This window comes from Dromaius novaehollandiae, chromosome 6 (assembly GCF_036370855.1).
Source record: "Dromaius novaehollandiae isolate bDroNov1 chromosome 6, bDroNov1.hap1, whole genome shotgun sequence".
Lineage (NCBI taxonomy): Eukaryota > Metazoa > Chordata > Aves > Casuariiformes > Dromaiidae > Dromaius > Dromaius novaehollandiae.
Window position 1 is genome coordinate 14,496,888 of NC_088103.1, and position 144,179 is coordinate 14,641,066.

Consider the following 144,179-nt stretch of genomic DNA (forward strand, 5'->3'; position numbering starts at 1 on the left):
TTCTAAGAGTAAATGTGACTGGAATATTCAATTTCAGGCAAAAAGATATAGGAAAGCTTCAATGGTTGTTCCTTATTTAAAAATAGGTCTTTGTGCTTTCCATAGGGCAGATTTATTGCAGCCTTTACATCACGTGTCTAGAAAGGTATGGAGGCAATGGCAGTGCTTGGACTGACATCTGTAAGCAGTTCTTACACCCTTGGGCAGCCTGCCCAACTCCTAGTCAAGAGACTGCGGCAAATGATGCTTATCCATTACAGGGCTTATTTTCTTCTGCACGAACACTGCTTGAAGCTATTGCGTGACCTTTTCCCTCTGGGAGTTCTGATGAAGCAGGCATGCTAAAATTTAGGAATACCGACAGTGGAAACTCTGAAAACAGAGAGAAAAATGAAACTCAAATCCTAAGTTGATGCACAAAAATACCAATGCTGAAATGTTAATACAGTATACATCCAAAGATCCCAAACCACACGAGATGCTGAAACATAGGCGCCAGACGCAAGTGCACAGATGCCTAGGCAAAGCATTGATGCCCAGGCAAAGCAATGACTCAGCTAAATGACCCTGATAAGTGATTTCAAGTGACTCTAGGCAAACAACTTTCTGAAATTGGCAGAAGTTTCTGATATTCTATCAGTGCTTTGTGATTTGTGGCACAAGTAGAAAATTCTGGGAAATAAAATAAGTAAAGTAAGTCTTTTGGTGAGCACCAGGATGAGGACAGTCTGTCCTTTGGATTTGCGTATCGGTGTTGACTGCAAGCATCAGCCTAAGGTTTTCAAGCAGTTGGGACTCTTGTAAGGTCTCTTTCTGTTGTGTATTGTTAGTATGTCCCAGAGCTAGAACACTTGTAGGCCTAAAAACTGAACTTCTATTTAGATTGGTCTATGGTTTCCCGAACTAGATGCAGAGAACAGCACCACACACATAGAGAGCGGGGCCTGCCTGTGTGTCAGGAGCCCAGTGTGAAACAGCATCCCAAGGGCAGCACTGCTTGGGCAGCCCGCAGACAGCTGAGCAGGCGGATGAGGTGACATGACAACAGAGCCACGGCGCTGGCCTTTGTCTTGTCAAACGAGGTCAAGGTTTCACGGGCAAGGGGGGAGCAAGAGGGGAGGCCAGGCCTATGCCACGTGAGCACACCGGAGCCTGCCCGCACCTAGCCGGCAGGCGCAGGGCCCAAGCTCGGCAGACACCGCCTGGGCGGGCGCGGGGGCCACGCGCAGGTGGCGCGGAGGGGAGCTGCTGCGCCCACGGCACACAGGGGCTGCGCGCTCCCGCCGGCAGCCCGCGCGCTGCCCGTCGCCCGCGGCGGGAAGAGCCGTTGCCAAGCAATGGCCGAGCGCGCGCGCGGGGCCTAACGGCCGACGCGGAGGTGGGCGGGGCTCCAACGGCCGCCTCGCGCGCCTGCGCGGCCGGCGCTGTGACGTCAGGGTGAGGCGAGGGGCGCGGCCGGGCGGCGGGGGAGGGAGCGGGCTGCTGCCGCCGCCGCCGCGGCTGCGGGCGCTGGGGCATGCGTGGCAGCGGCGGCGCGCGCCCCTCCCACCGCGGCGCGGCGGGGCGGGGCGGACGGCTGGGCGGGGCGGTTGGGCGCCGGCCGGTACCTGAGGGCGCAGAGCGGCGCGGCCCCGCTGGGGGAGGGGACTGCTCCGGCGCGGCCCGGCCCGGCGGTGAGTGCGGCGGTGAGGGGCCGTGCCACCCCCTCGCCCCTTCCCTTTCCTTCCCTTCTCTTGCCTTCCGCGGGCGGCGGCGGGGAGCCGATGCCCCCTCGCCGCCCTCCTGCGCGTCGGCGGGTCGCCGCCTGGGGCGGAGGATGCTGCGGCATCGCCGGCCCTCAGGCCGCGGGTGTGCCGTGCCGTGCCGCGCCGCGCGGCAGGCCGCGGCGGGCGGTGGCCTCCCCGCCGTGCCCGCCGGGCGCTGCCTTCGCCTCTCGGCCCGCCTGAATGTCAGCGGCGGCCGCGGAGGCTGCTGCGGTGCCGCTTGCTGCCGGCCGCGCCACAGGTGCGGCCGCCGGGGCGTGCGGGGCGCTGGCGGCGGGGCCGGCGAGGCGGGCTTGCCCCCGGCTTAGTCAGCTGCGCTGCTAGGGGTTAAGGGCGGTGGGGAATGGCAGGCCTGGCTTCGTGTTGCCCTGTCACTTCTCACTTTGCGGCAGTTGGCCCGTGTTTTAATTTTCTGTTTGTTGAAAAGTGCCTGCAGGTATACGAGGGAACTGAAGGCCCTGGTTGCGAAGGGCCTTCCATCCCCCTGAAAGGGGAAGGCGCAAAAGCACCGAGTATGTTGAAAAGTGCCTGCAGGTATACGAGGGAGCTGAAGGCCCTGGTTGCGAAGGGCCTTCCATCCTCCTGAAAGGGGAAGGCGCAAAAGCACCGAGTATGTGGTTGTTCAAAGCGAGCAGCTTAAAACAAAGTGGCGGAGCACCTATTTCAGCTAAATCTGTTCAGATATTGCTTATCACAGGAAGAAAATGTTATGTGTGTTATGCCATTTTCTCTTTAATGATGCTGAGACTTTGCTTTTATCATCCAGAGCCTCCTGTAACATCATGTTCTGTCGAATGTACTTTGACACACAATGAAACGTAGGCGACTTCAGCCTTTAACTCTGAGTTGGAGGAAATCGAGCTGTTTATCTTCAGTTAAAGAAAGAAAAAGTGAATGGGAACTTTGTGCTTTAGCAGAGTGTTAGTGTCCAGGCCAGACAACAAATTAAGGTAAGGATTGGAGATCTGGTTCATCTTTATAAAAAAAGATGTCTATCAGTTCTTTAAGGTATCAGTTGAACATGATGCTTCATATTTTTAGAAGGTTTATTCCTGCTGTATGTGGTCCTCGAAGCTGCAATTGATGCAGAACAATTTTTTTTTTTTTTTTTTACCAGTACATTAAAAATTGTATCTCCTTTTGCTGTGTTTTTGTAGAACTGAAACCCATTGTAAGTATTCCCTGAAACATTAAAAATATCTTTTCTGGAGTTGAAAGTTTAGTGTGAGGCAATAAATATTTAGATTTTTTTTGGTGATGCTGAATGAAGTTTGGCACATACTTCCTGAAGTGTAAAATAGATCACGTAAGTCTAAATTCTGTGAGCCCATTTTGATTTAATACTTCAAAGCTGAAGAGGTGAGTGCCTAAAATATAGAACACTAATAATAACCAGCTACCTAACTGTTACCAGAAACCTATATGAATATACAACCTGAAGTAGTCAAAATGCTTTTAAAGCCAAAATTTAAGTTTTGCTCACAGTTAATGCTTTCCATTACAGAGATCTCAGTATTTGGGTTGCAAAACTGCTAACTATAGTCTTCTAATCATAAAGCTGTTTTAAATAGTGGAAGTGTTTCAGGTTTAGAAAATCTCTGTATTTGATTTTTTTTGTCTGTTATAACACCTTCTGTTTTTGAATCTAAGGAATTAATAACATATTCAAATATAAAAATGTGAATAGTAATGATCCCAACTAATGTGCAATATTATGCTAATGAGTAATCCTGTTTAACGGAACTGTTCATGTAAATACTTTCTGGAGTAAAACCTATTACTCTTGGACCCAATCATCCTTTAAGATGGATTTTATGTTTGGAATAAACCATTTACAAAGAAAAGTTGGCACAGGCTCTCTAGATAAAAAGCTGTCATGCCATCGGTCTTTGAATGAATATCAGATGTATAAAACCGCTGGAAAGTTCGTATCTGGGAAAATTGGCAAGAGGGAATAAAAGGATGCAGCAATGATTATGTTGCTCTCTTTTTGCCACTGTTTGAAAGTGTAAACAGCAGCGCCATCTGCTTAATTAGAAGCTTTCAAGCAGGGTTAAATGCCTTGCCAACAGGGATACTAAGATCAAAATACTAATGGTGGTTTTGATAATTAGGTTTAAAGTCCTGTATTGTGTTTCAGTTGAAGCAATAAAAAAGCTTATGTAAATCTCTGGATACCCGAACACATTTATGTTACCAGAAAAAAATCCCAACAGCATTAAAATAATTATTCAGAAGATGAAGCTTAGCCTAGTCAGTGTAGGTCTTTGTATTTCTTTGTACCTCTGGGAAACATACTCCAGCTCACATTCAAACTTCTATCAAGTAGGTGTATTTTTGAATACATTCTGAGGATATTATTTCTCCCTTGATGAACAGTAGCTTGATTTGCAGAGTTTTGGACTTTTCTTGCTAGCTATTCTCTATCTGTGCTAGAGGGAGGATACAGCTGGAACAGTTCAGTTGATTGTATCCTGTAGCATGTGGAGTGAGACAGTCTTCTCTGGGGGGTGCTTACTCCAGGTCACTGGGGGAACAGATGTCACAAGTTCTCAGTGAGATGGCTTTTCCATTGTAATAGTTGTTGGGATTTTCATGAGCACTTAGTCTTCTCTAGAGTACATCTTAATGTCTTCGACTGAAGCAGAAGCATGGTCAATGTAGGCAAGGTTCACACTGCAAGCAAGGTCTTTGCTTCTTAGCAAGAGGAAAATAACTGATAAGGTTTTGCCTTTATGTGGTGGTTGAACAAGTTATAGATCTGGAATAACCCTTAAATTGTAAATGACTTCTGAATTTATTCTGTAAAGCAAAGGGACTGCTATGCATTTAGCCTAATTAGCCCAGATGGCTTGTGACACACGCAGCACAAGCTAAGCTAAGTGTCATGGGAGAACTGAATATTCCAGATTCTCTTGGCTCAAATCATATGTCATTTGAGCTGGAGATTCAGAAGTCTGTTTTAGACAGACAGAAAGTTTCTCACTAGAATGTTAACGTGTGATACTTCAGCTCAGTTTCTTTTTGTGAATCGTATTAAAGACGTGTTTTACTTAAATGCATTACTTTGATTTTATAAAAATGGTCATATTACATAGATTTATTGCTCAGTGTTCTTGGTGATTTGAGCAATGCTGTGGCTTTTAACTACACTTTTGTCTCAGTAAGGCAAACTTGTACAGCATATAGGTGAAAACTTCTAAAGGCCAAAGCCACTACTGTTAGTAGTGGGAGATTTTGAAGAAAGGAGCAGAATCTTTCATCCTGTATAGCCTCGTCTGTCAGTAAACAGAGTTTATGCAAAAACCTGATCTCCCTTTGTGTAAGTCTGTCTCTCACTCATAGAAACTCTCTGAAATAGTAGTGTATGAAAATAGGGCCTTACAGTAAAGAACCTTGAGCTATTTAATCAACAAAACAAATGAATTCATATGTATCAGATTTCCTGTAAATTCAAGTAAAATGTGAGTGCAGACCATCTCTCTGTAATTCAGTAAGCTAATATAGGACAAAATGATACTGTGGAGAAACTGTCATCAGTAAGTAAAGTTACATACCTTAATTTCATCAAGAGTCATGTTTTATGTTTCATCTGCAAATCTTTGAAAATACAGCAAGTGCCTGTGGCTTCTGCATTTTTAGGAAGCCAGCATTGATGAATACATGCAGATCTGAAAAAATAATAAGAAAATGATCAGATGTGAAATCTGATTGGAAAATGAGCAAGAAAAATAAAACACTTAAATACATATAGAAAGCTGTCAGTCTGTGGTTAAAACTATGTTAGTACTTGTTATGCTGTGGAAAACTTGCAACATTGTCTGGTACAAGAATATTTTTCAGGGGGTTTGGTTTTGAGATTTTAAACTGATTTATAGCAGTAATATCTAAGATTGGAGCTGTTGATGTCCAACACTAATAAAGTGAAATTGAATACCGAGGAAGTGGCACTTGGAAGCTGTGGTTCAGAAGTAAGCAAGTTCCAACTGAAAGTTCTAATATATTAGCATATGCTACAGTATTTTTGATTAAGAGTGAATGATTGATGAGAAGTCAAGCTTCACTTCATAGAAGATAAGTAATCCAGTATCTTCTTGAAAACGTATAGATATGAATCAAACTGGTACACTTGGTAGCAAGGAGAGTAGTAATCGGTGGCCAGTTCTTGCAATGCAGGGAGTTTACGGGTAGTGTTCCACAGGAACCTGTGCTAGGAACCCCAAATGAACATATTCACAAATGACCTAGCTAGTGGGGTGAATGGTGAGCTGACAGAGTTTTCTGATGATAAAATTCTTCATAATATTCAGATAAGAGTACTCTGTAAAAAGTTGCATAAGATCCTTATGGGTCTGGCTGACTGGGCATGAAGTGGCATATGAAATGCACAGTAAATAAATGTTGAGTGATATACACGGGCGATAAAAATAACTCTAGCTTTGCATATAATACAAATAGGCTGTCAGTTGAGTGTTGCCACTCTGGGATGAGATTTTTCAGATTATAATAGAATCCTGAACATATAAGCTCAGTGTTTATTGGGAGGGGGGGAGCCTCAATGCCTGAGGCTGTCATGGATGCAAGAAGTTTGTGAGCTCGAGGAGAGGCTTGACAAGATAGTGGAGGAGAGACCCATTGAGGGTTACTAAATAAATGACATCAGGTTCAAGAAATCATATGAAAGTTGTTGAAGTAACATTATATGTTTGCCCCGTTCTTCCGCTTTCCTGTGTATCATCTTAAGGCTACCATAGTAGACAATATGGCTTTTTATGCATCACCTTTAAAATAAGATTGACTGCTGGAGCTGGATGGCTGATTTGGAGAATTAATTCAGACAGCTGAATCACCACAATCCATCTGCAGAGAAATATTCCGATTTATATAATATTTCAAGCTCATTCAGGGCTCATCTGCTTTCTTTCATCAGAGAAGTTTTAAAGATTTTTTTTTCTTGGTCCATTTTCCAGTCTTTTTTAATCCTGCAGTGGCTGATTTAACAACATGATTTTTTTCTTTTAATCTGTAGCAATGGTTTGAGATGTTCTTGTCTCAAGGTCATGATCTCTTGACAGAGCTAGACTTGGTTGAAATGGCATTGGCAACATGTAGAAAAAAATTCCTAGAACTATTTTCTTCCATCTGCCTATTGCTTCACCTTTTCTAGTCTTGCTTAATTGTCACCTGTGAACCTCTTAAGGCTTACTGAAGATAAGTCAATACCAGTCAGTCCTATGAATTACATACTGTCTCCTTCAATTATCTGTGCTTGTCATTCAGCTTAACCATGTAACTAGAGTGTTTACTCAGGCACCAGTATAAACAACGAGTATGTATGAATGAAGCGAAAAATGTTCTTATGTACTGATTGTAAACACAGCCTAGTTGCAGACTTAAACTAATGAGAATTGCTGATTTTAAGATACCCACATAAATGAAATTGTTCAGCAGAGGTTCATATTAATAATATTGCTTCTATCATTAGTCACTGCATAGTCAGTACAACAATGTATTGAACAATATCTGTTTGTACAAACATAAGAGGGTTTTTGCTCAAGACAGATCAATATTCTTATTTGGAGAAGATGCATCAGATGAACAAACTAGGTAGAGCAAGAGGTAAACAAGGTGAGAGTTGAGAGGGCTGTTTCCATTTATAATCGACTGTATCCATAGTTTTACCTGGTTTCCAGCTTGCCTGTTCTTATCAGCAAGAAAAGCTTTTTACAGACAGAATTATTAAATAGCAGAGAAGAGTGATTGGAAGCTGACTTTTTAGCTCATGACTGAAGTAATCTCCCGTAGCAGAGCTAGCCACTGTATTGCAAATGAGAGTAGGTGTATTTGAATTGTTTGATAACAGTCAGTAGTTTTAAGGGAAAAGGGCTCCTCTTCATGAGCTTAAAATTTTGCTCAAGCTTGAAAATGCTTCCTTGTTAATGTTTGTTTTGCGGTTAAAACTTCAGTTTTGAAGCAACAGCTACTAGTGAATGTGTTCATGGTATATCTTTAAATGAGATACGAGCTAGACAACAGCATTTAAATCCTAATTACTGTTTGAAGAATGACGTCCCTTTTATGTCTGAACTCAGAGACAGATTAATGTATCTCACAAGAATAAATTCAGAAAAATCTGAATGACCAACATGAAATACTGTTGCAGAAAACAGAATACCATCAGCAAAAGCAATGGGCCTGTTTTTGGTATCAGTTGCTTTGATGTTGACATAATCACAAAATTTCTGAGAGGAGAGATTGAGATCTACTGTTACACTTCTAGAAAGCTTCGTTTCTAGGCTGTGGTAGTGATTTGGGATTATTCAGTCTATTTTAATTGCAGAATAAAATTTAATTTGCCTCTATGACATTAACAGTGATGTCAGCTTTAAAACTTTTTGTAAATTAGATTACCTCTACCAAATGACTAAGATTAGGGGCTTTCAAACATATATTCAATTATAGATTACCTTTCAGGATAGAAATCTTGCTGAAAATAAGCAGGTGTTAAGACTGCACAAGAGAGTAATCTAGATGCAGATACCTTTTGTGGTTGCAGTACTTGGGGGGGAGGGGAGGATGTTTGCATAATATAATAATTTTGCTCTTTTCTCCATGGTTAAAAGACCTTGTCTTTAGGTGACAGAGCATTAGATATGTAAAACAGACCTACAGTGTATGTCTCTTCTTAGTTTGGTGCAATATTCTTGCAAATTTGGTGGCAATTTAAACTGAATAATAAGATCAGCAAGGAAGTGAAAAAAGTAAAGACTTTCTTTTTCCATATCTGTTCACCATCAAAGATTTTTGAAGATGCTAAATATTTTACAGCACTGTAAGCTACCCGGTTTAAGAAGGCCTTGTCTACATGACTCATTTACGAAGGTGGAATCTAATGAGTTGATTCTCTCCACAGAAGGCTATTTCTTATGTTACATAACAAATAAAATAATCCACATAATTTAATACCTTCTAGTATGAGTATTTTTACATTGGAGCTACATATATCATAGTCACATTTGCGCCAACTGTCTTTATGCTTCTGAGTTATTACAGTGTTATCCCATCACCTTCTTGTAGTGTTTTGAAGCCCATCTTGGCCTGTCACTAAAGCACAAAGAGATTCTCTTTTGTCTGTGGCATGTTCTTGGTGTCAGCACACTTAATTTAGATTTTTTTAATCAGCTGTGCCATGTGTTATCTGGACTTCCAGTGAAATCCTTGCTGTGTACTGGCTCTTTCATTTTGTAGAGTCAATAGAGCAGGAAATGCCTGCTGTTTCTATCTGCAGGCACAGAGTTGACATCACTACTTCAGATCTCACAAGTTATGACAGTGCCACATTTGGATGAATGATTTGCAGAATGCATATAAGCAAATTAAGATAAACGCTATGTCCATTCGTGTTTGAGCTAACTTTATTTCTTACTAAAAGCGTTGTCCAGGATTTTGACAAAGAAAGCCAGAATAGACCCGTGTTTTAGTCTCTGCTGTGGCCAGAATACCAAAAGTTTGAAGAAGAGGGGAATTGATGACTTCTTCCAGGAAGATGCATCAGATAGCTGGGAGCTTCTGAAAGTAATTGTGCCTATGTGTTATTCCTATTCTCAGTCCCTGAGAACAGTTAGGCTGTCAGCACTAATGCAGAAAAGAATGGTGTCATTGCATTTCACTTTTCATTTGTGAGTCACCTATAATATTTTTTGTTCTTACTGTTTAAGAAGTATTTCATTCTGCAGGGCCTGAAATTCTGTTGTTTTTCGTAAAATACTCATCCTGTTGCCTCCTTCCACCCCAAATTTCTTCTTTTATCTTCTCTTCTTTATCTTGGAAGCTGCTCCCCTGCTACAGCTGGCCAGGCCTCTAGACCCTGAGTGCCCTCTGGCTTACTAGTCATGTTGTAGGAGTTCTGAATATCATTGCAAATTTACTTAGTTGAGAAACCTTACGAAAGGTTATACTTTTCAGTTAAAATCTTGTGGAATTTTTCAGTAAAATCTTAAACCTTTTATGGTAACTCAAATTCTATTTTATATATATATATAAATATTTTTAAGTTTTCATGTAAAATTTCTGGTTTAAAAATATATTCTCTCTATTTTGCTAGTATGCAAAGCACAGGTGGGCAATACATTGCAGAGCATAAATTTCTGATCAGATGACACTTTTTTCTTTGAGGTGCCTGATACTCATTGCAAATAGCATTAATGGCAGAATGAATTGTGAGTGTGCCCATAAGGGATGTAAATGGAGTTTTTGATTCTGCAGGTATTCTGGTAGCTTTCTTCTATGGCAAACAGAGCTGCACTTTCCTATTTTTTTTTCCTCCACTAAGTGGTTATGTCCTCTAGCCATTCAAAACATCAAGAAACAGTGTTCTGATGGAACAAACCACAGTTTTTAAAGACTACAAGAAACGCCATATACTTTTTTCTATATTGACTGGAGATACTGTTCAGTGTTAGATATTCAGAAGCCTGCCATTCGCTCTTCAGTTTCCCAAGGGTATGCTTCACTCACTTTCTGTACTGCTTGGGCAACAATTAACAGTTCTTTTCTCTGTCCAAATGTAATCCTTTTCACTAAAGGAGATAGGTTATAGGAGGAGTAGGTACACCTTCCTACTGATGTTGTTAGCATACTAGAAATATACTTTTTTTCCCAAGGGAAAAAAAAAATGAAGGTCCCTGGAAATTCTACCACTATGAACTTGGCAGGATAAATTTGCATGAGTATTGGTAAACTACTGCTTCAACTTGTCTCTCACTGAGACAAACAAGTAGAACTAGACAATCTCTTAATTCTTAGGCCTTCTGGAAAAGGCAAATAATAGGAGTGTAAGGTCTGGCTTGGAAAACATGGGATTGCTAAACTGCATTGACTTCAGTAATATCCAGCATAAGATGTCAGGAATATGAATAATGGTGCAGAGCTTCATGGCGGTTGTTCTGTCAGTCTGCCCACACCAAATACCAAAAAATTGATAATGGTGCATGTTTGCTCATATACAGCTAATGATGGACATAATATTTCTGGATGAGTAAGGAAGCTTGTGTATGGTTACAGCTTCCAGCTTCTTATAGGTCTCCTGAAAAGTGCCTTTTTTGTTGTTCAGAATTTGAGTTGTTGACTATCTTGGGGTTTCAGTAGAATCCTCTTCCACAGATTTGTGTTCGTCTCTTTCCTCGAGAAAAAATTCTTCACTCTGGGAAGTTGCTCAGAGAACCATCTTTAATTAGCTACTTAGTGTCTCTATCTTATTTAGGTCCACTTGCAGTCAAGGAAAGGTACTAAGGATACACCCAGAGCTGCTGGGATAGACTAGTGACACACAAGAGCAATTCTGCAGAACTACTGCTGTCACATATGTTTCAGCAGGCAGCTGTTTATTCCACACTGCTCTGACAACAACAGGGAATTTGGTCTCACTCATAATAATCTGTTTTGAACTTGAAAATTATCTGCCTCATGACATGGGTCATAGGGATAGTAGTATTTTAAAGATGCTCTGACATGGACTATGTGAACTTCCAATTGTCTCCTGCTAGAAGGACCATTCTACAGTGTGCAGGGCAGTCTCCAATGTAAAACTCAACTTCGAGAATCTAATTGATAGGAATATAAATGTTGAAACAGTGATGTTGAAACAATGACCGTTAATGAAGTAAAAATGAATGTTCTATTTGCTAGTTAGAACTAACATCAGAGGATCTTATCTAGGTGTAAATAATCCTATATGGAAAGTGCAAAGGAGAGTGAAAACAAGCAACCTTTTGATAATCACCAAGAACTTGAGTACTCTTTAAGGGAAGAAGGAGTGTAGCATCTTTTCAGTTAATTCAGAGTATATTTTGGAGGGTCAGTAAAAGTTTTAACTCCTTTTCCCTGGATTATTTTGCAAGACTGGGCTCTTTATAATTAGTTTAATTCCCGATTAGGCTTGTGTGCCTAGTTAATGTATTTCCCAAGGCAAAGCATGTAAGGCTTGTTTGCCCAAATGTCTATTAAAAAAAAAAAAACTCATAGATTACTCAAGTCTAAAAATATTTCATTTGAACTTTTTATAACGTAGCAGAATGCATCTTACTTTGTACTGAAACTCATTTCTGTGGGACACAAATCACAGTATAACTTGAAGGTTTTCTGGATAGGGGGAATTTCAGTGTTAGGATAATGTCATTTCTGGTTCTAAATGTGTGTCATAATTGAAGATGCTTAACAGAGGAATAACTTGATGAAAAAATTGCAATTAGAAGATTTTAGTTGTAAGACTTTCATATTATTTTAGTCTTAGTATTCTACTTGCTATATGCTTTAAAAAGTGAATTTTGTGCAATACACCGAACAGTAGTAAAACTTGTGCTTGTCTGTTCATTTCAATCTTGTCATTCTATTCCTTTGTAACTTGATTAACTATAGGACTGAATATAAATATTGTTGTTGAATATAAATCTACTCCTTTCTCAATGACTCTTTAAAATATTTTCAATGACAGACTTGGGCCTGCAGCCTTGCTACTGTTGCATGCTATTCTGTGCTAGCTGTAGGATAAATTAATGGGAGTTACGCAGCCTCATCATCCTGAAAAAATACTGTGAAAAGATGTTGCATATAGTTCAGATACACTTTGGTTTTTTTAATGCTTGGATGAAAGTGATTATGGTAACTGAACAGTCTTGCTCATAGGAAGTTAATTCCAAATATGTTGTACAGCATTACTTCTGTGGCAGAAATTGAACAGAGTACCAAGTTGAGGAAATTCTCCCCTGGTTTTCAGGAAAAGTAACATCTGCAAAATATGGTAACTGTTAAGTTTTTGACAGCATTGTACATTCATTTATTAACTTGTTTTTATAGTTCCTTGTTCTACTGTGAGTAAATAGTTTTGGTAATAGAAGTATATTAATCAGGTGAATTAGGTTAATCAGGTGAAAATTTTCACAGTAGAACCAAGGGAATGCAACCTAACATTGAAAATATGATAAAGCAGTTACAGTTATAGAGTTAATAAAACATTGGCAAGTACTTCTAAAGGAACTGATTTAATTATCTGAAGTGTTTTAAGCAATCAGTATAGTTTTCTTGAGATAATATTTTGTCTTTCCCTAATTAAGGATAAATGAGCAAGCACCCTTCCTGGAGAACTGTGTGGTCATCTCTTCAAGTTTAATTTGCAGCACTTGCTGGAAGATTAAAGTAATCTCATTAAATGACTTCATTTAAATTTTACAGTCACCTAAGAGATTGTAGACAGATGCAAAAAGGGATTTATCCATAAAGCATGCAATTTAAATTAGCAGCTTTCTGATTTAACTTTTTTTAATTTGGAAGATTTCTATTTCCAGGACTTACCTCTTTCTGTTAGAGTTGGAATATCTGTTAATGACTATTCAGTATGATGCTCGCCATGAATGAGTGCATCGTGAAGTCAAAGGCCATTTTTATGCATAGAATTCTTTAAAATATACTTACTTATATCAAATATATACAGTAAAGTCAATAGAAAGAAGTATCTTTGAGGCTGACATGCTTGATACTAACATGTAATTAACGCGTGTTAAAGTGTTTTCATTTGTAAGGTATACAGGTATGCTGTAGGTAAGTTCTTTTTTATGAGTACCAGCACATGAATGAGATACTATGATGATTTTTTCTTACTAGAAAATGTTGGTCACAATGTTCTTGAGATAAGTCTAGCATTAGGCACTTAAATCTACATATAGTCGCTTAAATTAGGTAAGTGAGGTCAGTGGAAGCTGTGGAGTACTAAGCACTTCTGAAAAGCTGTTGTGTAGGTGTCTTAAATGTGTGTTTAAGAGCTTATCTTCAGTCTGAAATATTGGCCCATTTTTCTACGAGCTTCTACAGTGTTTTGTCTATACGCTTGTTATTTTGCTAACTTGGAACATTCTTATTCTGGCCACACCCTCCATTATTAGTTCACTTATTTAAGTTTTTTCTATAAGGTGGGTGCTACTGTTCTACATATATTGAAGAGTTAGTCAACGTTATGATTGATTTTAAACTATAGTATTTGTGATCTATATATCATGACAGAGTCCTCCTGAGGTTATTGTGTAAGTAATGGAAAGACATTAGGATGTGCTTCAGTATAGTGTTCAACTGGACTTTCAGTTGTAGTTGTGTTTAGAAGCTTTGCCCAGGACAGTGGATGGCATTAAAGTGATGCTTGGCATCTTCATATGCTGCCCAGATTTATGTTTGTCAGTATAGATCTGGTGGCTCAAGTGACATGACCTAAGTTAATGTTACACTGAAATCCTGTTATGTTAACAAAAATGTCATCATCGCTTTATGATTCTGAGAAGATTGCTTTCCAAGTCTGTCTTTGCTACCCTCCCCCCCGCTGCAAAGAACAGATAATGTGCCCCTCCCCGCCATTAAACAAGTGTCTTGAAGTATGTTGTCAGGGTGTCTGCGGTCTCCCGTTTTCCTGCAGGGTCAGGGGAGCACATCCCTGAATCCCAGTGCTTGCAGAAAATCTCTTTCAATGAAAGAAGTCCAACTTGGTTTTATCTGAGTCTACGGACCTTTAGAGGCATTCAGGATTACCTCTGTCACTGTTTTTTCTTGTCTCCCTCACTACCAACGTGTGGCCAAATACTGAGTGAAATATTATGTAGGAAAAGATGATGATCTGGTTGCAGTTTGGAACAGGTACTAGAAAATTTGTAATCAACTCTGAGTGTTGCTTCTTTGTGACTGGATCTTACTATTCTATTCTTGACTCAGATACTGCTGTGTGTAAGGCTAGAATATTATGATCCAAATTGCAAATCAGCTAGATAATTTCTGCGGACTGTGTAAAGAATCATTTAAACTGAGGCTTGATGTGTGACTTCAGGTTTAGGTATGTTCTTAATGCTAGTAATTGTAGCAAAACAAATAAAAGAAGTATTTAAATGTCTCCCATTTAGTAGGACCAGTTCTTCAGCATGCGTTTCGTCATGTGTAGCTCAGTGTTTAGCTTAAGATTTTGCGATACTGTATGATGTTCAGGTAAACTGCCTGGAAAATTGGAAGGAAGGGATGGGCCTATTGATTGTTGTTCTTGGTTTAAGGAATTCTAAGCATGGAATACATGACCAGGACCTGAAATGTAGCTATCTAGGATATTTGCTTAAGAATAAAGCAAATGCTGTTGGTATACAGGAATACTGCAGCGAATACAGTGCGTGCTGTTTTGTCTGGAGTACATCACAGAAGGGAATTATGGTAGTACCCTGGCAATTAAGCTACATAATGGAGAGAAAGGAAGATGTGGGTTTGAATTTTTTTTTGAGAATTGCAAAGTATGGTATGTGGGTGACAAGGGACATCACTGTTGTTGCTGCCTCAGTCTGGGCAGGTGTGGTAGCACCTCCCTGTAATAATAAATTAAAAGCCTAAGATACAATAAGATATAAGCAGGAATTGAATGGGAGGAAGGGAAAAATACCTCCCTTTTTTTTGTCTCCTTCTAAGCTTGTGCTTTTGTGTAAGACTCAGTGAGGGTTATGTCTCCAGTGTGCAGGAATTCACTTTGCCTTAGTATTTACAAACATTTGTGTTTCTAAATTGAAACTCACTACTGGTTGTAGGATGTGGATTCTCTTACTTTCACTACATTAGAAACCCTTAATAAAGCCTATTTTTGTGAGTACAGGTTTCTCTTTATATCTTTTTAATGTAGATCTACTTCCAGAAGTATAGCTCTGGGGCATTCTGTTCAAGTACAAAATCTTAAGGGCACTTCAGTTTGCATGGATTTAATGCCACTTCAGTTTTAACTTAAGTGCTACTTAGTGAGGCCTTGCTACTTAGGGAGTGACTCACTTTAAGGCAGTGCTTGCTATGGCTGCACAAGATTTTTCCTGTACCTTGAATAAGTATAATGTTACTTGCTATATGTTGGTTCTCATTGTGATTGCCATGGTTTCATTATTTTTCTGCTGTTTTTTCAGTCCCGCTAGCTGTGTGTAGATATGTGAGAGAAACGCAAATATGAGTTTGAGGGAGGAACATATGAACTATTGAAATTATCTAGCTTGGCACCACTGTAAGAGCAGCAGGTGGAACAGACTAATGTATGAAATCCAGATTAGCAAAAACAAGATATCCTTTTGCACCTGTCTTCAAAAAAAACAGAAAGCTTGTCTTGCAAATACAGAATTTAACACAAGGGTAAATCTTGTCTTAGGATACGACATTGAAAGTTGGAGACTTCTCAAGGCCTTATTATCTGAATTTCAGGCCTTTAATAAACAGTGTTTAGACAAGTTCTCCATGTTGTATTGCCAGGAAAAGCAACAGGCTAAGTGCTGTGCAAAAGGATAATACAGATGTAGTTAGCTGTAAAAATTATAGGATGAAGATGTATACAAGTGGTTTGCATGTGGAAGAAACAGCAAGCAATATATCAAAGTCAGCAGATATAGAAATTCTCAAGGCAAGAAATTTTGAGGTGAAGGTATCTCTGTAAAGCAGATATGGCTTTATAGAAAAGAAGTGTGATTTAAAATACAATAAAATGACATGACCGTAAGTTGAGATAAAACAAATCTTCAGTAAAGACTGTTGTGGAATCCCTGTATTTCTAATGAGGGAGTTGGAAGTTCTCAGATGTATGGAAGTGAATGCTATCATTATTTTTGTGTCTCAGACTTTTGTGGCTAGGTTTGCACATTTGTGTATTACTGCACAGAAGTAAAACTTTTAAATTCACTTATTAACACTGACCTTTGCTAAGAGTTGGTATCTTGAATACCATATGCATCTGTGGCCCTTTACCGCAGGTCTTGTAGATGAGTAAGAAGATGACCAAAATAGACTACACCTTCCATGTGAAGAGGAAAAATTGGCTAGGAGTCCTCATCTCGAATGAGGATATTGTTAAGATACGTACGTTTTGCCTTCGTGGTATGACCATATGACAAAAGTAGTGAATTTTTGGCATTTAATGATGGATAACTCATAATACATAATTTAAGTAGCTTTCTTCAGTAGTGAGGCTTTTCTCACAAGCCATTCTTCAGAACCATGTTTATATGGTCTGTGCATTTGATATTTTTATAATAGACTTTCTATAAACCGTGCTGGTGTTTTGCTAATGTAAATCAGATTCATGTCACTGTTCTGTTCCTAAAATGCTTAAAAAAAACAAACCGCAAACTTCTCTATTTCCTCAAATCTCATGCTTACATGAAGAGTTGAGAAGTTGCTAAGAATATAACTGAATAATTTGGAATGCATTTTTAAAGATATCTTTCAACAATGTTTTTCTGTTACTGCTATTTTTTTTTTTGTTTGTACTTGAGGATATATTGTGCCTAGCTTCAGAATTCCTTTTACTGTAGGGGCTATGACTAGTATAATGGGAAATGGTCTTGCTAAGGAATTAAGTAATTTTGAAAAAATAAGCTTTTGGCCAGACTTTACGTTGTGGTTCTTGCAAGTTAGGGTTGCTGACCACAAGTCAGTGCCATGTTCAATTTGTTACTTTTTAAATGTAAAATCTTAAATATGTAATTTAGTAGTCATAGCGGAGTTAAAATATTTAGTTTGCTGCTCAAAATAGGTAAAGAAAATAACTGTTTTCTTTTTCAAGCTTGGTTTAAAGACTTGAAGATGAGAGAACAAATTTAAAAATGCAGTTTAACTAGAGAACCAAAATCTTGAGAGAGTGTGTGTGTGCGTGTATGTGTACAACCTGAATAACTTATTACTGCCAGATTATTTCTGGTGACTAGCATTTTTTTGGAATTCATGAAAGGAGTGTGAGTAACTCTTTCTGCATTATAGTACGGTTAGACACATGTATAAAGTTATGTGTCTACCATATCCATATTTGCATCTGTTGTTTAATATGTGGTTGATTCCAGTCTAATATTCTCTTTCTTCTTCTCAGATTCAAGCACCCTGTAAGGACCAATGCACCCAATAGCTCATGGAAGAAAAAAATCAAATCAGGACATCCTTGGTTTCCAGGCTTCCTAAGTATGGAACAAAAACTTTAGGAAGTGTCTTGCAACCTATGCCAAATGGGACAGCTGTCAGTTTATCAGGGAATAATGGTGACAAAAATTTCAGCAGGCACAATGGCACTGTTCACATGTCTTCCTTTTCTTTCAACTGGAGGAAATCTAATAAATATCAGCTTTGTGATCAAAATGGGCGAGAGTCCAACTCTAACCATAACTGTAATGAAAAACTAGTTGATTCTGAGAAGTATCCCCAATCGCAAGGAGCATTGGGTAAGGATGTGCTCAGGGTGGGTTTGAACAACACTGCTTCAGTTGCATCAAAAACAGCAAAGAAAACCAATATGTTTGTATCTTCTACTGAGGAATTAAACCCAAAGTCTTTGCCTGGACTCTCTAGTTCAGCAAAATTCGCCAAAGGTACTCTGTCAGGCAGGACCTCATATTCTGGACTCAGTGCTCCGAAATCACATTTAAATGGATTTTATGGAAATAGGCCAATGGTAGGTTTGCAGAGATCTAGAGCTAATTCCAGTGCCACAAGGACAAGTTCAGGAGAAAGCTTGGCACAATCTACAGACAATAGCAAGACGTTTTCCTGTGAAAAAATGGTGAGATCACAAAGCTTTTCACATTCCATGCCGAATTCTTTCCTTCCCACTGCATCTTTAACCAGGTCACATTCCTTTAATAAAGCTGTGGATCTTACAAAGCCTTATCAAAATCAAAATCTAGCTGTTAGGACATCTCAGAGGTCAACTCTGTTGTCAAGAAATGCGCGACAATTGGATGTACCCAATGGAAATGAACCTGCAAAGTATGGGTTTACCAGACCCTATGCTGGTGTATCGGCTTCTTGTTCAAAGAAGCCCCCACTCTCAAATATATCTGGGTCAGCACCTTCTTTTGGATACAGATTAAGTCGTCCTTCTTTGCTGAAGCCCACTAGACAGCGATTTGCTGGAAATATCGTTGTGGATGACAGCAGAAATACAACTCCTGACACATGCGTAGTGGAGAACTCTGAAATTTCAACAAATATTAACAGAGCAATTGAGAAGAACAGCATTATAGAGAGTGAGACTCGAAGAACAGAATCTGGTGAGGCTCTCCATGACAGCATAGGAAAACATGGGTCAAAAGTCATGTGTATGAGTGATGATGGAGATGAAATATCTATATCTTCCTTGTCATCCTCTGAAAAAAATGATTTGAGTGAAGATTTCAGTGACGATTTTATAGATCTAGAAGACCCAAATAGAACAATACAAATACAGCAGAAGGAGGGCAGTGTTCAAGAACTGGAGCATGGAAACATAACACCGATAGAGCCATTCACTTCTCTCAAGGAAAGTGGAGGATCTCACTGTAACACTGATGACTGGCTTGATATACATGTGTCTGGTAAATACTTTGTTACATTCTATTTGAACTCTTAATTTACAATAGCTTGATTTAGTATCTATTTTATATAATTTCCCATTGTTTGTGGGTTGTTTCAGAATAGAACTTGGCTCTAGGCTGGTCCATTTAATTTCTTACAGTGCTTTTTCTGCATGATAGTTATCTTTCTCAAGCATGATTTAGAAGAGCTCTTTTTCTTTGGGATAAGAGTGAATGATACCTCCTTTAACCACACTTGGGGCTGGCTTGTGGAGTTCCTCTTATCTTTGCTTTGTCATTCATTTCTTTGGACTGGTAGTCTCTGGAAAAAAATTTTTTTTTTCTCTATAGGCAGAGAGCACCTGCAACTATGTCTAAGCAATGGGAATGAGTGTAGGGTGCCTAACTAAATCAGTTAAATTATAAGATGCAATGTCACTGGTGTTTTTCTATTAACTCTTTAAAAATTGGAGGAAGAAAGGGAGGATGTTTTCTTAAAAACTGCAGTTTTCAAGTATCTCGTGGGTTTTTCATGGTACACATTTGTGTTTTCTCAGAGATGCTACTGTTCAGACAGTTGAAAGATTGAATCCAAAGGATCTACTTTTGGATCCACCTTCTAATGTATTTAAAAGGATATTGAATTATAGAAACTACCTTTCATGATGGATGAATGCAATGTAGAAGATTAGCAAAGGTTGGAAGGGATACTTAATTGTTACAACCAATCCAGCTTGAGCTTTTTTTCCTGCTAGGTTGAGCATTAACACTACCATAGGATGCTTTTAGATATTTTTGTTAAAACACAGTTTCAGATCCTTTAACATGCCAATAATATATATGTTAATTTTTATTTTGGAATATTGGATTGTTTCTGGAATCTTGACTATTCCCGTTTTCTTTAAACAGCAGATGACAACAGTGAAAGCACAAAGCAAACTACTGAGAACATGATTTCTCCAGACATGAATTACAGAGCTGGCTCCTCTTTTGAGCTTTCTCCGTCTGATAGTTCAGATGGCACATACATGTGGGATGAAGAAGGGTTGGAACCTATTGGAAGTGTCCATCCATGTGGAAGTTACGAGTCTTCAGAAATGAACAGCATCGTATGTATTTATATACATAACCTGTACATTTAGAGTTATTATTGCTTATTAAGTATATTTTATAAGCAGAGCTAATTTATTTCATACTTGATAATTGTTTCTTCCTTCCTCTGTAGTTGATAGCTTTTTGAAATTTGTCCTTGTTTAGGAACTTCTGTTTCTGGACAGGTGACCTTGAAATATGTTGGTTATATACATCTTTCCTTATTCTAAAGCTGTGAGAGATTAACACCTTTCTGCAATCTCATACTAGTACTCAAAAAGAAAAAAGGAATTACTTTTAGCGAATTAAATGTTAAATATCTCTCATCAATCTTGAACCCTAGGAGTGAAAAACCTCGGAAAAAAACTGTCCTACCTGACTTTTTCCATCTCCTTTTTTCTATTCTGTATCTCTATAGGACCCCTTTGAACCTAAATGTATTTTGACTTGTCACAGTTGGTTCAAGCACAGAGTCTTTAAGGTAGATCCTTAACTCTGGCTTATCAGATGGGCAGAACTCTGTCTTTAGCATGTCTGGAATGTGATATGCAAGATACATAACAGAATCTTATTGCTGAACTCATAACTAGTCTGCAGCAAACATCATTCAGTCCGAAGAATGGACAGAGGCTAGCTGCTGCGCTCTGATTCTCCAACTGAGAACAAGTAGCCAGCCTCAGCATTCCCATTGGCTTGAGGAAAATTTCCTCTGTCTGTCCTTCCTCCCTTTTCATAGAAATACTTACTTAGTAACTCAGATTTTATTAATGTGAAAATAACCATTCAGAATTTCTAACAAAAAGAATTAGCAATCAGTGTCTCAGGCTTCATATGTTTCAGGCATGTTAGGTGTCATGTCATAACTGCCAGTACCATTAATGAAGATGTTTTCCAACTAGAATAGGGCTTGTAGGCCCTACTCAATAAACTTTGAATAAATTGTAATTTTGTTAGGGCTGTCTGCTCTAGCCCAAGAGCAGAACAGCAGATGTCACCTGAAATTTCTCCTGTGTAAATATATCATTACATGGTATCAATAGGCAAATTACACATTGTTACATGTTATTTGTCCCAACCTGTATCAGTATGGAACTACATTTCTTTTACTTCTTGGAATGATGAGTAAAGCAGGGTAAAAGACAAGACAAGACAAGGCACTCTTGTTCACTTCAGTGAGTGCACTCTAAAGATGATGTGTGGTGAAATAATGCTGGGACTGCTAGCAGGCAATTTTTTTCCACAGAAGCCCGTGATTCCGTATCTTTTTCATGGGACTTTCTTTGATATTTTGAGATTGGAATTCTAGACAAATTCCTGATTTATTTTTCACGTGTCTGTGGTACTGTTCACTTTCTGTCTTAAATTATGATGAAGTGCTTAAAGAGGGTTTAGAAACAGTTTCTAACAGTATCCAACTTCTCATGGTGGTTATGGCCAGCTTGGAAAAGCATTTTGAGATTTTCCAGAAGGAACTATGGAGCTTCATTGATGTGTGTGGGGGGAGTGGAGGAGTTTATGTAGGGCACTGCAAAAACAAGCACCCTTCTCCCACTGAAACACGCATGCACACACCAGAAAATAATTGAAGTTTTTAAACCTTGTTGGGATGAATATTCAATAGACATTTTTGAGATATTCAATGCAATTTATCAAACGGAAGTGAAGGACTCTTGTGCTTTTGGACTATTTATCTAGTCTTTTGATTCATGTGAGCTCCACACATTAATTTGCAAATATTTATGAATTGATAATCCATCTCAGCTGTTCTGATTGATAGAAGCTGTTGCAAGTGTCATGGAGCAAAGGTGCATTAGGAGCTTTTGATACGTTTTTGTTCACTCTGGTCTGTTTCTTCCTTTATTGTAAGTGAATTAAAATTGGAAGAATAAATTTATGAGATTTGGAGTCAGGGGAGAAAGAAGGAGGCTGCAAGTAAGACTGATTGTTGAATCTAGAAAGACACATTGGGTTTTTTTTGCCACATACTGTTTTTTTTCCTATTAGTCCTATTCCAGTATTAGAGTGCTTAATGTATTGTGGATTTTCATCTTAAATGAGAGAAATATCAATAAAGCATCTTTTATTTTTACAGTGCAGAAATATATTTTCAGTTAACTTGGCTTTTGAAGAAAATTGTCTCTTTGAAATGTCTGTTGAATTAGTTTTAGCGGTCATTATTTGTTTCCTGTGCTGCTTGTTGTATAAAGCATGATATATTTGATTTTTTTTGCCTAAAGATTAAACACAAATTATTTTTAGTCTGAAGATGCAGAAGAATTTCTGCTACAGTTTTTCATTATTTCTGAAGAATTGTGCTCTTGAGTAGATTAATATAAGCTTTCATTTCATATTGCTTCTCTCTGGAGGAGGTGAGTATAAAGGCACACTAAACAGTTGAAGACTTTGATTATTGTGATTAGTCAGCATATCAAATGTTTTAATTGTTGGGAGATACATGACCAAATTATGCTGATTTCTATCCCCTAGTGTGGTGGAGGCAAAGGTGGTTAACATTTGTGTGTCAAGATTCAGTTGAGTCAGACTAAAGAATTTTGAGTGCTGGAGCTGATGCCAGTTTGAATGGCCCTTGGAATTAATGTTTCCAGGGAAATCTCCGAAGCGCGTAGTTGGTTCTGGAGTTCCCTGGCGTTGGCCTGGTGTGAGTAGGTGTGAGAGCCTTGGCAACACTTGGACTTCCAGCAGTGGGGCTGAGATTTTCATCCTGCAGTTGTGTGGTTTGTTTTGTAGGCTGTATCATCCTTAGCATCAATGTTAAATGCTTTTCTGTGATAAACAGCAGTGCAGCTACTGTTGGATCATCTTAGATAAGAGGTGGCTTGACCATCTTTGGTAAGGCAGATTTTTCTGAGGGTGTTTTAACTAGGCTTCTAGAATGACAGCAAGAATGGGGAATAGAATGGAAAGACAACAGGAGGAGCTTGTTGGCTACTGAGTTGTTTTGTTGCTTTTCTGGGAGGAGAAAAGAAGTTTTTGCTAGTCTCAGTTGAGTGTGGTTTTAAGGTCATAGGAAAAATAACTTTGTCATCTTTTGGGACATCCCCTCTGTTCTTCACTAAGTGAATTGACAGTGATAGAGGAAAATGTGCAATCCAGTGGAACAGGCTTGACAGTTACACAAATCTCAATAACCTTTCATAAGACAATGTGATGGATATTTACAGATAAGTAGGATATCCTTTATTTTGAGAGCTTGTCTGGATGAAGATGGTTTTATTCTCTAATTCTGTAACAGAAAATGATTTCCTTCTCTACCCCCACTTTTGTGTTTCACTTCCAATTTTCAAGGCAACAAATCAATTGGTTAACATTCTAAGAAGCCATCTCCCTTCCAGTTTTTTAATTGATTGGTTTATTAGCTTTTCTTGTACTCTTTTCAGCTGTTGTTTTTTTGCTACTTAGCACCAGATCACTGATGCTTAATTCTGTGCAAGAGAGCTGATGTCTAGCAGGCTGGTTGTGGTGGCATGGTAATTTAGTATCATAGACAATATTTGTCTGTACATATTCTTACCTGTGTTCAGCTCTACTGTTTGCTCATGTCCTGTATTTCAGCCACCTCCTTCAACACCTCCTAGCTGCTTTACTATTTGATGGGGGAAAGCTGCTCAACAACGTAAGGTACAATTTTTGTTGCTGTTTTTTTGTATGGGTTTTCATCCATTCTGTTCCTGGCTATCTTTAGGACAGGAACCAAGTTAAGGGTTATAATTAAAGTGTCTTTTCATTCCACTGCCACTGAATGAGTAGCTTTAGATTATAGTTATTTAAAAGCAAAGGCAGAAGCCTTGCAAACAAAATTTTAAAGAGTTAGATTGCAAAAAGGAAAAAAGAACTATTGTGGTTCTGCACATGCTGTGTCTCTAGATTTGAATTGTGCTTACAATTACAATGCATTTTTGTTTAGTGTAAAAACAAAACAAACAAAACACCCTAAATCCTTGTGATTTATGGAAATAGAACAGAAACCAAGGTTTCTAGGAGTTCATGGTTCCTAAAGCTGAATTCTGTTGGCTTTTGTTTTTTTTGGGGGGGGGGGGAGGGGGAGGGATTTTTTGTGCTTGTGCTTACTCATTTAGCAGCTGGTGGGAGTTAGCATTCCCTCAGTAGAGTCTGGCAGTTGCACATCACTTAAAACCAAATGTTGGATTTCCACAATGACCTTTGAAATAACTGCTCAGGACTGAAGTTTCATTTGACTTCACAGAATGCAATAGACAAGTGTTATTTTTTTCCTATTTCTTGGAATGAGAACTTGTACTAAAACTATTGGTATGTGGTAGGTATTTCAGGTCCCCCCCCCCCAATAGTCTAGTCTTGGTATATCAATGTTGCTAAACTTTTGTTTTCATTTTTTTAAATCTGGAAATACTAGTCAACATACATATAATCAATGTAGCCTAAAGCATATTGCCTAACTGGACTCTCAGCACTCCTCTGCATAACAGATAATAAAGCAGTTTTTGCTGAAACAAGTTTTGTCAGAGCTCTTTTCTCCTGTCTGTTTTAGCAAGTAGACACATGAGAAACATGAGCTGTTACGCATTTGTTTAGAGTCAAGCTCTTCTTTACATTGAGAATGTTAGATAATACAGCCATCATTGTTTGGATTGTTTTGAGGTATGTACTTTTTTTAAAGACACTATAATATTCTAGTGCAGAACAGTCAATGTGAAAATTCAAGTTCAAAATCTTCAATTAGCTTTGGCTTCTCTCTTTAATGTTTGGTAGAGAATAAGAATTTTTTTAAAAGCAATTTCATTTGTGCTAATAGGTTGGTTTAGACAGGGAGCTTTTGTGAGTGTTCTTTGTATTATCAGGTCATATTGAGACCCTGTCTCAGAAAAAGACAGAAAAGCCTTTTTTTTTTTTAATATGGGTCCTAGTAATGATATTCATATTTCTGCTGTGTTAATTTCTACTGGAATAAATAAAGCCAGTATTCTGGGTATATACAGAGTGAGCAATTAATTATAAGGATACAGGATTATGGGACAATAATTGAAATCCTTCTTGAAGGGACAGATGGGTTTTATCTGCTTTGTTTAAAATTTAATTGCTTGTGGGATGAAATCCTGATCTCATTGAAGCGAATGTATGTTTTGTCATTTATTGACATGTGGCCAGGATTTCAGCCACAGTGTCTGAAATTGTTACTTCTTTTCCTCTACTTCCCAGGGTATTTTTGAAATAGATCACATGAGATTTTGAAATAGATCTCATGAGATTTTTCTTTTTTTGGTTCTTTTTCCCTTTGTGGTTGAAGCTTGGGATGATAGGTTTTGAATTAGCTTTTGAGACTGGGCAGAATGCCTTCCAGGTCCAGAAGTTTAGGTACTTGCACTGAATTATGCTGGTAAAATTTACCACCTTGACTTTTCAAATAACAGCAGTTTGGTATAACAATTTGCATTTCATCTGTTGGGTTCTTTGGTGGTATTGGCTAATCTCAGCCTGAGGAAAGAGAAATATATTTCATACTTGAGACTAGAATTGTGTGTTATGGAAAACTAGTCAAGTGAATTGAGAATTTTAAGGTGAATACTTCTGATACTTCTACTTCTTCAGAGTAAAGAGTGTCATCCACACGTCTTCCTTTCTTTAGTCATATGTTTTCTTCAGTGTGTTAATACCAAAGCCACAGTTCTTGTTCTATGAGAAACTGGACTTTGAAAACCCATTTGGGACTATTTTGTCACAGCTGTAATACAAATACAAGTAAAAATAAGCTTAAGATAGTGTACACATATGGACAAAAGCAACTATTCAGATATATAAGGGTTTTACTAAAGAAAGTGTATTTTGATGACTTTAATGAAGTGAACACCTTGGATTTCACCATGTGAGAGATTCCAACACTTCCTGAAATCAAATAGAAAATGACATCTCTTCACCAGCGTTTTCTCTTGATGGAGCCATGCAATACTATTATAAAGATGCTGAAATTATTTTGGAAATGGTATGAATTTGGAATGTTAATTCCAAAGAGATAAGTATTGAGTCTCCATACTGTGCTAGCAGCACTATAGAATATGTTTGGTCACATTTTTAGCAGAAAGTCTTTCTGAATTAAAAGCAATGTTTACAGACTTGAACACAGTTTGGGTAGTTGCAATAGTATACTTAAAGTGCAAAATGGTTGCATTCTTATGAAATTTTTCATCACAAGCAGTGGCTGATTTATTGAGCCATTCAGTGTGGAGTATTCAGAAGGTCTTGTGGAGCTTCATTTTCATCCTTTTTAAGAGATTCTGGTGGGGGGGGGGAAAGCAGTTTTTGTCTAATGAGCTAACTGAAATTTGATTTTTTTCTTCTCTCTGCTTTTCCTGTTACATGTGCAAAATGTCTAAAATTTTAAGAAACTGAAGGTAAATTTGAAAGAACTTTTTAGAAAAACTGCTTTGAAATAAAAACTGTTTTTAATTGAAGGATATATACTTAATTTTATTATTGACGCACTGACACTTAAATGTGTTTAGAGTTGCATGACATCTTTATGTAAGCCATCACTGAAATCTTTAGATTTCCAGCATCTGAGGCTTTTTCTCCTGTTCTCATGTCTGCATTTCTGTCTGCAAGTTGGTATTGGAATCTGCTGTTAGTGGAAGATTAGTAGATTGAGCGTCCTTGTGACTAGTATATAAAATAGCTCAGTAATCTATGCTTTTGACACTTTGACTGGAGAAATCTCAATTCCTGATCTTCTAAACTTCTTTGTGAGCTTGAGTGAGTCTCATGGAGTGTATATGTCTGTCTTTAGAATAATGGATGCATTAAAAATGAGTAATCATACTTGATGTTATCATCAATATATGTATTACATTCTTGATATGTTTATACCTCACGCTCAAATTTAGAGTGATCAAGAGGAAGGATTTCTTATGACTTATTCCCAGCCTATCGCAGCTCTAGTTTAGGCAATAGAAAAATGCTGACATGACTTCTTCCCAGACCCCTTTCTGTCTCTTTCCAGAAAATAGGAAGTACTTCTTCAAAGCACAACTTCATTTTTCATTTTTTGTGTTGCATGCTCTCTATGCTTTTGTTCTGGTTGGCATTTGATAGAGGAGTGCAGCTGAGCTGGCTTTCTATCTCTCTTAATGGAAGGAAACCAGAGGTAGAGTTGGAATATCTAAATGTCAAAAGCAAATGCCATGCTACTTTGTTACTGTCCATAGATACTACTGATTGTATTCATTGTAGAAGTTCTTCAGTTTGATTCTGTCCTACAAATTAAACATTTACAGTCATTGAATTTGAGTTCATTTCAGTATAGTGTTTCTTGATCTTCTCCCCAAAGAAAGCATATGTTCTCAATCACCATTCTTCAAAGTTAAATAAATACACTTTTGAATGTATAGAAGTTGCCTCAATGTTACTGAAGCAAAACTGCTTTCGTAGATCGCTTTATTTCATAAAACTGACTTTCACTGGCAATTCTTTTCTTTATCCAGACTGTACGTAAAATTTTCTAAAACAGATTAAAATCTATCTCTCCAAAATCTTAACGTGGTTCAGCAAAGAACAATAAAGATCTTCCTCCAAGCAGAGGACAAGGTTTAAGGAAAAATGGGGGGAAACATTTTACCTGGGATTTCTTTGGAGGTCTGTATTCAGATGAACAGTTTTGATTGTAATTGCATCTTCTCCTTTGTTAGAATGCATGTCTTTTCTTAGTGTTTTCCTAAATTTTAGTATCTTTATATAGTCTTTTGGCTAGCAAATGCAGTATATTAATAGAGAGAATTATTTGCTTTGTGTCCTCCTATGCCTTTGAGTACTTCAGTTGTGTGTTTCTTTAAGGAGGGTCTGATTTTGTTCTGTGCCTGAAATCTAAAAATGTTTACTGTCAATCTCAATTCTTTCACCTCAATCAGTGCCATCTCTGAGTTGAAATCACTATAACATTAATAAATATAAGCTTTAAATTTTGTGTTTATACTTTATTTTTTCTTTTTTTCCGGAGATATTCGTGTAGCAAGGACTAATTGCAGAGTTTGGAATTTCTGCTCTGGGAATCTAGATGCCCTGTACTTTAGTACAGGGGTGAGGTTGTAAGGAAGGAGAATGCATTACTGTTTCAGTATGACAGTATTTAATTATTAAGTATAATGGCTCTCATCTTAGTGAATCTTGTCATACCTGTATTAGACTAACTTGGATTTTGAAGTAGCTGCACAACAGCTGAAGATGCTGCACAGCATGTCTGTGAGCCCTAAATGTTTTAGTTTTTCTTGCTGCTGCCAAGTTTATCTGACCACTGTTGTGGCGTAACTTGACCACAGAGGAAGAAAATGGGCAATCTCACCCTGTAGTTATGATTTGTTTTGTGAAAACTTTCTAGAATTTATTAGTACTTCAGAGTAATGAGACTCTGGGAATGTAGTGCCAGTGAAGAGGGAGGAAATTTTATCTGCCTGTTACCTAGAAGGTATTCAAACACACCAATGATAAAATGCACTTCAGAAATCATCTGAGACAGACATGTAGATCAGTATGGGTAGTGACTGAAATTCTCAGTGGCACATCTGTCTGGATGCAGACTTATTGTAGGAAACAGTGAAATATCTGTGAACACACTGGGAAGCGACTAAGAGCAATCCCAGAGGGTGTCAGATATTTTGCAATTTATATTGTACCTCTTTCTACAATTCCCACTGTGGCCTGTGTACTGGAGACACAGTTTTTATGGGCAGAACTATATTGCACATAACATCACTAATGTGGAATGACAGTTTGGAACTTTGTATTTTCTGCTTCTGCTCAGAGAATTTTCGTTTATCCCCTTCAGCCCCAAAGAAATCCTGTCCTGACAGATTGGATAATGCATTGGTCCTTCACACTGCTTCACCTGAAAGCATGACTTTTTGGTTTCTAAGTAAAGATTTTTCTTGGCAATAGACATCAGAGTAGCCCAGGTAGTCTTTTGTGAGATTTTAGCTTTTACTGATACATTTGAGATAATGGCAAGCATCAGGTCTGAATTTGTGATATAAAAGGATTTCTTGGAAACACATTAGCTTGATAAGCTGCTGTTTCTGCTTAGAATGCCCTTGAGAAAAAGCTGTGGCAATTGTCTTGCTCTGTAAAGTAGTTCAAACTTCCCTTTTCCTGCTGGGAAATACGGTGATTCCGGGATTAGAGTCTAATACAGATGTAAGCCTAGAAAGGCATTTTTGCACTGGCATGTGTCTCTGTGCCACTTATCTGAAGGTAATGTTGCTGGTAACCTCCATTTAAGCTAATATGGTCACGTCTGAATTCTGTGTTTTTTATCATAATATCTCATGCTGTCTTGCAGACACTGGAAAAAATGAAGCTGAGGATTCAGCTGAAGAGTTGTACTGTTCTAATTTCATAGTTCTCATTAGTGATATGATTGCCTGCATTTTTTCCGATATGACAATAGAGAAGTCTGTGGCATTGTTTTTTCATGTCCTTAGTTAGGCCTAAAAATTTATATTTGGAAAACGATTCCTCTGTTTATGTTTGGAGAAGAATTGACGGTCAGGCTTTCTTGTTTCAGAGGCTAGCTAAGTGTCACCTTTTTGCGTTTAGTCTCCATTATGAACAGATAATACGGACATCTTTGTTCAGGATTAGAGCATCTTTGGTAAACATGTCTACAGTTACGGTTTTAATAGAAAACCGACTGCTATGTAAAATTCAGTCTATAATTATTACTTGTCTTAGTACTGAATTAAGAGTGCATGCTAGTTTCAGTATGTTTAGTTAGCAGTGTTCCTTGATCATTCTTTCACTAGAGTTTGCTGACAACCAGTTTTCTGCTTATGGCATTGATGATATGTCAAGAAAGTACGTCATTTGCACTGCTCATGGCATTGTAGGAAACATCATGATTTTGGAGGTATTGTCTTCAGATTGACAATAGCAACTGCCTACTCTCCTACCACCACTGCTGTCTGCAGCTTTACAGCTTAACTGTTACAGCAATGGGAGGTAGTGGGAAACTAAGTTACTTAATGAGATGGCTTTTCTGTCTGTCTTGTGTGATGTACTTATCCCCACTGTCAAGTGTTATTAAGAGGTTATATGATTATGTCACCGGGCACAAATCTCTTGTGGTGTTGCTTTGAGAGGCTGACATTTTGTGAACAAGTTTTTATGGCAAATTATCTTTTTTCCTTTGGGATGGGAAAGCATATATGCCTTTGCAAGCAGCTTGATTCAGAACTGACACAGTAAATCTTCTCATGCTGTTTTGGTCGGTAAAATCAAGAAAGGCAACTTCACTTGTACTTCCATGTTTCACTGTGGTAGCCCTTAATGACATCTTTGAATTTGTAAGGTAGAGAGAGAGCAGCAGAGATTATGTTGTTCCATGAAATACTGAAAATAAGTGCTGGTAGCAATTAGCACTTCTTGTATTTCATAAGCTTGTAAGTGAGGTGTCCAGTATGAGTTGGTAACTCTGCCTATCCAATGTTATGTTTTAAGGTGAATTTATTCTTTTTCAGTTTTTTCCTTATACTAACAAGTGATATGATTTCTCCTGTAACGAGAAATCTTTGTAATTACTCTAGTGTATTTCACGTAGCTCTGTATTGCTACATTTTTAAAAAAATATGATGCATTGTTTTCCTTACACGTAGCAAGTCTTGAAACTATAGTGAGCAGGTAAGCATGTACCCAAAGAGAAGAGTGGAGACTTAAACTTCTTGGAGTAGCTTTTTAAGTTATCAGCACAAACAAGAAACGCAAATTTTTTTAGAATATGTAAAATAGGACATTAATATCCAACCAGGTTTTTGAACATTTCATAGGTAATTTGGTTTAAAACCCCTAGATTAGCGCACACTCTCATTTTTTTCTTTATTTATCCAAAGTTGTGTTGCTATATTAAGTTATAAGAATGCTAGTGCTGACACCTCCTATGTGCACCTTCCCTATCCCCCCTCCCCTGAGTTGCTAAAGATCAGAAATTTAGGGGACAAGTGCCTTATACATTTTAGGGTCAGTTGTCTTTTGTAGGACACACTGATTAGTGTGCTGTAGATGAAATGTATACACCCAATTTCAGTTTTACCGTCTCCACAGTTCTAAATACAGGATACATTTAAACTTGATAGGAAGTCTTATTTATTTATTTTTAAGAACACCTAATGTAGTGATTAGGTTATAGTGATATTAAGCTGCAAGGCACCCTCTTATGACTCTAATTGTCATGTTCCTTGAGACTGGAAATTTAACAAAGGGCCATTTTTTCCACACTAGAGTAAACAGCATTTTCAGCCTTTTTGTGCACCTGGTTTGTTCATGCTATTGAAATATGTCAGGATAATGTAGTAGCTTAATATTTTTGCAACTGTGCAAGTAAGTGCCAGGACAATTCCTGTGTTGATAGCAGTTTGTCTACAGAAAGACTGGACAAACCAGAATTAATGGAAAATAGGTAGGAGGGGTGCGTGTGTGTGTGTGTGAGGGGGGGTTTTAATTAGAAATAAATGTATTAAGCTGCCTGTATAAGAACTGAGCACACTAATGCTGTGTAATAAGTCCTATTCAGATTATGCTAAAATCTAGCTAGAGCATAGTTAAAACTTACTATGTAGAAGAAGCTTAACTAATCTCCTGGTAGCAACCCTGCACATGCTTTTCTTCCAAATTTTGAGGTTATGGTTTCATTCCGTTCTCAGCTCAGAGTCGCTGATATAATGTTGTATTATAATTGAATTCTGGAATTAAAATAGCTTGGTTTTGATATTTCATGTGTTAAGTATCTTTCAAATGCACTGGTAATGCACATCCCAAAGAAGAGTCTGGAACACCAAACTGGAATGCATTTTAGGAGCTGAAGGAGGAGGCCATTGGTTTGTCTTTATTGATGCCTAGAAATGAGCAGAGGACTCATTATCCAAGATGTCTGATAACCTTGAAGTCTGAGGAAGCAAACTGCTTAAATTTAAGTAGGTATTTTTCCCCTGATTCTGAAGGTGGTCCTCCTCTCACTGTTTTCCTGAAAGCAAAGCCTGACAACTTTAATCTAAGTGTGAGTCAGTAGAGACTTCATCATTCACAATAACTTTTGCCAGTTAATAGAACCAGTAGCAATTACTGCTTTGTAATTTGAAATGTTCCATTATTTGTAGGTAAACTGTAAAAGTAATGCTAGACTTCTGATATTGGTAGACTTTTCTGAAAATAGACTGGAAGCAATGAGTAAAAAGGACTACATTCCTTCAGTCTCCAGTTATTTCTGCTATAATTTACACTTGCTGTTGATGGCTTTCTATCATTGTGCTCTACAGTTAATCAGATACTTTGTATTAAAAGCATCTTCCTATTAAAAAAAAAAAAACAACAACTGCAATTAACAAAATGTTCTTCAGCCTTACTAGGTTTTTACAGGAAGATGGACTGAATGCTTCCCTGCTGCCCAATTTCATTTTTGTAGATTCACTGATGGAGGCTAGATGGCAGTAAAGGAATGCTTTTTGTGGCTGTGGGATGTAACTTGCACTGTGTGCTTGGAAAGTGGTGTTGCATGTGAATTGATGAAGTCTCAACAGGATAGTTAATATTTCTGTTTTCCCTTTCTCTCTTGTCACCATGCTGTTGAATTGCAGCCTTTTAATGCATTTTTGATATCTGATTTTAAAAAAAGATTTTCTTAAGCAGTAAGCATAGCTACTTCTTGAAGTATAGTGGGCAATTATGTAAACTAATACTTATTTCCTGTCTATGTGCAGTAAACCTAGGTAGAACATACAGTGCTTCTCTATTTTCAACAATAACAAAGGCTTATATAAAGACTGTTATATCTAATAATTAAACATCAAATGTCTTGCATATTCAGAACATAGCTCTTGTTGCATTTGTAGCCATGGCAACTCTCCTTTTAGAGCATGAAAAAAAATGGTGCAATACTTGTTTCGATGTTGGGCGTAACTATCTCAAATGTGAGTTGCAATGTACAGTGTTTAAAGTAACTCTTTTCCTATCTCCTATTTTTGGTATCCTGCAGAGTTCTATTCCTTTTTCTTTTCTTTTTTTTTTTTTTTTCCCCTCTTCCCCGTGTGATTTCCTCTGCTCTTATGACTTTGTTTGGAGTGTTTTCTCTTTGGTCTGCCTCACAGTAAGTGGCGTTTTTTCTCTTTCCCGATGCCTGGTTGTCCATTCAGTGTAAAACAAGTCTTTATCTTCTCTCAGCTTTCTTCCTTCACTTAGCAGTCTTATTCAGTTTTTACTCAGCGTTGCCTTTTTTGAGACTTGTTCAATTCCCATTTATTCATCTTTTCTCTGTCCCTATCCAAGTGTGCCAAATGCTGAAAATAGTTCCTGAAGGTCTTTTCTTCTCCTCCCTACTGTCAGCCTTCAATCTTATTTTGCTTACTTTTGCAGTTATCCTTTCCCTGCCTTCCAGGTGATTGAGTTGCCCATGGAGTCTGCTCAATGTTTGTTTGTTTTTTAAAAGCTTCTTCCTGCTTGCTTTCTTCCAAGTACCTGAAATGATACTTTGTTAATTTCTATACCACCTTCAAACCCTTCCCTTTACTTGAGTTTCTTGGAGAGATTCCTTCCTTACTTCTCTCCCTTTACTCATGCTTATCTTCTGCTTGTTGAACTTTTCTCCATGCACTTTTTGTTTTCTTCCTTTTCTGCTGAAGAATCTTGATTGTGAAAAGCCTACTCTTAGTTTCAGGTGTCTCACCAGAAGAAGCTCAACATACACTACTGTATAGAAAATGAGCGTGAAAATGTCTACGGAGTTCTGTGCATCTAAAATTGCTGATTTGTCAGAACTTAAAATACACATATATTTTTATTTGCAAAAGAACATTTCAAATAAGAAACAGTATCCTTCCTTTAGCAGAGCATAAGTCTTGTAGTACACTTTGACACTACAGAGTTATGAGTCACTTTCAGATGGGAAGTAGTACAATTTCTTCCCATTTCAAATATTAAAATATAGAGAATTTTATAAGCACAGCGCTATACTTTTGTTCTTTATCTTCCAAAAATATATCAGTTCACTGCAATGATCCTTACTTTGTCAGGTGTATGAGCCATAAAGACAACAAAAGGCATTCTGTTTTGAAAGTATAACCACTTGTATTCAAATTTCATGCCAAAAACATCCATCTGGGTGGTCTTATCAACACTAAAATGCAGAGACAGGCCTACTGATTCCTGTTCCTAGAAAGCAGTAGTACAATTCGTCTGGAATGCTTTGTCTTAATGCATTTTTTTATGATGGCTGTAGATCATAGAAAAAGAAACAATATGAATAATTAATGTAAGGGTGGAAAAGTGGTGGTCGTCTTGTTACTTTTTTGGGGGGGGGATATTTCTGCCATATTGGTAGAATTATTGCCGTATCCTTTAAATACAAAGAGATTTGGATACAATATTGCATGTAATGAAAATATAATCTAAGAAAAGCTGTAGCGTTTTAGCCGAAAGTGAAGGAGAAATCTAATGCATATCTAGTCTGAGGAAAAGTACACTTTTCACATTTTCAGCTGATGTTTATTACCAAGAATTCCAGTTGTGGAGGAATGACTGCAGAAGCTTTAGCTCCGCTCCTCCTTCAGATTTTTGGAGTGTTTGCCTTTCTGATGCACCACATCTAACCCTCCTGTTTAGACAAAGCAGAAGCACGTAGGCTAAGTTCGTTTTGACGGTAGGTATTTTTGATGATCGGAGGAAACATACCTAGGTTGCTCTTCAGAAACAGTAGTTTGAAAGCTGTCTTTTATTTCTTTGTGCTTTTCTGTTGTTCAAAACTAATGTCCTATGAATTGACCTTCCTATGAATTAACTTCTGTTTGAGTGTTTTCTGTTTGTCTTCATTTTTGTTTTTTAATAATCTCCGTGCTCTTTATACTACTTTTTCCCAGTAATGCTTAGAAACTAGGTATCTTGTGGCTAGCCTCTCATTCAGCCCTGTCTTAGTGGCTTTGTATAGCAGTCATACTTTGCTGTTCTGTTGTATTGCTGCGATATGTATCGAGGCAGCATTGTGACGTTTTTCTTAACTTTGAAAATAATAACAGAGGAGGCTTTTCTTATTTGGTAACTTTTAAACCTGTTGGACTGGAGGAAGTTTGTGACGAAAGGTACAATGTCTGTTTAGCTATCTTATCCAAATTTTTTTTTTTGAGTAATGTGATCTCAAAAAGAACTTTATTGCTCAGGGGTAGGATAGGGAATTTCTGAAACTGAGTTTGTTGCAATAAAAAATACAAATGGTGGTACAATGCACTACCATAGTCCTGTTCTGAAGTGTTATCTTATGCGTTGAAAGGATGTGTAAGGTAATCTCTCCATACAACATTCGTTCTATTCTTCTGAGGCTGCCAACGTGATGACTCCATTGTTGGGTGCATCAACTGGAAAATCAGCCTGAAACCAGTAGTTACTTCACAGAGCCTTTACCTGGAAATTAAGCTTTCTCTCCCAGTGCTCTCCCTTGCATAATCTGTTGTTTCAAGAGGCTTTTATTTAAGGGGAACTTACTTTGATTATTCTTTCCTCCTATATGATAATATTTGGCAAAATGAATATTGCTGAACTTGCAGTAATATATCTATTGCCACAGCGTTAGACTCATGTTAAACATTGTAGTGTGGCTTTGTTGCCATGGTAATGTAGAGGCCAAAGGGTTTTTTAATACATTCTCTTTGGCAGTGGAAAAAGAATGTGGGTGACTTCTGACCAAGATATTTGACTTATTTTGTGGAATATGGGGACACCTGTCTTTAAATCTTTAAGTGATTTAGCGACTTTGACAACTGCTTTTCTTAAGTTTTCGGAGAAGAATGTTGTAATACTAACAGAAATGCTGTTTTTCCTAAGACTTGTTTTTGTATATAAAATCATATTTTTAAAATGTTTGTGCTTCTCTAAAAGGCCTATAACAGTAATTCTGGTATTTTGGAGACTCTTAAGTCTGACAGAATTCCATTGGGAGGGCTTTTGATTTATATTTATTTACTGTTGGAATGGTTTAAATGTCATTCTGCAAGCCACCTCTTAAAATATTCTGATTAGTTGATTAGTTTTTCAGTAGCTTTCAAGTTTGATACTCATACCAAGCTTTGATGCAAGCTGGGATCCCTGTTCCAGAGAACTGTCAGAGAAATCTAAATTTCAAGCTTTCTCTTCCAGGATGTGTATATGAGAACTTTTCAATGTAAAAACTTTTTTAAAAAAACTTATGTGGACAAATGAAATTGCTTTTTTTCAACAGTTTCCAAGAAACTGTTTACTCTCTTACTGAAAAGTTAGAATCGACTTGAGGTAGGCATAGAAAATTTTAGCCTAATTGACTGTAAAGACTGACAGAGTTATGAGTAACTAAATCACCTTTAAATACTGGAAGTCATAAAATGCTGGTCATTACTGATATTTGCTATAATACACTTTCATCAAAAGGAGTATCTCATGGCACTGTAAGAATAACTAAATACAAGCCTGAAGTCGGATTCTAACCTACTAGTGATTTGTTTGTACAGAGAGATTAAAGTGTAACTAGATAAACAGAACATGCTGTAACAGATGTTGTAATTCAACAGTGATCTGTAATTGCTATTGTGTTAATTCTTTAGGTAAACAACTTAGTATCTACTGTAAATAGTCTAACATGTTTACCTTTTATGATATCCAGCCAGCTTTAACGCTAAAGTTTTTAACTAAATTAGGTTACTTTAATGTCAGACAAAGCTTTTGTAAATGTACTGTCAGTAACCTGGGAATGTAGTAGGTGAATATTAATATCAAAAAGAGACATGACAAAGTTATTTACATACTGATGCTATAGATGACACATGACATCTTTTGCTGTAATAATAGTGTTACTCATCTAAATGCTATGAAATGTTGAGTTTCCAGAAGTACTTTCTATATAGTTTCATTTTCCCCCAAAAGTGGAATGTCCCCCCTTTTAATATTTTTGCTGTTTGAAGCAAGTTAGCAAGCTGGTCTTTTGTGTTTAATGGTCTATATGTAAATGCTCTTGTATGCTCTTTTTGAGCAAGAAAATAGAACAAAAAAATTGTGCATATAGGCTTCAGAAATCAGGGCATACAGCAAATCAAGCTGTAGACATTTGTATGCACTTTCAGTTTAAATAATCACTGTGGAATACTTAAATTGCATGTGAGCATTCACTTCCATTTTTCAGGAGTATGTGATTATTGTTGGAAGCAAGCCCTAAGTCAGTAAATCAGTAATAATAATCATTAGCTACTTTCCTTTAACAACCTTGTTTCTAAAGGCAGAAAAAATGATTGACATCTGAGACCTTGAACTGTGGAAAAAGGTAAAATAATATTCCTATTATTCACTAAAAGTTCCTGACTACCCCAGCACAATTGCTTTTTGAGCAAGGTAAAACCTTAAGTGCGAAAGGAGAAGGGAAAATGCTAAATGGTAGTTTGAGCTCAAGCCCTTTTCAATTCTGTGAACACTCTCCAAAATGATTTGATTGAGGGTGTATTATCTGGTATTGTTTTGTATTTCTGCACTGACCCTAATCACCGAATTCCTTCCTTTTTTTTTTTATTCCAGTATAATATACATTGCTTTATAAGCTTCCACAGCTACACATTTTTTGCATTTAGTAAAAAGGAAATGTATCTTTTTTTTTTTTTCCAATTTGGATACATTGTAATTTATTGTATATTGGGCACAGTATAATTTATTGTGAATGTTACATCCTTATTTCAAGAAATGGGAAAGCTGATAATCAGGTCTCTTGCCTAGGTCTAACTGTTAAGCTAAACAGAACTTACTTGGGGGACTGTAAAATACTGTTCCTGAGCGGAAAAAAGTGCTTATATACATTGGCTGAGGAATTTTAGGAAAAACTTTTTAAAAGAACATTTTGCTACTCCAGTGCATTATGATGGATGGGACACAAATTTACGTAGAACTTTAAATTTGTTCTGCTTCAGTAAAAGTAGCTGCTGTACAGTGCCTCTGATCTTCAAAGCATTGCTCTTAAGAACTTAATATTCTTATACCTGAGAAAGTGATGCTAAACTGTACATATCCAATGAATGGGGCAAACAAACAAGCTGTGGGTGAGCTGTTGGTGTGTGCTTAGTTAGCCTTTGCTAAAACATAGCACCTGAGGGCAATCACTGCAGAAAGAACTTACAGAACACTGATGGAAACCGGCTAAACCTGGTGTTTGCCAGCCTGTACCCTTTCCTTTTAATTTATTCCTTTCCCATCTACTTACACAGTGTGAGTATTCACTGCTATTGGGGTTCTAAATTTATTCAGTTCTTGTTCCAACAGTAATGGATCGTCTCTTTCTCACTGCAGTGTAATAGGAAAAACATTGAGTCAACAAAGCGCTGCATGTGTTTAGTTGAAAACCTTTCTGGAGGGAAAGCTTGGGGGCAGGATTGTAGTTTGATTTGGGATTTTATTGTCCCAAACTTAATCTCTTTCTAGGTTGTACCATCTTGAAACATCTAGTGCTAAATCAGCCTTGTGAAGTTATGTGCTGCTTGAAGATGCATTGTTCCTTTCACTATATAAAATAGGATTGTCTTACTGTAATCTTTAATGGCAAACTGCCAAAACATTTAATATTCTGTAGGGTTGTAGCTGATGCCATTTTGAAGAATTTTTTACTTCCTATTCTGTTTGACTTCATTGCCCAGAGCAGCTTCATGATTTTAATATTAATAGCTCTTGAATATATGCATTAGCAATGTCACTGCCATGTAATTAACTTTAGTTCATTATATGGTAATAAAAATAGTAGCTGAAGTCTGTAAATACAGTTTTTATATATACTACTGTTGTGTTGATGAAACCTCCAGTTTTTTACAGCTGTCTCAAGATGGTGTTGATAACATGCACTTTCATATTGTCTGTTTCCCAAGTAGATAGCAGTGGGAAATGCTGCTAAGTAAATTCACCTGTGGCCTAACCCTTGCAAAGACTTCATATTCAGAGTTGTGTTCTCTAGCATGGAATTTGCCCCAGTGTGGTTCAAGAATATACAATTAGAGAAACGTGATGAAATGTGCTGTTGACAGAAATGTGTGTTTGGTATCTTAGATGCTGACCCTGCTCTGATATCATTAGACTTCTGAGTTCGGATACAGAGATAATAAAGTGGCTTATCTAGGTTTATGAGTTATCAATCTTGATATTGTGTTTTTACATTGTGCGTTTTTTTAATACTTCCGCACAATAATGACAAGTGTTCCTAAATTTCTTATGTATTTCTGGTCACTTGTAATCTAATATTTATGTTCATTTCATTAAATTTCCCCAACAGAGAGAGAAAATGCTTGTTCATACCAATTTTGAAGTTGTAAACATAGGATAAAAATAATTTATCAACCAACAAACTGAATTTTCCTCTTAAATGCACCTGTGCTTTGCAGAATTGTTTAAAAAATGGCCATTATTTAAAAGTCTTTGAGTTCTTGGAAAAACTTAAATTAATAGAAATAGAAAAGTAGTGAATATTTACATTGTTTATTCTCCTCAATGCTAAATTCATATTTTCTTTAAATGGCTTCAGTTTCTTTGTGAAAGCTTTTCCATAGTTTTTATTACTATTCATAATGTCCTGATAATACAGGATCCCCAGATACATAGAATGCTGTACGTAGTAATGCTATTCAGGTAGGATTTTGAAATATAGGCAAAATGGGTAGTCCTATCTCAGTTTTTCCACCTTTCCATATTGTTAATGCCTTACAAAAAAAACCCAGCAAATGTGAACTATTCTCATCTCATACTCTTTCCCAAATTCAACAGATAGCAGATCAACAGCGTGTTGATGGTCTGCATGTGAGTGTTTGGTCAGGTATTTACTGATGAAGTTATTATCCAGTGAGAAATAAATAACAGAACATTTATTTTACTCAATATTTGGTGATTTTTTTCAATATTGGTCCCATGAATAGTCTTGATAAGGCCCTTAAACCTAAATAAATCCGCATTTCTGCTTCTGCTCTTAAGAAAGAGGCAGATGTGAAATGCTTGAATCCAATAGCTGACTTTAAAGCTATGGCTCTTACCTGGGATTTAGGAAAATAGAGCTGAAGAATTTCAGAGCTGTATAACCATTAACAATTTTCTTAGACATGCAGTCTGCTTTGTTTTGTACATTATAATCGCTTTGGTATCGATAAGTTTAACTTTCTTTGAATGATAAGTAGAAAGGGCTCTGGGTTCTGTGATGGAAGCACTGCACTTCTTGCCTGTCATGGCATTTCAGAAGTACAGCACTAGCAGCTGAATATCTACAGTCACGACCTCAGTTTTCCTGCAGCGGGTATTCAGAAGGGATGGGGAGTCAGCTTGTCGTCTTACTGCTAATTTGACATTCCCCACACTACAGTTACATTTTTCTTTGTACCAGACGGAGTGTATTTTTGGATGGAATATATATTCCATTAATACTAACTCTTTATTGCATTTTTCTTGTACAATTAGCATACCTATGCAACATGACATTTTTCTTGTAATTTTAGAAACAGCTCTATATGAACTGCAATCTAAAAGACAAAAGGCAGCAGAGCTCAGTGCTGATAACTGAATATTTTAAGTGTTGTTGGCCAGAAAAGCTGTTGGAAGCCTTAAGTTCTCATCAAAACCTTGGGAGTATTCCAGTCTCTGCTGGCTGACAAAACACGTGGAAGGATTGTAGGTGTTCACTTGCTGCTGTCCCAGACCAAAGCTCCTTAGCAGCAGGAAACATGTTTAGCTGCTATTTCCTAGCTCATTAACAGGCCATTTTTTTTTCTTATTAAAGTAGAAGATGCCTTAGGCAATGTATTTAAAGACACATAGAGGCATCACCCTTCTTGATTATAAAGGATTCTAAAAAAGAAAAACAATTTGGAGGAATAATAGGTAATGCAGGGTTCATCATCGTAAAGAAGGGGGGGGGTGAACTCAACAGGTTTAAGCTGGCTGAGGAGATTTAAACATTCTTTAAACACTTGCTCCATTTCATGTCCCTGTATCAAATGTGAAGAGATCAGTAAGTTTCCATAAATATTTCTCTTGGTTGGTGGTTTGTGGGTTTTTTTTTTTTTTTTTTTTTTTTTTTTTTTTTTTTAACTTAATTTGAGGTAAGTATATGTGGCAAGTCTGGTTTAAGTTATGTGCCTTCTCATGTGTAGTAAAGCAGAGTAAACTGAGTTATGAAAATAGTGTCTGGTTATTTGGATTTAGCGGAGAGGTGTTAGAGGTGTAAAGCAGTGAATTTGGTTTTCCCCTGAAAGATTCAATAGGAGAAAAAATGTTAATAAAATTAATCAATTAACTCTACCTTGCTATTGAATCTTGTCTGTTTTTGTAAGATGGGTGTGCCAATGACTGAGAAAATTTGCAAGTGTTCCAGATTGTGAATGGTTTTCCTTATTAGACTGCATGGAGCTACACTCTTGTAACAATATACAAGAGAAGAAAACTTACACATCTCTTGATATAAATCAGAAATCTCTGCTGCTGGCATTGCATTAGCTTTAAAAATGTTAAGATACAATTCTACTCAATTTGTTAGCAAAATAATCTTCCTGGTGTTTTATCTTGCTGCAATGAAGAAAGTGGTTAAGAAAAAGTCAGTTTTTAAAGCACTCCATTGTTTGATGAGATCTTGGGGGAGAGATGGTATGAAAGGTACAGAACCAGCTCTCCAGCTTTATCCTAGCAGTGGGAACCAGTGTGGAGATCGAGGTACAGTTGAGTGTTGTTTTGAAGAGGGTGATGTGGTATAGCGAAGCAGGCAGTAGCGCTGCTCATCAGCATGTTGATCTGGACAGGACCCTTTGGTAATCAAGTTGGAAGGCTGCCTTTGCTGGCCAGTAACTCATCGATAACTCATCCAGGTCAGGGGCCCTGAAGCTTTACGCTGCTTAACCCACCTTCTTGTTTATGGCAAGATACAGTATTCCTTGCCCACTGATGTATAGGACTGGAGGCCTTACCTGGCTGAAAGAATGGCTGATACAAAATATGCTGCAATGGGTACTGTTCTTGAGTTTCTAGCCAGAAGTATAAATCTGCATACATTTCTTCACTCATAATCTAATATTTCTTTGTGTCCTACTTAAGTGTTTTTAATAGTATTTTTGTGATATGTGAGTGCACATTCATAAAGGGAAGGAGGAATGTTAGCCTGATATCTGCAGTTTTATTTACTTCCAGTTTCATCACTCAGCCTCGCCCATTGGGAGTGCTGAGAGTAGATGAATTTTGAATTAACTGTGGTTCAGCATTATGAAAAAATATGTTCATCATGATTGACTAGTTTAACAGTTTGTGGCTATCTTTATATGCATTTAAAGGAGTTGAAGCACTAAGGCTCTTGTGATTTAAACTAAGGTTTAAATCTGGATAGTGTAGATTCCACCTCACCCCCAACCCCTTCCTTGAGTGAAGTTAAGAACTTTGAATCACTATGACAAGAGAGCTGAATGAAGGTCATTTAACATCTGCTCTTCACAAAATTGGTTTTAAACTCTGAGCAAAATCATTTTATTTTAAACGGTTCTTAACTGGGGGTGTGGGCAGAATATAAATGAACTGGAAAGTCTTTGGAGCATTCTTTGGGCAGAAGGACACGTTTTGATCCAGCTTTGTTTCATATAGCATTGTTATTGTATCGGATTACAAGAGATTTGATGATTAGTGTTTTTACAAATGGTCTCAAGTAAGGTTGATTTCCTCATTAAGAGAGGGGAGTTTGTTGACAATATTGATTATGTATACAATGGAAATGCACCAAAGTTTTGAAACAAACTTTTTTTATAGCAGTAGAATTATCATGAAAGCAGCTTTCTCTCACTCTTTCTTTCTTGTAGGATATCTTGAATAATCTTGATTCATGTGATCTTGATGATGATGATCTCATGCTTGATGTGGACCTACCTGAGGACCCACCTCATGACAATGGTTAGTAAATCAGCCAAAAAATCGTACATTGTGAAACTGTATTGTGGGCTTAAGAGGTTTTTGAATTTCACTGTTTTGACTTCAGCTTTAAAGATGCACTCTTCCCCCTTCCAAGAAAAAATTGTTTTATGTTTAAGGTAACAGTTCTTTTTCTAAAATATAGGAAGTTTCATATTTCTATGTCCTCAACTGCAGCTCTTAAATTTGAAGAGTTCTTAAGTAACATTAAAAATTTCTACTGTCTTTTATAAAAATGTTACCATGTTGCGGACTGTATTTGTTTCCTTAAGCTATTTTAGGAGAATAAATTTCTTCAAATTTTTAAGTTAGTCCTTCAGTTTCATGCTTCAGCTATATTTGAAAAAGTTCATGGTGGGGGGAAGAAAGGAATTTCAACTATGGTGATTCATTAAAATAATTCTTTTTGAGAGAATTGTTGGTTTTCTTCTATAAAACGATGACCTTCTCCTTATTTCTTTTATACCATTCAGGGTAACAAAGCCTAAATTTTTAAGATGCTGTTTTTCAGGATGTTTTCTGTACACTATTGCTGTCAGTGAGAATGCCGGCGTAGCTTACACAGGGAGGATGGTAGAACACAGATGCCAATAAATTAGTACAAATCCAGACTAGATTGAACTAGGAAAGGGAATTTATTGCCATGCTTTTTCAAATTCTAGCCTGAAAAAGTTTCAGGGGCATTTGCTTTTGGCCATTTCCAACCTGCTCAAAGGATTTGTCAGTGGCTCACGAGTATGGGTACATTAGCTTTCCTTCTAAGTTCAGTTTTAGTTGTAATGGCTATTGTAGTCTTCAAGTAAATAGAATTATCAGGTATATACCACCATAGCACCTTACACTGTACAAATAGGCTCTGAATGGAAATAGAGGCCTTTCTTGTTCCGTGTATTCCTCAGCTACCCAGGGACCTTTGAGGATATTCAGCTTCTGTGAGTTCTTTGGGCAAAGACTTCTATATGTGTGTTAGCTGTGAAGCCAAGTTAACAGTAAACAAATACATAGTCTGCCATCTGTCAAAATGGTAGCAAATCATATTTTAAAAATGATATATATAGGAAGTGCAGTACTTAGGCTTTTAAATCTCAGAATAAACTTTCCCAAGTACTTGTATAAAAGGTGTGTTTTTATACAGTTACTACTATGCCAATATCATCTTCTAAGCCCAGACAGATATATACAGATTACTTATCTTGCTGGAATGAATAACATGCCATACCTAGACGGTTGTTCACAATACAAGTGAATATGCACCTAAGTATTTTTGCAGTAATAGTGATTGCTATCCTGTTTGAAAAGAAGCAATTTGAAAGGGTTGGTCAGGTTCTTGCTACAAGTCTTGTTTATGAAACATGCAATGCATATGCAGCAGTAACTCATTCAACTTATTAATTTAAAAACTATTCAAAATAGAAAAGGTTAATATACTTGCATATTAACCTTTTATGTATATAAATATATAAAACCCATTAAACTTGCAAAAGGTTAATATATTTTAATATCCATAATCTACATACAGGTGAAATACTTTTCTACTTCATTGCTTTATTAAGTGTATCAATATAGCAAACTTAAATCTGTACCCTGCAAAAACTATGTTTCAGTAATGTTTATGCAGCTGGAATTTGTCTTGTGACTGACAACCAATGCTGTTAAAGCTGGTGGCTCAGGAGGAGAGACTGTTACTGTTTGGGATCGATATTAGCTAATTGCTGTTATTTTTGGCATTTTTAAGGAGTTGGATTTCCATGTAGAATTAATTTGGTATGGTGGGTATCATTTCTGGTTTGTTTTGCAAACACTGATTGTTTTTTAGCAAAATGGGTCTGAAAAGAGAAATCGAAAAATGCTCATGCTTTTCCTTAAGTAAAAGTGACCACCTGAAAAACCAAAATTCATTTTTTGCTGATGCTTATATGTTTTTGTTCAAGTGTCTCAATTCAATTTGCCAAAGCTGAAAAACATAATAATGAAATTATTTGTAAGTTTACTGAGGGTTTATTTTGAATTGAAATTGAGCATTATGAGCTGTAGGAGGATGCTTCTAAAGGAAATTAAATACTTGGTAACTTTAAGTGACCTAGTTATTTGTTTACCTAATTGTATGGTTATTGAACTATTTGATAAAATTGAGTTCTAGACATGATTGTTACAATAATATTTAACAGCACTTTTTGCCAACAGTTTGTTCACAATTACGTGTGATTTAACTGACGTCAGCCTTAAAAGACTTCCCAGGTTTACGGAAACTTTTCTTCTTTCATTCTGGAGTCTGGGATGCTGCTTGGACGCTATTTTTAGAAACAGTTCTATTTCAACAAGTATGTATGCAGCGAGTGAGGATGGCAGTTTTAAATCACAGGGTAAAACTGGGCTCACTTCCCAACAACACGCAGGCTGGGAACTAAGCAGGAAGGAAGGCCTGTTTATGAGCGTCTTATGTGCAGCTATGCCTGAGTAGGCAGCCGCATAAAACAATGTTCTCTTGTGCAAAGCTATTCTCCTAGCAAAGGACTGACAATGTGAGGAAAAGATCTTTGGGTAAGTGAAGGGGAAAGTGCAGTGGCAGAATCGTAGTTTATAACTTTAAGTGTTTTGCTGTGTCTAAGTGCATGGATGGCAGTTTTGGCTTTGTTTCTTGTGGTTTACAAGCTGTTGCCAAATATAGATTCCACAAACTAAAATGAACAAAAGCTGTTTTGCTTCTCAGAAGTCAGTGTTTTAAAGAGATTATTTTGTTTGTTTTAAATCATGCCTACTGTCCAGGTAAATAAAGGTTAAGCTTCTCTGAAGTTGAAAAACAAGTCAGATGAATAGGATGAGATAGATAATAATGTATGTATTTTAAGTATTGAAACTGTTCATTCTCTCTCTCTCTCCCTTTCCCTCCCCCCCTTTTTTTATAATAAAGTACAGGCCTTTTTCTAAAATGTCGTCCCTCAATGTTTGTGTGCTGTTCTAACTCCTCAAAGACCTGAGGATACTGTCAGTAATGGAGACAGGAAAAAGTTACTCTCCCCCCCGCTTCCCCCAATAGCCTTATGTTGTCCAAACAATTTTTCTAGTAAGACCTGAAATGCAGTTAACGCTAAATTCTGTGTTTTTTGCTGCAGGTTACTCATATTTCTATAACTGCAATTTTTATATGCTAGTAAAACACTGAGATCATTACAGAAGTCTACCTGACAGTCCTAAAATGCTTAATTTTTGGTCAGTTGAAATAAAAAGAAACCAGATTTTACATTGCACCTGTTACCAGCACATAATAACTATTTAATTTACATGATATTGGGAATGAATTTGAGAATAATTTTTTTCCTTTTTTTAACTTTATGCTCTGTGTAGAGGAATGTGAAAATATGAGCCGTTATGACAGGCAAGACAGAAATGCTAGGCAACATCCGGAAGGATTCTGGAAAAGACCACCACAACAGCGATGGAATACACAGGATCACTATCATCTTGGCAATACTGATCACTATATGCATGATAAAAATGATTTGAACAGGTAAGAACCTGTTGTCCTGTGGAACCAACTTCTTTTCTCCAAGAAGTTAAAAAAAAGAATTAAAATACTGTGTTAAGAAATTTATTTTGCAGCGAAGAGCCTCAGGTGATACTGAACACAGGACATTTTCAGAATAGTTGTATGTTTATAAATAGCATGTCTGAGTAGGAGAATTTTTGAGATGTATAACAGTTTTGAAGAAGAAAAAGACTCCTGATTTCTATTGGGGGGTTTAATTGAAATATGTGTTTTGCCTCGAGCTGGAAGTAACTTGAAAATGTGGAGGTGATTTGCTACCTTCATTTATATGTTACTATAAATGCTTGCTTAAACTGCTGTATGTGTTCCAAGCAGAAATATTACACTGTTTTATTACTTGCATGTTGTAGACTCAGATAGGTTTTTACTTATTTATTTGTTTTTAAATTAAATACAATGCTGTAGTTCTTAAGCTAGCTTAAATGGTAGAGTTTATAAAAATCCTGATGAACAAACTGGTTTTTAGGGTACTATAGTTGTTATTCTGTGAGAGATTCATGCAAGTGGGAAGAAAGGCCCAACAGTTTATTGAAATGGTATGGAAATTTTCTGATTTTTCTTTTTCACTGTATACCACGATATATGAATATAGCCCATGTCACATAACGCTTCTAATAAATGCACTCTAGCTTTATTTTGTCATCTCTGTCTGTTCTTCCAGGGGATCAAACTACCTGGAGTCTCCCATTGGTCACTTTGAAAGTTTCGGAGCACCAAACTTTTACCAGGCTCCTAGACAGCTGGTGGGCTTACCGGAGAATACTGTGATGCTTGATGAAATGACACTTCGGCACATGGTCCAAGACTGTACAGCTGTAAAAACTCAGTTATTGAAACTGAAAAGATTACTGCACCAGGTGAGCTGTTATAAATGGAACAAAAGCAGGGAAGTATATGGGAGAGCACGTGTAAGTGGGCTAGCCGCCTGTTTGGCCTTACTTTGCTGTCATCGTTTTCTTTATACGTTGAATTACAGTGTTTAAGAAAGTACGTTTATTTTATTGCTGTTTAAAATAGTACTTTTTACCTTTTAAGCACTTTACTGTCTGCAAAAATATTAAATATTATTATTCTGCTTCTCTGAAGCAAGAAGGGTAATTTTGGAGGAAAAAAAGACACAATCAGCGGATGTATGTGAGGCAGGCTTTTAATTAATGAGATCCTAAAAAGCTGAGGGTAAAAAAAAGATATATACATATTTCGATCACATTGAATAAACTTTCATTCAGCCTTTTGTCAATGTTGGTGATAACTTTTTCTTAAAGCTTTACTTCCCTCATTCTTTTCACCTTTTCTGTGTATTTCCAGAAGGAGCTTAGCAAATCCTGCTGGGTCAGTCTCTTACTGGAAGTGCTAAAGTGTAACCTTTCTTAGTGTACAAAAGCAGTTCATTGTCGTAAACTTTTCAGGAGCTTTTAACATTTGGCCTCAAAACTTGGCAAACTGTAGGAGTTGGTAAGCCACAGGATGATTCTGCAAAATATAGATTTCCAGCTACGATAATTCCTTTCCTTCCTTAAAAAAAAAAAAAAAAAAAAAAAAAAAAGTTGGAAGTCCATGAGACTTTTTCTTTGGAGATATATACAGGTCAGGATTGAAAAGTGTCTGTGTGATGCTTTGTTTAATGTTACATTTAATGCTGTTTTCTAACAGCACAACACAAAGGAAATAAGTTCATGCCCTGGAAGTAAGATGCTAAAACAAAAAAAAAAAACAAAGCAAGAAAAAGCAAATCAACCTTGTAACTAATCCAAGGATATGACTGTGCTTTTTTAGAAATGTAAGCATTTGTTAAATTGTCGCAAAGTTCCTGTGGTAACTGAGAATACTTGGGAACGTGTTTCTGCTTTTCTGTGTGGGGAAAAAAAACATTGTACAAAAACTCAGGTAGTGCCAGAGAAGGAAGATATGCTGTTAGAGCCTGACGTCTGATTAGTGAACTACGTAAGCTACATAAACTGTGCCTTCCAGCAGCCTCAAGCATGTGATCAGTACATGAGATAACAGGGAACTTTTTAGCTAGAGTTCTTAATGGCTTTAGCACAAGGACAATTAAACAATAATCTGCGTACTTGTAGTTCACTGTGTAAAGCTGTATCTGTTATAGCCAAATAGTTTGTGGTCCTGCAGAAGATGTTATTTTAAATCTTGGTCAAGGTTATAATAGCTAGACTTTTCTAAAAAGGGACTTGGGACAAGATCTGCCTCAAGTAGCTTAGATGAGGGTTTAAAAAAAATCTTTTTACAGATGAGACAAACTTCCTTTCTTAATATGTCTGCTTTTCAGAATTTGCTGCTTCCATTTTAGTTACAAAAACTTTATTTTCCTCTCCTCTACAAGTATTATTCTTTCCTTCAAACTTTGTTAAGCATACGTCTTTATTTTCCTGAGCTAATGCCCTCTCTTTTAACTTACTGCTTCCAAACCTCATCACTGGACTTCTGATAGTTTATTTTAGGCTCCCATGTGTTATCCAGCCTTTTAATCAAGGATTATAAATAGTAATAGAAAAATAAATAAACCTGTTAAAAACGGAAAAGTTTTACACCCTTGCTACCTTTATTTGCTGAACAATTTGAGTGAAACCTGTGCAAAATATTTTTTCATTAAGTATTAATCTTTTTTCCTGAAAATACTCATTTTTCTGCCACTAGAAATGAGTAAAAATATTGCAATTCTTTTTTTATTAATTCTAAAGAAATACAATTTTGAAAACAGTTACATGAACTTTAGCAGTCTGAATATTGAAATGGTACTTGATTTTGATATCTAGGTCATATGACAGGCCTTTTCTTAAAAAAATGTAAAAAAGCAAGATACAAAATCAGAGCTCCTTTCAAACACTAGCTTTAGCAAAAGAAGCAAAAGGTTTTGTATTTGCTTCTCCTATATTATATATTTAAATGTTTTCATACCTTTTTCCAGTGATGATTTTTAGCAATGTTATTCTTTAATTTAGGTGGAAATACAGTTTTAGAGTCAGGTGTGAGGTGTCACAAAAACAGTTTTATTATGAAATAAGTAATTACGTATGCTTAAAATTGCATATGATTATCTAATCAACTGTGATGTTGACCTACTGGTGAGCGTAGCACATAGTGAACGTATACCTAGCAGGCTCCTAGGGAGGTCTGACATGCTATCCTGGATTCATTGCTGTGACTGTAGCTCGCGTAACCCTATCTAAATTGTCATGCACTTTACCAGCAGCATAGCTGCAACAGCATGGGCTTGCTGTTCTGTTCTGAGTTCTGCTTGAAAAAGTAAGTAGCCACCTGGGTAGTTGAGCCTTTTGTGAACTCCACGTTAGCGGGATAATACTGCTAGCCATACAGATGCTGTCTACTTACTTCTCACGTTCTGCTGACATTCTGTATCTTAAAACAAATGTTGGCATTGGAAATAGGAATCTCTCTCATGCAGAGTTTTTGAAATTTCACTGTGGTAAGTTTAAACTCCTCTGATTTTGCAGTGGTGTTATATCAGACTAGAGGAAGTGAATAACGTACATTCCTACACTAAAGGCAGCTGTAATTATTTACAGAGAGATGTTGAACTACAGGTGCATGTTCCCATTTAAAACTTAACTGAAGCACTAACTTTCTTCAGTAAGAAAATGGCTTGAAAGTCTTTAGTAATAGCTGGCATCTAAATGTCAATGCCTCTTAAATATTGACTAAGGTACTTCATTTGTGTGCCCAATAGTAAAGAAGTTTTATTCTGATCTTAAATATTCCTTCCTTCCTCCCTCCCTCCTCCTCAATTAACTCCTTAAACTTACAGCTCTAGGTTCAAACTGCAGTGCTAATGTATCAGAACATCCTTATTTAAGCAAGGATTGTAGTAATTCTGACATCCTGCAGCCATTCATCCAGGCATCATGATCTAGCCCATCCTCTTTAATCTCCTCTTAAGATTGGCAGCAGTGGTTCCTGCTCTGTCTTATCTCAAATAAACACTTAATGATATTTTAACAAGAACTAAAGCATGAAGGAGTTAACAGAACTGTAAGATCCTTGAAGTGCTTTTCTGTGGGGAGGAAAGGTTTATAAAAATTATTTATGAAAGCTAGTTTGAAAAGAAATAGACAAGAAATTCTATTTTTCAAGCACAGATCTTCATTGTAACATACCAGCTATGACTCTCACAAATCTCTGAAGAGATATAAACGGAAAAATGAAGTCTGTAGCACAAAGCTGGCAACTCTACCAATATATTTTTGGTGAGACATTAGACTCGTAAGTGACTTGAGAACCTTTTAAATAGGTCGCTCATTAGTGTGGAATAGGTGTTCATTGTGTTCTTTTCTTTTTTTTTGTATCGGATGAGATCTTTCAGAGATATTTACCTTTGATATAAGAGGCCTGAAGACAAGAAAGGTGCAGATTGAATTAATAAAGGAATATGAAGATTTTTCTCATGAATTACATAAATTGCAACTGCAGTTGTTATTGTTTATTGGCCAGGAAATAGTTTGCCTCATTGCCTTTACAATGCTGGATTTGACAACTGCAAATTTGAGTCAGCATCTAAATGTTTGAAGCTTCCTGCACATACATTTTTAAAAGAGAGGTTTGTTTATTTTGTTTGTTCTTGGAAGCTGCACTTTATTAGGAATTTTATGATCTGTGAACTTCATTTGCATAGTTGTGACTTAATGGTTTTTCCAAGATTTTAATTGTAATATTTTAATCACTATTTTAAAGTTCAGTAACTTCTAATAGTGCGGTCAAACAATTTTGAGTGCTGGCTATAAATACACTCTTTTGTAATTAAAGACTCACAATGTGAAAGCTTATCTCTGTTAAAATGATGTAATACTAACTTGCCCAATATTGCATACCGGCCTCCTACATAGTAGCTTAAAATTATGTTTATGTGGAGTCTAGATTTTAAGAGGCTTTTTAATGGTTTTTGTTTCACCTTGAGAAGGAAACCAATAGTTCCTGATAGTTTCGCTGCACTTTGGCCATTGTTCTCTGAAGTAAATTCTGTAACAGAGGCACGTTTCAGCTAGGAAACCTTGTTATCACTTTTCTGGTACAACCCAAAACATGGAGAAATTGGAACTGCATGATTTACTGGAGCCAGTCTATATTTACCTTTGGATAGTATGTATTTTGAAACTGTAAGATGTTCTCAGGAAGATATTTATATAAAACAGTATGAAACACTAGTAATATCTGCTAATTAATGCTGTAGGCTCATGCTGTATATTGGGAACTCAGGCTGAGTGGGAGCAGTTTTTCTAACTGTTGAGAAAAGGCAAAAGCATACAACTCATTTGCTGTTGGTGATGTACATGTTCCCACGAATTTAACCTCCTATTGCTAATGTAAATGGAACATGAAAAATTACTTCTAGTCACTAGAAATGACAACAAATAGAAATGTAGATTTTTTTGAGAATGTCTTACTATATTTACAGAAAACTTGCACCCAAATCTGTTTCAGGGTGTTCTGTAGCAGATTTTCCAATCTGCAGGTAAATTTTTAAAGAATTTTTCTAAATGCTTATCTGTTAACTCTTCTCTGAAATCAGTGCTTTCTACCTGAGTAGGCAAGAGATCATGAAAATGGCCCTGGTTTTATAAGATATTGGTTAATAGTGGCAACATGCTTGAAGTTGGTACTCTGTTGAATAACAAATACTGCTTGGTGTTTAGAATATTTAGAATACAGCATAAAATGTGGCATACTGGGAAACCAGAGAGCAAAGTAGTTAGGGAGGAATGTGTGTAGTATGGTGAAATACGTGTGTTTACTGCATCACCGGTGTGCAAAGGAACTGCTTTGCTTACTTTGTTAAAATGAGGCTGTTGCACTGCAGAAACACAAGGTGCGTGCGCATGGAAGACCGCAGTTAATTCAGTGCGTGGCCCTAGGTTCACAAGTTCTACATTTTATAGATGTGTGTTAATAAACTTGTGAAGATACCATGCTGAATGATTAGAAGGTGTGTGCCTTGAAATAAGTACTGATGCAAAGTTGGGAATTGGAAAGCATTTCATTTTACCTGGGTATGAAATTTGTTGATGAGGTTTAAAAGTATAATGTGCTCTGTCATTGTGTGACTATGAAGGGTAAGAAGTCACAGGCTCAGCTGTGTAAATTACTCCTTGTATTCTGTCAGAATTGTGTCAACAAAACAGTAGGTAAAACAAAATGAATTGCTTGCTCTTACTTTCTGTCAGAAGCAGCATCACGGTTTGTATTTCTGAATGTGTCTACCACCATCTCCTGCATGCGTGGAGTTGCCTGCCTTTTTGGACAGCGTACATGTGTTGCAGGCCTTGGCTAGGTGCTTACCAGGGCCAGAGAAGTGCTCAACGGCTGGGTCTTGTCTAAGGACAGACAGTCGTGTGCTGTATTAGCTGAATGCTGTCTTTGTCGGCAAGCCACCTGTTACTTAGCTAAATAACCAGCAGTAAATTCTGGAATTTGAAATGCAGATTCAGGCTAGCAATGATTTGGGCAATCAGGAAGCCTTCTCGGGGAAGGGAAGGCCTAGTGCGTTTTCACTGGAGATTCATTTGTTTGGGTAAAGTTTGGGATTTTTATTCTGATTTTGCCGAAGCTGTTTTTGAAAGAAATAGAACCAAAGAAACCCACCAATAATGGAATCAAATCAAAATGGCACATTTTCAGTTTAAAACTGATGGAAACTGCATATGATGCTCATACATAGCAGTTCTTGAATGAAACTGTGGTCAAATGCATAGTAAGGTGTCACGCGGTAGGCAGCTGAATAGATCCCTGTACGCGATAAACACATAGTTTTCTTTTTGCATCTTTACAAAAACTCTGAATTAGCACATGGAATGATTTAAATGAGTAATCTGTAGTGTGGCAAACTTTTTAAATTGACTATCTTTTTTTCAGAAATCAGAGGCTAGACCTTGATGCTAGACCTTGATAATATTAAGAAACCTATTTTTCAGCTTCTTCGTGAGCTGCAGATATTGATGTGGTATTTCAGGTGGTATGTTCAAAGAATTTTCAAGATGAAATTACTAATATATTCTTTTAAAGGGTTGCCTGTTCTGCTTAACTTCTTAGGCATCACAGTCTAATTGCTGAAAATACATTTGCCTTTAATGCATTGATTTTTTTTTTTAATAGAAGAATCTAAAATGTAGTAGAACAGTGAAAACAGCTGTTGTCTTTAAGCTTTATTAGTTCCATGTTTTTCTCTGAGGCAGTATTGGAAATTTCTTTGAGAGAGAATGCCCTTTATCATGTCTCTTCTATTCTTACAGAAGTTCTGTGCTGACTTTTTTTTTTTTTTTTTTTTTTGCATATGCTTTTAACTAAAACAAAACAGCAGAGGGCATCAGGAAAATCAAAGTTTCCAAAACTGTTTCCAACCACTTTTCTATTTGCAGATTCCTAGGAGTGTTTTTCAGTGAAGGAATTCACCACAGATTTAAAACCACTAGCTTGCAAGTAATATTATCCAAAGAAGAGAAGGGGAGCAGGGGTGAGGGAAAGCATAGGCAGTGAGGACAACTGCACCATTTATATGAAGTAAGAAGGTGCATGTTTATAATGTTGAAATATGCTCCAGGGTCTGTTTTGATGCGTTTAGTCAGTGTGGCTTTTCCTTCTGGTTGCTTTTTTTTTTTCTTTTTAAAGATCAAGGCACATAAAATGAGAACATGTAACTGATGAAGCAATATCAGCTGGTCTGATGCTAACCAGATGTGGCATTTTTGAGTGACTGACTCACTTCACAGCAGAAATACTGCAGTGCTCTAAGGCCAACAATCTGTAGTGGGTAAAATACTCTGTTGTTGTGCTGTTAATCAGTGGAATAGATGGGAGATTTTTTTAACTAGGCCTTTTTTGACTAAATACCTGCATCTGATGTACTTCTCCTTATCTAATAATCTGTTAATGAATAAAATTTCATTTTTAGTACACTCTTCTCAAGAAAATAAGTCCATTCTTTAGGAGTTGGAGGGTGAAGGAAGCATGGGAATTTGTGTGTCATTCATGCTAAAGATTCCACACTTGCAAAATGCTGGCATGAGAACATACTAAGTAGAGCTATTCAGAACTACATTTTTCTGTTTTGTGGCTGTTTGTATTTGGGTGAATTGTACTGTAACAGCAACAGCCATGCTGGAGGCTTATTCCCGTAATCTTTAGCCTGCATTTTTGGGATAAAGTGAAAATGACAGATGCAGACTGGAGAATGTAATCCAGCACTTCGGTTAGGCTCTAACATTTGAGAGTGGATATGTTAAAATCTCTCACATATATAAAATTGGTTGACCAGAGAAATAAGTTGCATGGCAGCCTTAAGTCTCAGGAAAGAAAGAATTGCTGTAGTTTTACCTGCAAGTGCATTTAAGATTCATTCTGTAGCTTTCACTGAATTCATCCTAAAACAATGAAGTAAGCTGGTCTGCAGTAACTTGTCTTTTAAAAAAAAAATTATGATTTTTATTTTTTATTATGGAGATGGTATTAACTTTCTCTGCAGAGAGGCTTTGAACAGGATCATGAAGCTGAAATAATATTTAGCATGAAATCAGATGCTACTTTGATAGTCATGGTTGTAAAGGTTTAGACATTACTTTGGATTGGTTACATAGGCAGTCTGTGCAGTTAAATAGTAAAACATTGTTACAGAGGTGCTAAATTGTATCCTTTTGCTCCTTAGCTTTCCTTTAATATGCTCTCACATTTGTTTTCAAAAAATGAGGGAGAAAGTTTTCTCAGAGCAACCCTTTAGTCTTTGAATATTCTGAAGGTGTTTAAAGAGAGTTTGTGTGCGATTTCTCCCTGCCCACACAGCTTTGTAGCTATTAATAAACTTAGCATGACTTTAAGTCTTTCTGGGGTATTTTATGTAATGATTTCTTACTCCAGCTTTGTGTAATTTTAGAAGCCATTTCAGCATGGATCTTCAACCATGTAATTACTCCAGTTTGTTACATAGGGACTGCCCAAAACTGGCCATAAGATGTATGCTGTTGACTTAAGTTCTGTAGAAAATTTCCAGTAAACATAATTGAATTGAAAATCACTTTAGAAAGCTGCAGATTCAAATGGATTATCGATACTCATAGGCAAAAGAAAAGGACTGTAAAGTGATCAGTCATTTCAATATTATTTGATTGTTTCTGAAAATAGGATATGCTAGATTAAACATTGCATGCAAATAATATATATGAATTTATACTAGGTTGAAAAATGAATCTATAGTTGAAGACTATCCCTACATAGCTAATTAAATGTGAACATCTGCAACATTAGTCCTTTGTCAGTTTACTGTAGATTATTTTCATGCCTAAACTGCCAATAATGTTTAAAAATAAATAAATGGGAATGCCGGAATGTATTAGGTTTGAGTTGTTTGTTGCAACATGTTAAAATTAGGGAATAATTAAAATATTATTGATTGACTGAGGGTGTTTTCCTTCTAATGCTGCTGTTTTACAAAACCGTTAATCTGCTAAGGAAATTAGATTAAAAGGTTTTGTTCTTGCTTGTGCTTTTACATAGAACTTAGTTTTAAGTGCATTTGATAAGCATTTGTTTTTGATACCCATTGCCTAACAGGCTATTCTGAGGTGTCCTTTTTGTAAAGCATCTTTTACATCTGGCACAAATAAGACTAGTTCAGCTGTTATAAAGGCATGTTCGTGGCAAAATTTGGGTACCTAGCTTTTTATGTTATGGTATAATAAGTAACGTATTCTGTTGCAGGAAATGTCACTCAGGTAAAATAAACAAGAGCTAGTGACTTTTTTTTATTGCCTATTGCAATGTAATGATAAGCTTTATAAAGTTTGTTACCGTAATGCTTTACCTAAAGGCTAAAATTATACATTCTCTACTGGTTTCACAGAGGCTATCAAAAATAGTATGTGCATAAAACAAGTTGCATTTGTTTTGCTAGTTATGTTTTCAGCTCTTTTTCTTTGTACATGGATAGCTATTTTCTTATTCTGCTGATTTTTTTTTTCTGCCTACCCACCCTCATCTCCCCATCTCATTTTAATAATATGTTTAGGAAGAAACAAGAAAAGATTCATAATCTTCCAAACTGTTACAACTAGTATATGTTCACAATAAGGTATTTAAGTTCCCACTGATATGTTAGATCTGAAAGTTTTCTTTCAGTTGTACTATGTTTATTATGTATATTAAAATAATTAAGCAAATAGTAAGGGAAGTGATGCAAATGAGCTTAACTCTTGCTTTGGCAGCGATTTTAGTCAGGTGTAGGATAGGGCTTGAGCACTTCATTTGAATTGTTGGAAAATTTGTGACATACTAGCTTTCTTTGCAAGGTGGTCTTAATCTACTGTTGTGGACTGATGTATTTCTCCAGTTGTATGCATTTTATTGGTAGGTAAAAGGTATAACAGAGGTATGGCTGATATTTAAAAACATATGCAAACTAATTTTATTCAAAATTGTGAGTTTGTCTTGTTTCATTGTTCATTCTTGTTTCTTCGTTCTTGTGATTACTCCTTCAAAATTGTGATTAACTTGGTTGTACTTTTTTCTGAGTACATGTAATTTGTTTGAGTAGTTATTTTAAATAACAGAAATATTGAAGAAATAGTTAATTGCTGCATGTTCCCTTTAGACTTTTAGAAATGCTTTGGATTAAATAAGGTTCTTATCCTTTTCTTTATGATAGTATTATTGTGCAAAACATTTCAAAACACTGTATTAGAACTCTTTCCCACTAGACTGTAAACTGCTTCATCAGCCTGTCACTTGGTGCTGGCAATCTGCCTGGAAGGGACAAGCAGCTGCTTGTGAATTGAATACAACTGTGCATTGGACTATGTAAGCTGAAGTATTTGCTACACCAAGGAGACAGAAGCCTTCAGCAAAAAAGCTGAACTGAAATTTGATTCCTAGTCAAATTAATAGTCCTAGTTTAAAAAAAAGAAAAAAGGAAAAAAAGAAAGAAAAAAAAGAAAAAAAGGCAAGAAGGTTTTAAAAAAAAAGAAACAAAATAACTGAGATACCAAATTACATATAAGTGATGGAAATTATCTGTCTTTAGTATGGTAGAAGCAATATTGAACTGTATGATAGGTCTTATTATTTTCAGTATGTTTAGATGGTTGCGCATATTTTGGCTTCAAGTAGTCAGTGACTAAAAGTTCATAAATTTTAATTTTTTACTGTTTTTAAACCATCTGGGCAATCTCTCTTGAGACATTTCTCTGTGATTTAATTTATAATTTATATGAACAATATTCCTTATGAATTAAAAAGCAAATTACATACCTCAGGGACATAAAGGACATAAATAGGTCTATTGGTTTTTCTTAACTGACCTTTAGTAATTGAGCTGCACTTTTCGTCTAGTGGTTTTTGGGAGTTGCTGGTTTAACCTTGTAGTGATTTTAGACAGGCTTTGAGATATATGCTGTTGCTATATTTTCTCCCAATGCAATCTGAGGCAGTGAGGACACTGGGGAAGGAAAATCTCTACAGCTGCTCCCCCCCCCCCCAAAGTACTTTAAAAAATTGAGGAGGATAATACACAGAAAAAAGATTTTCTTTTCTTTTTTGAAAAGATTGCAGATGGTGGGGACAAGGGAACAAGAGAAAAAATATTTTCACACCAAGGAAATGGGAGTTATGGTCTTCTAGGCCCACAAAATAATTGTATTGTAATTGCACTGTGGATATATGCCATGCTAGATTAGACACAACATGTATCACAGTGCAAACATGAGTATATATCATGGGAATACCTTGTCAATTGTTTGGTCTCTGACTTTACTCTGTACCTAACTGAATTTTTAAGGTTGAGTACCACAGATTTAGAATACTGCACACAGCTGCTGATGTTTTTATCATGACAGTGTAAGTGTTTCAGGACATATCTAGGCAGTTATCTTTTGTCATCTTTGCAAGTTCTTTCTGCTTCTACCTGCTGTGCTTAATTTCCGGATTCATGGTTGTCACTTGGTGGAGAGAGAGAATACATTTTCATGGTCCCAGTTTTCATAACTGATATTTAGTTCTCATGGCTGTGGATTAATTTTGTATTAGTTGGCCCAGTAGCAAATGTAGCTATTTTAGTTAAGAATTCCTAGCTGAAACATTGGCTGTGCATTTTGAAGTTACTCAGACATTTTTAGTATGGATTCTGAAGGAAAATAAGTTTTTAAAATCTCATAGTATCACCCTTCCTTCCTGGCATAAAAACAGTTGAACAGTGGCCAGTGTTTGCCGGATTCTTGCGCAGAATCAACTCTTCAGCATAGCTACAGCTGGTCCTACATCTTCATGAGAGAGGCTATTTATGGCCCTCATTTAGGCAGTGGACACATGCTACAGCAAGGGACACTCTTTCATATTAGGGAAAAAAAAAATCACAGAGAGGGAGGTCAGACATTGTAACAGGTTCCCCAGAGAGGTGGTCTTTCCATTCTTGAAAGCAAGTTTGAAGAGTTGTTTCAGCAAGTAATTCAAGCCTTTGTTCTTCTTTTTCTCTAATAGAATGATGAAAATGTGTCACTCCAGGACATCCCACTCTCGATTCCATCAAGTCCAGAACCACAAGAAGCTGAATCTACTTTTAAGGTAAATGACACTGATTTACTCCTACAGAATAGAGATACAAATCTGTTTGTAAAAGAGAAAATTAACTTCTGTATCCTTGAAGAGCAGTGCTTTTTGTATCCATTTAAATACAAACCTAGCAAATATTTATATAGTTTCTTTTCTGTTTTTGTTAAAATAGATTTATTTACCTTTCAAAATGCATGCTTACAAATTCATGCACAGGTTAAATAATTGAAATAACTTTGCTTTTTCTTACTTGTAGCAGATGTGAGAATTAACAGCTGCAAGTAGCTTCTTTCAGAAATTTTCTGCCTGATAACAGTTAGAATGTAGTCTAATACTAAGTTTTGAAAATAAAATTTTTGCTTTGAAGTGTAATCACACCATAATTACTTGCTGTGTTTTAATTACATTTATTGTTAACCTATGCTCCAGTTTAAAATATCTGTCACCTAGAATGAGTTTTCCCTGAGATAATGCAGGTGTTGTGATTATAAGAACTTAAACAAGCCAAAAAACCCTATAAAATCAAAGATGCATTCATTGTTTTAGAATGAGCATTAAAGATCGATGCAGTCACATCAGATGTTCCTAAAAGGATCATCTTTTGTGGTCACAGATTTGTAATGTTGTGCTTTTTGCCATGGTAAGGTTTTATAGCATTTTTGGGGCTTCTAGTTGTAAAATCAATATAGAAAGGTCACTAATTCTGCATTTATAGGAAGGGAATAATGCCAACTTAAGAGATAATGAATTTAGAAGTTCTCTTGAAAAGCAAGAACACTTAGAATCTTACTCTTGTCTGAAGTCCATCTGTCCAAATTCTAGTTTCAGGATGTAAAAGGTTTGCTAAAGCTGTGTGGATGCATCAGCGTCATCCTTTAGCAACACTGAGTTCTAAATTAGCAACATTCAGGCCTTTTTTTCTTGAATTGTACTTCTACTATATTTGTTTGTCCTTCTATAGCCATGTCCCTCAGAATCTTAGATTTAATTCCTAGAGGAAAAAGTATTGCTTTTCTAATTTCATAACAAAAAGTACTAGGTATTTTGAATTTTTTTTAATTAGTATCAGCATATAGTTTGGAAAATTGCAGAATAAATCCGTCTGGGTGTTGTCATAAAGCAGTAATGAAAAACAATCTTCATGGAAATGGAAATAGTAAATGAATATTACTAAATGGAAGTACACCCCACAATGTATGACCTCGCTCTAATGGTACAGTTGCTAAGTCTATTAAAATTACCTTATGATTAAAAATTATTAAAAAACACTTGCCTGTTTATCTCTCTTTTTTTTTTTTTTTTTTTTTTTTGGTCTCTCAGCTTTGCATAGTTTATTTTAAGTCTTACCTTCAGTTTGGGGTAGAATGTATTCAAAGCAGTCGTGCTATTTGCATTCAATAAACATAGTTATACTTATATTTGTAATTTTTTTTCTTGTTTCTATCTTTACTTTTTATGTTAAGGTTTTTCAAATAGCAGTTCACTTTAGTGTCAAACTTTGATATTTTTTGTTGGGTAAATAGGAGGATAAGTAGTACTTGATGGCTAGGGTTGTTCCTCTCCACACTACTAGTCATTTACACAACGGACAAATCATTGCATCAAAAATGCAGCCGATTTACTTTCAGGTATGTACCCTGACAGCTTAGTGGATTGATTCAACTGTGTCTTACAAAGAGACTTCTAGTCAAGTTTCTTCACTCTTTAGATTGTATACATACAGCCCATGTCATCATGTGATAACAGGAGGAGAGCATGAAGTGATAAGCTGGGAGGAAAGTATGTGCTAATATTATGGCCAAAGTTCCATAAACATCTGATTTAATATGTCCTGCAGAGGTGTTAATTCAGATTGTGTAGCCCTCATGGAAAACTTCCTATTGCCTAATGTTCTATTGCAGACAGAAGATTTGCTAAATGAGATCAGACAGCTTAAAGACGAACTGAAGAAAAAGGATGAAACAATCAACCGATTAGAGCATCAACTTGTAAGTATGATGTTAAATATTTGACAAAGTCCCAAGTGTACACCACAGAGTGTAACTTTTATATCTAGTTCTTATGAAGGCTCTAAGACGGCTAGGCTTCTAATTTTGACTGACTTTTTCCTGTACTTTCACTGTAATGAAGGTTGAGTTTCTGGCTCTGTTTAGACCCACCTGACTCATGGGTCTGTAATGGTTCAGTTAACAGACCAGTTCTACAGATGCTAGTGTGTTTGTAGCTGGGATCATTAATTCTGTAGGCTGGTCATGATGTTAGTGGTCCTAGGCAAGGACATTTATGCAATGCTTAAATATCTTTCATTTCTGAAAGAAAAACTTCGAACATAAAATTCTGGAAGGTGCCCAAAAATAACAAAAAAAGATAAGGCTCTTTATGCTTGAAGTATTTTAATAATTAACAAAAATCAAACTCTTTTCTGCTTGATATTTTTTTTGCCTCTCCTTTTCCCTTCTGTCTATTGGTTTAATATAGGATGTATGTCATGGAATTTAAAGCTGAGTGAGCAGGGTGATATTCAAAGTTAATTCTTTATTTAAAAATATATATATATATATATCAAATTGGCCAAACAGATAGTTATGCCTCTGAAGCCAGTGGGACGCAGTTTTATCATGAATCAGTTCAGGCATGTGCGCACATTCTCAAGCAAAAGTGATATGTGCCTTCTGGATTTTTGGTCTTGTTATAAGTTAGTTTTGGATTTTGTCATGTATATCTTTGCATCTGGTTCTAGCCAACTAGTCTGCTATTCCGATTTTTGTAAAATAGCCTCACATTTTCAAGCCATTTTCTGAAGTTAGTTCAGTTAAAATACTTTTAAAATTCACTTCAACTGATTGATTTGATCCAGTTTCAATTAAAAATTTGCAAGTCTAGTATGGGGGGAGGATAAAATGTCATTGTAACGGATGCTGGACTTCATAAGAACATTCCAAACAAACTTCTGTGATGGGAGTAACTTTCTACTCTTTCCTTTCTTTACCTGTGCAATCCATGCATCTTCCATATATATGTATATATGTGTGTGTGTGTGTATATGTGTATATATATACATATATATCATTCTTTCACAGCCATTTTCAATTTATGGTAATGAGGTTATTTTACATTATAAATGTGCAAGTCTGACATTGGATATCAAATTGTCATTTTGGAATGAATTTTATAGGAAACCCCCCATACATCCTCCTTTGTTAAACGAGAGAAACCTTTATAATGGAGTTCTGTTGCAAGTTTCACCTCTGAACATTATCCCTTTTTTCTTTTTTCCTTTTTTCAAACCTATTGCTACCTAGCCATTCATCTTTTTGACTAATTGCAGATATTTGCAGCTGTTACATTTTCATGTTTGTATGCATATATGAAATACACACGTGCATCTTTTTCATTTGCTGTCCTGGCAGGGAGAAATACTTCAGTGGAATTAAATGTTAGATAAACAATAACTCTAGATCAGTACTTTATTTGTATCAATTTTAAATAAATGTGATAACCAAATGCCAGAAGGTGTTAGGTGCTGAAATTATAGTATCTACAGTGTGAGCACTGTATTGAGCATTGGCCTTCCTGCCACCATTAACTCCCTTCCCAGTGAAAAGCCAGAGCAAACCTGCTACTTATCAAGAAGAAATGGTTATGAGATCTCACCTCCTCTTTGCTAATAGAGGAGGGTACGGTATCATGTAACATGTGATGAATACACATTTCTTAGAGAAATTGGAGGATTCAGGGATGTTATTGGAACTGTTCAAATTGTTCTATCCATGAAGCTATATTCACTTACTTAAAGCATGCACACTAATTACAGAAGGAAATATTTGGAACTTCAACTACTGTGTTACTTCTGTACATACGAATGCTTCAGTTTTTAAGCATACTACTTTGGAATCTCACAAGACTAAGTACAGATGCTCTGTCCTCTTACAGTAATTGCGACATTGAACTTTTGATGGTGTAGAGCTCCAATTTCTAGAATCTCAAAGCACTGGTACTTAACATTGCACGTCCCCCAGGCCTGCATAGCCTGAGAATAAGACTGAATAAGCTGGGTTTCTCTTTTCAAAGAGAGGCAGGAATAATTCAATAAGAAAAATAAATTTGGGAGACACTGAAAGGGTCTATGTTCCAAACTTTTGCATGTCATCAAGCAGCAAAACTGTAGGATAGATGAGATGCCAAGAGGTGCACGCCATATTTATTTATCAATGGCTGGACAGCGTCTTGTGTGACTGTAATCTCTGGTGAACTCTTTTGCATGTAGTTGTATATGTATACATGCACTGCAACTGATCTGTGGTGTTCATCCTCTCCCCCAGAAAGCAGCCTGTGGTTGTTTTCTGAAATGAAAATACAAGGTTAAGATTTGTGTCTCTGCTCTGCTGCTTAAACAGTATTCCACATAACAGTACCTCAAAACAAACTGTCTTATCTATTAGCATTTTACAGTAAGCATTGATTTTAGTATGCTTAGTCTTGCTCTTACTGTATGCCTTCAGAGAAATCTCTCCTCTCCTGCTAGCTTGTATGTCTAATTGCTGTAGTAACTGAAAGGCTTTGCTGAAGCCAAGGAACTCTGCCATGATGATGGGTAAACTTACATTCACAGTTAGTTAAAAGTGACTTGAATAGGATATGCTAGAAATTCCAGGGAACCAAAAACCCATTCCAGAAGTTAACATTTATTCTAAACTATTTATAAACATACTTTTGAAAAAGAAGTGGTTGTGTAGTACTGACAGTACTAGTTTCTCTGGTTTAACGGTATTGTGCTACACTGCCTTGGCTCTGCTTTTTAATAGGCTTAATTATTTTTCTAATAAATTCTCTTTTCTCTCTCTTTTTGGGGGGGATTAAGGCCACTAGGTGCAACTGCCAGAAAGACAATGAAAAACTTACAGGGGCAACATGCTTGCATGCTGACAAATTTACGCAAACCTCGTGGAGGAGGAGTTCTGTGAGTAAAACTTGCCATTCCTTCTTGGGTATGACTTTCTGCATTTCATTCCCAAATCTTTCCTTATTGCCGTCACACCAGCTGGCCTTGTTTAAGAGATTCAGCTCTGTATCTGAGGGTGCTGTACTCTTCTTATCTTTCCTGCTCTGCACCCCCTGCACACTTGTTTGCAACTCTTATTTAAACATTTATAATAAACATATTTTAAAGTACATAATTAAACTTTAGAAGGCCGTCCTCTTAAAATAATCACCCCGTGCACTATTTAAGTAAGTCAGCCCAAGCTGTATCTCTAATCATACATCAAGACACTTCCTATCATGATTTTAAAGTCATCGATATTTGACTTTTTAATCTGTTTTTTCCTGCTTAAGTTTCATTATGCTCACAGTTGTTGTGGAGAAGTGACAGTGTATTCTATCATAAATATTCTGTCCAAAAAAACCTAATTTTTTTTAGTCATATATTTGAAGAACTTATTCAAAAATGAGTGAATATCACTTTGACAGACAATATCTTCACTCCGATATGTTGTTGCATGGATCACATTTGCTTCCATTTTACAACTTACATTCTGCATGGATCAGTAGTAGCATACTTAAGATAGGGGAGGGACAGCACGTTTGCTGTGATATAATAATGATAAGGAATTGTCTTTGACTAATGAAAAAGACTTTTGTCGATCACCAGCAAATAGTATGCTAATGATAGTCTGGCAGCTACTTGCTCTAGCTAGCAAATCCTGAGAGATTTTTCTCAAACAATTAGAAATGAGTTAAACTTTTTGTTTTTACTCTGCCTCAAGTCACTTGATGTGGGGAAGGGGGGAGAATCATGTAAGATGGTAATAAAGATGAACGCTCTCTGCTATCCCTCTAAAAATTACTCCTTTGAATGTTTAGTTTAGTTTTAGGGTAGGAATACCACCTTGGAGTATGTTCACCAGTTTTTAGCAAACAGCTTTCTTCTGTTGAGGCCGTGCTTTCCGACCTCCTTATGTCTGTTAACTACCAAAAGTAAAGAGAATGTAACCCTAAGTACCTCCTGTTTTCCTCTGACACTTTTGTTCCAAAAGGTACATTCAGTATACTTGCCCATTTGTTTATATATTTTTCCTGGTTTTTTGGAGCTTTTGAGCTGTTGTGTTGTTTCGTTTTCCCAAGTTTTAATTTCATACATGTGACATTCATTTGACACCCCCACACCCACCCCCAAATACTATTTCCAGGTTAGTGGCTGTCCTTGCTTCCATGTTCACTTTTGTTTTAGTTTGCCTTATTTTCTTGGTAAATTCAAAAACAGATTACTAATATTGCAAGTTAGTTAACAACTGCAAAAGCTTCAATTTGAGCAACCTGTTGTATTTATTGGTAAGACAAAGATACTAGAGATGGGGAATGGGAGAGGCTAAGTTAATATTGTATCAGGTACAGGGAGTTATTTAGTCCAAATACCCATTTGGTCAGGTTGAAGTACTTTTATTCCTACTTAGAGTTGCAAAAATTGAGTTTTCTCTTCCAGCTACTTTTTACTTAAGGCACAAATGTGAATAGACATTCAGTAGTCTTGTCTCAGAGACACTTCCTTTGTCTTACGGAATTTAAAACAGTTTGGGGGAGAATCTGTGTTTGAAAAAAAAAATATATATATATATATATATATATGCATGCATCTTGGCCCCTGCTATGTTCATGGTTGTATGTATGTATGCATATATGTGTGTGGGTGTATATATACATGCAAATGTGTGTGTGTATATATATATATGCATGCTTACAGGTACAGTCTATAAATATATCTATTTTTTATCTTTCTTTGCATGTAAAGTTTCTCAAGAAAATTGTGGAATTGGGAAGATACGCTAACTATTGACAATTGTTTAAAATACAGTTTATTTCAGGAACTTTCACTTGTAAATGATAGTTCAGAAGTTTTGGGCAGAAACTTTTTTTGAATGGATTCTTATTTACATATTTAGAAGTTATATGGAGGATGTCTATAAGCAAACATAAATTGGTAGGAGCTGCTTAAGGTGAGCTTTTTTTTGAAGGAAGACATTAGTCTTGCTGTTGCAGCCAAGTTCTGGTTCTGAGGATCAGACTTCTAAACTTGCTGCAATTTCACTTGAATAAGATATGTTAGTAGCTAATTATTAAGAGTAATTTTTGTAGTGATGCTGTTGGATAAACTCCAAAGTCTCTTCCAGAAATTTTTGCATTTCAGTAATATGAAGTGCCTTCTATGAATACTTTTTTCCCCTAAAAAAGAAGAGCGGAAAAAAAAGGTGGGTTGAGTGTTTCTAGGAGCAGGGTACAGGAAGAGGTGCAAAGAAGTATAGGTACTTACAGAAACTAAGAAGTTCAGGAGTAGAAGGTATAATAGAAAGGAAAGGAAAATCTATTAAAGGGTAATAGATATTTTTAATTGTTACATTCAAGTTTGGAAGGGAATTTGGTAGTAAAGGCCTGGGCAAGTTGAATGAATTTTAATAACAGTGACTTCTAAATGACCTAAACTAGCCCAGGAAGTTCAACAGTAACAGTCATACCTCTGTGGTTTTTTTTTTTCTCCTTTCTGTGAAAAACAAAGAGGAGATAGACAACATTAGAGATAATTTAGCCAAGCGTTGCACTTGAGTTTTTTTTTTCTTTGAAACTCTATTGAACTGATCCCTCTCAATTAAGGTAAGTTAAATCTAAACAAAAGGTCTCTGTTAATTTTTTGCTTCTCTCATATAGTAACCAAAGTAATTCAAAAAAGCTTTTTTTTTTTTTTTTTTTTTTTTTTTTTTTTTTTTTTTTTTTTTTTAAAGTTTGGGGTTTTCCATTGAATGGTTTGCAATAAAACTCAGAATAGTGTTTTCCAGTGGAGGGAGAGAGATGGAATTTCTTTTGGAAACAGTGGTTGAAATAGTTCCTCTGTTAATACGAATTTGTGTACTCCCTTGCACGGCTTAATATAACTACAAATGTGGAAGAAGCTTTGGCATGAAATCATTTTCGATCTGGAACCAAATGACATAAATATCTCTTGCAATAGAAAAGAGAAACAATAGGCTCTATTTTATGAGGTAGGAATACAGTAATTGGAAATAGTAGGAGAGGTACTTGAGCAAAATGCATTCTCGCTAGAAACGATGTCCCTCTTGAAACATTTTGCTCTAACTTTCATGTTTGGTTTAAAATGATGGGCTTAAACTGAGGATTCAGGTTGGGAGAAATCAGAGTCATTGCTCATAAACTTGGTGTGAGTTGTGAAATGTAGTTAATGTTTATTAAATTATGAAGTTCTTATGAAGACAGTATTTTTAAAACCAAATTCTAACTGAAATCTTGGCAACGAAGATAGAACTCTTCTGAAGCGTGGAAGCGTTTTGCTTTTCTTAAACTTGTTAAAAGTTATCAAAATTGATGAATCCTTAACTATTTCATTTGTTCTTAAAGTGGTTAACATGGGTTAACACTTACAGTCATGGGAGAGATCAGAAAATCACTTCAGTTAACATACCATAACTTTCAAGAATTATTCTAACAGTTTGCAAATTCAAGCAGAACTGATATTATCTGTTAATTTCTGAAGGAAAATTATCAGTAAAGGAAGATACTTGCAGTAATTTATTTTCTATTTGAAGAAGTATTGAAATACTTCAAGAAACTTGCTTAACAAGCATTGTTAATGTAATGTTTCTTTAAAAAATAGATTCTAGAATAAACTATTCAATGGTGGGTGTGGAAACCAAATATTGGATAAATCTCCATTTAGGAATTTAAGACCATGTGAAATGCAGCAATTTATTGCAATTTTTCTTAAAGAAGCTAGTATTTCTGATTGCTTTGTGCTTCTCCCAGTATATAGACCTGTGATATCGTTAAATATATTCTTTTTAAAAAGTTAATCTTCTTATCTGTTGCTGTCTTTATTGCCAGGTATTTTTCTAGAAAGTGGCCCATCCTGATCTGAATCATAAACTTCTCTGGGTTTATTCTCAATAGGGACCACCTGGTTTCTGAAAGTACTTCTAGTTTTTCCTATTTCAAGGTAAATAGGAAAATAAATGGAAATTATGTAACTTTAGGTTAGTTCTTTAGCATAGTGGCTGAAAAGCAAATGTTTTGAAAAATGGGGATATTAAGCTTTAAGAAGTAAGTGTGCTGCCTGTAGCCTCGCTACTGTAATATCTGTTAGACAGTATTTTTTATATGTGGTATCCTGACAGTGTCTAAAACTGCATTATGTAACTTCTGGCTGGCTGTATAAGCGATGACGACGTAGAGGGAACCATTATCTTTGGTTAGCCATCCTTAGAATAAAGGCTTGTCCACATATTTGCTGACAGGATAGACCATGACATTTCTAGAAGGATTCTTTATATATCTGTTATATTGAATTCATTCGCACTTAATTTATGCCTGTCATTTAACTATCATGGAAAATCAAAACACACAAAACCTTGAAGAAAGTATTGAATATCAGATTACATTAAAGATTTGATGTTGATGGACAGAGCTTAAAAGGAAGAAAACCATCGTCACAATTGTTGTCTTGTAGGCTTTGCGGCATTGTTTGTGTAATACTAAATATCCTGAAGGTAAAGAGGTTAAATGTCAAGTCTTAAGTTTATGCTGCCAAATTATTTGACCTCTTGAACCTAAAAGATGATGTATATAAAGGATTTCTGGCCCCTGACGTCCAGTTTCTTAGCATAACAGAACTCCTCCTAGTTCATGAGTGCTGTCTTGTGTCCTGAAACAATAGGTAGAGTTAAGAGCTAAGTTTCTCCTTGGTCTTAAAACAGTATGTGGTGATGAGAAGTTTTAATTTTAAAGTGTACTTGGGTTCATTGCTGACTCTGGTAAAACAACAATAAAAAAAAAAGCCAGCTTGGATGGGAGCATACATATTTTTTGCTACAGCTCTTCTCTGCTTCCTCACTGAGGTGTTCTTTGCCCTCCAAATATTTGAGTATTGTTTCAATTTGTCTTTCAAAAGCTTTTCACATTTAATTTATCAGTGAACCCTCATAATACTTTGGCTGCCCTTGTTTACTTTTGTCTTTTTTTTTAATATCTCCCTCCGTCTCAGCCTTATAGTTTCTATATTGATTGACTCTGCAACTATGAATTTAAATTTCTGTGTTGCAGTCTGGTTACTTTTTATGTTAGTGATTATCTTCATACTCATCCCAGGTCCAGTAGCTCTTTTCCACTTGCCGTTCTATTATTGTACTAAGAGAAGACCACTGAAGCACCCACATTCTTGGTGAGACGGGTCCATGATGGACTAAATAGTTGTCTTGAGCATCTGCTTCTTGCTGTGTCACAGGGACAGTGCACAATATGTGTGAGTATGCACAGAAGAGGAGAGGTCCTTAAGATTTTTCAGAGGCAATTCTTACTGGCTGTTTATTCAAAACCAGCGCTTCAAGATTTGTTCGGTTTTGACCTGAATACTTCCAAAAAGACTACTGCATGTCTGAACTGCTAAGCCAGCAAGAGAGATCTTCTGTGAAAGCATTTTATTTGTATTGATACTTGAAGTATATCATTCTAGGTTCATTTGTGATGTGGAGCTCTGAGTTTGTATGGGATAACTGGTAATGCTAGGTGAGACAGCTAAAATCATCTCTTCTTGGAAGTGCCCTGAAAGCCCTCACTCTAGCCATAGGGATACAGTTGGATCTTTCTTCCTGTATTTGTGTTTCTACAGCAGGAGAGATTTCTAAAGCAGTAGCAATTTTGGATATTGGGTTATCCTTGGTAAAAGAGCAGTAATGTTTGACCGTTTGCCTGAAATTACTATGCAGCGATAGCTTAGAAATATTTTTGTTGTCCTGCTCTGCCATAAGTGGTTGCCTTTCTTCATCTGATTGCTTCTTCTAAGGTTGAGATCTTTTCTTGGCAATTAACACCTCTGGCCCTAACATCTTGATAGCAGTGTTTTTTAAAAACAGATTTCCCAATTTAGCTGGTGTCAGAACTTGATAAAGTGTTTAGCAACAATTGCGCGATTCATCAGGCCCTCTGAAAAACATTCATCATTTTCCTTTTATTTGTAGGCTGCTTGATTTCATCTGGTCTTAATTTTCCAGTCTTTTCTTTTCCTGAGTCTCTTACCTTGTCTGATGTTTAAAATTCTGAATCACTTTTCTTTTGGGAGGCTTTTGCTATTTCACAAGTACAGTATCTGGGAAACGAGAGGAGTGGGATTTATGTTTAGCAGCTCTATGCACAGGACAGCTGAGGGAGGAGCTGCTGGGACTGCCTTCTAGCATGAAACTGCAAATGGAACTTCTTGCATCATACTGGGTTTCAGAAACCAGGCAAATCCTATCAAATGTGTTTCTTGAGGTTTTTTTTTGGGGGGGGGGGGTTGTTTGTTTTTAAAAAAAGCTGAGGTAAGTAACGCTCTCATCTTTCAATTCTAGCATTGCTTGCTGATTTTAAATGTTATGGGTTTTATAGACTTCTTAATAATTCAGCATAAATGAATTTTGTGATTCAGGTTCCCTGCCCCCCCTGTATTTAGTAGTAAACTGACACATTTTCTGTGTATTTTGAGTAGCTGCCATAATCTGAGGAGAAATGCCTCTTAGTGTGTTTTTCTATTTGGATTTCTTGGGAAGTTGAGCATACATTTGACTAATAGATGGGAATGTATGAGAGTCACTTATTTAAAGAAGAACGAACTCTGGATTTCTTTGCTGGAGTTTTGTAAAATGCTATTAAAAGAAAGAAGTCATCATTTCATAAGCCAGACGTCTTGTCAGCTACCTAACTTTTAACATGCTATATCTACAGGATCAGTACAGTCTCTGGTAAAATACACAAGTCATAATATCCATCCAGATAAATTCCCAGCACTGTATTTTCTGGTCTTTGTTTGGTTCCACTGATGTTGTGTTTTTATTACCTCGTTTGATGTAGAGTTAAGCAATACTCTATATGATTTTACATATAAGAAATCCAGCTATTTGAGATTTGCTTACTTACACGGGCCAGTGTATACTCTGCAGTGTAGACTGCTGCCTGAAGCATAGCTGCTTCTGCTTCACAGCTAATAGTGCTCTCTGGCATCCGAGGGTGGGGGGCTGAACCCAGCTCAGGGAGCAGTTCGCTCTAGCAGGAAAAACACCGAAGGAGGATTCTTGGCCTTTCTTCATTAGTTTCTCCAGTCAAAGAGTAATGATGCCATGAAGAATTACTGAGAAGAATGTATTTGGTGCTGTGCTTTGGTGCAGTGCTAATATAGAGGCTTAAAAATTATTGAAATATGTTGAAGTCTAAATATTTCTCTGTTTTTACAATAATATATCTTAATTGTTATGCAGCTCAGCTGGTTTGTACTTGTCTGAATCTCTTCTTTTAGAAATGGAGAGGCTATGAAACTTTCACCACTCTGTCTTAATTTAATGCGTTATAAATTTGAAAGAAATCTGAAAAAAGCACATTGCCAACCCTCTCACAAACAGGTCCCTATGAGGCCAGACCTGTGCTTGATGATACTGTTTTTTTGTTTTTGTTTGTTTTTACTATCTGGGGAGCCAGTTATGTTTAGAGAATGGAATGCATCTTTTTTCTGTGTTCCACTGCCCTGAAATAATTTAGGGTGATATGCGAACAAACCTGAAAAATAGATGGCCGAAGATGTAGTGTTCTCTTGTATGGTGCTGTGGAAATTCAAAGTGTTTGTTAATGCTGTATCAGTCAATGATTAATCTTGTTCCCAGGAATATTTTTCCTTTTATACCTACCTCAGTCGATGCAACAAATTGTGTTGTTTTGTCATGCTGTTTGATGGAAGCTGGTAACATTGTTCGTTCATGCAGCAGTCTAAAACTTGTGTTGACATTAATGGCTACTGATGCAAGACTGGAAGAGCATGTTAGGTAATTGGTATCTCAGTCTAGAGATGATCAAATTAAGGAACTTTTTTCTTTTTTCTATCTTGAGGTTTAGCTCCAAAAAATTGTCTTCTCTCAGTTTCTGAATAAGAATAAAGAAGTCTTCTCAAACTTTTTTTCTATATTTCCTGTTCTATCTTAAAAGTGTTTGGGCTGGCAGATTTTAAGGATTGATTATATGCATGTGTTATTAAATTGCAGTAATGAAGTTTCAAATAATGGTGGATAAAAGTTAACTGGATGAAGACAACTGGGAGGCCAGGGAAACATTTAAACTCATGGGATAAATAAAAGCAGTATATTCTTTTATAGGAAAAAAAGCCATGATACTTAACCTCTTTTAAAAGGAAGCATGGAAGTAAAAATATTTCTTTTCCTGTTTTGTCCGACCCTGATGGTATGATCTGCGCAGATCTGCCAGCAGATAAACTGGAGGGAGGGGCAAGCTGTATGTTATTGTTACCTTCTGTCTAGATGTCAGTTCAAATGTTTTATGCCTCCTGTCTGCAAGAGCAGCTACTGTCCTTAGCTGCTGGTTGCAGACAGCCAGGGAGCAAGGGCAGTCCTTATCCCTAGCACCCCTGCTGCAGAACTTGTTAGAGCAATTTTCAGTTGGTAAGCTGTGAAGAGGTTGTAAAGAACCAGACCTGTTTTTCTGATAGAGGAGATCAAGATTATCTGATTTAAGAGGGTAATTCCAGCTTGAATAGATTTCTTTTAAAGGTAAGGGTGTAGCGAAAATGCTAGGCTGCATAAAATTACTTCCCTTGTTTCAAAAATGCAGCAACCATGATAGGATTTCACAAAGAAATACCATAATGCGCCGCTTCTGTAGTAATCGGAAACATTTGACAAACACTGCGTGTCGCTGACATGCATAATTCTCTGATTCTGTAGCAGAAAGTTCAAGCTCCTAATGCAAAGTACAAAGAACACAGCATCCCCTGTCCTTTTCACATTCAATAATAATGCTATCAAAATATGAGTCAGGCAGACTCTAAAGCACATGGATAATAACTTTACTAGAAAATCCCTTCCTCTGTGTTAGAATTCTTTGTTGTAAACTAACGCTGATTGGCTTCCAGGAGACTGATATTGTTAAGCAGGCTAGTGTTAATTTGCGAGGCATTTAAAATATTTTTGAAAGCTATAAATATACAACTTTCAGCACATATTTTTAACATGAAAAGCTCATCTCTCATACTTTTCCCTTTAAAAGCATCTGTAATGGAAACGTGCATATATTTTGAAAACAAATTGAGGTATTTTCTGTGCAGCTCTGCTAGTAATACTCTGTTACTCTTGTCCTGAAAGAATAAGATTTCTGACTAGTTTAGGACATCATAAAGTGGTTTAGTTTCCTGTGGGCTTTATTAGCGTGTAGCGTTTGCCTTTACGAGGGAGAAGAACTGAGAAATACAATGATAGCTTTCTGGGGGAAAAGGAAAAAGAATGGTGTGGCTTTTTGGTGTCTTGTTTTTTCCCTGTTCTCTTTTTTATTATACTTTTCCCCCTCTCTCTTTCTGCACAGGGTGGGTATTCTGCTCCCTCCTTCTCTCCCTGGCAGGGCTCATTCCAGGGCATCCCTCGGACTGCTCCACCGCACCGCAGACAGAGTGAGTCTGTACCTCTCACTCATATCCCTCACCGTGTTCCCGTAGAAGCTTTCCCTTTGCACGCACTGTTCATCCTGTAGTATCCTCCTTTCTCAGGCAGATTTACAGGTGTACACAATAGTTTGTGGCTAACCTAAATGCTTCCTTCAGTCAGCCTATAAGCAGCTACAACTTACAGCTTTGTAACAGTTACTAAAAGCTGATTTATTTCAGCAGTTTTAGAGGCAAACCTTGAACAGGCTCTTGTTTCCAGTCTTGTCTTAACATAAATCTTGCTTGCTGCATTTTCCTTTCTTTTTCATGGCTGTAATATACTGTCCTGTTTGTGTATGTGTTCTGTTTGCTCACAAGTCTGCATGCGTGCATATGTGGATGTATTTACATAAATATGTTGTGGACATACATAAAAATGTTGTTGAGAAAGGGTGATTTTTTCATTGCCTTTCGTGAGAAGTTTTCTCTTCAGAATGGCTTTTCTGAAACTAATATTTTTTTTCTTTTGGTGTTTATTGTAAAAAGACTTCTAATACATTGAAGTGGCTGTTGCAAAACATGCATGATTGACTAACATTGCTTATCTGCTAGCTACAATGTGGGCTGATAAAAGATGCATTTGTACTCTTGCCTTCGATCTGCAAAACAAAAGACAATTGCTGATTTTAAAACTGTATGCTTACGTAGACATAGAGAAATGGTAAGTCTTATTTTGTGCTTTGGTATTGCATTATAAACAGATAATTGTTCAAAGAAATATAACTAGTTAATGAAGATAAAGTTATATTTTTAAAATTTACTGTAATTTGCAAATTACAGTGTGTTTGATTGCCCAGCAATATCCAGGAGTGTATTTGGACAAGAAATAAAGTAAAATTAAAATTACAGAATCACTGAAATTTCCAGGACCCATAGAGATCTGAAGAGTAAGCTGCATCTTGGAAAACTAAGCTTACATTTATTTCAGATTGTAATAATCCTTACCATTACTTCAGTTACAAAAACAAACCTTGTAAAGTATCTTGTAAATTTTGAGTGTTTCAGATACTCTCTGGATGTTTCTGTGACAATGTTCATTTAAAGAACTCATCGGGAATGCACACTCTGTTTCATAGGCTTTTCTGTATGCAGTGGTGGGTTATGCTTTACTTCCCTGTGTTGTTTGATGTGGGAAATTGTGTGTGCACAATGAATGTAGAAACCCTAAAGGTGATCGTCACTTGTTCTGTTTCTGGGTACAGTACAAGCAGTAGCAGAGCCTGACTATTTTGCTGTCCTATCAGCAGAGAATCAGAGTTTGAAAGGATCAGTTTTAGACGTGAGGAGCACACAGATGTCGCACTTTTGAAACTGAACAATTGGAGAGGCAGAATGGGAGGATGGTGTCTGAGCTGCCAGATGCGTGCCCTGGCGTCTTCTCGTTCTCACTGATGTCTTAGCTGAAGACGACAATTCATATTAATCTGGTGCCAATCCTCTGAACCCCACCTCATTCCTCCACTCAGGGCAGCAGCACCTTAGTGTTGCATTCCATGTTGAACTTGCCTTACTAAAGCAGGTTAGATTTTTCAGTATGCATCTTATGCATTAAACTTCTATGAATTACAACTTAGGCAAATAAAGTAGATGAAAATTGGCCATAGACTAATTATCCTAGGCTATATTTACCCTAATGTTCAGGAAGATGCATTTGTTTTCCATAACTGAGTGTTCCTAGCCTTTTTCTTTAAGTCTTAGGCTTGAGCAAAAGATAAATGCTGAGAACAGAAATAAAGTATAGATTGAGGGGTTTGCTGGACATTCTTAACTGACACTCTTGCAAAATTAATGCCTTGTACCTGTGCGTTTAGAGAACATGCCCGTGAGGCAGAATATTACTGAAATTATCGTTAGCATCCTTTATCTCCCCCCCCCCCATTATCTCTTACCTTGGTCCAGTGTTTTTAGGTCTGTATTTTATTTTATTTTTTTATTCTGTGTGGAATGCCAAAGGTGGTGTTTCAAGGCAAGTGTTGAACATGGCATCACCAGTTAGAATAGGAAAATCAGCTTTGCAGTCAGTATTAGTGTTTTTTGGCAGTAATGTAGAGAAGGTGATGGGGAACAGAAATTAATCTCACTTTTGGCTGTGTTTTCTGTCTGGAGATCTTTGGTTTCAAGCATTTCTTCCTGTAACTTCTGGATCCCAACCTAGAAGTATCATCCACACTTGTGAATGCTGCAGGTTTCAACAGCTACCTCTTTGTTATGTTGATAGTTTACAGATGTGCAGACACCTTACAAGTGCTATAGATTATCAGGGTATAAATCTGTAAACTGTTCATGATCAACTGTTTATACAGTGTAACATAACTTTACTCCTGTTCTACAGGGCAGATAACATCTCTGCTGTGTAATATAATACTATTATATGCTTATAGCTCTTTTGTATTAGCAGCAATCACAAGGTTAGCATAGCTACTGCTTAACTTGCCTTAAGAACCTGTCATAACACTACACCTTGTTAACAAACTTTTAATCAGATGTACTTTGTACTTTTAATGAGAATTAATTTTTTAATACTTTCATGTTTATTAACTCAAGTGTTGTTTCAGCAGCCTTGGAAACAATTCAGCATAAATATTTTTCTGATTCTACAGTGATTTTTTTTTGTCATTGCTATGAACAAAACTTTTTTTTTATTCCTATGCCTCAAGTATTGAGTGTCTTGAACTTAGTTCTTATGTAATCCTCCTTTATTTTTCTCTTGATAATGGGATATAATTTGATGCATAGCAAATTTTCCACAATACATTTTAAAACTTTTCTGTTAGATTTTGGAGTTTTAATAATGGAGCTCTAGAAACTTAGTATTTAGAAGATGCATTTTCAATGAGCAAACGATGAAGTGTTGATACAATGTAAGGATGTTATACCCATATCTCTAGGCCCCTGACCCCAAATACTTCTCCATGCAGAAACAGAGATGAAAATTCTGTTTGTTACTCAACTCGAGCATTGCAATTGTTTTCATCTCTGCTTACTGCTCACTTCCTGGAGAGAGTTTTTAGGGTTTTTGTATATGAGCATTACAAATAAAGGTGATGTAAGCAACCATAACAGGTGATATAAAGCTTTTTATTACCATCAAAAAAGCTCCTGCATGTATGCTGATTATAAATCAGGTCCACGCTTTTCTTTACTTTTTCATGCATATTCTAAACAAGTATGTGTCCCTTAACATTATGAAATGTTTCCGTAATTAATATAAATCTTTGACCAGTTCAGGCTCTTCGTAGAGAGTACAAAGTGATGGTGTTAGCAGAACAAAGTTGCTTCAGGATGTTATTTTGGAAATGTCATGACTTGTGTTAAGAGGTGACAAATACTGAAAATGTCCTTGGACCGTTACATTACTGTCCTTTAAATGTCTGTGTTTTTTGCTCTGAGAGATTAGTGTTCAGTTATACAAAGAAAATGTCTTTTAAGAAAAATTCCTTACTTCCAGTTTGGGTAGTTGAAGATTGGATTTCAGTAGAAATGTAGTCTCTTGTTGTAAGTTGTTGTCTCTTGTAGTGTATGTTTACAAACAAAAATTTAGTTTTTTGTGATCATATTTGTCTGTCTTAGTTGCATGTGACTCTATGGTTAAAATGCCTGCCTTGATGTGGTTATATTGCTTTCAGCTAGACAGTACTTTTCTTTAAGAAAGTTTATTTTTATACAGACTATGCAGAAAAAAATTCATGCTATGCTATAATACTGATTATTTCAGTACCTCCATACTGTGGTGAATGGTTTAAAAGAGCAAAGAAAAAAAACCTAGGTTGTTTGTATCACTGTTTGCAGTTAGAGTCCATACTGTAGGATGCTACGTTACAGTTTTGAAACAGAGGAATAGCTAGCTGAAAGAAGAAGGAAAAAAAATGTATTGACACATACTATGGATTTAAGGTGTGAGAACTTGATGTTTTCCAGAGAGAGAAACAAAATTTGAAAATGACAGCTTTCCAATGGAGCAAGGCTATGCCTTCATGTGGAGGGCTGTGAAATGGTCACTTATACTGTCAAGGCAGTGAGATAGATGTTGGAACTGATCAGGAAATATTGTATCCCCTCTTTCAAAAAAAAAAAAAAAAAGGGGGGGGGGGGAAGGGAAGGGGCAATTTTGAGTCTCTCCAAGCTCATGACCGAGTAGCTTGGAATATGGTTTGATAAGCAGTGCAGGAAATACGATCAAAATGCATGGTACAGTTCATCTTATGACGTTGTTATTCATTGTTGGATATATCTGAAATTGCTTATATTCATGAATGCAAATATTTTGATGTATACATATATAATCATACACCTAAATTCTAGTTACTACTATTAAGAGTATTTTAAGTGTAAGAGCTTAAGTGCGTTTGAGATTTCAAGTTCCAAGAGCAAAGGTATTCCATGCAGGTCTTGCTGTAAATATTATTTGTACAATGTTACTTAAACAACAGGGCTGTCTTTGTTTCTGGAAGATGGTTAAAAAACAAGTGGGGGACATGCTAATTGCAATTCAAATGCTGAAAAGTTGCAGTTCAGCCATGGCAATTGCTCATTGTTTTGTCTTGGTCCTCTGACATCATTGTCCTTGTCTTTTTCTTGTCTCTGCTTTCCCATTATGCCATTGGCAAGGAGTTGAGAAGTTAGTCCATTACTTCTGTGATAAAGCGTGGTACAGTACAACTTCAGATTTCTTCCCATCTGCTCCTCGCATATTTTCACTGTTGCTTTTTTGCCCTATGCATGATGCATGTCTATCAGAGATGTGCATGCAGTTCTCAGATTCTTCATTGCATCACTTCCTTGTTCCTTAAAATATCAGAGGGAGAAAATAGCCTTACTTCATTCAACAGAGACATTATATGGAATGTATGATGGGCATTGAGATCAGAGATACAGCATAACCAAAGCAAAACCGCAGGCAACCTTAAAGTAGTGGCACTGCAATGACTATCATTGTCACAACCACATTGACCCAACTTCTTCATCAATATAAAATACTTGCATATCTGTATATCTCAGTTGTTCAGTAAGTGTGTATGGATGGTAAACCTCTTCATGGATATGTTGTCATTTTTCTCTGGATGATGTAACAGCCAGATGTACTCCTGAGAGAAATTCTCTTCTTATGCTAATAGGGTAAGGATTATAACTTAGTAATTTTGCTTGGTGCATCAATATGTGCAAATCTTCAAAGCTTTTGCCATTACAGAAATGCCTTTTTCTTTGTGTTGCAAAAAGGAACATGTGCACAAAGCCTTTTGTCTAATGTACTTTTATTCTGGGGAGAACTAATTTTCCTCAGTTACATAGTACTAGAAATATTAGAGTCCAACTTTACATTTTAGGAGCATCATAAAGGAACGCAAATATTTTTGTCCACCTGAACATTTTGTGCTTTGGACAAAAATGTAATTTTAAATGTTAGCATGTCAGTTTACACCAAGTCACGGCTTGTTCCTCCCTGAAATAATATCAAAAGTGCATTCAAAGCAATGCAAATGACAAAAGTTTTTTAAAAGACTTCCATGGAATAAAGTATTATTGTTGCTGGAACGTGGAATGCTTCTTTATCTTCTTACTCCCTCTCCTTCTTATGACAGATTTCATCAAGCACTAGTCCTTCTGCCAGCTGTCTTTTTGACTAATAGCCTAATCATAAGTAAAGATTTCCCTAAGAGGAGGAAAACTTATATGTAAGGCAAAGATGTAAGATGTGCATGAAGATAACAGAATTTGCAGTGTTAGAGATCTTGTGAAGCATTACTTGTGTATTTTGAAAGCTGGTTTTTTACTTTCAGTGTCATCTTGAATGTTAATGCGTGTAGCAATTTGAAGAGATTAAATCTGTGATAATGATAATTGGACACACTTTGACTAAGTAGAAATCCAAAATTAGAAAACGGTACTATATTTAAAGCAATTTAGCAAAAGATGATACTACAGCTTTAGTGTACTTTCCATAATTCTGAGATTGTAGCGCTTTTCTACCTTTGAGTTGCAAACATTATGAATCTTAAGCACCTTAGGCCATTTTAGGTTATGAAAGGTAATGAATATGAGGAAATTATATATTTGGCTATTTCTAAATGTAAAATTAAAAAAAGAAATGTCAAAATGGAAAAATACAAATATTGTCTCCTCTCTCCTGTCTCTCCAAGTTTTGTCAAAAACTTGAAAGACAGCATTATCAAAAGGTTGCTTCTTTGCTGTATTTCAGAAGCTTTCATGTGTTTAACTTTTTATACAAATTTAGTTTCTTTTGTAATTTATAAAATTTTCACTTTGATTAACTAACTAATAATCCTCTAACTAGGATTATTTGACACAAAGTTATGATTTTTGATGCTCAGATTTTATATTTAGCTGCATTTTTTTAACACCGGCATTTAGAAACCCTCCCTAAGTGAGGGAAAATTTTTCCAGTATTATTTTCCCATATTAGAATTTGATGTAATATTCTTTGCTATAAACACTCCTATTTTTGATTCTTTTTTAAGTAGGATTAGGAAATCTGAATTATTTGTTCCAATATGTGTATCATAATCAGGCATGTAGTGCTTTGGTTTCTGCACTCGTTTTTAGCTTTTTTTTTTACATGCACATTCTCAAAACCAGTAAATTAGTTTGGCTAATGTCTGTCTGTCAGTTCCTAACTTATAGTTGGAAGGCAATGACTTATATAACCCATTACATTAACACTGAAAAATGACAAAAATATCTAGAGGATTTATTTTTTTTAAACTGTAACTCTTAATGTATTGAATTATTGTATTTAGTGCTTTCTTCCGGTAGGATTGTTTGGTTAAGAAGGATGGTTCTGCATTTGACAACACTCACAAAGTTAGGTTAGGTTTGGCCACGTAAGGAAATGTGCATTACTCTCAAAGTTTTGATCACCTTACAGCATTTAAGTCTTTCTATGCCCTCCCTTTTGCCAAATCAATATTCAGACTGCTCAACATGTCTGTGCTTCCCTCTTTGTCACTCGTTGATGTCACTGGTCCAACTTTTGATGTTGCCCTTGCTTACAGGTAGGATTGGTGTATTCCACGGGGAAAAATGTTAGTAAATCAGAATTAGATCAAGAAAACTTGATATTTCTCTTTTTACTATTGCATATACTCTTGATGAAGAACTTCACTGAAGATAGTTTTCGCTGAGTAGTAATCCTGCCCAGTAAAAGATGAAATCCTAATGACTGCTGAGATGCTGTCGCACCCTAGAAATGTGACAGGGCTTTGGCATGCACAGGTGTCATTACATTCTTTCTGCGGCTCGTAGAAGAGCTAAAAAGGCCAGACAGATAATTGGCTTCCTCATTTAGAAGTGGTGAACAAGTTACCAGAGTGACTGAAGTAACAATTTCAGTAAAATTTCTTAAAGCTTAAAAAAAAAAATTGCTTCTTTTTTACTGGCTATATTTCACTAGTAAACAAATGTTATAAGTCTGTTAACTGTGTACATGCAATCTATCAATTGGTAAAAATTCAAGCAGTTTCAGCAAATTTTAGGGATAAGACTAGCTTGTAGTAGTTCTGGTCTTCTCCCTTGTAAGGAAAATTAGAAAATCATCCAAACCTGAAACTTGTTGGAATGTGTAGATAAAATGTTGGTAAGTTTTGGGTTTTGCCATGTATTACAGAAATTTTAATGATTCTTCCAAGCTCTCTCTACAAATTTGAGGTCCAGAATGTGTTTGTCAAGCTAGTGTACACATTAATCTTTCGAGTCTTTTTACAGGGAAGAGCAAAGAAAAAAATAGAAATGACTCAGAAGAGGTACTGGCAATTCTTGTGTCTAATACTAGAATCTCTCTCCTGATAAAATGCAAAATGTTCATTAAGTTACGTTTTATCCATTGGTTATCAATGTAGTGTATGATCTCTGACTTTAAATGTGCTCTGTTATACCACTGTTGAAGATGGCTTCTTTATCAGGCCATTTGAATTCCCTCCAAGACCAAACAGTTACCTAAGTCTAGTCAGTAACTTGATTACAGCATGTTTGTATCAAATTTTTTTGACCTCAGTAAGGCAAGGAAAATGCACTGTAAATTCATGTGGCCCATTAAACTCCTTTCCTGCCTTTAGAGATTTTTAAAAAGTTTGAGATAGCTAACTTGAATATGCAGTGAATAGAAAATAAAAGATTGATGCAGTTAAATAGCTGTTGCATTTATTAAGCACTTGAATCAGAATTGATCAGTATTCATACATCATTGTTATGCTGCACTGCAGAATAAAGCAAAACCATCAACCAGGCCTTCTTTATGTTCTTTGTTTTAAGCTAATCAATTTTTTGTCTTTATGTTGAGTTGTGTATTTTAGTGCTAGTATAATTTTTTCCACCTAAGTCATATTCGTACATGTCCCATGAACCATCCTGTTTTGCCAAAGTCAACATTTTGATTAAAAAAAAAAGATACGCAGCCCTTACCAAGCATCCAGTCAATGCATATTGGGTTCAGAATGTTAATTTGTTTTCTTTGCCTAATATATTGTTGTATTCTTTTCTCTTTATCAGCCTCAAGTACTACAGCCTTCCAGCAACCTTCCCAGTTCCACAGACCTCGCCCAGGGAAAACTAATAAAAATGCCACATACCGAGGCCCACAGTGAATATCCTAAACACGGTCTGCATGAAAATGGCAATCATAAGAATCAAAATGCTGCAAATGCATCTCTCACAAATAGTCTGAATGAACTGAACACACTAATGAGTATACAGTTAAACATAAAAGATGAGAATGCATCATATTTGGAAAATTTGAAAAACGAAAATGCTGAAGACCCTGGGGAGCTGGCTAGTATTAAAGAAGGTATATTACAGTCTCGTTCCTTTTATCCGACATCTACACGAGCTGATATTAGAGAGGTGCAGACTGAGCTAGCTGTGAAAGGTCAGCCCTCATTCACAAACCAGGCTTCTTGGCCAAAGACTTTAGGAATTGTAAAGCCCCCAAATGCTTTAGTGCCTCCGACAGTGGCCGCGCTCACACGATCTGCAAATCATTCTGCTGCTTCCAAGGAGCCTGAGCTTCTGCCATCAAGTAGTCCGACTCGGCTAGAGCCGACATCTGGTCAGACTAACCTAAAGGGTAAACAGAGCCAGAAAGTATCTAAACTTCGCCCACCAACTATGTCCTTTGTTAAATCTAAACAAACAAGCAGTCAGAAATCCACACTGGTATCTCCAGAGCCTCAAAACACTTGTTCAAAGACTAACATCCCAAAGCCACCAGTGCAAAGAAAGGAAAATGTGCATATACAGAGTACTGGTTTGCATTCTGGGGATAGCTTGCCCTCTAATCGGCATTCCCGCCTCCCTAAACCAAAGACACATTGAGAACGTGTGTACACATCTCACTGAATGATGCCATACATTAATTTAATTCCCATGTATTGAATGCCTTTGTTGAGGCTGCTTTATCTACATCCTGCAAATCCTGAGTGAATATTAAAAATAGGCTCTTACTTTAGTGTTTTCATATTCATTCTGTTGTGTTCTGAAGTTCATGTTATCATCTGTGCAGCTTCTCTTGAGAGTGTTCAAGTATATTGTAAGTCTGCATTAATAATTGTGTTGCCCATTGATCATCTTAATAATTAAGCAAAAACTCAAATCTGTGGTGACCGCAAAAAACAGAATGCTGCACTAGGTATTTCAGGAAGGCAGAAATCTGTTATTTTGAGTTATTAGACAATGAAATTACTATTCAGTCTAACTTTTTGGTTCTGACTGCTAGTTAGGTTAGAGTGGTGGAAAATTAGACTTAGTAGCAGATGTTTTATTGGCCATAATTCTGACTCTGTGTTCCAGAGGCCTATGCAAAATCCTTGTATTTATCATTATCTGAAGACTGACATATTTAATGTTATTTAATCTGATGGGTTGGGGAGTTTTTTGTTTGTTTTGCTGTAATCTGAAGTTGCTCTGTTTTTTATTTATCCCATTTTCACTGTTCACAGACAGTACGCAGATTTCACAGGGTGAAACGAATCTTATCTCTTAGATATCATCATTTGTTGTGACATTGTGGTATGCTTTTATTGTGTTGAATAGACACGTTATCGGGTAAATTTTTGAAATGCAGTGCTAGGGATACTTGTGCAAAACCTGCCAATACAGGCTCTTGTGAATTGGTAAGTAAAGAGCCTCTGGGAATAAGGGGTCCATAACACCTATGTTGAGGTTGCACAACATGCATTTTAATTAATATTTTTAACTTTTATTGTGCTACTTGTATTTATTGATTTCTGTTTATTATTGAAAGACTCTGAAGTACCTGACTTGAAATGTTTGCACAAAATTTTGCCATATATGTAAGAATGTGGAACTATTTTACATAATAAAACTTGATTTAAAAAAGCATCTACTAAAAAAAAAATAATGCCACCTATTTGCTTTGAGCAATCCTATTATGTCCTAATCAGAGCTGGTACTCTAAGAGTTTTTCAGAGATGTGTATTTTGTTTTGGGTTGTTTTCTTTTCTTCTTCTTTTTTTTTTTTTTTTTTTTTTTTTTTTTTTTTTTTTTGTAATTTCTAAAGAAGTGCATAATAATAACTGGGAAGGAGCTTTTTGGGGAAAATAAAACAACAAAACAATCTGTCTGCTCTCTAGGAAAGCATTTTTTTTCTGAAAGTGGTCTGGAAATATTTGCCCATCATGGTGCAACTATGGGACCATGATGCACATGCTGTGGGCTGAATATATGCATATCCAGTGAAGTGTGCTAAAAACTTGTCCTTCTGTCCCATCTCCCATTTTCCCCCTCTTCCCCATCACTGTCTCTTGGATTTTACTTTTTTTCTCAAATTCTTAAATGGGTTTTAAAATTATCAGCATAAGCCTGTTGCAATTACTTTACTCAAAATCTGTTCCTGAACAGCACATAATGACAGAAAACTGAAAGTTTGTTTTAGGCTTTGGCTGTATGATGCTGACATGTTACAGTATATTCTTTGAGATAATAAAGTGAATAGGTATAGACATTTCGTAAGTACGTTCAGTAATCAACTCTTGTAATATAAACCCTTTAACTGGGAATAGATACCCTGGCTGGAGGAGAGAAGGAAGAAAATCATTGGAGTTGTATTTCTCAATGCGTAATTAATGTCCAAGAAATTTCAGATTTCTCACTGTTAGGTTCTTTCACCTGACAATGAGGTGGAAAATTAAAAGCTTGGGGGAAAAGGGGGTGGGGTGGGGGGGGGGGCAGATTGTTTGTTTCAGAAGTGGCTATATGATTCTGAAGACCTGCAGGACTTTGTTAAGTATTTGGGGGGGAGGGAGGGAGTTAAGCAAGAAATAACAAGAGCAGCATTAATTGTTGCAGTTGCTAAAAGATCAAAATAAGTATAACTTGAGATTATTGTTAGAATTATTCTCCAGGAAAATTTCTTTCCTTGGAAAGCACGGAATCAGATGGCCTTTGTCCAGAATCAGAGTAGATGTTTACTTTTGATAAGAAAATAAAACTGACTTTTTATATTCCCCAAAATTAGCTCTTGGCAGCTGACTATATTTCTCAAGAGTGTAAAAACTGCTGAGGGAATGATCAGATTCCTGGTTCATTTTCAGGTCCATATATTTCTATGGAAGTTTTTTTGTTTTTTAAAGTTTATTTTCCTTGAAGGGAAGCTGATTTTATTTTTAATTCTATATGATTTTGTGCAGGAAGTTTATTGTCACTTCAAAGAATGTTATTGACAGCGATGTTTCACCATGAGTCATGTTGCTTCTTCTCATTCTGGAGGCTTCATTAGTCTGATTTAGAGATTTTAACTTTTATGTTTAAAGTATAGATATCTACCTATCTGCACCTTTACTGACAGTTTAGGAATGAAGCAAAGAGACTATCAGGGTTTTCATAAAACAGAAGATGACTTTTTTTTTTCCCCAGAAGAACAAAAATGTATTTATTCTGTGGGTGGTTTTATACAGTTAAGCCTAAATAGATTATATTCGTTGGTGTGAATATGTAGTGTTTCCCCATTTCGCTGTGAGAGATTACTAAGAAATTGGGCAGAAGATAGCAGGATCGATCATAGATGAGGGAGATGCTAGGCTGAATTGTGTTTGCATTCAGCTGCTAAACTGGCATCGCTCTAAACACAACGGTGTATTTTGGCTCTTCTGCTTTGCCAGGGAAGGTTCTGTTGCACGTACAGTAAGTCCAGAGTATGAGTAAAGCTTGTCAGCAGATGAGCAACTGGAAGAGAAGCAGTGAAGGGAAATTTGAAGCCTTACTTCAGTGAAGGAGGGTGGAGAGAGGGATAAGAGGGTGCTGTGTAGAGCATGTCAAATGGGATTAAGTAAGTATCTTCTGGTAATGTATCTACCTTATTTAAGGTGCAGGTATATCATCAGTACTGGTGCAGATTATCCTAAATGCATAAATTAAAGGGTTTGATATCTTCAGATTTTTTTTAGGGTTCTAAAACTGGTTTATTGCAGATTTTTTATGCTTTTGGTGTCTCATTCTTTTGTGCAATATTCACAAAAGTATTAAACTACTGTTCAGTATGTGTGTACAGAGGCAATTATGTATTTTAACAAGTGAATAAACACAAAAGAAGAAAAACAGAATTGCACTTTAAATGAGCTTTATTGCTTGGAGTTGTGCCTAAATAATCTAGATGCCTCCTGTTGTGTGTGTGGCTTTTGTTTGAAACTAATTACCCTGCTAGTATTGCTGTTTCCAAGATACCTTCACATCACTTTCACAGAGTTAATATACACTCTAGCATGTTTAAAAATATTCATATAGTGTACTGAATTTTTGTTGTGCAATGACTTTAATTTAACCGTGGAATTTTAGCACTGATGATGCAGCCAGAAGATTACCTTCCCCTTCGCTGAAACCGGCACTTCGTAGTTCTGGTCAAAGCCAATGGCAAAACTTTCATAGGACTAGCGTGGTCCTTAAAGAATAATGTTCCTAGCGTACGTTTTGCTTCTGTTCGAGAAAAGTGCAATACTAACTCCTAGACTTTCTTGAAATAATTATAAAGGCCCTGAAAAATCAAAAACTGCACTGAGTTTTCTATCTAGTTCAAAAAAAGTGGTTCTTGAACTTTAAATCTCATAGCAGTGAGATTAGACATAGCAACTAGACTGCATCGTAGGTCAGTAAAATTAATTTCATCTTTGATCTAAATGCTGATTTGTTGTAATGATGCTAGAAAATTGAATACCATTTGTGCGATTTACTTTGTTTGCATGTCACAACCATATGCACATTCTACAGTGTCCATACTCTGGTAGGTTGCATGTCTTGGGAGGGTGGGATGGGAGAGAATTATTTTCGTTTTTGCACAGCACACAGTCCTGTTAATGTGGACACTTTCTTGCCATACACATGGAAATCCACTCTAGAACTGGGCTTCCGTAGCTATTCTTTCTTGTTTATAGTGGCTTTTCCTGAGCAGAGTGGACTTAATACTTGATCCTGGTGGTAGGTCTCAGTTTTATAGTAATCTTACAACTATGCTATCAAGGAAATTCAGTCACTGTTGTGGTAAAGCTGCTCACTGCCTACTTAACTGTAAAAGCACCACAATAAAAACAATATAATTCCAGTGTCAGTGAAGTCTTAAAATTCAGTACTAGCTTAAAAAAAAAAAAAAGTACCCTTAGTTATCTGCATTGTTGTTTTTTCTTGTTTTTTAAAACCAGGCCAGAGTAAATACTGTATATTGGAACTTGCTTGTAAAGTTGATTTAAAAACCTGTATGTAAAAAAATTCTTTCTTCAATGTTGCTCTAGTGAATAAAAATAAAAGTAACAATTCTAATAAGTATCTGTTTCTCCGGACTGTTCACTTTATTTTCACTTTATTCCATTGACTGTGCATAATTACAGGACTGTAAGGAGGAAATTGTTTGGGAGGGGGAGACTACTTATTATGCTTACAATTACTTTTTGTCATAAAGTTATCTCTTTGTCCAGCAGATTTGTGTGCTTGTTTCCTCAATGACTTTTAGCATAAGAGTGTTGGCTTTAAAAAATGAAGAGATTGAAAAAACAAACATCTTAAGCTGTTGTTTCTAGATGAACAAGAAGCTGGACTGATGTGGTTATTTTTTAAAGGTACTTTATTTCACCTCTAATGCACAGTTGGAGAGAACAGAAGGGTATTTCTTAGAGTTTCCTTATGTAATTAACTAGTTAAAATTATTGTTATAAGAGACAACTTTAATCTGATGAAGTTATTTCCCTACAGGAGTCTAAATCTGTAAAATGCATGCATACATGTAAACATCTATAAAGAGTTCCTGATAGTATATTAGTATTTTGCCCACAGTCTGAATGATTTAATATGCAGGAGATAGAGTTCTTTCCTTGCAAGAAAAGAGAATCTGCTTCTCTTTAATTTCTTACCTGTTTCAGTAGCTAGAAGTTCAAGTTGAAATTTCAGTCAGAAATGGGGCTTGGTAAAGTGAGAATCCTATAGTTCTCAGTAAGAATAGTAAAAAATGCTGCAGACACCTGGAATCATTGATCTGAAGTTTTATTTTGAGCTCCTGGATGATCTTTGACTTTTTACTGGGTGGAGGGTGGGAAGGCTCCTTCTGCATAAAGCTTCCAAGTTCAAACACATTTTAATGTACCTTCCTTGACCTAAAAGGTACCTAAAAGGTAATTAGGGATCCATGGATCTTCTGCCTTGTAGTTCTGCTGGGTCTAGTGCAAGAGCACGCACCCTTTGCTACTTTATGGACAAGACTGTGTTACAGTGGTGTCCAACACTATCAGAGTCAGGAGCAGGCATTAAACAGCTGACGCAATGACTATGTAGTATGCGTAAGAGATGCACTTCACAAGTCCTCCTCTTCCTTTCCTTGTCTTCTCTTCCCCTCTCCCATTAAGAGATGAAGGCCTTGTGGCAGTGATGTGCTTGGACTGGGAGCTGTGTACTGTTGGCACTGGAAGAGATCTGCTTTGCTACCACTGGGCACAGTATTACATGCAAGGAGAAAGTGTTAGACTGTGAAATTTTTGACACCTCCTTTTGGAAAGCAGAATTAACACCCTAGGCACCTTTCCTGCTAAAGGAATGGTTTATTTTTGAGTGTGTTTCAGTGCAGCCAAACCACAAGAAAAATTAATTCTGAAGCATGCGTAATATTAATCAGTCATGTGGTTGCTGTTTTCCCCATGTTGAATATTATGAATATTAGCCACTGTTTCAAACTAGAATTGGCTTTTAACAGAGGACATTGAGCCCAAATATCATAGCTCTAATAATCCGAGCTATTCAAGTACTTAATGCTAATCTGACAGTCTGAAAAGTAAGAGGAGGGTTTCCTGTTAGGTGTTCTGCTTGTTTTCTGTGAAACTGCAGGCAGGAAGTCCTCAGTCACAGCACAGCACCTGGGGTGGGTGAGGACGCTTCCTGTAAGCGCTCACGCAATGTAGCGGGAGTTCTTGGTATGAAGTCGAAGGCAGAAGTAATTGCCCTGCATAATAGGCCAGAAAATCTGCTTAAGGATGTTGAACTTAATCATTACAAAGCAGATAAAAAGCTGAAAACTTCAAAACTATGCAAGTAAAATGTTTCCCTCCATCACAACCTCTGAAAATCATTTCAGGTTGCTGAAAGCTTTTAAATTTTGTGATAGATGCTGGGTTTTAAAGCTTACTAGAACACAAACCTCAGAAATATCCCAAATTCGTAGGCATTTGAAAACAGTTGTGGAGACGGGACACAGACCAATTACTTTACTTGCATTTTCTTCAGTAAAATTCCAGAGAAATGAAGCAGTATCAGAGAGAAATTTAGATGTCAGTGGGTTTACACATTCTGATCGAATGTGGTTCTCTTGGTACCTCTCTAATCGTAACAGATTTTGTTCTGAAGAGGCCCGATTCATCGTTATCTCGGTTACTGCAGCTAGAAAGATTCCTGAAAATTAGCCTGTGTAAATTTCCCTGATTTCCTTATGATCAACAATATAAAATAGCCTTTGTACATAAAGACTGCTAAGTCTTTAGGTGGTGGTAAATACCATTAATTTAGTTATATCAGAAGTGTATGCTGATAAAAGCCTATGAGTATTTGAAGATATATGGGTCACTGACAGCCTGAAACTTTGGTGCTTAGTACTATAGAAACTGAGCGATTCCACAGTAAGGCTCTGTAACTGTTTACTCCATTTTAATTGCTTCCCAGTTTGACAAACTGTATGACCTCAAATTTTCCATACTAATTATCCAATAGTTTCTACAGCAAGTTACATGTAGGGCTTCAGAGAATTTGTCCACTGTGCTGCAAGATAGTTGTCCTCAGCACGTGTATCCCAAGCAGTATGCTGACAATATCATGGGGTGGTAGAAACGTGTCCTCGTCTTTCTGGAGGATCCTGAAGGTGTAAATTATGCTTATATGAGAAGTGCTGAGTTTGTGGGGGATTTAAATTCCACTTGCTTTTGGGAAAGTGATTTGAGCAACCAGCTTTTTGTGTTGCTCAGGCTACTACAGGTAACTCAAAAAGTTCAGTCTTGGTTTGTATAGCTTCTGTTAAGTTCTGTTCTGTAACTTCTGTGGGTTACTGTGTTATTTTTTTACTACAGTAGCAAGCTGGAAACCCCCAATCACAGGTGAGAGTCCCTCCTGTGAGATACTGTATACAGTAGTAGTAGCAGCAAAGCAGTTCCTACTACAAGACACAGGGCAGAAGGCTGTCAGGCTGCATTGATCCTGCCAGGATCTGAACTTAGGCTTCTAGAATGTCTATGATGTTCAACCCATATGCTTATAAATAGCGCAGATTTGGTATTACCATGCAGGGAAACTTATGATGCACAAGCTCTTTGTTAATAATACTCTTGTGCATCTTGCGCTGGCATTCAACTTCTTACTTCAAAAGAGTTAAGGTCTATGCATGTGTGTTACATTAGTTGCTGTTGAAAGCTTTGTATTGTATTTTGCATTTTGACTTGCAAAGGTGTATTTGCTTTAAAATACATTTCCAATGGCACTTAATCTTTTCAAGCTTTGGGTGTGTTAATTTTCTCAACTGATTATCTTCAGAGTTGTTATGTAATATTGTCTGGTTTTTTTTAATATATATATATAAAATCTTCTGAAGGAGAAAAGGGATAATGGAGATTATTTTTCACACTTTACATTTTTTTTACACTACTGACACAGGCACACTGCATCACATACACATTTATACATAATGTTTTCCAGAGTGTTGGCCTGGAATGTAACTAGTTCAGGTACAAACTTCCAAGCCTAACAAATTCAAGGAGCGGTATTAGAAATATGGTCAAAGGATAAATGGTACAAAGGATCTTGAGGTGTTAAGAGCATGTGTCATTACACTGTGCTAACTGTGCTCTAAACTGGGTACCAGCTGCACAGTCCTTAGGACATGTGTTAGTCAAAGTGCCTGCAGGCTAAATAACAAGTCCTAACGGCATGCACTAGCTTGGTAAAGCCCTTGGAGCTTAGCAGACAAACGGAATAGGATAAGAATTAAGTGTTATTATTTCAATTGTAAATGCATGGAAAGCAGGTGCTAAGAGCAAGCAAGATGAAGTACTTTGGGAAATCCCATGGAGAAATATCTGTGTTTACCTCCTTGCCCTCTTGAGATCAAAAGAGAATTTATGCTTCCATCTGTCTCAATAGCAGAGACTTCTGTTTTGCCCTTCCTCCACTCTGTTTTAATGCGGATAGCAGGCTTGACTTTTGCTCCTGTACACAGCAGAGGGCAGTGTAATGTAAGGAGCTGAAAAATGCACACAAATGTAATTTCTATGCGTGTCAAAACAGCTTCCAAGTCTTAGGCTGGGGGGCAAGAGGTGGGGCTGACTTTTGACTGACAGACAAACTCTGTTCTTCTCCTCACCCTGTCCTGTTTGCTTTGGGGGGCAAGCCTCAAATGAAGCAATACTGATATTTATTTTTTTTACAGTGACTAGGAGCAACATTGCTCAGCTGAAAGAAATAATCATCTTTTTGGAGGGGCGGAGGAAGGAAGACAAACATCGATAACCTTAACAGAAGCATCTGCATAATTTGAACTGGAATAATGTAGCTGTCTTCCGAGCTAGCTCTCTGGTGGAGGCTGGTGCTGTTTCAGTTAGCTGTATTTAACATTCAGCTCACTGACTGCACAGGCTGGGAAGTCCGCAAGGGATATGGGAGATAAAGAATAAATGTGCAAATGTGTTTGCAACTCATAGCCCTTGCAGGAATCCTTAACTGTTCTTTTCAATGCACAAACATGCCCTGTAGAGAAAAATCCCTCTCACCTGGGAAGGGGTGTTTGTTCGTCATACTCCAACAACTGGCTGTGCTGGTGTTGGTCACTTTTGGAAAATTACCCAAGGAGGATGCATGTGTGTTTAGATGTTTTCTTTCCCATCTAACTGCACATACAACTTCCATGAGTAACATCTGCATGCAGTGTAGACCTCTAAATAATCAGCAATGACTACTTCTATCAGGTCCTTAGTTTTCAGTGCTTTTTAAAAAGACCTGATTTCTTGAGTGTACCTTTTGTACACTTTTTTAACTACTCACTTCTAATGTTCCTTAAATTTTGTATTCCCTAGGTAACACTTCCTCATCAGACCTTCAGAAATGGAAGCTATCACTTCTATGCTGCATTCTTATACCAGCATGTTTCATTTCCCAGCAGTCTGAATCATCTGTTGATTTGTTAGGATCTGCACTTTGATCTGTAGAGGTTTTTGCAGTGAGCAGCCCCACTGCAGTAAGCCTTCCATTCTGCAAAGAAAGAGTTTGTATGTATAAACGTATTTGTGAAATTGTTTTAATTTGCTTACTACTGAGCATGCACAGAAATCCTGTGAGAATATTTTAATGTGCAGTAAACTTGAGGATAGTTCTGAATTAAGGCGATTTTATTTTTACGTAACATGAGACCTGTTGTAATCACATTGTTTCAACATGAGACCTGTTGTAATCACATTGTTTCATCTAAAGATAACATTTCTACAGCTAGTACAAGTGTTGGTATGAGTTAAGATGAGAAGAATTTATAAATTACATGTTACTGCCCTGACTTAGGATAGATATAAGCAAGCAATTTTTCAGGGAATTAAATTAGACTGATGTATTAGACCTAGAGCTTTTCATTTTGACTCATTTATTTCATTGATTTGTAGCTAAGGGAAACCTTGGACTCAACCACTTTGTATAGTAATTCTGATCTAGTACATAAGGGAAAGATTCTTATTGACCTCTAAAATGCAACTGTTTGAAAACTTCTCATTGAATGTTCAAGTGATTTTTTTGACTCCGTGTTAGCTTATCACCGCATTTTCATACATCTTTTGCGTTTTAGCGTTTATTCAAGAAATTCTTCCTGGATAGCCTCCCCTGAAAAACTGATAATCTTATCTGACCAAAAGCAAACAAATCGCTCTCAAAAGTCAACATATGTTCATTTTAACAGTAAACAATCAGGGCATTATGCCTTGGGTGTAAGCTCTATGGAAATAAAACATGGTACTTGGCAAACATGGTTTCTGTTACTAGATCCATGTGATTCCAGGATAGGAATGCTTTGCACCACTGCTGCAGAATATTTGCCTTTTTTGCTTTTTTCTTTTTCTTTTTTTTTCTTTTTTCTTTTTCTTTTTTTTTTTTTTAAGTAATGGTGGTTTTTTCCTTACGTTCCACATAAGAGTTATTGTTGGTACACGTATCATTCCACTTAAGCATGAAGAACAGGAAGCAGTGTCAACTTGTGATACTATGAAGGTCAGCAAGTAGCTGTTGCAGGCCAGAAGTACGCAGAGTTACTGAAATTGTGTGAGAAAGCTGTAACATCAGAAGTCAGATTCAGTAAAATCTCTTGAAGAAAGGACTGAACATGCAATAAGCATGTTTTCTGTGCAGCAGAATACAATGCAGACTTACGTGACAGAGATTGCTGTAACTTCAAGACCAGGAGCACAACAATTGTGTTAATAACTTGTGTCTGTGCCATCTGTATGACTCTGCATGGTAGCTAAAAAATGAATCAGCTCAGAATGGTGCTAAGCAGCTGTCAACAACACTGTTTCTGGGCATATACATGCCTCTTGTAAATAAATGTTTCTATCTCCCCTTCATCACTACAAAAGGAGTCACAGACAACAGGACAGAGTGCAGAAGCAATTCTTCTTTCTGATATTCCAGAGGAAGTATATGGATGTAGAATGTACCTCGCCAAGGCGGAAAACATGGCTAGCATGTGAAAGGTAACAGCTTTTGTATGTATTTTGCTGCAACAAAAATAGTGGTGGTGGTGGGTGGAAGAGTTTAATTTTTCAGCCCCTCTAGCTGGTGCAGTGTTTGGAAGAAAATATTCAGTGCTATCTACTGAAGTGTTCTGACCTCATCTCCAGAAAGTCATCACTTCTCCTTTGGCATCTCCAGTTCCACTACAGACCTGATCTCCCCATCCAGTAAGAAAGCCGAGATTCTGCAGCTTCATGGACATGGCCATGCCAGTTTTGTCCTTTGTCATTTTTCCCCTGGAATGTTTTCATATGAGTACATAGATTCTTGCCTGTCTTGCATCTCCACAGTCTGCCTAGCTGTTGGCATCTGTGGATTCCTTTTATTTGTAACTTTATGCATAAGCCCAGCAACTTCACGGAATCACAGAATAGTTGATGTTGGAAGGGACTTCTGGAGATCATCTGGTCCAAACCACCTGCTCAGGCAGGGTCAGCTATAGCAGTGTGACTTAAGATGTTCTGATGCTTTTCCCTTCTTTTTTAAAGCTATCTGGAGACAATTTATTTAGTCCAGTTTTTGTTCTCTGCATCATTTTGCCTGCTTTTCTTGTCAGTCCTAGATTGTTTGGTGTTGACACTTATTTACTTGAACACTGGTAACTACTTCCTTGCTCCCCACCTTCCATAGTGACCCATGGGCATTGCTGAGTTTCTCTCTTCATCACCTAACTACACTCAACACAAGCCTTTCATCAGTGCAGTGTAGATTGACACTGAATTGACCTCTTACTTTGTGGAACCAAGGAAATCACTTTCAGTCTTCAGTGTCATCCTTGGAGATTTTTCCTTGCTGTCTGAAGCCATATTGTCAACTTCTGTTCCATCAAAGGTACAAGAATAATTAACTCTCCTCAGCTTTGGGGTTTGTGTTGTTTCATGGAGAAACAGAACAAATGCTGTTGAAATGTATTTTAAGCCAGTTATTTAAGTCTCTTTAATGCTACAGCTTTGATAAGGCTTCTGTCTCCCTTTTTTCCTTTAATCAGCTCCATTAAAATGTCGATGATCTCTCATCACACCTTTGGCACTCGTCTGTGTTCTGACTAGCTGCAGTTGAGCCTGCTGCCATTACGGGAAACCAGAGCAAGCTCTGTTGAAAAAAGCAAAGCCCTAAAATCCAAGAGCAGCTAGACCAGGCACTAGTGGTTATGCACAGAATTGGGTCTCCTTTTTATTATTATCTGAGGGAAGGGGTGGGAAGGTAATGGCGGTGGGTCAAATCAGATCATTCCCAATAATGGACCCTTTATTTCAGCATTTTTGAATTTGTGTGGTTGTTTTTGTTGTTGATTTTTTTTACCCTTTTTCTTTTAAGTTTGCCCTCTGTATCTGAAAGGTAAGGGGTCTTTCTACCTTGATAGAAGGCACATAGAAATTTCTCTGAGGGTTTGTCTAGGAGCTGTTGCGTGTCATGCAGAGTTACTTTGTCTATGCAACAAGTTGTAGTTGGGGTTGGAAGCATGCTAGTACTTTGGCCCTCTGCGGCTGCAAGAACCTCCTGTCACAATGCACCGGATGAGCCTTGCAATGGTGAACACCACCAGAAGCAACAGTGCTGACAGTGACAGGGAACTGGCTCCCAGGACAAAAGGGTCTAGCTTGGTTCTGTGTTCCTATAACATGTTTTGTGGTCTGGGGTCTGATGCTTTGTGGAGCCTTTGGCTTTGCTTCAAGCAATCCTGACACCTCTGTGATCTTTAGGACTATATAAGGTCTTACTAGACCAGTGAGGGAACTGCTCGCAAGAGTGACGCAAGGGAGCACCATTGCGATGGAAATTTCAACAGCTCTGGAGATTCAGGAGAGGAGAACTGTTATCTGTTGGCATTATGCTAACCTGCATACAAGGTAAGAGTGCTAATAAACAAGTAACCTTACAGCTGGAACTTATTATCAGTGCACTAACAGCTGGCCAGATGATAAGAAGCCAGCTATGTCTGGTTTAAGTCTCTGGCCTTTTACCAATGCAGCTGTCTTCCTCTGAAAACTCTTGAGATCTACTTAGTGCAGCTGCAAATGATCTAACTTGTATGTGCCCTGCCACCTCCCTGCAGGTTCCCACCTTAAGGGTGACGGGCCCAAAACACCTTTCTCTCCCAGCGCGCAGTTCACTGTGAGGGATGCAGCAGACTGCCTTGCTCGCTTCCCACGTTTCTGGAGGTAAGAGCCTGCCCGCTGGCTGTAACGCTGATGCTCTGAACTCTCGGGGCAGTATTTATGATGTTTGGGAGGGGGCGGAAGGGAAGTTTGAGGAACGCAACACCCGCGGCTCTGTGCAATGGCGCCATCCGCGGGGCGGCCGCGAAATGGCCGACAGGAGGGGGCTGGAGGCGGCCATTGCGGGGGGGCGCCCCCTCCCCCTGCCCATCCCCGGGGTGTTGTGCGTGAAAGGGGCGCGACACCGCTCCCTGGGGACGGGGGGCTGTTCCCGGCAGGGCGCAGGAAGCGTCGCTCACCGGTAAGGAGCTCCTCTCCCGCTGCTGCTGCTGCAGGGCAGGGGGCAGGGGGCAGGCGGGCTGCGGCTCCGAGCGCGGCCGTTGGCGACGCCGGGCGCGAGCGCAGCCGTTGGCGGCGGCCGTTGGCGGCGCCCGCGCGCCCTAACGGTCAGCGCGCGCGTCCCGCTGCCATTTTACGTGCGCGGTGGCGGCCCTTAGGGGTGCGGTTGCGCTGCCGCTGAGCGGTGCGCTCTTGTGTGGGGAGTCAGGAATCGGGTGCTTCGAAAGAAAACCCTCGCCATCTACCTGCGTAAAGGGCTGCAAATAAATAGCTGAAATCTGGCCTGCCGGTAGCCCTGGGGATTCCTGGAAGAACTGTTATGGCCTGATGGTCTTGAGGTGCACAGCGGTTTGTGCAGAGGTTTTTAAGCTAAAAGGTGCAGCTGAAAGTGGCACTGCACAGGGCTAGGACGAGGAGATCCTTGGAAGGAATCAGCAGTGTGTATTACTGTATGTGGGTGTGATTCATGCTGGATTCGAAAGGTGTAAAACGTTCCTTGGTACTTTTAAGTGGCTGTTAGTTCTCTAGATAATGAGAATGAAAAAGAATTGTTCAGTTCTTAAAAAAGAAAAGGGTATTTGTTTTCTTGTCCTGGTGCTTCAGATGCCCTATGGAAACCAGTTCACTTTGCTTTTATTATAATAGCCTTGATCATTGAGCATTCAGATGATGTTTATATTTCTTTCATAACCAGTTAAACAGGACTTTACGAACTCTTGAAATAAGAGTTGTGTAAGGAGTACTTTCCTTCCTCTTGGTAGGAGTCTGAAAGAGCTTATAAACATGAACTCCATGGAAAAAAAATGTTACTTTTCCCCATTAAGGCTCCAGTGCTTTGTGCTGACTCTGATTCATTGGCAGAATTGGAGTTTTTGCGGGCATATTTCTGGGGAAGGAGATGGAGATGGACTTAAGACCTGGCATCAGCTGCCAGTAGTTTGGCATATTTAATTCTGCAGACAGGTGAGGTGGGGAATGCAGCACAGTCGAAGCTGGCTGTTCTGAACTAGAAAGCAAAATGTCTTTTGCCTGCTGTAAGCTTTCAAATTAGTTTTATTCTGTTCTCACGTTTAAATGCATTTGCATCATGTTACTTGCTCACGTAAAAGCTTCACTTTTTTCTTCCTTCTTTCCGCCATTTCTGCCACAGAAAATAAGTGCATTTTATTTCTCAACTACTGTAAACTATTGCTCACTACTGTCTGATAGCTTATTTCCAAGTTGTGTTTGTTAAGCTCATGGATGCAGTCATTTCAGGTACTTTTGTAAGCCATGGTACCAAATGCTTCTCTAAAACCTGAGTGGGTGTTATTTTTGACACTGCTGGTGATAATCTGATGAACATCAGAGATGATTAATGCATCTTTTGTAAACACCATCGCTTTGTAAGATCTTTGTGCTTCTGTTCCTGACTGAATAAAAGTTGCCCACGGAGATTCCAGCTTGAGCTGGTGCACCTCTGGTGTCTGATAAGTGTGAGGCTCCTGAGCTAGCGCTCGTTATTATTAATTAAGGAGTGTCTCTATTGTTAGCAACCAGAGGCCCAGCTTCATGCATCAAACTGTGCTGAGATGATCAATGAGGAGGGGTCTGTTGCTTTGCAAAACTATAACTAGTGGTCTGTAGTACCGTGAATTTTGTTATATTTTACTTGTAAAATAATTGCTTTAAGATCCGCCATAAAAGGTGGTTGAGGAAAATCCACTTTTTTCCCTAACAAATTTTGCCCCATCATTGTCCTTTGCTTCTCATTTAAATGATTGGGAGACAGGTGCATATTTCTTAACTGTTTTTTAATTCTACTCAGCTCTGGGAGGGGGAGGTAGGGGCCAGACGCATCTCTCATTTATCGATCTCTAATCACAGCTCTGAATTATTTTCTTTGTTGCCTTTGTTGCTGGTTCTTTTTCTCTTATACGTAGAACATTAAGGTTTTAAGATAGAACAGAAAATAGTAAGTAAAACATCAGCTGGGGTTCTGAATTGGTGCCTCTCTTGAGTTCCCTTCTCTCTTCTCCAAAAGCCATGCTCAGGAGTGAGCACAGCTTTTATGAAGAAACCAAGGGCCAGTCCTTTCTTCTGGAGCAGAGGACTGAAGGATCAGATTGTAAATTCAAGCTGGCTAAGTGTTTGCTGAAGTTCTCCTGCTGCAAAGACTTAACATTGCTCCTGGTAGACTGTAGTACCTTCTGTGCATGCTGTTTATCATGTTGCAATTTGAGACCCATAAAGCTCCTACCTGGAGCTCATTTTGAACACTTACAAAGCAGTATTTTTCTCAACATGACTGCAGATTGGTCTGGATGCACTGTTCAGAGGGGCAGAGCAGTATTGGCTTGCTTTTTCAATCTGTATTATTCCCTGGCTTTTGTCTTGGGGGGTTGTTACTACTGGCTGGCCTTAAAGTATGCAGGGTGTGCAAGAGCATGCTGTAAAGCGGAAAATGAAATGGCTTATATTGTTTCTGGTCTCAAGTGTATAGCTATGTTTGATGTGGAGTGAGCCAGTCCCCCTCCTCCACTATTTAGCAGTTTTATAGGTTGTATGTTGAGTCAGAGAGGGCAGCTGGAGCTGGTGAGGCTTTTTTGTACTCAGATAGCCATCCTGGAATAGGAATGCTGATAGCTGTGTTAAAGGAGGTTGGGCAGAGGCGGTGTTATTGGGTGGTGCCCTCCAGGTGTTCCCTCACTGGTATTAAGAAGAGTTTCCAAGGTTCTGCCACCAAAGCCAGGGAAGACATGCCAGGTCCCTCCTGACCATAGAAGCAAGTCAGATGTAAGCACAGTGGAAACAGTAGGTTTCCTTGTTCTGCTCCAAACTGCATTGATGAACTGCAGAGTTGCTTGACGGTGACCCCCTAAATAGCCTGACTGCATGATTTGCACCCCTTATTATTCCTTTTCCCGTTTTTTGACCCTCCCTTTCTGTGTCCTTATACCTTTTCTTCTGTCTCAATGTACTCCCAAATAACGTGCTCCTAATTACTTTTTCTCTGGTGGTCTCAGTTTTGTGCACAGGGACCCAAAAGGTAATCTTGGACTTATATGATATTATTGGTATGGTTAACTAGGCACTGTTTGCTTGTTTGTAGTTTACAGCATTTGTGTTGGGTGTTGCACCTTCTAAGAGATGTGGGTAGGCAGTAAGAGGAGGGCTACCTGACTGCCTAATTGGGGGGGCTGCTCAGTGGGCCAGGTGGGACCTCTGGAAGGGGTGGCTGAATAGGTGGGGAGAGGCCGTTGGTGAGGCATCTGAAGCAGAGCAGAGAGTAGCAGATTCTTGAGAGACACTGGGAGCCCAGACAGGCCTCAGAAGCAATGAAAAAGAAGAGACTTGCAGCACTGCACAGTCTGCCTGAAAGCGAGATGGCTTCTGGTGGCTTTGAGAGCCAGACTGACTTAAAGAATCCAGCCAGCAAGGGGGAGAGTTGAGTTAAACCACTCCTGTTTTTTTCAGATGCAGAGAGTAGACCTCTTATTTCTGTTTGAAAATGGTTCTGGCCAAACTCGTCTTCTTTTAAAACTTAGAGATTTGAAGACCTTTGAATGTCTGTTGAAAATTGTAGCCACTGTTTGTAGGAGTTACAAAGAAAGAATCTGAGAAGTGGTGGAGAGAGAGAATCGATACGAGCCTTGCCCATTGAGAAGGTTTCAAAGATTTCCCTTGCCTGTCAACAGCATTCTGGTTGTGTGGGTGACCAGCTGTGCCTGCCTCTTGCTGGGAAAAGGAGAAGACAGGTAGGAGCTCTTTGCCCTTGTTCTTCCAGTTCTTGCTTTCCTGGGTCAGGCACAGCAGGAGGATGCTGCTGTGCTGGAGACAGGTTGTGTTAATGAACAGCATTTAGCGAGAGCCAGCAGCTCCCACTACTTTGGGGCAAGCTGGGTCACTGTTGGAGTGAGTTTGGTAATTAAATCTTGGAGGAGCAGTTAAGCTGTTTTCACCCTTCCTGTGCATATATTAATTAAAAGGCCTTGCAATTAATGAAGATGGGGGAGAGAAGTCATCCGGATCCTGTCAGTTTGATCTGTGTTTGACAGCAAAGGTTTACCCAGGGAATCAGGTAGCATTTCATTTTACAGCTTCTGTAGGTCAAAGTTTGCATGATCCTATGAATTGCCAGCGAGGCTTTGCAGCTATATTGGACATACTCTCACTTTCTAACCAGGGAAAAAACCTGAACTCATTAAGTATGTTGAACAATCCTATATCTATCATTTTTTCACCTGTGAATATTTGAGGTTGCTGCTCTAGAGATGTAAAAGCCTATGCATGTGTGGAGGGGAGGGAATCCTGATAAATATAGATAAAATATATTATTTTATAAAATATGTATATACAATGTTTTAATATATATTATATATGTATATATATTTTTTCCTTGGCAATGAGAAAAGCCCACTAAAGTAATAATTAAATAAACCTAGTAACTTCTTCCCCCATTGCTAAGGCTCCAATGCAGAACACTCAGAATTAGGAAATTGTCACAGTGGTCTTGCACATCTCTGATGTGGTGCTATCAAAGGCTAGTTCCCACTGAACAAAATTCAGTATTACTTTAATACTGAAAATTCAGTATGTAGCCCCAGGCCTCGCTTACCTTCCACCATTTAAACTCTATCCAGAATATGAAATTGCTGGCTGCCTGCTGGGCTTTATATGGAGCTCATTGCCAAGGTCTCAGCTTGGAACATTGTATGGGAGCTTCAGAATCAAATACGAGGAGGAGAATGTTGTCATTTCTGGAGGAGGGGCTCATTTTTGATGAGCGGAGACGAGGGGCTGCTGAATCAGTGCTGGAGTTATTTCTTAGCATGTTCTGGATGCTGCCGGTAGTGGCACTGTGCTTTCCCTCCTCTTCCACCAACAGCGTCAAATGTACCCACTCAGAGAATTGCATATGAAGCAGAGCTGAAGTCCATTTTTTTTCCACTGTTAGACTGTAGTGAACCAATTGGAATGTGTTCAGAAAATGGTAACAAAGTTGAGCAGGCCTTGAAGGGCAGAGCCACAGCAGAGATTTGGGGCCAGGGTCCTTCAAGCACTTCTGGGAAGCTACTGTACATATATATGAAAATACACAGACTAAAGAATTTTCAAGTGATCAGGTATCCGAAGTATGTGGGCGTATGCATGTGCATGCGTGCACGGGTATATGCATATGTGACATTGAAAGGAGATGAGGATAACTTAGTACAAATACGCTGAAGGTGCTATCATCAGTCAAAGAGAGAAGTTGTTTGAAGTGACGCAAGGATCCTGAAATGAACAAAAACTAGCTGGAACATTAGGCAAGGTATTGATTCTACTGTGTATTAGGACCATATACAAAATGAAATTCTGTTGGAAATACCTGTTTCTGCCTGTATCTTTAGCAATAGCTTAACTGCTAGGTGACCAGGTAGCTTTGGGTAGACCTCTACTAGCTATTATTAGAGTTTTTTTGCTCAAATCTGATAGTACACTAGCAAGCATTTACATCTACTGTACAGACAGCATCATCCTCCAAACCACTGTGTTTTATCATGCATTCTTGGGAAGGAGGGATAGAGAGGTGACATTATTACCTGGACTCTCAAGGGACTGTAGCAAGAGAACAGCATTTATATTATTTTTCTCCAGTATGTCCATTGTTTCTAATTTCCTTTTTATTATTATTATCTGTAGGAGAGCTGCTCTTTGGATACATTAGTGCAATCATGCAGCACCAGCCTTCCCTCCGAGTTGCTACCAAGCACGCAAAATGCTACTGGGCATGAGTGTGTCCTGCTGTGAGGACAGTGGACTGGCTCTGTGAGTACAGTTGTGTGTGGGAGGGGTACCTGAGGGAACAGCGCTTCTGTTTGTCTGCAGGGTAGCAGATAGCAGGATAGCAACTCAAGTGCTGCTTGGCTGGGTGCCATGTCATGAGGAGGACCTGCTCATCCTCCTATTCTGGGCAAAATGATCAGTGGCTGACGCAGTGTTAACTTGTAATGAAACAGTGCTGAGATAGTGGCAATAGAGTCTGTGAGAGGGGCCTTGCTCTGTGGCATGCTATACTGAGTCTCTCAACTAATAATTTCACGAAGGGCTTTTAAGCATCCATTAGTTGGTAACAGCTTTCAGTCTTTGTGAATCTGGGCTTCATTTAAACCTCTGACCTGAAGGTGAAGGGCCCTATAGCTGTTATCACAAAAGAAATTGGAGCATGATGAGTATTGACATACTATTGCAAGGCCCCTGGTCAGCACTGGTGTACATGCATTGGGCAGAAGTTGTGTACAACAGATCGTGTTGTCTCTTGTCTTGCTATATTCAGGACGGATAAATTAGGAGGGGCAGCTACTGTGGTTGGTCATCACTGGGGACAGAAATTTCAGATCCTGCTCCTTGGTAACTTTTGCAGAAAAGGCAGAGTAATGGTAAACCTGGAGAGAGATCAAATGTAGCTTAGAAGCGTCCCCTATCTTCCGTTTCTTTGTGAGTAGCTCACAGGCAGAGAGCCTTGTCGAGAAGTTCATCTGACAAACATTTATTGAATATTCTGGTCTTAACAATTTTTGGGTAATAAAAATGCTGAGATGTTTGAGAAATGATGAAAAATTGTATGTGAAATTCACAAAATGGTATTCTCAGAAGTTGGTAATTTCCTTGTCAGAATTGCTGATGTGCCAATGGCTGTATTCCACTGGCTGTTTCAGGGGGATGATAGTTGTTTAGAACCTACTGGTAAGAAAGCTGCTGTTAGGCAGAGGGATCTCTTTATCCTCCATTTCTGCATTACTGAATAGCCCTTCTGAACGTTACTCAAAGAGGGTGTGAGCTTAGAATTTTAGTCCATTTACTTTTAATGTAGTACTCTTTTTGCTCCTTCTTTGCCTCTGTTGCAAGAGGGGAAAACAAATTCACCATGTCTGTAGGATCTGTAGCAGTGTCTTACCAGTTCAAATTGCTGCTGTGGTGTCCGGAATCATTACTGACCCTCTCAGCAGGTCCTTGAACAGTTGTGAGAACAGCTGACCCTCTTTGCAGGAGCAGGCACTGTGTGGTCTCTGTTATGATCTTTCCAGGAAGCTGCTTCTACAACACTGAACTTGACTCAGTGCCCTTCAGTGCAAATGTCAAAATTCTGTCCACAGCATCCAGAAGCAGAAGTCTACATTAAACAGGAGAATTAATCTTTGGGTAGGTTAAGAAAATAATTGAGGCATACTGACAGGGACAAAGGAGACTCCAAGGCAGTGAGAAAAGAATGTAGGCATCCCCCAGGTGCATAAAGATACGTTTATATCCGAGATAACCTTGTTAAAATGGGATGTCACCTCTCTGGGATGTAAAGAGTGTTGGATTTGAAGACATTCATTGCTACTCTTAACTGACCCTGTGAAGCCAGAACCCAGGAGGGTCTTAGCCAATATGTGTGCTACAGGACTTCCAAGCAAATTTCTGGTTTGCCGCCAGAGACCTTCGGAGGATACACCCTGCTTTGGCAGCTGCTGAGGCAATTTCTCAAAGATAACAAGTGTAAAAATGCATGATGCTGTGGGCACCAAGCTAGAAAAAACAAATCAGTCTGTCTTTGAAGAACAGAATGAACTGCAGCTTTGAAGGAGTCAGCTGCTAATCCCACATCTGGGAGGCCCAGCAGGGTTGGGGAAGAATGGGGTCCTGTGTAATACAGTGTGAAGGGGAGCAGCCAAAATGTGCCACTGGGTCTTTCTTGAGCTGCTGGCTCTAACAGCCAGACTTTGCTTTTGTATTGCTCTCTTCCCCTTTCCTACTCTCCCTGTTCCCCCACACACGCTACTGCTCTTTTTGAAGGGAGGTACTGGAACATCAACAGGTAGCTTTCGAAGCCTTTTTAGGGATTTTAACTGCTCACTTCCTGCTGTCTCTAGTGGGAGCCAAGCAGCTAAATCCTCAACTTGACAGCCTGAAAAGGTCAAGGGAAGTTAAGTTTCAGGTATGTGGTGTTCCGGGACTGTACCCATGCACAGCAGGAGCAACTGTGATAGTACGTTTAGTATGCAAGCTGCCTTTCTACTGAACCTTTCCTTAAGTGCCTCTGTGATATTAATATGTTAGTATGGCTGTTGCTCCATAGAAGGTAGCAATTTTTGCGGGGCTGGCATTGGTACAGTCAGTTTGGGAAGAGATTGTATGACACAAGCACACCTAGACAGATGTGGTGCTAGTGACTGCTTGTTTGGGCAACATTTGATCTCCACTTACAATTCAGGCCTCAAAACCCTTTCCACCTTTCTACATGAGCCAGAGGCCCTTTTTATAGCACAGCTGCTCTGTCTGGCGCTCTGTCATGAAATACCCAACTGTAAAGTAAATTGAGGAATGAAGTAGAATCTTGATTTTGCTTCTGTGTGTAATTATGTTTATTTCATGTTTTGTCATGAAAAAATGGATTAAAAAAAATCTGCTGGTCACAATTTAATTCTCCTGCATTGGGGCTTGTGCCATAGATATAACCTAATGAATTACATAGTCCACCTTTTCGCTCAGTCCCAGCTGTGTCTCTCTGCATATATATGGTACTTCATTTCTTCTTTATGATTTCTACCCATTTCTGCTTCTTCTAAGTTTTAGTCCTGATGAGAGAGTTAAAAGCAGGGCTGGCACAACAGTTACTCATTGACATTTTTGAAAGGAAGTCTCAGTGAGACGAGAGCGTTTCTCAATGTCCTAGTGAAGTTTTAAAACCTTGACGCTAGTCTGATTAGTGCCTTCTGGTTTTTAACCAACCATCTGATAGGCCTTGATGTAACACTTCAGGGATATAACACGATTTGTATTTTCTTAAAAAGCTTAAGTGATCTCTTCATTTTTATAGTTGCAGATTCACACAGAACTGCTTAAATAAACACACAGCTATGGTTGTAATAATTATCCTAGCTGGACCAATATGACATCATCCAGCCCAAGGTGAATTCTCTAAGCTTTTTTTCTAAAGTAAGAGGAATTCAGCTAAATGTCATGCTGCTAAGAACAGCCTGTTTGTTTTCTTTCTGACCTGCACAAACACTTATAGAAGGCAAGGACCTTGTTCTTAGGAGCAGAAGAATCATCCGTCTGTCTTCCCTTCCTTTCCCTTTCCTCTCTCTCAGCTGACATGAAAGTTCTCCAAAAGGTAATGCATTGCCAGAAACAGTATATGAATACTCAGCTCTGTGTTGGAGTAGCAGATGTAGCCAAAGATGTTACAGTTGTCATGGATGTATTCAAATTTATGAATAAAAGACAATCAAATTTTAGGTACGTAGGACAAGAGTGACAGAAATGGAAAGAGAAAGCAGAGTGCTCTAAGAGCATAGTATGGTGCTGATCTCTACCTTTCCAGCACCAATATGGATCGTTCAGCTGTCAGGATTAAACAAGGGTCTGTTTTCAGCAAACAGGGCCCTAAACTATGAAGTTTTGACACTGGTGTGACTGCAATTTTGAAGTTGTTAATGGCTGGACTTCTGTGCATCACAGTGGGGCTTAAATGATAGAAATGCTGCTCTTTTTTGTGGAAGTATGGAAGGAAACATTCAAATAACTGCACAAGAAGAAATGTAAGCAAGTCCAAAGCCCATCCAGGCATTTGGTCATGTGGAAACTTACAGTTCCTGAGCACCACAGCAATATAAATGTGTTATATACAGTGTGGGCCTGACTTTTTAAAGCTACAAGCAGCTGCTCTGCACCCTGTGTGGAGGGGGAGCAGTTGGAAATTGCCAAGGGTGAATAAGTAGCTATTTGTTTGGTTGCCTTTTTATAGGAGTCAAGGAGTGTAGGAAGAAACCAGACCCATCTCCTGGTTCTGTGCTGCACGAAGTAACACCTTGCAAATTATGGGCTCACACTTGGAAATGGACCTCTGTAACTGCGGTTTTCATTATATTAGTCCAGTTCCTTTGGTGGCCTCTGAATTCTACTCACTGAAATTTCACAGGAATGTCATGGGCTATTTCTTCTGTTCTTGAATGTATCACAGTCTTTGAGAGTTTTTCCTAACTTTGAGTGGCAGAACTTCCTGTGTGGGAGTGGATTTAAACTTTTGTTTCCTTTCCTTTGTAAAGATACTGCTAGAACAGATATGGACTAACTTAGATCAATCAGTAAGTGAACTTAGATCAATCAGTAAGTGAAAAAGGATTGTTTTTCCCCCATGATTCTACCTCTATCTGAATGCTGAAAACTCCCTTGATTCCCACCGTTAAACCACTAGCTCTCTTGTGATTGATTTAATCCTTTTGGCTCTTTCCTAGAATGAACGTTGAGGCCAATGTGGGTATTTATATTCAGAAATCCCTCTTCTTTTCCCTTTCGAAAACAAATGAATATGTATTTGCATTCAGCTTGGTTTGTTAACTGAAAGGGGTCCTAGCCAAATACAGAGTGAACTATTGAGACTTCAGCCACTAGATGAATGGCTGAGAGACTTTTTGTTGATATAAGCTGGTGGAGAAATAGAGCAGGCTTAGTCCATACCTCATTAGAATAGAGTAACTTGATTGCAGTAGTACTTGAATTGGTCTACTAGGATTTTATATGAGAGGATTGAGTAAGACAGGTGATTTCATTGAGATCTTTGTATCTCTAAATATTTTAATTTGCTTAGTATTTTTAAAAGAATTATCTTAAAATTCCAGGTTAAAATGCTTCCTGTGGGATTACTCACTGAGTTGTTAGGAAAATAATGCCATCTCAGTTTCAGTCAGCTACTGCTGTTAGCTGGTTTTAGCTGAGGGTTATATTGTGTTGTGATGTATGTCTTGTCTTTCAATCCTTATTAGACTAGGAGTTAAGGAGTTAATAGGTGTCCATTTCAGAGGCCTGTTTAGACATCTTAGTTGCAATATAACAGTTGAATCTGTGTGAGGTGTACCTGTCAACATAAGGTAATCAAGGCAGTCTGCAAAGTGCTAGTAAGTGTTCACAGGAATTTTCTCTGTGCTTGACACCATAAAAAATTATTTCATATTTGGGTGTGATTTATCAGTGATCAGTTCTGTTTTGACAGTTTAAATCTAGCCATTGATGCCACAAGACCTTCTTATCTCTGAAAACTACTCTCTGATTTCCTTTTGGATTTTGAATACTTGGATACTTCCCATGGTGTCTGAGTTTGATTTCATTATTACTCTCAGTCATGGAATAAAAACAACATCCTAGAAAGTTATTCTGGAGTCTTGCTTGATGGTATATTTTTACTTCCGTGCAATTAATAGAGTTAGAATGTTGCATCCTCTCAAAGATGGGGACAATTAGAGGAAGAGGATGCTGAAGCTCTTTAGCTACTACCAGTTGTCAAGTTAGCAGTATTTCTGGACCACAGCTTGGATCTTTTCAGGTAGAATATCTGTGGAGTATCACAGAATAGTTGGGGTTGAAACGGACCTGTGGAGATCATCTGGTCTAACCCCCCTGCTGAAGCAGAGTCAGTGTGAGCAGGTTGCTCAAGACCATGTCCAGTCAGGTTTTGCATATTGAAGGATATTTCAAGGATGGAAACTCTACAGCCTCTCTGGACAGCGTGTTCAGTGTTTGACTACCCTCACAGTGAAGAAGTGTTTTCTTATATTCAGATTGGACTTCCTGTGATTGTTTGTGCCCATTTCCCTTCATCCTGTCACTGGGCACCACTGAGAAGAGTCTGGCTCTGTCCTGTACACCCTCCCATCAGATATTTATAAACATAAATAAGATCCTGTGAGCTTTCTCTTCTCCAGGCTAAACAGTCTCAGATCTATCAGCATTTCATCATATGAGAGTCCCTTAATCATCTTTGTGACCCTTTGCTGAACATGCTCCAGCCAGGTCCGTGTCTGTCTTGTTCCAGGACTGGACCCAGCAGTCCAGATGCTGCCTCACCAGTGCTGTGTAGAGGGGAAAGATCACTTCCTTTGACCTGCTGGCAACACTCTTTCTAATGCAGCCCAGGATACGTTGGCTTTTGCCACAAAGCTGCACTGCTGGTCCATGTTCAACTTGTCCACTAGGACCTGCAGGTCCTTCTCTGCAAAGCTGTTGTCCAGCTGGTCAGCCCCTAGCCTGTACTGGTGCATGCAGTTATTTCTCCCCCGGGTGCAGGATTTTGCACTTTCTGTGGTTAAACTTCTTGAGGTGTCTCTCTACCCATTGTATATTCACCGCCATCCTTAAAATATGAGAACTTCTTTCAATGAATTATAATACAAGAAATAGCTTTTTTTTAGGCTGTTGTGCAGATTTCTTCGAAGAAAGTGTGTTGTTGCAGTTCTTGAATTTTGCAAAACTTAGCTGTGGACACAGTGTAGAGATTTAATAATGTGTCAGGATAGTATGCTCGAACGAGGATAAAGAATCTACACAGGAAATGTCCGCAGGGACTTGGAGCTGAGCCGCCATCCAAACGGTGGGGGAAGGTTTTTACAACTCGACTGTTATCACCACAGCACCCTGTGGAGCAATTGATCATAACTTACCTTCCCCATGAGCTGCATGCTCGTGCCTCTCTTTTGTCTTTGCTCTCTCTTTTGTTTCTGCTGGTGAGGAATGGATTGCATAGGATTGCCATCAGCTGTGTCTGCGTGTGGTGCAAGATACTGACTGTAGCATAAACTATCTCTTCTCTAGTCCAGGGAATATCTGTTAAAATATTATTAGCTGCTGCCATCATTAGTAAAAACCATATGTCAGGGCTGACAGCGGGTATACACATTGCCAGACACATCTCTGAAACAGGATGGGATGGGTGGCTCTGCTTTCTCTTCTCCAGAGGTTATTTTACCAGTCCTCAGTCAGTGCTCTCTACTTTGCCTCAGCCCTCTGCAATCTAAACCAGCCACATTAAGCTAGAGGATCCAAGTTTGCTGATTAGCCTTAAATTGGGAAAAAGTTGCCTTGCAACACTCTGGACCATTCCCTTGAACTTAAAGCTAACTGGAGAGTGGCTGCCTTAGAGGATTAATACTGTGATGCACCAAACCACTCACCTTTAGATCACTGGCCTGAACGCAGCCTGGGTCACTAGTGGTTGTACATAGCTATATGAGAGCTGTGTCCATCTGCTGCTCTTACTTGTGACTTGAGCCAGTACTGTAATGAATGGTTGTTTGCAGTTTGACCCTGCCTTTCTGATCAGTGTGAATGCTGCCTTAACTCATTATTTCTCCTTCCCTTTAGTATTTGTGCTGCTGTGATGAACAATGTTCTTAATTCCAAGTTAATTAATGAGTATTCAGTGTCCACAGACACCAACACCCTTGCAGCAGGTGTAGAGAACAGTCAGTTAAGATCCCAGTGGCCACAGGATGCACCGGGGAGTTTGGCTTGTCTAGGGCTTTCTGTTGAAAGTTTCCTAGACTCTTCTCTCTGTCTTTGCCTTGAGTTGAGTCTTCATTATTCCTTTGCCTTTTTTTTTCTTGAAACAGCTTTTGGTTTGTATCTGCTATTAAAACATTTGGCCATATAACACACACATATCCAGCAATGGCCCCTGGTTTGCTCTGTGAGTTCCTTTTGGCAGTGAAGCTGCTCTGTGCCTGTGGTTAACTTTTTGTCTCTACTGTAGTCTGATGATCATGGAGGGAACCTGCTGCAAAAGAATTCTGAGAATTGCTGTGCGTGACCACTTAACACTACTTTCATGGCCTAGGAAATGAGATTGTGTGGTGGATGCTGCCAAGCAGATGAGAAATCTGAACCTGGAGGATATGTTTAAGGGACTGGAGAGAGTGTCCCAGCAAGGCACGGTCTTGTGGGACTGAAGGTTTGGATGTAGTATGAGACAGCCTGGCAGGGGAGCTCCTTAGCAGGTTTGAAGCAACCATTTGCAGCTAATAGGTGTGTATAAGAAAGCACTTTGGAGAAATAAAAGTATGGTGTATAAAACAGTACTTTGTGATTCAGGATAATATGAAGCAACTTTCACAATCCTTATCTAACGCTTTGCATGAAGATTTAGTAATGTATGACTTAGTCTATGGTGCTGGGACTAGTAGCAGTAACACTGTTTTAAGCACTGGCCTCCCCTTGTTTTAGCAATGATTACTACCTGGAGTAGGGGTCATTTTTCCTCCTGCAGAAAGCAACACTTCTTCCAGTACTTTTCAGCTTTGGGTGCCTGTTCAGAAGAGGTCAGTCTCTCTGGTTTTTATCTTGGGAGTTTTCAGTTTGTGAGCTTTTCTGTCCTAGCATCCTTTCTGGGCTGGGTGTGAAGGATGAACATTCATGGTACAGCCCCAGTGTTTTACAAAAAGAAAACACTTAAGGACATTTTGACACTTCCTTGGAACAATTTACCAGGTTGGGGCGGGGGAGGAGCTGTGTGAGGCTCTTGCTCTCCTTACTGAGATGCCCTAGCCATTGTCTGAGTAGTTTTGCAGTTTTTACTTCATCTTCTCTGACCCCTGATCTTCTCAAACCAACTTAGAGTTCAGATAGGCAATGTTAAGGGCTGCCTTGTAAATGAAAGTGTATAGTCAAAGGCTGCCTCAGTCTGTTCACGTTCATTTCCTTCTCTTTTGGGGAAGAGGATGAAAGTGAAGGCTTCTAAATGAAAAGCAGTTATGGTGAAGATCAGTTTTTTTAAAGGAAGAGGGACAGTGGGACTTGATTGACTACCTCTTATATCCCGCAAACTTTGTAGGTCTTTCAGAGTGTATTGATTTCCAAGAAATAGCTTCTGAGTTGAGTGGATTTTTTTTTTTTCCTTTTTCAGTTTCAGGCTCTTATTTATTACTGCAGTAACGAAAATTGTGAGAACAGCTTATACACACATCACTCCATCAGAGCTCCATGGAGCCAGAAGAGCTTCTTATTACTCTGTTCTTGTATGTGTTAATGTGGCAAGGAAACTACTTCAAGCAGGATGTACCCATGTCTGTGTAGTTCCTCAATGTTTAGAGCAGTTATTAATTGTGAAGTCACAGTTGTTTGTCAGTGTAAGGCAGATAAAGTATTATTGGGGTTCCTCTGCTAGTGATTAGAGCTGAGGTTGTCTGCTGAGCTGTCACTAGGACAGCACAGCCTAGAGTTTGCCTACATGCACTACAGAAGAGATGCATTGAAAGCAAGACCCAGGCACAGTGGCAGTTACACCCCGACGATAGAAGTGGTGGTGTGGGTTGTTTCACTTATGGTCTGTCTTGCTATGAACTCAACTCAGAAATGTTATGTTTTGCCATAAGAAGTTAAAGCTTTGTTATCTGAACAGTGGAGAGTCTTATGAAAAACCTTTCACAGGAGAAGACTGAGATTTACTCAGCAAAGAATGAATAAGGAAGGGATCCCACTCTGTCCATAACTCAGTATTACTCAGAGGTGAATTGTAGTACTTGCCCACAGTTTCTACCATGCTGATCTAAGAGGCTGGGAGAGATGGATTTTTTTCAGCCTTGAAAAGTAAAGGCTACAAGGAGATTGTATTACTGTCTACTTGGAGAGTGTAAAAAGGACAGAGCCAATCTATTCCTAGAGGTGCTCAGTGACAGGATGGAGAGGCATTAGAGACAACTGCAACAGAGGGAATTCTGATTAGACACTAGGAAAAGAAAATCATCATGAGAGTGGTGAAATACTGGAACAGGTTGCCTAGAGAGCAAACTCAGCTGAGGAACCTGATCTAAGAGGCCCATGCATTGAGTGAGGAGCTGGACCAGATGGACTCTAGGGATTCTACCCAAACTAAATTTTTGCTTCTAGCTCTTCCACGATTGTGTTGTCTAAACAAACTGCACATTAATATTTCCTGCGCCTCATGGAGAATCAGTATGCACAGCCCGATTTATGAAAGGCTGATAATATGTTTAATGAAGCTTGTATCTGCTTTATAAGCACTCTTGAAGAAACAGCCATTGCACTGAGAGGGAGGTATGCTGCTGAGTCCAGTGTGAGCAGGCTCCAACTCTGTTCATTGGTAAATATTTTGGCAATGGTGTGGTGTTGGCTAGTATAAATCAAAAAGCTTCTTGAAACCTAGCAAACAATAAGACCAACTGTTCTTTTATCCCCTACCAGCAAGGGGCAACCTCCACAGTGTTAAGCACAGCGCTGTGCTGCCCGTGCCTCAGACTTGCTTCATACTGTAAGCTCAGAAGGAAGGTGTTTCCCCAACATTTGCGAATGTGCAGTAAAATATGTCAGGACCATCATGGAGACCATGCAAGAAGGAAATCACAGCATGGAAGCAAAGTCTCTCACATCCGTTCTAGATACACTGAAAATAACTTTGAATGAGCTGGACTAGGTATGACAATCAGTGCAGAATGGCATGGGTTAGTTCACCTTGCTTTTCCATAGCACTGCCTTGAGGTAATGGTGTGCTGTCTTTGGGTTCCTATTTGCAAGTAAATTTCCTATGGCTATTTCAAGGGCTTCTGCAGATAAGACAACATGAAAGTTGTCCACCTGAACCAAGTTCCACAGTAGCAGGTGATAATTATGCTCATGGGGCTAGAAGGAGCTGTGCTGGATCTGAGTCAGAAAGCAGCAGGAGGAGTTAAGGTGATATTGCCAAATCTATGAGAAAAATATGAAAATAAAACAAGCAGGGAAAAAAAAAAAGAACCCCCTTAATCTTAAACCAAAGCCTAAATCATGGAAAACAAAGGGCATGTTCGTTGTGGACAAGTTCTGCTCTGCTGGGATATCCTTTTGGACATGCTGGTAATGGTGGAGTGACAGATCATGAGGCAGAAACCATAATTTTAATGCTGTTTCTGTTACTGATTCCTAATTTAAATCACACAGCACTTATCATTGCCAGATACAGAATAGTGTTGACTTCCAGTCCATTAGTGAAATGATGCAATGTCCGAGACCTAAAATAAAATATCCACTGGAGCTTGTCAGCTTGAGTTAAACAGCTAAGGCTGGCGGCTTCTGAAGCCTCTCTGCAACTGTGCAGCATCTAGGACGGGACCCAAGGCCCTCAGCTTCTTAATCAGTGGTGCTGCCAGGCAGCTGAAGGAATGGCCATGTCAGCTGTAGGCCTCGTAGGGCCTGTGTGGCACTGCCTACCTTGGATTGCACAGAGCATTGATGGCAGGGTCAAAGCAGCTGAAAGCCGTGCTCCCTGGGCTGTCGTTCTTGTTTGCATGCAGACACACAGACTAGCCATAACAACAGGCTTTTCCTAAATGCTGTATCGCCAATGTTTTCCAAGATGTTTGTTTACTTACTTTGGCCTATTGTGCATAGGAAGCAATATTGTCTTCCAGAAATAAATGTGTCACGGAAGGCTCTATTGTTTGCTAGATCAGAAGCCTTTCTCTTTTTACCGCTTGCTTTAAATTTGTGTCTTGTTTACTGGCAATATTAGGAAGTATTATGTGGAAATAATTTGATGCTTTGAAAGTGGGATGAGATGAGTCCTGTGTGGGCAGGAGCTGTTCTGAAGACTTACTGGGTTCTGCTCCTCTCCTGTAACTTTCCATATTCAGTGACCCTCTTTTTCCACACTGCATATCTCTGAAACTTGTAGGCAATACCAGCAATATCTCTGTTGTGTTCGGATGCTGTAAACAGATTCTGGCTGTTAGGTTTCCTGAAAGTACCATTACTTGTGATTTGAACTAGAACTGATACTAAGAGGAATTGATGAAAATCTTTCACTTTTGCATATTTAGCTAGATTTTCATGGAAGGGGAAAAAAATACTGTAATAGCATTTGCCTCATGTCCTACCCAAGCACTTCTTGTTCAAATATGTAAATGGTAATTATTTTTGAGACTTTATCACACTATGAATTTTCATATGTGGGGATAGGGGAGAGGAGATGGAACCAAATGTAGCTTAATACTTTAGTTGCTAAGTTGTTGACCACACTTGAGGTTTAAAATGAGGCAATGGCAAGCAAAAAGTTATCTCTGTGTATATGGGGTAGCAGGTGTGTGTGTGTGTATGTGGCAGTATTTTTCATCTTCTGTTGTTTTTCAGTCTTCTCAGCATGGAAGTGTTTTGGAATGCTGTTCAGTATTGTTATTTTTTCCCATCCCTTTATAATGATACCTAATTGTCTAAAAGCACCATTTGTCTTCAAGCTCCCTACTTTTATCCTATCATTGTGCTGACAGGCTCAACCTATGCTTATGTCCCCTCTGGTAATATTAATGACAGTTTCAGTTCCATAGAACTGCTCTGGATGCTGGAAGAAGTGAGGTACTTCTTGCTGAGATGAGGTCAAATAGCTTGTGTAGCACTCAGGATCAGGACTCTCTGGGAAAAGCAGGAAAAAGGTGTGCAGGTTTGTTAACTGCGGGTATCTTCGGATTCTAGAGCAAATGCAAACATTGTATTTGCAAATTGAGTATGGTCAGGCCTTGTTTCTAGACATACCTGTTTATTTAGGCCTTTGCTTCAGAGTCTAGTAGGGGAGAGCTTTCTTATTATTTGAGGTGATTTATTTTTCTGTTAATTTCACCACTTTAAGAGTAACATGCAGCTAGAGAGAGTATATGTGATATAGCCTGTCTATGAATGAGTAAATGATTAGCAGAAGTATATGGACTGTGCCCTTGCAAAGTTCATTTGAATTTCAGATCAGGATAGAAGGTCACAATTATTCTGGCATGGCAGCTGTCTGTCTCCTTGTCAACGAAATTCCCATGTCTTATTTTGGTCCTTCCTGTGTTGTCTCCACAAACGTTCCTCCAGTGGGGAAGAGGGAAACTTTGGGTTTGTTTACCTTAAAGTTTTTGTTTTACATTTTCATTGGCTTTTCTGTACGGAATGCTGCACTCCCTGAAAGTCATCCTGTGCTCTAAAATGTGCTAGCATTTTCCTTTCCTTTATAGGTTTTTTTTCTGAAGACCATTTTGCGATGCTATATTATAAGCATGCTACATAAAATTAAATGGAATATACTGTCTCAGTCTGCTTGCCTTGCTGCTCAGGCCGGGTTATCTTCTTACTAGGAATAAGACAATTACATGACAATCTAGTGCTGACTAGTCAGTGGTTTTTTTTTCCTTCTTTAAATAGGCAGAATAGTAGGCTCAAACTTCTGCCAAATGCCCTTTCCTTTCTTTACCGCACCCTTCTTACCTTCTTCTGTTTGTGTAAGATTAGTGAAGTATAGAGAATGTTTAATTAAGTTTAATTGCATGACAGCTTAAAAGTGGGAAGGTAATTACTCATTTAATTATTGTGCAGCTTCGTGCTTAAAGTGTGTATATAATTGCTCTTTTTATAAGGACATTCAGCTTTGCAAGCCTGCAAGAAATTTTAACAACCTCATACCTTTTCCTCATGTATAAAGTGAAACTAAGTAAGTACCACCTATAAAACAAGAGAAGTGCCATCAGCCATTCACCCTTCTCCCCTCTGTTTTGATGGTGTCATCCTCCCTTCATGGTATTTCTGTACAGGGAAGGACTTTAGCATTAATCATATTTAAACCCATAACCCATTGCCTTTTATGTATTTTTCATTAACACTTGTAAAACACATCGAGAACTTGAGATTGCAGACATGTAAGTGTATATTATTATTTCCTGTACTTTTGTTAATTATTTCTACAGTGGCAACCTGATAAATCATTGAACGTGATTGCTTGAAACAGTCAAAGGTTAAGTGACTCATAGTTAGGAGTGCTTGTAGAAGGAGAGGACAATTCCAGCATGCATAAGGACTCTCAGAGGTATTGGTATCTAAACAAATGTTCTTCTTTGCAACAGCCCATTTCTCTTCTCCTCTTAGTAGTACTTGCAATAAGGCTAAGACACTGAATTTTTGACAATCCAGTAACTTCCAGTAACCAGAGCAGCTAACCATGATGTCCAAAAGATGATTTCCCTGTAGGAGTCGCCAGAGTGGAGAGAAGCAGAGCAGTGAAAGAGAAAGCCAGCTATTAAAATGCAAACACTTTTGTAATTGCAAGGGGACTTGAAAGCTGAGGTAGTTGCAGGCTTTATAGGATTACTTTTTGTTTAGGTAGCAAACAGTTAGGTTATGTGAAATCCCAGTACAGAAAGTCCCTCTGTAGTCATTAGGCAAGCAAAAGAATTTCCCCAACTCTCTCAGGTTTACTGTCAAATTTATTTTTTTATTGACAGGTTCTGCCACCTTTTCCAGGTGAGAGGGAATGGGTGTCCATATGGCAAGAGGTCATTATGGCAAGTTAGTGCTTTTCTTTGGTAACCCTGGTGTGACATATCTGAAGTAAGCAAAAGCAAATTCTGTGTGACACCTCTCTGCCAAAGAATGAAAGGGCTCAAGCTGCACAAGTCCAGAGGACTGCGTATGTCTAGTTTTGGGCCCTTCTCCAGTCTGTAGCTATACAAGATGCTGCTTCCAGACACTTTTCCACCTTTTGTGGGTGAGGAGATGCAGAAGAATTCAGGCCTATCCTTGTGGGGTAGCCCAGACCCACTGTGGGATCTGTCTCCTGTACAGGGGAGGCCATTCCTTGTCATCCTGAGCTGCTTTCGGCCTTCCCTTCCCAATAGTGTCTGTCTCCATGTTACCTTTCCAGATGTCCTCCCAGCCTTAGATCCTCCCATAGCCTCTCTACCTTCTCTGCATTCCTCCTGCATTTCAGGCTTTTATTTCCAAGTTGCTCATTGAAGGAGATGATTTGGCCTTCCGATAAGTCTTAAGGAACTTCTGCCATTCAGAGCGGATACTTCCTGTTGTAGATCCTGTGGCTGTTATGGAAACTTTTGTCAGTAAGATAATAAGGTTTAGTGATAAAGCAGTGAGCGTATTTTTGGAAATTGATATAGTGCACTAGAGTAAGACAGTTTTAGTTTAAAACTCTGACATTCTTTCTTGCCTAGCCTTCTCCTTACTTGTCAGTGAGGAGAAACACATGCTGTTTCCACACAGGAAGACAAAGGAGAGCCGCATTTCATATTTTTACATAGTTCAGCCTTTGTCAGATACTTTAAAAACCCATGACTGCACATTGCCCAGTGAAGAGGAATTCTTACAGGTGGGTCTGGCAGGACAGGTGGGGATGGTGAGATCTGGAGTGTGATGACCTCCGAAAACATATTTCTTTGCATGGGCTGAATAAGACAGCAAGAAACTGGTGTTCAGAATGAGTTGGGGGAAGAGGAGAGTTCCATATTCAGCAGGACTCCTGATGTGTCCCTGCAGATACGCACACTGCTGCTTTGCGCAAGAGGTATCAGCCTCAGTACCTCATTAGCTCTGGAGCTCCTGGACAAGCATCCTTGATACAGCAGCTCCATTTGAGCACAGAGTCCTGGCCCCAAGACAATACAGCCAGTTTTCTGCTTACTGCAGGGGAGCATCTCTGAGCTCACGAGGCTTTCCAGAGAGTGCTGCAGAGAGCATTGCTTTGCGCAAAGAAACAAGTATCCTGTCTTTCACAAGGCAGTAGTTTCTGAGCCAACAGAGTCTTGCATAAAGGTAGGACTTATAAGCATTATGCTCTGCCGGCCTAATACTGTTGTTTACTCAGCATTATGCTTTTTCATAAGAGAAATTGCAAGGGGGGATAGACAGGAACTGGCTGAAGAGATTTGACTGTGGCAAAAGGAATTTTGGATTTTTATTTTTAATCCCCAGGAACAAAGCATAGCCACAGAGCACACATGTAGGAACAAGAGAAGTTATGCTTAGCTGATGTGGAGGTAATGACATGTATCAGACAGAACTGACTAGAGTGAATATGATGATGTTGACATTAATGCTGAATTAACCTTAGGTGAAGGGTGATTTGAGAATAATGGTGTCTTCAGCTGATGAGTGCCAGATGAGGTTGATTTTCTTCTGTTAGCTGCCAACTGAACTTCCTCTGCTGATTTGATTGTTGATTTAGAAAAGCAGATAATGAAGTGCTGATTTCATTAGCTGGGTGTCCTAGGGATTCCTAGTCTCTGGGAAGTTCTGTGGACCATTCAGAGGCTGTAGTGCTCTGAATTTGGACGTTTTATTGGAACCAAAGTGCTCTCTGATATATTTAAAAGGAAGTTCTCCAGACTTTCAGGCTACAGCCATTTATCTAAAAAGCAGCTGTGAGAAATAGTCATTGCCTGATGCAGGCTCATGTAGCATCACTGCAAAAAACAAAGGTACAGAGGAGTAGCTGGGAATGTGTTTGAATGCTTTGCTAAATAAAGGCCTGAATCCTCAATTTGACTTGTTTGAACAAATAGATTTTCTTTCTCATAAAGGAAAAATAATTTAGATCCTTCTTAATTGGTGTTTTACAGATAACAACAATGTCACAGTGTCAATAAAGCTACTAAGAGTGTTACGCTCCTGAGATGCCTTTTGATCAGAAGTTCCGTTGGCAGTCGTGGCTTTGGATGAAACGTGCTAATCTTGTGGGCTTTTTCTCCCCATTCAGTTTTTGTGTTCAGCATGAAGAACAAATGCTCTTTTACTCACTTCAGTCCGAGTGGCAACAGGGCAACAAAGTTGTTTTTCAGGAAATTAAAATCTACTATTATACTTTGTCTTGAAAGTATAGAAGGAAGTTGATAAATTCCATATTGATAATTTTTCTCCTTGGAAATGCCATGCAGCCTTAATAAAAATCCCAAGGCAGAATGTCTATAATAAGTTAATAGCTGTTTTTGTCATCATTACAAGTATTTTCTTCAAAAATGTAGAGAGAGAGCACTGGAAAAGAAGAGGGCAAGGGAAAATGGTTCCATTTAGTCTGGGTCTTGGGAGGTATAATTGAAACTTCTAGCATTGTTCTGGAAATAAGTCAAGTTGCTGATGGGTCTGAAATAGCATACAAGACACATTTGATGCCAGGCCTAGTTTCCTGGAGAAAAGAGATTAATCTTGTGCTATTAATCAAGACTGTGTTATTTCTGAGAAGTAAATTAGCTTCATCATTTTTGTTCTTATTCCACTGTTGAATTTGAAAGATCTCAGAGGCATCTAGTGACTGATGCTCTGAAGTTTCTGTTGAACAACTGTCTCATATGTTTGTGTGATTCTCCCATGTAGAAATAGCTGAAAACAGATCACTTTATCCGAAAACACATTAGCTTGGCACAATTGCCTGTAAAGATGGATTAACCTTCTCAGAGGTTGCTAGCAACCAGATAGCTAAAGCTGTCTGAGTGGAAAGTTCATGTCAGTTATGCAATTTAATACCATAAATAATTCATTCAACACTGTCTTCTTTAGCTAGCTCACTTTCTAAGAAGTCCTCCTCCTTCCCTTTTGCCTTGGAAGAGTCATAAGAAAAAAAGACTTCTCTACTGGGATTTGACCCAGCTGGAGGAAGGCTGGATACTGCGCATGGAGGTCCCTGCCAGATCACCAGCACTGGCAGAGATACTCATGCAGGCTCATTACCTTGGGAATAGCACCATACTGATATAGCTATTGCACTTGGAGTTCCTCTGGCAGACATTTTTACCTCAGGGTATGAAAGAACTGCAGACCTTGATCATGCAGTCACACAATGTCTTATCTACTTTCTCTGGACACACCGGCTCCAGTCACAATGTGAATAAAAGATCTAGAAGTGTTGCAGATGGTATGAATCTGCTGGGGGTTGGGATGCTCATGAAGGGTCAACCAGTCCTTCCTTTCTCGTTCAACAGCTCATCAACGTGTTTGAATGAAAAGCTTTGTGAACCCGTGGGATTTCTCAAAAACAATGACTGCGTGCTAGTTTGTTTGTCTTGGTGCTTTGAGCTTTTCAACATTTCGAAAGCACCCATTACACCCTATGTTATGACAACAGAGCAGATGAAGCGCAGAAAGGGATGTGCATGACCAACAAGCAGGGTGTACCTTGAACTCAGCAGGTGATGCTTTCCTTTCCTGGCAGAGGAATTCCAGCATGGCCCCCCTTCAGTCTTTCATGCCACTACTGAAAGAACTCCTCTCAGAAAGGTAGAATATGTGTCTGGTCCTTTGCAGCATCCCTTAGAGCACCACCTTATTTCTCCATGGGTTTGGTGCCAGGAACATGTACATAGAGCACACTTCTGCCAGCACAGAGTACATAAGGCATGATTTCTGTACCCTTGTCCTTTCATCGGGTCAGTCTATGAAGCAGTAGAGGCTTCTGAAGCCGAATACAAAGAAAAACTTTGCCTCCTGATTTAGAGTCTGTCTGTAGAACAGAATTTCCTGCTCTAATTTTGATTCTGTATCTGGAAAAGGATATTGACACATTGTTTTAAACTGCCCCTCTGAGCCTGTGATCACTGTGAATATTTAGTTATGTACTGTTTTTGTGATCTGTAATGCTCCCTCTTCCTCCAACCTTGAGCCTCTTCTGACTGGAAGGTTTTTATTAGATAAAATTCTGAAGTATTTTATAAAGTTGATATATTTTGATTATACTGTTTCTGACATTTCAGTACATTTTCAGCTACAAGCCAGGCTAAAATACATGTCACTATTCAGACTAGAAAGCTGACCAGTCAATGATGATAACCTTATGTGTTCTTTCTGTTCAAGGGCTCTGAAAGCACTACCAGAGGAAGGCTAATACTGTTTCTCTGGGGAGAAAAGCGAAACAAAACAGGAATGTCTTGTCCCTCATTACAAAATACTCTGGGAGCAGAAGCAAGCATGGGAGCCCTTTTTTTGACACTGCATTGAGAAAATCTTGTTGCTAGCCTTAAGTGATGATATCTCAGAAGTGGTGCTGAATATTAGAGTGGATCAGAAAAACAGTAATTTTTGTATCTTGAAAAATAACTGGGGGATTTAAAAATAAAATTGTGACATACTACAAAGCAAATCCAAAACTTTCTTGAAACAGAATTGAAAAAGCTTTTTTGTTAGTTTATGGATGAAATGAATTTGCAATGAACTGCAGTCTCAGCGTAGGTGAGCAACAGAATCTTTACAAAACAAACACATTGGAGCATTTCCAGTGTTTGTGGTTGAGCACTGTAAATATTTCGTTTTACTCCTGGAACAGCATTTTCCAATGCAATGCTATACAAAGCAGAACTGTGAGGGTGAGCTCTACTGAAGAAGCTACAAACACTTTCAAATAGTTAGAACAGTTCTATGAACTACATAACTGCTGTTCCTGCACATTGTAATGAAAGCGAGAGCTGCTGAATGTGCTGTTTTTCTTCTGTGCTCGCACTTGCACTCCGTACGGACCAATACTGATAGCAGAGGGCTATTATCGATGCCGATGGATATCGATGCCTATCGATAGGTGTGGAATTGGACAGGCTTCGATGGCCCTCGATATCGAGAGGTATCGATGTCGAGACTCCTTCGATGCCTAATTAGGATAGGATTGGCCCCGTCGCAAAAGCTAAAATGCCCGTCGAGATCGAGAGCTCTCGATAGGCATCGATAGTTGTGCCTGCCTCTCGATATCGAAGCCTGCCCCCGGCAATGGAAATCGAGAGGCGTCGATGCCTCCCGGGAGCCAGTGCCATGGATACGGATGGTGGCATCGCTCGAGAGGCCTGTCGAGCTGGGGAGGTAGCGCACGCTGTCGTCGGGGCCGGCCGGCGACGGCTATGGAGAACTCTGGCCGCCTGGTGCGATCGATCCCGATCGACAGCTATGGAAACCCGTAGGCCTCGATGCCTGTGGCGATGGAGAGCTTTGATGCAGAGCGAGAGGGCTCGCTGTCTCTGGATGTCGTTCCCGAGCGATAGGTATGGCAATCAATGCTCCTGAAGGGCCGTCGATCCCGAAAACGGTCAATGTCGATAGGCCTCGGCGCCTCGCAAGAGCGACACGGCCCACAGAGCAAAAGCTGTGCGTGCCTCTGGCGATCGGCACCTCCCGATGCCTATCGATAGGCCTCGATATCCATCGGCATCGATATTATCGATGCCGATGGATATCGAGGCCTATCGACAGGTGCGGAATTGGACAGGCTTCGATGGCCCTCGATATCGAGAGGTATCGATGTCGAGACTCCTTCGATGCCTAATTAGGATAGGATTGGCCCCGTCGCAAAAGCTAAAATGCCCGTCGAGATCGAGAGCTCTCGATAGGCATCGATAGTTGTGCCTGCCTCTCGATATCGATGCCTGCCCCCGGCAATGGAAATCGAGAGGCGTCGATGCCTCCCGGGAGCCAGTGCCATGGATACGGATGGTGGCATCGCTCGAGAGGCCTGTCGAGCTGGGGAGGTAGCGCACGCTGTCGTCGGGGCCGGCCGGCGACGGCTATGGAGAACTCTGGCCGCCTGGTGCGATCGATCCCGATCGACAGCTATGGAAACCCGTAGGCCTCGATGCCTGTGGCGATGGAGAGCTTTGATGCAGAGCGAGAGGGCTCGCTGTCTCTGGATGTCGTTCCCGAGCGATAGGTATGGCAATCAATGCTCCTGAAGGGCCGTCGATCCCGAAAACGGTCAATGTCGATAGGCCTCGGCGCCTCGCAAGAGCGACACGGCCCACAGAGCAAAAGCTGTGCGTGCCTCTGGCGATCGGCACCTCCCGATGCCTATCGATAGGCCTCGATATCCATCGGCATCGATATTATCGATGCCGATGGATATCGAGGCCTATCGATAGGTGCGGAATTGGACAGGCTTCGATGGCCCTCGATATCGAGAGGTATCGATGTCGAGACTCCTTCGATGCCTAATTAGGATAGGATTGGCCCCGTCGCAAAAGCTAAAATGCCCGTCGAGATCGAGAGCTCTCGATAGGCATCGATAGTTGTGCCTGCCTCTCGATATCGATGCCTGCCCCCGGCAATGGAAATCGAGAGGCGTCGATGCCTCCCGGGAGCCAGTGCCATGGATACGGATGGTGGCATCGCTCGAGAGGCCTGTCGAGCTGGGGAGGTAGCGCACGCTGTCGTCGGGGCCGGCCGGCGACGGCTATGGAGAACTCTGGCCGCCTGGTGCGATCGATCCCGATCGACAGCTATGGAAACCCGTAGGCCTCGATGCCTGTGGCGATGGAGAGCTTTGATGCAGAGCGAGAGGGCTCGCTGTCTCTGGATGTCGTTCCCGAGCGATAGGTATGGCAATCAATGCTCCTGAAGGGCCGTCGATCCCGAAAACGGTCAATGTCGATAGGCCTCGGCGCCTCGCAAGAGCGACACGGCCCACAGAGCAAAAGCTGTGCGTGCCTCTGGCGATCGGCACCTCCCGATGCCTATCGATAGGCCTCGATATCCATCGGCATCGATAATATCGATGCCGATGGATATCGAGGCCTATCGATAGGTGCGGAATTGGACAGGCTTCGATGGCCCTCGATATCGAGAGGTATCGATGTCGAGACTCCTTCGATGCCTAATTAGGATAGGATTGGCCCCGTCGCAAAAGCTAAAATGCCCGTCGAGATCGAGAGCTCTCGATAGGCATCGATAGTTGTGCCTGCCTCTCGATATCGAAGCCTGCCCCCGGCAATGGAAATCGAGAGGCGTCGATGCCTCCCGGGAGCCAGTGCCATGGATACGGATGGTGGCATCGCTCGAGAGGCCTGTCGAGCTGGGGAGGTAGCGCACGCTGTCGTCGGGGCCGGCCGGCGACGGCTATGGAGAACTCTGGCCGCCTGGTGCGATCGATCCCGATCGACAGCTATGGAAACCCGTAGGCCTCGATGCCTGTGGCGATGGAGAGCTTTGATGCAGAGCGAGAGGGCTCGCTGTCTCTGGATGTCGTTCCCGAGCGACAGGTATGGCAATCAATGCTCCTGAAGGGCCGTCGATCCCGAAAACGGTCAATGTCGATAGGCCTCGGCGCCTCGCAAGAGCGACACGGCCCACAGAGCAAAAGCTGTGCGTGCCTCTGGCGATCGGCACCTCCCGATGCCTATCGATAGGCCTCGATATCCATCGGCATCGATATTATCGATGCCGATGGATATCGAGGCCTATCGATAGGTGCGGAATTGGACAGGCTTCGATGGCCCTCGATATCGAGAGGTATCGATGTCGAGACTCCTTCGATGCCTAATTAGGATAGGATTGGCCCCGTCGCAAAAGCTAAAATGCCCGTCGAGATCGAGAGCTCTCGATAGGCATCGATAGTTGTGCCTGCCTCTCGATATCGAAGCCTGCCCCCGGCAATGGAAATCGAGAGGCGTCGATGCCTCCCGGGAGCCAGTGCCATGGATACGGATGGTGGCATCGCTCGAGAGGCCTGTCGAGCTGGGGAGGTAGCGCACGCTGTCGTCGGGGCCGGCCGGCGACGGCTATGGAGAACTCTGGCCGCCTGGTGCGATCGATCCCGATCGACAGCTATGGAAACCCGTAGGCCTCGATGCCTGTGGCGATGGAGAGCTTTGATGCAGAGCGAGAGGGCTCGCTGTCTCTGGATGTCGTTCCCGAGCGACAGGTATGGCAATCAATGCTCCTGAAGGGCCGTCGATCCCGAAAACGGTCAATGTCGATAGGCCTCGGCGCCTCGCAAGAGCGACACGGCCCACAGAGCAAAAGCTGTGCGTGCCTCTGGCGATCGGCACCTCCCGATGCCTATCGATAGGCCTCGATATCCATCGGCATCGATAATATCGATGCCGATGGATATCGAGGCCTATCGATAGGTGCGGAATTGGACAGGCTTCGATGGCCCTCGATATCGAGAGGTATCGATGTCGAGACTCCTTCGATGCCTAATTAGGATAGGATTGGCCCCGTCGCAAAAGCTAAAATGCCCGTCGAGATCGAGAGCTCTCGATAGGCATCGATAGTTGTGCCTGCCTCTCGATATCGATGCCTGCCCCCGGCAATGGAAATCGAGAGGCGTCGATGCCTCCCGGGAGCCAGTGCCATGGATACGGATGGTGGCATCGCTCGAGAGGCCTGTCGAGCTGGGGAGGTAGCGCACGCTGTCGTCGGGGCCGGCCGGCGACGGCTATGGAGAACTCTGGCCGCCTGGTGCGATCGATCCCGATCGACAGCTATGGAAACCCGTAGGCCTCGATGCCTGTGGCGATGGAGAGCTTTGATGCAGAGCGAGAGGGCTCGCTGTCTCTGGATGTCGTTCCCGAGCGACAGGTATGGCAATCAATGCTCCTGAAGGGCCGTCGATCCCGAAAACGGTCAATGTCGATAGGCCTCGGCGCCTCGCAAGAGCGACACGGCCCACAGAGCAAAAGCTGTGCGTGCCTCTGGCGATCGGCACCTCCCGATGCCTATCGATAGGCCTCGATATCCATCGGCATCGATATTATCGATGCCGATGGATATCGAGGCCTATCGATAGGTGCGGAATTGGACAGGCTTCGATGGCCCTCGATATCGAGAGGTATCGATGTCGAGACTCCTTCGATGCCTAATTAGGATAGGATTGGCCCCGTCGCAAAAGCTAAAATGCCCGTCGAGATCGAGAGCTCTCGATAGGCATCGATAGTTGTGCCTGCCTCTCGATATCGATGCCTGCCCCCGGCAATGGAAATCGAGAGGCGTCGATGCCTCCCGGGAGCCAGTGCCATGGATACGGATGGTGGCATCGCTCGAGAGGCCTGTCGAGCTGGGGAGGTAGCGCACGCTGTCGTCGGGGCCGGCCGGCGACGGCTATGGAGAACTCTGGCCGCCTGGTGCGATCGATCCCGATCGACAGCTATGGAAACCCGTAGGCCTCGATGCCTGTGGCGATGGAGAGCTTTGATGCAGAGCGAGAGGGCTCGCTGTCTCTGGATGTCGTTCCCGAGCGATAGGTATGGCAATCAATGCTCCTGAAGGGCCGTCGATCCCGAAAACGGTCAATGTCGATAGGCCTCGGCGCCTCGCAAGAGCGACACGGCCCACAGAGCAAAAGCTGTGCGTGCCTCTGGCGATCGGCACCTCCCGATGCCTATCGATAGGCCTCGATATCCATCGGCATCGATATTATCGATGCCGATGGATATCGAGGCCTATCGATAGGTGCGGAATTGGACAGGCTTCGATGGCCCTCGATATCGAGAGGTATCGATGTCGAGACTCCTTCGATGCCTAATTAGGATAGGATTGGCCCCGTCGCAAAAGCTAAAATGCCCGTCGAGATCGAGAGCTCTCGATAGGCATCGATAGTTGTGCCTGCCTCTCGATATCGATGCCTGCCCCCGGCAATGGAAATCGAGAGGCGTCGATGCCTCCCGGGAGCCAGTGCCATGGATACGGATGGTGGCATCGCTCGAGAGGCCTGTCGAGCTGGGGAGGTAGCGCACGCTGTCGTCGGGGCCGGCCGGCGACGGCTATGGAGAACTCTGGCCGCCTGGTGCGATCGATCCCGATCGACAGCTATGGAAACCCGTAGGCCTCGATGCCTGTGGCGATGGAGAGCTTTGATGCAGAGCGAGAGGGCTCGCTGTCTCTGGATGTCGTTCCCGAGCGATAGGTATGGCAATCAATGCTCCTGAAGGGCCGTCGATCCCGAAAACGGTCAATGTCGATAGGCCTCGGCGCCTCGCAAGAGCGACACGGCCCACAGAGCAAAAGCTGTGCGTGCCTCTGGCGATCGGCACCTCCCGATGCCTATCGATAGGCCTCGATATCCATCGGCATCGATATTATCGATGCCGATGGATATCGAGGCCTATCGATAGGTGCGGAATTGGACAGGCTTCGATGGCCCTCGATATCGAGAGGTATCGATGTCGAGACTCCTTCGATGCCTAATTAGGATAGGATTGGCCCCGTCGCAAAAGCTAAAATGCCCGTCGAGATCGAGAGCTCTCGATAGGCATCGATAGTTGTGCCTGCCTCTCGATATCGATGCCTGCCCCCGGCAATGGAAATCGAGAGGCGTCGATGCCTCCCGGGAGCCAGTGCCATGGATACGGATGGTGGCATCGCTCGAGAGGCCTGTCGAGCTGGGGAGGTAGCGCACGCTGTCGTCGGGGCCGGCCGGCGACGGCTATGGAGAACTCTGGCCGCCTGGTGCGATCGATCCCGATCGACAGCTATGGAAACCCGTAGGCCTCGATGCCTGTGGCGATGGAGAGCTTTGATGCAGAGCGAGAGGGCTCGCTGTCTCTGGATGTCGTTCCCGAGCGATAGGTATGGCAATCAATGCTCCTGAAGGGCCGTCGATCCCGAAAACGGTCAATGTCGATAGGCCTCGGCGCCTCGCAAGAGCGACACGGCCCACAGAGCAAAAGCTGTGCGTGCCTCTGGCGATCGGCACCTCCCGATGCCTATCGATAGGCCTCGATATCCATCGGCATCGATAATATCGATGCCGATGGATATTGAGGCCTATCGATAGGTGCGGAATTGGACAGGCTTCGATGGCCCTCGATATCGAGAGGTATCGATGTCGAGACTCCTTCGATGCCTAATTAGGATAGGATTGGCCCCGTCGCAAAAGCTAAAATGCCCGTCGAGATCGAGAGCTCTCGATAGGCATCGATAGTTGTGCCTGCCTCTCGATATCGATGCCTGCCCCCGGCAATGGAAATCGAGAGGCGTCGATGCCTCCCGGGAGCCAGTGCCATGGATACGGATGGTGGCATCGCTCGAGAGGCCTGTCGAGCTGGGGAGGTAGCGCACGCTGTCGTCGGGGCCGGCCGGCGACGGCTATGGAGAACTCTGGCCGCCTGGTGCGATCGATCCCGATCGACAGCTATGGAAACCCGTAGGCCTCGATGCCTGTGGCGATGGAGAGCTTTGATGCAGAGCGAGAGGGCTCGCTGTCTCTGGATGTCGTTCCCGAGCGACAGGTATGGCAATCAATGCTCCTGAAGGGCCGTCGATCCCGAAAACGGTCAATGTCGATAGGCCTCGGCGCCTCGCAAGAGCGACACGGCCCACAGAGCAAAAGCTGTGCGTGCCTCTGGCGATCGGCACCTCCCGATGCCTATCGATAGGCCTCGATATCCATCGGCATCGATATTATCGATGCCGATGGATATCGAGGCCTATCGATAGGTGCGGAATTGGACAGGCTTCGATGGCCCTCGATATCGAGAGGTATCGATGTCGAGACTCCTTCGATGCCTAATTAGGATAGGATTGGCCCCGTCGCAAAAGCTAAAATGCCCGTCGAGATCGAGAGCTCTCGATAGGCATCGATAGTTGTGCCTGCCTCTCGATATCGATGCCTGCCCCCGGCAATGGAAATCGAGAGGCGTCGATGCCTCCCGGGAGCCAGTGCCATGGATACGGATGGTGGCATCGCTCGAGAGGCCTGTCGAGCTGGGGAGGTAGCGCACGCTGTCGTCGGGGCCGGCCGGCGACGGCTATGGAGAACTCTGGCCGCCTGGTGCGATCGATCCCGATCGACAGCTATGGAAACCCGTAGGCCTCGATGCCTGTGGCGATGGAGAGCTTTGATGCAGAGCGAGAGGGCTCGCTGTCTCTGGATGTCGTTCCCGAGCGACAGGTATGGCAATCAATGCTCCTGAAGGGCCGTCGATCCCGAAAACGGTCAATGTCGATAGGCCTCGGCGCCTCGCAAGAGCGACACGGCCCACAGAGCAAAAGCTGTGCGTGCCTCTGGCGATCGGCACCTCCCGATGCCTATCGATAGGCCTCGATATCCATCGGCATCGATATTATCGATGCCGATGGATATCGAGGCCTATCGATAGGTGCGGAATTGGACAGGCTTCGATGGCCCTCGATATCGAGAGGTATCGATGTCGAGACTCCTTCGATGCCTAATTAGGATAGGATTGGCCCCGTCGCAAAAGCTAAAATGCCCGTCGAGATCGAGAGCTCTCGATAGGCATCGATAGTTGTGCCTGCCTCTCGATATCGATGCCTGCCCCCGGCAATGGAAATCGAGAGGCGTCGATGCCTCCCGGGAGCCAGTGCCATGGATACGGATGGTGGCATCGCTCGAGAGGCCTGTCGAGCTGGGGAGGTAGCGCACGCTGTCGTCGGGGCCGGCCGGCGACGGCTATGGAGAACTCTGGCCGCCTGGTGCGATCGATCCCGATCGACAGCTATGGAAACCCGTAGGCCTCGATGCCTGTGGCGATGGAGAGCTTTGATGCAGAGCGAGAGGGCTCGCTGTCTCTGGATGTCGTTCCCGAGCGATAGGTATGGCAATCAATGCTCCTGAAGGGCCGTCGATCCCGAAAACGGTCAATGTCGATAGGCCTCGGCGCCTCGCAAGAGCGACACGGCCCACAGAGCAAAAGCTGTGCGTGCCTCTGGCGATCGGCACCTCCCGATGCCTATCGATAGGCCTCGATATCCATCGGCATCGATATTATCGATGCCGATGGATATCGAGGCCTATCGATAGGTGCGGAATTGGACAGGCTTCGATGGCCCTCGATATCGAGAGGTATCGATGTCGAGACTCCTTCGATGCCTAATTAGGATAGGATTGGCCCCGTCGCAAAAGCTAAAATGCCCGTCGAGATCGAGAGCTCTCGATAGGCATCGATAGTTGTGCCTGCCTCTCGATATCGATGCCTGCCCCCGGCAATGGAAATCGAGAGGCGTCGATGCCTCCCGGGAGCCAGTGCCATGGATACGGATGGTGGCATCGCTCGAGAGGCCTGTCGAGCTGGGGAGGTAGCGCACGCTGTCGTCGGGGCCGGCCGGCGACGGCTATGGAGAACTCTGGCCGCCTGGTGCGATCGATCCCGATCGACAGCTATGGAAACCCGTAGGCCTCGATGCCTGTGGCGATGGAGAGCTTTGATGCAGAGCGAGAGGGCTCGCTGTCTCTGGATGTCGTTCCCGAGCGATAGGTATGGCAATCAATGCTCCTGAAGGGCCGTCGATCCCGAAAACGGTCAATGTCGATAGGCCTCGGCGCCTCGCAAGAGCGACACGGCCCACAGAGCAAAAGCTGTGCGTGCCTCTGGCGATCGGCACCTCCCGATGCCTATCGATAGGCCTCGATATCCATCGGCATCGATATTATCGATGCCGATGGATATCGAGGCCTATCGATAGGTGCGGAATTGGACAGGCTTCGATGGCCCTCGATATCGAGAGGTATCGATGTCGAGACTCCTTCGATGCCTAATTAGGATAGGATTGGCCCCGTCGCAAAAGCTAAAATGCCCGTCGAGATCGAGAGCTCTCGATAGGCATCGATAGTTGTGCCTGCCTCTCGATATCGAAGCCTGCCCCCGGCAATGGAAATCGAGAGGCGTCGATGCCTCCCGGGAGCCAGTGCCATGGATACGGATGGTGGCATCGCTCGAGAGGCCTGTCGAGCTGGGGAGGTAGCGCACGCTGTCGTCGGGGCCGGCCGGCGACGGCTATGGAGAACTCTGGCCGCCTGGTGCGATCGATCCCGATCGACAGCTATGGAAACCCGTAGGCCTCGATGCCTGTGGCGATGGAGAGCTTTGATGCAGAGCGAGAGGGCTCGCTGTCTCTGGATGTCGTTCCCGAGCGACAGGTATGGCAATCAATGCTCCTGAAGGGCCGTCGATCCCGAAAACGGTCAATGTCGATAGGCCTCGGCGCCTCGCAAGAGCGACACGGCCCACAGAGCAAAAGCTGTGCGTGCCTCTGGCGATCGGCACCTCCCGATGCCTATCGATAGGCCTCGATATCCATCGGCATCGATATTATCGATGCCGATGGATATCGAGGCCTATCGATAGGTGCGGAATTGGACAGGCTTCGATGGCCCTCGATATCGAGAGGTATCGATGTCGAGACTCCTTCGATGCCTAATTAGGATAGGATTGGCCCCGTCGCAAAAGCTAAAATGCCCGTCGAGATCGAGAGCTCTCGATAGGCATCGATAGTTGTGCCTGCCTCTCGATATCGATGCCTGCCCCCGGCAATGGAAATCGAGAGGCGTCGATGCCTCCCGGGAGCCAGTGCCATGGATACGGATGGTGGCATCGCTCGAGAGGCCTGTCGAGCTGGGGAGGTAGCGCACGCTGTCGTCGGGGCCGGCCGGCGACGGCTATGGAGAACTCTGGCCGCCTGGTGCGATCGATCCCGATCGACAGCTATGGAAACCCGTAGGCCTCGATGCCTGTGGCGATGGAGAGCTTTGATGCAGAGCGAGAGGGCTCGCTGTCTCTGGATGTCGTTCCCGAGCGATAGGTATGGCAATCAATGCTCCTGAAGGGCCGTCGATCCCGAAAACGGTCAATGTCGATAGGCCTCGGCGCCTCGCAAGAGCGACACGGCCCACAGAGCAAAAGCTGTGCGTGCCTCTGGCGATCGGCACCTCCCGATGCCTATCGATAGGCCTCGATATCCATCGGCATCGATATTATCGATGCCGATGGATATCGAGGCCTATCGATAGGTGCGGAATTGGACAGGCTTCGATGGCCCTCGATATCGAGAGGTATCGATGTCGAGACTCCTTCGATGCCTAATTAGGATAGGATTGGCCCCGTCGCAAAAGCTAAAATGCCCGTCGAGATCGAGAGCTCTCGATAGGCATCGATAGTTGTGCCTGCCTCTCGATATCGATGCCTGCCCCCGGCAATGGAAATCGAGAGGCGTCGATGCCTCCCGGGAGCCAGTGCCATGGATACGGATGGTGGCATCGCTCGAGAGGCCTGTCGAGCTGGGGAGGTAGCGCACGCTGTCGTCGGGGCCGGCCGGCGACGGCTATGGAGAACTCTGGCCGCCTGGTGCGATCGATCCCGATCGACAGCTATGGAAACCCGTAGGCCTCGATGCCTGTGGCGATGGAGAGCTTTGATGCAGAGCGAGAGGGCTCGCTGTCTCTGGATGTCGTTCCCGAGCGATAGGTATGGCAATCAATGCTCCTGAAGGGCCGTCGATCCCGAAAACGGTCAATGTCGATAGGCCTCGGCGCCTCGCAAGAGCGACACGGCCCACAGAGCAAAAGCTGTGCGTGCCTCTGGCGATCGGCACCTCCCGATGCCTATCGATAGGCCTCGATATCCATCGGCATCGATATTATCGATGCCGATGGATATCGAGGCCTATCGATAGGTGCGGAATTGGACAGGCTTCGATGGCCCTCGATATCGAGAGGTATCGATGTCGAGACTCCTTCGATGCCTAATTAGGATAGGATTGGCCCCGTCGCAAAAGCTAAAATGCCCGTCGAGATCGAGAGCTCTCGATAGGCATCGATAGTTGTGCCTGCCTCTCGATATCGATGCCTGCCCCCGGCAATGGAAATCGAGAGGCGTCGATGCCTCCCGGGAGCCAGTGCCATGGATACGGATGGTGGCATCGCTCGAGAGGCCTGTCGAGCTGGGGAGGTAGCGCACGCTGTCGTCAGGGCCGGCCGGCGACGGCTATGGAGAACTCTGGCCGCCTGGTGCGATCGATCCCGATCGACAGCTATGGAAACCCGTAGGCCTCGATGCCTGTGGCGATGGAGAGCTTTGATGCAGAGCGAGAGGGCTCGCTGTCTCTGGATGTCGTTCCCGAGCGACAGGTATGGCAATCAATGCTCCTGAAGGGCCGTCGATCCCGAAAACGGTCAATGTCGATAGGCCTCGGCGCCTCGCAAGAGCGACACGGCCCACAGAGCAAAAGCTGTGCGTGCCTCTGGCGATCGGCACCTCCCGATGCCTATCGATAGGCCTCGATATCCATCGGCATCGATATTATCGATGCCGATGGATATCGAGGCCTATCGATAGGTGCGGAATTGGACAGGCTTCGATGGCCCTCGATATCGAGAGGTATCGATGTCGAGACTCCTTCGATGCCTAATTAGGATAGGATTGGCCCCGTCGCAAAAGCTAAAATGCCCGTCGAGATCGAGAGCTCTCGATAGGCATCGATAGTTGTGCCTGCCTCTCGATATCGAAGCCTGCCCCCGGCAATGGAAATCGAGAGGCGTCGATGCCTCCCGGGAGCCAGTGCCATGGATACGGATGGTGGCATCGCTCGAGAGGCCTGTCGAGCTGGGGAGGTAGCGCACGCTGTCGTCGGGGCCGGCCGGCGACGGCTATGGAGAACTCTGGCCGCCTGGTGCGATCGATCCCGATCGACAGCTATGGAAACCCGTAGGCCTCGATGCCTGTGGCGATGGAGAGCTTTGATGCAGAGCGAGAGGGCTCGCTGTCTCTGGATGTCGTTCCCGAGCGATAGGTATGGCAATCAATGCTCCTGAAGGGCCGTCGATCCCGAAAACGGTCAATGTCGATAGGCCTCGGCGCCTCGCAAGAGCGACACGGCCCACAGAGCAAAAGCTGTGCGTGCCTCTGGCGATCGGCACCTCCCGATGCCTATCGATAGGCCTCGATATCCATCGGCATCGATAATATCGATGCCGATGGATATCGAGGCCTATCGATAGGTGCGGAATTGGACAGGCTTCGATGGCCCTCGATATCGAGAGGTATCGATGTCGAGACTCCTTCGATGCCTAATTAGGATAGGATTGGCCCCGTCGCAAAAGCTAAAATGCCCGTCGAGATCGAGAGCTCTCGATAGGCATCGATAGTTGTGCCTGCCTCTCGATATCGATGCCTGCCCCCGGCAATGGAAATCGAGAGGCGTCGATGCCTCCCGGGAGCCAGTGCCATGGATACGGATGGTGGCATCGCTCGAGAGGCCTGTCGAGCTGGGGAGGTAGCGCACGCTGTCGTCGGGGCCGGCCGGCGACGGCTATGGAGAACTCTGGCCGCCTGGTGCGATCGATCCCGATCGACAGCTATGGAAACCCGTAGGCCTCGATGCCTGTGGCGATGGAGAGCTTTGATGCAGAGCGAGAGGGCTCGCTGTCTCTGGATGTCGTTCCCGAGCGATAGGTATGGCAATCAATGCTCCTGAAGGGCCGTCGATCCCGAAAACGGTCAATGTCGATAGGCCTCGGCGCCTCGCAAGAGCGACACGGCCCACAGAGCAAAAGCTGTGCGTGCCTCTGGCGATCGGCACCTCCCGATGCCTATCGATAGGCCTCGATATCCATCGGCATCGATATTATCGATGCCGATGGATATCGAGGCCTATCGATAGGTGCGGAATTGGACAGGCTTCGATGGCCCTCGATATCGAGAGGTATCGATGTCGAGACTCCTTCGATGCCTAATTAGGATAGGATTGGCCCCGTCGCAAAAGCTAAAATGCCCGTCGAGATCGAGAGCTCTCGATAGGCATCGATAGTTGTGCCTGCCTCTCGATATCGATGCCTGCCCCCGGCAATGGAAATCGAGAGGCGTCGATGCCTCCCGGGAGCCAGTGCCATGGATACGGATGGTGGCATCGCTCGAGAGGCCTGTCGAGCTGGGGAGGTAGCGCACGCTGTCGTCGGGGCCGGCCGGCGACGGCTATGGAGAACTCTGGCCGCCTGGTGCGATCGATCCCGATCGACAGCTATGGAAACCCGTAGGCCTCGATGCCTGTGGCGATGGAGAGCTTTGATGCAGAGCGAGAGGGCTCGCTGTCTCTGGATGTCGTTCCCGAGCGATAGGTATGGCAATCAATGCTCCTGAAGGGCCGTCGATCCCGAAAACGGTCAATGTCGATAGGCCTCGGCGCCTCGCAAGAGCGACACGGCCCACAGAGCAAAAGCTGTGCGTGCCTCTGGCGATCGGCACCTCCCGATGCCTATCGATAGGCCTCGATATCCATCGGCATCGATAATATCGATGCCGATGGATATCGAGGCCTATCGATAGGTGCGGAATTGGACAGGCTTCGATGGCCCTCGATATCGAGAGGTATCGATGTCGAGACTCCTTCGATGCCTAATTAGGATAGGATTGGCCCCGTCGCAAAAGCTAAAATGCCCGTCGAGATCGAGAGCTCTCGATAGGCATCGATAGTTGTGCCTGCCTCTCGATATCGATGCCTGCCCCCGGCAATGGAAATCGAGAGGCGTCGATGCCTCCCGGGAGCCAGTGCCATGGATACGGATGGTGGCATCGCTCGAGAGGCCTGTCGAGCTGGGGAGGTAGCGCACGCTGTCGTCGGGGCCGGCCGGCGACGGCTATGGAGAACTCTGGCCGCCTGGTGCGATCGATCCCGATCGACAGCTATGGAAACCCGTAGGCCTCGATGCCTGTGGCGATGGAGAGCTTTGATGCAGAGCGAGAGGGCTCGCTGTCTCTGGATGTCGTTCCCGAGCGACAGGTATGGCAATCAATGCTCCTGAAGGGCCGTCGATCCCGAAAACGGTCAATGTCGATAGGCCTCGGCGCCTCGCAAGAGCGACACGGCCCACAGAGCAAAAGCTGTGCGTGCCTCTGGCGATCGGCACCTCCCGATGCCTATCGATAGGCCTCGATATCCATCGGCATCGATATTATCGATGCCGATGGATATCGAGGCCTATCGATAGGTGCGGAATTGGACAGGCTTCGATGGCCCTCGATATCGAGAGGTATCGATGTCGAGACTCCTTCGATGCCTAATTAGGATAGGATTGGCCCCGTCGCAAAAGCTAAAATGCCCGTCGAGATCGAGAGCTCTCGATAGGCATCGATAGTTGTGCCTGCCTCTCGATATCGATGCCTGCCCCCGGCAATGGAAATCGAGAGGCGTCGATGCCTCCCGGGAGCCAGTGCCATGGATACGGATGGTGGCATCGCTCGAGAGGCCTGTCGAGCTGGGGAGGTAGCGCACGCTGTCGTCGGGGCCGGCCGGCGACGGCTATGGAGAACTCTGGCCGCCTGGTGCGATCGATCCCGATCGACAGCTATGGAAACCCGTAGGCCTCGATGCCTGTGGCGATGGAGAGCTTTGATGCAGAGCGAGAGGGCTCGCTGTCTCTGGATGTCGTTCCCGAGCGATAGGTATGGCAATCAATGCTCCTGAAGGGCCGTCGATCCCGAAAACGGTCAATGTCGATAGGCCTCGGCGCCTCGCAAGAGCGACACGGCCCACAGAGCAAAAGCTGTGCGTGCCTCTGGCGATCGGCACCTCCCGATGCCTATCGATAGGCCTCGATATCCATCGGCATCGATAATATCGATGCCGATGGATATCGAGGCCTATCGATAGGTGCGGAATTGGACAGGCTTCGATGGCCCTCGATATCGAGAGGTATCGATGTCGAGACTCCTTCGATGCCTAATTAGGATAGGATTGGCCCCGTCGCAAAAGCTAAAATGCCCGTCGAGATCGAGAGCTCTCGATAGGCATCGATAGTTGTGCCTGCCTCTCGATATCGAAGCCTGCCCCCGGCAATGGAAATCGAGAGGCGTCGATGCCTCCCGGGAGCCAGTGCCATGGATACGGATGGTGGCATCGCTCGAGAGGCCTGTCGAGCTGGGGAGGTAGCGCACGCTGTCGTCGGGGCCGGCCGGCGACGGCTATGGAGAACTCTGGCCGCCTGGTGCGATCGATCCCGATCGACAGCTATGGAAACCCGTAGGCCTCGATGCCTGTGGCGATGGAGAGCTTTGATGCAGAGCGAGAGGGCTCGCTGTCTCTGGATGTCGTTCCCGAGCGATAGGTATGGCAATCAATGCTCCTGAAGGGCTGTCGATCCCGAAAACGGTCAATGTCGATAGGCCTCGGCGCCTCGCAAGAGCGACACGGCCCACAGAGCAAAAGCTGTGCGTGCCTCTGGCGATCGGCACCTCCCGATGCCTATCGATAGGCCTCGATATCCATCGGCATCGATATTATCGATGCCGATGGATATCGAGGCCTATCGATAGGTGCGGAATTGGACAGGCTTCGATGGCCCTCGATATCGAGAGGTATCGATGTCGAGACTCCTTCGATGCCTAATTAGGATAGGATTGGCCCCGTCGCAAAAGCTAAAATGCCCGTCGAGATCGAGAGCTCTCGATAGGCATCGATAGTTGTGCCTGCCTCTCGATATCGATGCCTGCCCCCGGCAATGGAAATCGAGAGGCGTCGATGCCTCCCGGGAGCCAGTGCCATGGATACGGATGGTGGCATCGCTCGAGAGGCCTGTCGAGCTGGGGAGGTAGCGCACGCTGTCGTCGGGGCCGGCCGGCGACGGCTATGGAGAACTCTGGCCGCCTGGTGCGATCGATCCCGATCGACAGCTATGGAAACCCGTAGGCCTCGATGCCTGTGGCGATGGAGAGCTTTGATGCAGAGCGAGAGGGCTCGCTGTCTCTGGATGTCGTTCCCGAGCGATAGGTATGGCAATCAATGCTCCTGAAGGGCCGTCGATCCCGAAAACGGTCAATGTCGATAGGCCTCGGCGCCTCGCAAGAGCGACACGGCCCACAGAGCAAAAGCTGTGCGTGCCCCTGGCGATCGGCACCTCCCGATGCCTATCGATAGGCCTCGATATCCATCGGCATCGATAATATCGATGCCGATGGATATCGAGGCCTATCGATAGGTGCGGAATTGGACAGGCTTCGATGGCCCTCGATATCGAGAGGTATCGATGTCGAGACTCCTTCGATGCCTAATTAGGATAGGATTGGCCCCGTCGCAAAAGCTAAAATGCCCGTCGAGATCGAGAGCTCTCGATAGGCATCGATAGTTGTGCCTGCCTCTCGATATCGATGCCTGCCCCCGGCAATGGAAATCGAGAGGCGTCGATGCCTCCCGGGAGCCAGTGCCATGGATACGGATGGTGGCATCGCTCGAGAGGCCTGTCGAGCTGGGGAGGTAGCGCACGCTGTCGTCGGGGCCGGCCGGCGACGGCTATGGAGAACTCTGGCCGCCTGGTGCGATCGATCCCGATCGACAGCTATGGAAACCCGTAGGCCTCGATGCCTGTGGCGATGGAGAGCTTTGATGCAGAGCGAGAGGGCTCGCTGTCTCTGGATGTCGTTCCCGAGCGATAGGTATGGCAATCAATGCTCCTGAAGGGCCGTCGATCCCGAAAACGGTCAATGTCGATAGGCCTCGGCGCCTCGCAAGAGCGACACGGCCCACAGAGCAAAAGCTGTGCGTGCCTCTGGCGATCGGCACCTCCCGATGCCTATCGATAGGCCTCGATATCCATCGGCATCGATAATATCGATGCCGATGGATATCGAGGCCTATCGATAGGTGCGGAATTGGACAGGCTTCGATGGCCCTCGATATCGAGAGGTATCGATGTCGAGACTCCTTCGATGCCTAATTAGGATAGGATTGGCCCCGTCGCAAAAGCTAAAATGCCCGTCGAGATCGAGAGCTCTCGATAGGCATCGATAGTTGTGCCTGCCTCTCGATATCGATGCCTGCCCCCGGCAATGGAAATCGAGAGGCGTCGATGCCTCCCGGGAGCCAGTGCCATGGATACGGATGGTGGCATCGCTCGAGAGGCCTGTCGAGCTGGGGAGGTAGTGCACGCTGTCGTCGGGGCCGGCCGGCGACGGCTATGGAGAACTCTGGCCGCCTGGTGCGATCGATCCCGATCGACAGCTATGGAAACCCGTAGGCCTCGATGCCTGTGGCGATGGAGAGCTTTGATGCAGAGCGAGAGGGCTCGCTGTCTCTGGATGTCGTTCCCGAGCGATAGGTATGGCAATCAATGCTCCTGAAGGGCCGTCGATCCCGAAAACGGTCAATGTCGATAGGCCTCGGCGCCTCGCAAGAGCGACACGGCCCACAGAGCAAAAGCTGTGCGTGCCTCTGGCGATCGGCACCTCCCGATGCCTATCGATAGGCCTCGATATCCATCGGCATCGATAATATCGATGCCGATGGATATCGAGGCCTATCGATAGGTGCGGAATTGGACAGGCTTCGATGGCCCTCGATATCGAGAGGTATCGATGTCGAGACTCCTTCGATGCCTAATTAGGATAGGATTGGCCCCGTCGCAAAAGCTAAAATGCCCGTCGAGATCGAGAGCTCTCGATAGGCATCGATAGTTGTGCCTGCCTCTCGATATCGATGCCTGCCCCCGGCAATGGAAATCGAGAGGCGTCGATGCCTCCCGGGAGCCAGTGCCATGGATACGGATGGTGGCATCGCTCGAGAGGCCTGTCGAGCTGGGGAGGTAGCGCACGCTGTCGTCGGGGCCGGCCGGCGACGGCTATGGAGAACTCTGGCCGCCTGGTGCGATCGATCCCGATCGACAGCTATGGAAACCCGTAGGCCTCGATGCCTGTGGCGATGGAGAGCTTTGATGCAGAGCGAGAGGGCTCGCTGTCTCTGGATGTCGTTCCCGAGCGATAGGTATGGCAATCAATGCTCCTGAAGGGCCGTCGATCCCGAAAACGGTCAATGTCGATAGGCCTCGGCGCCTCGCAAGAGCGACACGGCCCACAGAGCAAAAGCTGTGCGTGCCTCTGGCGATCGGCACCTCCCGATGCCTATCGATAGGCCTCGATATCCATCGGCATCGATATTATCGATGCCGATGGATATCGAGGCCTATCGATAGGTGCGGAATTGGACAGGCTTCGATGGCCCTCGATATCGAGAGGTATCGATGTCGAGACTCCTTCGATGCCTAATTAGGATAGGATTGGCCCCGTCGCAAAAGCTAAAATGCCCGTCGAGATCGAGAGCTCTCGATAGGCATCGATAGTTGTGCCTGCCTCTCGATATCGATGCCTGCCCCCGGCAATGGAAATCGAGAGGCGTCGATGCCTCCCGGGAGCCAGTGCCATGGATACGGATGGTGGCATCGCTCGAGAGGCCTGTCGAGCTGGGGAGGTAGCGCACGCTGTCGTCGGGGCCGGCCGGCGACGGCTATGGAGAACTCTGGCCGCCTGGTGCGATCGATCCCGATCGACAGCTATGGAAACCCGTAGGCCTCGATGCCTGTGGCGAAGGAGAGCTTTGATGCAGAGCGAGAGGGCTCGCTGTCTCTGGATGTCGTTCCCGAGCGATAGGTATGGCAATCAATGCTCCTGAAGGGCCGTCGATCCCGAAAACGGTCAATGTCGATAGGCCTCGGCGCCTCGCAAGAGCGACACGGCCCACAGAGCAAAAGCTGTGCATGCCCCTGGCGATCGGCACCTCCCGATGCCTATCGATAGGCCTCGATATCCATCGGCATCGATAATATCGATGCCGATGGATATCGAGGCCTATCGATAGGTGCGGAATTGGACAGGCTTCGATGGCCCTCGATATCGAGAGGTATCGATGTCGAGACTCCTTCGATGCCTAATTAGGATAGGATTGGCCCCGTCGCAAAAGCTAAAATGCCCGTCGAGATCGAGAGCTCTCGATAGGCATCGATAGTTGTGCCTGCCTCTCGATATCGATGCCTGCCCCCGGCAATGGAAATCGAGAGGCGTCGATGCCTCCCGGGAGCCAGTGCCATGGATACGGATGGTGGCATCGCTCGAGAGGCCTGTCGAGCTGGGGAGGTAGTGCACGCTGTCGTCGGGGCCGGCCGGCGACGGCTATGGAGAACTCTGGCCGCCTGGTGCGATCGATCCCGATCGACAGCTATGGAAACCCGTAGGCCTCGATGCCTGTGGCGATGGAGAGCTTTGATGCAGAGCGAGAGGGCTCGCTGTCTCTGGATGTCGTTCCCGAGCGATAGGTATGGCAATCAATGCTCCTGAAGGGCCGTCGATCCCGAAAACGGTCAATGTCGATAGGCCTCGGTGCCTCGCAAGAGCGACACGGCCCACAGAGCAAAAGCTGTGCGTGCCTCTGGCGATCGGCACCTCCCGATGCCTATCGATAGGCCTCGATATCCATCGGCATCGATAATATCGATGCCGATGGATATCGAGGCCTATCGATAGGTGCGGAATTGGACAGGCTTCGATGGCCCTCGATATCGAGAGGTATCGATGTCGAGACTCCTTCGATGCCTAATTAGGATAGGATTGGCCCCGTCGCAAAAGCTAAAATGCCCGTCGAGATCGAGAGCTCTCGATAGGCATCGATAGTTGTGCCTGCCTCTCGATATCGATGCCTGCCCCCGGCAATGGAAATCGAGAGGCGTCGATGCCTCCCGGGAGCCAGTGCCATGGATACGGATGGTGGCATCGCTCGAGAGGCCTGTCGAGCTGGGGAGGTAGCGCACGCTGTCGTCGGGGCCGGCCGGCGACGGCTATGGAGAACTCTGGCCGCCTGGTGCGATCGATCCCGATCGACAGCTATGGAAACCCGTAGGCCTCGATGCCTGTGGCGATGGAGAGCTTTGATGCAGAGCGAGAGGGCTCGCTGTCTCTGGATGTCGTTCCCGAGCGATAGGTATGGCAATCAATGCTCCTGAAGGGCCGTCGATCCCGAAAACGGTCAATGTCGATAGGCCTCGGCGCCTCGCAAGAGCGACACGGCCCACAGAGCAAAAGCTGTGCGTGCCTCTGGCGATCGGCACCTCCCGATGCCTATCGATAGGCCTCGATATCCATCGGCATCGATAATATCGATGCCGATGGATATCGAGGCCTATCGATAGGTGCGGAATTGGACAGGCTTCGATGGCCCTCGATATCGAGAGGTATCGATGTCGAGACTCCTTCGATGCCTAATTAGGATAGGATTGGCCCCGTCGCAAAAGCTAAAATGCCCGTCGAGATCGAGAGCTCTCGATAGGCATCGATAGTTGTGCCTGCCTCTCGATATCGATGCCTGCCCCCGGCAATGGAAATCGAGAGGCGTCGATGCCTCCCGGGAGCCAGTGCCATGGATACGGATGGTGGCATCGCTCGAGAGGCCTGTCGAGCTGGGGAGGTAGCGCACGCTGTCGTCGGGGCCGGCCGGCGACGGCTATGGAGAACTCTGGCCGCCTGGTGCGATCGATCCCGATCGACAGCTATGGAAACCCGTAGGCCTCGATGCCTGTGGCGAAGGAGAGCTTTGATGCAGAGCGAGAGGGCTCGCTGTCTCTGGATGTCGTTCCCGAGCGATAGGTATGGCAATCAATGCTCCTGAAGGGCCGTCGATCCCGAAAACGGTCAATGTCGATAGGCCTCGGCGCCTCGCAAGAGCGACACGGCCCACAGAGCAAAAGCTGTGCGTGCCTCTGGCGATCGGCACCTCCCGATGCCTATCGATAGGCATCGATATCCATCGACATCGATATTATCGATGCCGATGGATATCGATGCCTATCGATAGGTGCGGAATTGGACAGGCTTCGATGGCCCTCGATATCGAGAGGTATCGATGTCGAGACTCCTTCGATGCCTAATTAGGATAGGATTGGCCCCGTCGCAAAAGCTAAAATGCCCGTCGAGATCGAGAGCTCTCGATAGGCATCGATAGTTGTGCCTGCCTCTCGATATCGATGCCTGCCCCCGGCAATGGAAATCGAGAGGCGTCGATGCCTCCCGGGAGCCAGTGCCATGGATACGGATGGTGGCATCGCTCGAGAGGCCTGTCGAGCTGGGGAGGTAGCGCACGCTGTCGTCGGGGCCGGCCGGCGACGGCTATGGAGAACTCTGGCCGCCTGGTGCGATCGATCCCGATCGACAGCTATGGAAACCCGTAGGCCTCGATGCCTGTGGCGATGGAGAGCTTTGATGCAGAGCGAGAGGGCTCGCTGTCTCTGGATGTCGTTCCCGAGCGATAGGTATGGCAATCAATGCTCCTGAAGGGCCGTCGATCCCGAAAACGGTCAATGTCGATAGGCCTCGGCGCCTCGCAAGAGCGACACGGCCCACAGAGCAAAAGCTGTGCGTGCCTCTGGCGATCGGCACCTCCCGATGCCTATCGATAGGCCTCGATATCCATCGGCATCGATAATATCGATGCCGATGGATATCGAGGCCTATCGATAGGTGCGGAATTGGACAGGCTTCGATGGCCCTCGATATCGAGAGGTATCGATGTCGAGACTCCTTCGATGCCTAATTAGGATAGGATTGGCCCCGTCGCAAAAGCTAAAATGCCCGTCGAGATCGAGAGCTCTCGATAGGCATCGATAGTTGTGCCTGCCTCTCGATATCGATGCCTGCCCCCGGCAATGGAAATCGAGAGGCGTCGATGCCTCCCGGGAGCCAGTGCCATGGATACGGATGGTGGCATCGCTCGAGAGGCCTGTCGAGCTGGGGAGGTAGCGCACGCTGTCGTCGGGGCCGGCCGGCGACGGCTATGGAGAACTCTGGCCGCCTGGTGCGATCGATCCCGATCGACAGCTATGGAAACCCGTAGGCCTCGATGCCTGTGGCGATGGAGAGCTTTGATGCAGAGCGAGAGGGCTCGCTGTCTCTGGATGTCGTTCCCGAGCGATAGGTATGGCAATCAATGCTCCTGAAGGGCCGTCGATCCCGAAAACGGTCAATGTCGATAGGCCTCGGCGCCTCGCAAGAGCGACACGGCCCACAGAGCAAAAGCTGTGCGTGCCTCTGGCGATCGGCACCTCCCGATGCCTATCGATAGGCCTCGATATCCATCGGCATCGATATTATCGATGCCGATGGATATCGAGGCCTATCGACAGGTGAGGAATTGGACAGGCTTCGATGGCCCTCGATATCGAGAGGTATCGATGTCGAGACTCCTTCGATGCCTAATTAGGATAGGATTGGCCCCGTCGCAAAAGCTAAAATGCCCATCGAGATCGAGAGCTCTCGATAGGCATCGATAGTTGTGCCTGCCTCTCGATATCGATGCCTGCCCCCGGCAATGGAAATCGAGAGGCGTCGATGCCTCCCGGGAGCCAGTGCCATGGATACGGATGGTGGCATCGCTCGAGAGGCCTGTCGAGCTGGGGAGGTAGCGCACGCTGTCGTCGGGGCCGGCCGGCGACGGCTATGGAGAACTCTGGCCGCCTGGTGCGATCGATCCCGATCGACAGCTATGGAAACCCGTAGGCCTCGATGCCTGTGGCGATGGAGAGCTTTGATGCAGAGCGAGAGGGCTCGCTGTCTCTGGATGTCGTTCCCGAGCGATAGGTATGGCAATCAATGCTCCTGAAGGGCCGTCGATCCCGAAAACGGTCAATGTCGATAGGCCTCGGCGCCTCGCAAGAGCGACACGGCCCACAGAGCAAAAGCTGTGCGTGCCTCTGGCGATCGGCACCTCCCGATGCCTATCGATAGGCCTCGATATCCATCGGCATCGATAATATCGATGCCGATGGATATCGAGGCCTATCGATAGGTGCGGAATTGGACAGGCTTCGATGGCCCTCGATATCGAGAGGTATCGATGTCGAGACTCCTTCGATGCCTAATTAGG

General features: G+C 41.3%; 1 protein-coding gene across 7 annotated transcripts; it reads left to right on the forward strand.

Annotated features, from left to right (window-relative positions):
- The first annotated feature begins 1,540 nt into the window (after positions 1–1,540).
- Positions 1,541–87,546, forward strand: CCSER2 (coiled-coil serine rich protein 2). 7 transcript variants are annotated; one of them, XM_064513734.1, is made up of 13 exons: positions 1,541–1,673; positions 2,530–2,713; positions 17,668–19,144; positions 20,033–20,232; positions 43,042–43,132; positions 46,496–46,658; positions 47,359–47,554; positions 59,184–59,267; positions 61,157–61,243; positions 64,117–64,215; positions 73,647–73,731; positions 78,373–78,412; positions 82,267–82,470. In XM_064513734.1, exons 3-13 carry the CDS (start codon positions 17,707–17,709, stop codon positions 82,328–82,330), a joined length of 2,547 nt encoding a protein of 848 aa, XP_064369804.1. In that variant the 5' UTR covers positions 1,541–1,673; positions 2,530–2,713; positions 17,668–17,706; the 3' UTR covers positions 82,331–82,470. The 7 variants fall into 7 exon arrangements, with proteins under 7 accessions (XP_064369804.1, XP_064369805.1, XP_064369806.1 ...); XM_064513735.1 differs by having other exon boundaries at positions 20,036–20,232; XM_064513736.1 differs by lacking the exon at positions 78,373–78,412 and having other exon boundaries at positions 82,267–82,505.
- The last annotated feature ends 56,633 nt before the right edge of the window (positions 87,547–144,179 follow it).

Bases quoted from the DNA above. Each gene is read 5' to 3' on its own strand.
- CCSER2 (XM_064513731.1), top strand. From the start codon at position 17,707: ATGGAAGAAAAAAATCAAATCAGGACATCCTTGGTTTCCAGGCTTCCT. The intron at 20,233-43,041 runs GTATGTATTTAT...TCTTTCTTGTAG, and splicing joins CTTCAGAAATGAACAGCATC to GATATCTTGAATAATCTTGA. The intron at 47,555-59,183 runs GTGAGCTGTTAT...TTTCTCTAATAG, and splicing joins TGAAAAGATTACTGCACCAG to AATGATGAAAATGTGTCACT.